This window comes from Tamandua tetradactyla, chromosome 3 (genome assembly GCF_023851605.1).
Source record: "Tamandua tetradactyla isolate mTamTet1 chromosome 3, mTamTet1.pri, whole genome shotgun sequence".
Lineage (NCBI taxonomy): Eukaryota > Metazoa > Chordata > Mammalia > Pilosa > Myrmecophagidae > Tamandua > Tamandua tetradactyla.
In genome coordinates, this window is record NC_135329.1 from 108,113,709 (window position 1) to 108,257,887 (window position 144,179).

Here is a 144,179-nt window from a genome sequence, read left to right on the forward strand (position 1 = left end):
TTGGAGTAATTACCCAGCCTTGTAGCTGGACTTGAGGGATTTGAATGTAGTAATGAATTGTTGTAAACCTTCCAAGAAATGCAGAACCATATGTCTCAAGGACTCAGTTGGAGGCTGCAGCTATAGATAAGGATGTGGGAAGGAAAGCTAGCACTTCTAAAGCCAATTGTGTAAGGCTATGAATTGAAATTCATTGCTAAAGTAGATGAAGCCAGAATGCATTTTTCTATCTTTTTAGAGGGAATTTGTCATGATAGTAGGAAATAGGGTGCTAAACTTTATCATTTGATTTCTAGTGATTAAAGAACAGATTTTCCAGATTCTTTGGATTTCCATGCTTTGTATATTTATATATAGCTTATATTATCTGGGTGACTACAATTAGAAACTCCCAGAAGCTTAGGCAGTATCATAAAAGGCCACAATGAGACTGAAACTAATGAGAATTATGATAGAGCAGATGAAAATAGCCAGTTGTATATGCTCTGTATCTGAGAGGTCTTTTCTTTTTCCTAAGGAGATCCAAATCCAATCAAGGAATCAAACAGAAGTAATCTATTGGATTAATTTATTATTTAAAGAAAGGATGGGATGTGTTTGAGGAAGAATAGTAATTGACACTGAGGCTAGAAAAAGGGGGACAAAAAAATAAGAACCCATAAATATTTATTCAACACTATCCAAGAAGTAAGGACGACCATATTTGGGTCACCTGAGGTAGACTCCGTCAATGAATAAAGATGGTTCACCAGGCATTTCTTACATCCCCAAGACAATGTTTAGGAACCAAAGAAAGAAAGATCAGTGAAAATGGAGCAGAGGAACTTATCAAAGTCATATATACAAAAAAAATTCCCAGAACCAAAGGATATGAATTTCAAGATTGAAAGCATTCACCCACTGAGTGACCAGCACAGTTACACACATACACATAATAGCATTTTCCTTAAATTTCAGTACATCAGGGATAGAGACACAAAGCTAAAATTGTTCCCAAAGACAGATTAGTCTCTTAGAGATGATCAGAAATCAAGAAATCATTGAATTTCTCAACAACTCTTGGAAGCTAGAGGAAAATAATGGAATGATTTCAAAATTCTGTGACAAAATTAATTCCAGCCTAAAATTCTAAATCTAGCCAAATTTTAATTACTTGGGAGGACAGAAAAAGATAAGCAAGATCTCAAAAGGTTTATCTCCTTATGATGTCCAGTTTTATGTGTCAACTTGGTCAGTCTATAGGCCCCAGTTATTCAATCATACATTAATCTAGGTGCTACTGCAAAGGTTTTTTGTAGACATGATTAACACTCGTAACAAATTGACTTTAAGACTATCTGAGAAAATCTGGGTGGTCCTCATTCAATCAGTTGAAAAGTCTTACAAGCAGATGTGAGATAGCTATAAACAGTGTAACAAGTGTCAGTTAGACAAATCATTGGTCCTGAAGTGGGTGGACAGTTTATGAATATAAGTACAGTTCTCTAGGATCAGTTGAAGAGTTGGTTTCAAGGGCTAGAGTTATATATTCATGACTACCTTCTACATCAGCATCTAGGGATTCTAGGAAAAGTTGAAGATACCATACCTTGTTCTTTAGTGACTTTGTTTTAAAGCAATGAAGACACTCGCATTTATATGTGCACGTAAGGGTAAAACTCAACAGTGTCAGAAGTTAGGTAGGCTGAGACATGTTTCTTATGCTGGTACCTTAGCAATGTCTATCATTAAGAAAAGAGGAGAAGCTGACACTGTGAAGAACAGAGTCTGAGAATACTAACCAGTCTATAGCACTAACCTCTGGAGAAAAAAGCCAGGTAGTAAAACGCCCCAAACCTAGATAACACAGCAGCCTCCAGGCTTAGTAACTAAGAGTCTCTATCAGTCACACAGGGAACAGCATCAGGATTCCACCCAATGTTGATTATTAATCTCTTCTGAGCAAGACTCTTGTCAAGGACTAGGTTCCATAAGAATGAGGCTTGGTACAAGGTAGACAAGGAGTTGGAATCCAGTCAAATGAGCTGTAGTTCAGGGAGCATCTCCAGCCCAGCAAGGAAAACAGAACAAATTTATCATCTGGATTAATATGGTGGGTACCAGTGGGGGAAAAAGCCTGCAACAAAAAGCTCTGAATCAGGAAGAACAAGTCTAGACTCCATCTATAGGTAGCACTAATAAAACCATCTTATCTCTTGACCTAGTCAGGTTTGGCCTCATCCAGTGTGAGAAGGGCATTATTGACTCCATTTGGGAGGAAGTGGGGCCGACAAAGAGGGAAGATGAGACCAGTGAAGACAGCAGATATATGTCTGTAGCTACTTAAAAAGAAATGAAACGTGTGTATTGTTTCAAAGCTGTTATATAGGCTAAGAGTCCAAGGAACACTTGCAGGTGAGGAATTAGGAGTTTTCAATGAATAATAGGGTTATGGGAGTTCTATGCTACACATTTTCAAGAATTATGATCCCAAGTAGGCCAATGAAGACATTTCTGTACATTTACTCAGGCAGATACTTGTACAGTAAGATAACAGGAATTGTTGAGTTTTGATGTCAGTAATAGTTTATGAAGTCTGCTGGAGATTCATGAAAAGAATGATCAAAGCAAAGACACAAATATTCTAGACTTTCTTTTCCCTGTAGAGCCTGAAAAATCTTTTATTACTCACTATGCCAGTTTGAAGTTGTTGTGTACCCCAGAAGAGCCATGCTCTTTAATCCTCATTCCATATTGGTGGGATCTTCTTTATTGTATCCTTGGAGATAAGACCTACCCAGTTGTGGGTGATAACTTTTGATTAGGTGGTTTCCGTGGAGATGTGTCTCCACCTATTCAAGGTGTAGTTTCTTACCGGAGCCCTTTAAGCCAGAACAATTCGGAAAAAGCTCAGTGCAAGCAGAGTCTGCACAGCCAGAGACCTTTGGAGATGCAGAAGGAAAATGCCCCCAGGGAAACCTTAAGAAATGAGGAGAGAAAGCAGCAGACTTCATGTGCCCTCCCAGCTGAGAGAGAAACCCTGGACTTCATTGGCCCTTTCTTTGGAGTTAAGATATCTTTCTCTGGATGTCTTAATTTGAATATTTTCATGGCATTAGAACTATAACTTGCAACTTAATAAATTCCCTTTTTAAAAGCTGTTCTGTTTCTGGTACATTGCATTTTGGCAGCTTACAAACTAAAACACCCACTTTTTATTATTCTTATAGGGAAATAAAAGCAGATGTCTGGAGAAGTCATCAAGAAAAGCAACAAAACAAACTGGGTGAAGATTTTATTTTTTTTCCCTTCCCAAGATATCCCAGAAAACTGGTGGCATGGTATTCTATCAATCAGGACTGCTCCAAATCTAAATGTGTTATCATTCTACTTTCTTTTGTAAGAAAGGCCTTGAGAAAGTGGATAGAGAGTGCTTAAGAGTAACAAAAGAGCTTTTTTCAGCAAGGCAGTTCAACTTTTTTACTCTTGGTCCACAAGTACAGTGACCTGGACTTGCAAAACTTGAAATAAATCCTCATCTATTTTTCCATTACACTCGTGAGGGGAAAATATATATATTTTGCATGGGCAGATACTCCTGAAGGGAAAATATGAGGTTGCTCCTTATAAACAATGTCTTGACACATATGACATTCGTTCAGTGGCTTTTCTTTACTTTCTAGAGTCATAGTATTTAACAACAAACAAGAAGAAAGATCTTTTTATAGTTTGAGTGCTGGTGTTTTGTTTTCATTTCTTTTTTAAAGGACAGGTAATTTTTTCCTATTTAGTAAGGGATTTGGGATAGATACATTATTTCTGGTTGAATAGATCTCCACCCCAAGAGTCAAATTACCTTTATAACTTTCAATTGGTAATATGGTCCTAATTCTAATAGCCAATGATTTTAGTTCTGGAAGAGGCCTTAAGAGATCACTCTGTTCTATCCCCAGTGTTCTAACAAATACAACATAATTATACCCATGTCCTCATTTTATGGAATAAAGTTCAATGCTATACGGAAGTCTCACTGTAAATGAGAAAGCACGAGAATCCAGGACACCTGCCTCTTTTGGAGGGCCTTGATCTACCACATCATGCTGCTTCTCTTTTGGACAGTGGCTGATTTAAGCCTTATTATTATATACCAGGCCACAAACATTAACTCAGTACCTGAGGTCTGTGAAATTTTCAAGCTAGATAAAGATGATTTAACAGCGTTTTCACAATATTTTTAACAACACATAGGTTTTATAGAATGAGTGTAGGCAATAGTATAAATTTCTTCCTAATAAAGCAGTAAATAATAATAAATATTATTGGTAATTATTTAGATTCCCATACTAATATATAGTAATTAGAATTGAAGTGTACATTGTAGAATTCCTTCATATCATAGTGAATATATTCACGCTTGGGAAGACATTCTAGAATCAAGAATTGTAATCAGAGAGAAACAAGAAAATAAAATTGCTATGCAAAAAGATGTGGTATCACATGGTGGTACAATATGTTAAGAAACTAGTGGATCTCTATGCACCTTAGTGGATGGTACTGGAAGAAGTGAGTAAAGAAGGCTATGAAGAACCTAGGATTGGCATTTCCAGATGGGAATAATGAATATATACTATGATACCCTTGCTCCAAAACAGCCATCATTCTCCCTAGGCATTGCTCAGCCAAAATCCCTGCTACTAGAGGGAACAAATTATTGTACTATATGCAACAAGAAGAGATATTATAATTTTCACAGACAGTCTCAAGAAGACTTTGTCTTAAACTAATCTTTGAAAAATCCTCATCTCCAGTGGAAAATGGGGATATGGAAAATACAGTTAACAATTTAAAATACTTTGTGTTACAACATTAAACAGGTATTCCGATCACATAGTTTAAAATATTTTACGAAAGTAGAGATTTGATTCTTTTCATTAAGAGTGTGAACAAAGACCTCTCTCTGGTAAATTAATACCCCTACCTCCAAATGCATGTGACCATGTGTATTCACTTCTTGCTTTAGGATAAGATCTTTAGGTTTTTATATTTCTTATAAAAATGAAGACCATCCTAACAAGATTTAATAACATTAAAGGAATAGCAATTAAAAACAAAGTATAAAATCTCAACAAACAATAAGTAAAGAGACTGAATCATTAACACAAAACCTCCCAACAAAGAATTCTAAGATCAGGTGGCCTCATTGGTGAATTTTATTAACACTCAAAGAATTAATACTGATTCTTATCAAATTCTTTCAAAATCTGAAGTGGATGCAATAGCATATCTAGGGGAAAATTGGCCCAAGATTGTAAAACACTTGCACACTGAAAACTGTAAAACCTTGCTAAAAGAAAGAAAACCTAAAGAATTGGCAGGACATCCCATATTAATGGGTTGGAAGCCTTAATATTAAGATGTCAATATTACTCAAAGTGATTTACAGATTCAGTGTAATCCCAATCAAAATTCCAACAGCCTTCTTTGCAGAAATGAAAAGGCAATCATCAAATTTATACGGAATAGCAAGGGACCCCAGAAAATCATCTTGAAGAAAGAAGTACAAAGTTGGAGGACTCACAATTTCTAGTTTCAAAACCTATTACAGGGTGGGCCATGGTGACTCAGTGGCATAGTTCCCACCTGCTATGCCGGAAACCTGGGTTCACTTCCTGGTGCCTGCCCATTGGAAAAAGAAAAAGCTATTACAAAGCCACAGCAATCAAACCAGTGCAGTACTGGCATAAGGATAGACAAATAGACCAATGAAATTGAATTAAGAATTCAGAAATAAACCAACACATCTTCGCCACATTATTTTTGGCATGGGCAGGCTCTGGAAATTGAACCTGGGCCTCCCACATGGCAGGCAAGAATTCTGCCACTGAGCCACCCTTATACACCATAGCTGCCTTATTTTTTTTTGATAAGGGTACCAAATCCAATCAATAGAGAAAGAATAGTCTCTTTAACTCTTTAATGGTGTCAGGAAAACTGGATGGGTTTGGTTCAACATCAGTGGTCATCAGGGAAATGAAAATCAAAACCACAATAAGGTACCACTTCATACCCATTAGAATGGCTATTATTAAAAAAAAAAAACAGAACAGAAAAGAATGTGCTGGCAAGGATGAAGTACTGATAACACTAGAATGGTACAACCACAATAGAAAACAGTTTGGTGGCTTCTCAGAAAATTGAAATAGAATTACCATATGGCCTGGTAATCCCACTTCTAGTTATATACCAAAAAATTGAAAGCAAGGCATAGGTATTTGTGCAGCAATGTTCATAGTAGCATTCTTCACAGTAACGGAAAGGTGAAAGCATGCAGGGGTCCATCAATACTGAATGAATAAACAAAATGTGATATATACATATAATGAAATACTATTCAGCCTTAAAAAGTAATAAAATTCTGATACATATTACAATGTGGATGAACCTTAAGAAATCATGTAGTATCAAATAAGTCAGACCCAAAAGGATAAATATATGATTTCACGTATATGAAACACCTAGAATAAGCAACTTCGTAGAGACACAAAGTAGAGTTCAAATACTAATGGCTGGGATCAGGAAGTTGGGGGAACCTGGAGAGTTATTGCTTGATGGGTACAAAGTTTCTGTTTCAGGTGATGAAAAATTTTGTAATGGATGGTGCTATTGGTAGCATAATATTGCAAATGTAATTAAGATCACTGAATGGTACACAGGAACATCACTAAAATGGGAAATTTTGGTGTATATATATATATATGTATATATATTACCATAATGATATTTAAAATTAACAATTCTTGAATGAATATGCAAATTCCAAATTAAATTCCTTAAAGAAACAAATTAGCATGAACTCTGTATGATTGCTATTAACTAATTATTTTGATATTTTAAAAGCCTATTTTTCATTTTATACTTAATTTTTATCAAGGTTGAGTTTTTTTTAGAAAGAATCATTTTCTTTCTATGTTCTTATGAAAAACTATCATATAATTATTGTACGTGACTCTGAGTTCTATGCTCTGGTTCCTTCCCTCTACAAACGTACATTCTCAAGCAGACATATATGTAATAATATTTCTGGAGAGCATTGTCCATATTTTATACCTTGCCTTATCACAAAAAGAATGAAAAATATATTCCATAGGTACAGTGCTATTCACGAATATTATCTTTGGATTGGTTAGGTTAATTCATTCGCTATGTGCAGATAGTTGTATTTGTCAGTGTGGGCTAGATTATATTGTTGTGAAAAAAGAAACTTTAGTAGTTTAATAAAATAATTTTTTTTGTTTTGTTTTGTTTACTAAAAGTCTATTGGGTCCAGGGACTCTTCAGGCAAAGGTCCTTCATATGGAGACTCAAGAAGTTGAGCCTGCTTTTTACCATCTTCTAATAGTTTCAGAGCATATTATTTTACTTTTGCCAAAATTAGTTGAATTAGAGCATTCTTTAATGAATGAATATGATGCTGTCAATAATAATATTTATCCTAAGACGTATCTATTCATGTAATAGTAAGAGACTTATTTTCATCCATCCTGCAGGTGCATTTTCTCTATCGCCACAATATTTATACTTGCTATGTTGCTTTTTAATTGATATTTAATAGCTTGTTTCAAATTGTATCCTTGCACTTATAGGGTCATATCCTCCCAGACAAAAGAAAACTATTTACATTATTGTGAGTCTCTTTATTTTTTTTTCTTTAAACCAGTTCTATTGGAAGGCTTCTATAAGCATTTAAAACTAATATTGATTTATTTCGGACTGTGTTCACCAAATGCTATTTGTTCAAATAAAGTAGTTTAGAGAGTACCCTGAAATATGAAAGACTTGCAAGGACTTGAATGTGAGAAAATATCCTTTTATTTTGAGGCATATGTTTGGGCTAAATTTTAAGAGTCTCTTCGTGCTAAGCATTATGCTAAATACTAAAAGAAAGATACTACAAAGTAAAAGGCAGAGAAAGACTTGAAAGCTGGGAGATGTGGGAATGTGTGTGTGCCATTTTCACTGTGCTGGGAACGGTAGTCCTGCCCTAGGAGGTGATAGGCATGTGATAACCAAATGAAGAAGAGAGGACACCATGTAAACCTTGGGGGAAGGACATTCCAGTCAAAAGGAATATTAAGCACAAAGCACAAAAGCCCTAAGGCATGAACAAGTTCAACTTTTTCAAGGGTCTGAAACAAGGTCACTCTGGATGGAGAACTGTAGATTAGTTTAGAGGAGTAGCAAGATTTGAATTATGTAGGGTCATAATGGTCATGGAATGGGTTTTAGATTTAAGTATGCAGAGAAGCAGCTCCTGGGGTATTTTTAATAGGGAAGTTGTATGATCTGATTCATATTTTTAAAAGGTCACTCTGCCATTTGCATGGAGAATAGTCTATAGGAAGCAGGAGTGAAAACAGAGTTATTAGGAGGCTGGGCGCTAGTCCAGGTGGGAGCTGAGAGCTGCTTAGATCAGCTAAGGAGATGAAGAGAAACGAACAGAATGCCCTAAGGAAATTCCAAAGATAAACAACGAACTGGGAAAATATTTGCATCTTGTTCTAGTTTGCTAGCTGCCGGAATGCAACACACCAGAGACGGATTGGCTGTCAATAAAAGGGGATTTATTTAGTTGACGTATAGTTCTTCAGAGGAAAGGCAGCTAGCTTTCAACTGAGGTTCTTTCTTATGTGGGAAGGCACAGTGCGATCTCTGCTGACCTTCTCTCCAGCCCTCAGGGTTCCAACAGATTTCCCTGGGGTGATTCCTTTCTGCATCTCCAAAGGCCTAGGCTGAGTTGTGAGTGCTGAGATGAGGTATGCTGAGCTGCTTGGGCTGTGCTATGTTGAGCTCTCTCATTTAAGCACCAGCCAATTAACTCAAACATCATTCATTGCAGCAGGCATACCTCCTAGCTGACTGCAGATGTTATCAGGAACAGATGAGGTTCACATGCCAGCAGCTCATGTCCACAGCAATATAACTAGGCATCTTCACCTGGCCACGTTGACAACTGAATCTAACTACCAAACATCTCATATCATAAATGACTGCTTTTCTATAAGTCAATAAGAAAAAGACTGATAATCCTTTATCACTTTCAAATGAACCACTTACTTGCTTCTGGAGGAACTCAACTAAGAGAGTCCTCAACCTCTTCTCTGAATGTTGATCAGAATGTTATTGGTATTTGAGCAGGATAAGTCTATGTTGTACAGACTTGTCCTTACATGTGAGACTTTTAGCATCCCTATTTCCTGGACACTAACCTTCTGTAGCACTTCAGCCATCATTCACTGTCACAACCAAAATTTAATCCACGCATTTTCCACAAGACCTGCGTCTCCTATGGAGTGCCCACAACTTCCCCTATATCCCTCACAAGTAGTGCCAATTTCTTCTCTCAGATGCCTCATACTACTGGGCACAGTGGTGGACAAAGTGTCTACCTTGTTTCTCTTTTGATTCTAGGTCATTTTCCTCCTTCTCTTTTCGATCTCATATCTTTCTACCTTAAAACTGTTACTCCTCAATGTGGAGGTACCACTTAACCACTTGTCCTCATTCATTGAAGATTTTAGCCCCAAGCTCATTGTCATTTTATCCAACATTGCTCCTTTCATAATTCTTGGTAAATGTAATATCCAAGTGGATTATCTTTCTGGTACCATGGTCTCTCAGGTCCTTGACCTTCTTTCTCCTTTTCTGATGACTTTTTCTATTCTTGAGAAGAAAATCTCCAAAACCTCACATCAGATATCTCTCCTCTCTCTGCACCTATACCCATATACTCCTTTCCTTCATGTTACTATAAATGAACTACCCCAACCCCCAACCAAAAGTTCTTTTAGTATTCTAAATCCCATACTTTCTTACCTAAAGGCCATTATGGTGGTTTAAAGCAGTATGTGGCCCAGAAAAGCATGTTCTTAAAGTTAATCCATCCCTGTGAGTATAAACCCATTGTAAGTAGGACCTTTTGATGAGGCTACTTCAGTTAAGGTGTAACCCACCTCATTCAGGATGGGTCTTAATCCTGTTACTGGAGTCCTTTATAAATGGAATGACTACAGAGAGAAAGAGAGCAAGAAACTGAAATCAATGGAACCTGGAAGAGAAAGGAAAGACTAGAAGATGCCATCATATGCCCTGCCTTGTGGCAGAGGAGCCAAGGATTGCCAGCAGCCAGTCTTCCAGAAGAAAGCATTGCCTTGATTACACCTTGATTTGGACATTCTCATGGCCTTAAAGTATAAGCTAATAAAGTATAAGCTAATAAATAAAAAACAGTTAATTTCTATTGTTTAAAGCTAACCAATTCCGTGGTATCTGCTTTGAGCAGCCTAGGAAACTAAAACAGATCTCTTCAGCAATTCACTTCTCTCTACCTACATCATAATTTTTTCTTTCTCCACTAGATTATAACCTTCAGCATTCAAATATTTTTCAATTTCCCCCATCTTAAATTCATAATACACTCACCTGGTTTTGTTCTACTTTGATGGCTTCTTCTATCAACCTCTTTAATGGTTCCTGTCTCATAACCTTGACTTCTAAACAGTGGAGGGTCCCAGGGATCAGTTCATGGCCTTTTCTTTATCTACACAGCATACATTGGTGATTTCATCCAGTTCCATAGCTTTGTCATATATGCATTGAGAACACCAGAATTTATGTCTAAGTCTCAGATCTCTTCTCTGATGACCAGACCCTTATGTCCAAAACCTATTTTATATTTCTCTCCAGATACCTGATAAATATAACTGGTAGTATTCTAAACCAAAGTTTGTATTTCCTCCTACTCAGAGGCTTTACCCTACCCAGCAAATGGCATACCCATCCTTCCAGTTGCTCAGATCAAACTCCTGGTATCTTTATTTGATTTTCCTCTTTCTCTCAAACACTACATATACATTATTAGCAAATCTTTTTGGTTCTACATTAAAAGTATATACAGAATTTGACCACCTTCTACCACCTCCCCTGGCAACATTGTAGTCCACCTTTTTTGTAATTACAATATCCTCCAAACTGGGCCCCTTATATTCATCCTCCTCCCTACAGTCTAATTTTTAAACTATCTTTCTGTAATTATTAGTTTCATTCCACTGTGGTGGGAGAACATACTTTGCATGACTTCTTTTAAATTTGCTGAGATATATTTTATGGCCAAAAATGTGCCCTACCTTAATGAATATTCCATGTGAGCTTAAGAATGCGTATTCTGTTGTTAGATGCACTTGCCTGATGTTCAACTGTATCTATACCAGTTTTCTGCCCACTAGATCTGCCAATTACTTGTGGAAGTGTGTTGATGTCTCCGACTATAATGGTGAATTTGCCTATTTCCCTTTGCAGTTCTATAAATTTGTAACATATGTGATTTGACACACCATTAGGTTCAGGCACATTAAGGATCATATTGTCATCTTGGAAAATTGACCCCTTTATAATTATATAATGCCCCTTGTGCTGGTTTGAAATGATGTATGTATCCTAGAAAAGCCATGTTTTAATCCTAATCCCATTTTGTAAAGGCAGCTGTTTCTTCTAATCCGTATTCGGTATTATATTGAAATTGTAATTAGATCATCTCCCTGGAGATGTGATTTAGTCAAGAGTGGTTGTTAAGCTGGATTAGCTGGAGGTGTGTCTCCATCCATTTGGGTGGGTCTTGATAAGTTTCTGGAGTCCTATAAAAGAGGAAACCTTTTGGAGAATGAAGGAGATTCAGAGACAGCAGAGCAGAATGACATAGCCACAAGAAGTAGAGTCTACCAGCTAATGACCTTTGGAGATGAAGAAGGAAAATGCCTCCCCGGGAGCTTCATGAAGCAGGAAGCCAGGAGAAGAAGCTAGCAGATGATGCCGTGTTCAGCATGTGCCCTTCCAGCTGAGAGAGGAACCCGGACCATGTTCACCATGTGCCTTTCCAGATGAGAGAGAAACTTTGACTGTGTCGCCATGTGCCCTTCCACTTGAGAGAGAAACCCTGAACTTCATCAGCTTTCTTAAACCAAAGTATCTTTCCCTGAATGCCTTAGATTGGACATTTCTGTAGACTTGTTTTAATTGGGACATTTTCTTGGCCTTAGAACTGTAACTAGCAACTTATTAAATTCCCCTTTTTAAAAGTCATTTTCTGGTATGTTGCATTCCGGCAGTCAGCAAACTAGAACACCCCTCTTCATCCCTCATAATTTTCTTAATTTTGAAGTCTGCCTTGTTTGAAATTAACATAATTACTCCACCTTTCTTTTGATTAGAATTATCATGATCTCTTTCTATGTCCTTTTACTATTTTTTGTATGCTGTGTGATGGTGTCACATTTCATTATTTTTGCATGTGAGTATTCCATTATTGACTTGTAATTTAATTCCATTGTGGTCAGAGACATACTCTGTATGACTTGAGCCATTCCGAATTTGTTGGCCCAGAATATGATCTATGTTGGTAAATGATCTGTGCGCACTTGAGAAGAATGTGTATTCTGCTCTCAATGAATGTAGTGTTTTATAAAGGTCAATTAGGTCAAGAGTTGGCTAGAGTGTCATTCAAGTCTCCCATCACTGCTCATATTCTGCCTCCTTGTTCTGTTATTCAGAAAGGGTGCTGAAATCTCTACTGTTCGTGTGGATTTGTCTATTTCTCCTTTTACTTCTATCAATTCCTGCTTCATGTGCTTTGAAGTGCTGTTATTGGAACATAAATGTTTGGGATTGTTATATCTTCTTGATTAATTGACCATTTTACCATTAAGAAGCGGCCCTCATTATGTCTGGTAATATTGTGTGCTCTGAAATCTACTTTATCTAATATTAATATGTCTGCTCCAGCTTTCTTTTGATTAGTGTTAGTATGGTGTATCTCTTTCCATCCTTTTATTTTTAACATATTTGTGTCTTTATATATAAATTGTATTTCTTATAGGTTATATATGGTTGGGTCTTGCATTTTTATCCAGCTGGACAATCTTGCTGCTTAATTGGCATGTTTAGACCACTTACATTTAATGTGATTATTGACATGGTTAGGTTTGAGTCTATCGTTTTGCCATTTGTTTACTATTTATCCTATCTGGTTTTTGTTTCCCCTTTCCACTTTTTCTGCCTTCTTTTGGACTATTTTTTATGGCTCCATTTTTTTGAACATAGGAATATAGTCACAATAACTGTTTTAATATTTTTCCTAATTGCAGCATCTATGTCAGGTAGGGTCAGTTTTGAGATTCTCCTCATTATGAATTGTGTTTTCCTGTTTCTTTGCATGCCTGGTAATCTTTGATTGAATGCAGACCTTGTGAATTTTCCTTGGTTGGGTGCTAGATATTTTTGAGTTCTGATAAATTCTCTTAACCTTTGTTCATGGATGCTGTTAACTTACTAGGAAACAGTTTGATGCTTTCAGGTCTTGCTTTTATGACTTGTTTGGCACCTCTGGAGTAGTTCTTAGTCTAGGACTAATTATTCCCCACACTCTACCAAATGTCTTATAATTTATTACGAGTTTTTCCACTTTGGCTAGTCAGAATAGGCACTATTCCTGGCCCTGTGTGTGGGAACAGGCACTGCTTCCCTCTTTTCCTTCCAAATGGTTCTTTCCTGGGCCTAGTGTAGTTTTCTCACAGATATGCATTGATCAGGACTTTGCTGAGGGGAAAATTAAGAGGGTCCATTTGCAGATCCCCAGCATTCTCTCTGTACAACTTTTTCAGACTCTTTGTGCTCTGTTCTATGAATTCTCACTGTCTTGGTCTTCCTGAATCTCAGCTCTGTCTTGGCCTCAGTTTCTCTTCCATATACCATGGTCTGAAAATTCTCTCCAGTCAGCAAGCGGAAATAATTGTATGTCTCATTTCTTGCATTTCCTGTTTTTCTGGAATCCCTTTCCTTCATTACTTGGCATCCAATGTCTTGAAAACCATTGTTTCATGTTTGGTTTGGTGTTTGGCTTTTTTGTTTGGTTTAAGCTGGCAGAGTAAATCCAGTCCCTGTTACTCCATCTTTGGAGAAAATATACATCTTCTTAATCACTGGTAGCATGAAGAATTCTGGAATGGCCCAGTATCGATGCTTTTCCTTCCTTATTTATGACAGGACTAGGGGATTTGGCTCAAGATAATTTTTAAGTGTATTCACATTTTTTTTTAATTTCCCAAAACTTAATTACAACAAATGGGGCAAGGTGATACCACTAATAGATTCCATTTCCAGAAAAAAAAATTCTACTGGGGAATATTTATTTGTATTTGGGACAAAAACCCAATTTTTGTCTTTTCAGGGGTTACTGATACAAATATCTACATAGGGACTTGAAAGATGACAAGTACAAAGCAGATGTAATATGTAGTGAACTGGGGAAATGGCAGGTTAGTAGAGGGATATAACTTGCCCAAAGACATTTGAATCCAATAGTGTAACAGCAAATAAAACAGTGTCCTCACTTATGGCCCAACTTTATCCCAGTCTGCATTCTAAACTCCCTCCTACCTACCTCAATCATAGGATTATTTTTATTAAAATATCATATAGTAAAAATATCTTTAAAAGATGAGCAGTAAAAATACTTATTTATTATTATTTTTATTATTATTCATGCCAATAAATTCTTCAAAGGGGCCTGTAGTCTGCCAAAAGAAAGCATTTCAGGAGAATTAAAAATCATAGAGGAAATGAAAGTATAATTCTCATGAAGAAATAACTATCATTTTTAGTAATCTTGGAGACACTATGTGTTTGCAAATCTTAGCAATATACCTATGTGAAGGTCAGTACATCTCTTCCCAGAAAAATTAACCTTTGTACTGCAACTTGTTTCTCCTGTTTTGCAACCTGCTTTGGTCAATATTTTCTTAAGCGAGGAAGAAAACTAATTGACACAGTTGGAGGTGGGAAACTGTCTTTACAAACTTGTTGATATGAGCTAGAATAGACATGTTTGGAGAGATGGGATCAATATTTTAAAAGTAGTGATTTCTCGATTTTAAATTGCTATGGTTTGGTTTCCAATGTTCTAGAAATTCAATGATAGCTAAGAGAACCTTATTAAGAATTATAATAGTATGAAGTATTCTATAGATTATGACCTAGCCCTGATGCTCATAAAATTTTAACTCCTTTGGCTATTCAGGGTAGTCTGTACAAGTACAGACCAAAATATCTGAGTCATATTATGTAAATACATGTTCTTACGAATATTCAATCTGAATTTTGTTGCCTTTTAAAGGACATCAAAAGATATCAACGTCATGATAGCCAGATATAAAGTATTAGTGTGGTTTTTTAATACCTAGTAAAAATGACAAAGGGTATTAATTATATGAAGAAGGAAGCCCATCTTGGTTAGGCAGTCTAACCACAATGCTCAACAGGAAGATTTGACTTTCCAACATAAACACTTAGTAAAACACACAATTGCTGGGACAATAGCCACTGACTATAGGGTTTATAGATCTCTGAGACAGGTTGTTTCATGACTGAATGACAGTTTTAAAAATGCTTTTCAAAACTCATCTTTGGGAAGCCAAGCTTCTTTAATTATTTTGTTTTAACAACTTAGATTGAAAACAGGTGACCTTGTTGAGACCTTCAGGCCTTACAAGCATTTTGAATCACCACATTGTTTGTTTGTTTGTTTCTCTCAAGGACTTAGGCTCAAATATATAGAATCATATTTTTCTAAATACATTTTCTTCAATCATCGGTTCTCAGTGCTCTTGCCCCATTGTCCCAGCAGACATGTGGCAATGTCTAGAAGCATTTATGACTGTCCAACTGGGGAGAGCATGCTACTGGCATCTAGTGGGTGGAGGCCAGGGATGCTGTTAAATATCCTTTAATGTACAGAACATCCCTCTACAACAAATAATTATCCAGCCCAAACTGTCAATAGAGCTGAGATTGAGAATGCCTGTGTTAAATGAAGGGTGTGTGATGGTTTATAAATTCCAGTTGAGAAATACCTCTGCTGCTATCTTTTAAAATTAGATTTATTTCAAGGAAAAAAAATTGTTTTATTTTATAATAATCTCTTAGACTTGCTTAGAATTTTACAATGTACAAATTCCTTTCATATATTTTATCTTATTTGCTCCTCATACAAATGAGGAAGCAATCTTTTTTTCTTGTTTTACTACCAGCAGCACTAATATACGGGAAGATTTAAATCCCTGTGAAAATCATTCCTTCCCCTACAGAGCAAGAGTTTTATGAAACAAAATATGCTAAATCACTCATGGTTTAGCCAGAAACCAGAATTTTTTCCTTTTCTTTTAACATTTTTTTTATTATTGTGAAATATAACATATATACAAAAAAACAATAAATTTCCAAGTACATTTTAACAAGTAGTTATAAAACAGATTTTAAAGTTGGTATGAGTTACAGTTCCCACAATTTTTCATTTTTCCTTCTAGCTGCTCTAAGACACTGGAGACCAAAAGAAATATCAATATAATGATTCAGTAGTTATACGCATATGTTAAATCCTATTTTCTCTGTTATACTTCTCCTTCTCCCTCTTTTTGTGAAAAATAACATTATATGCAAAAAAAGCAATATATTTCAAAGTACATTACAACAATTAGTTGTAGAACAGATTTCAGAGTTTGGTATGTGTTATAATTCCACAATTTGAGGTTTTTACTTCTACCCGCTCTAAAATAATACAAAAGAAGTATCAATATAATGATTCAACAATCATATTCATTTGTTAAACCCTTCCCTGTATAACTCCATCATCACCTTTGATCTTTCTCACACTCTTTAGGGGTATTTGGGCTATGGCCATTCTAACTTTTCATGTTGGAAGGGGCTATCAATAATATGCGATAGGGGGCTGGAACTAACTGATGTTCTGGAGAGGCTCACCCCTCTACATTTCAGGACTTATCTGGTCCAGGGACCCATCTGGAGGCTGTAGGTTTCTGGAAAGTTATCCTAGTGCATGGAACCTTTGTAGAATTTATAATTTCATTGTTACCAAGAAAAAGATAACCAATAAAGAGACCCTCACCAGAAACCAGAATTTGATATAAGAAATTGGCTCCACAGGTGTTGGAAAAGCTGGAAAGGATCCAGGGATTAACAGCCACAGGCAACCGTGACACTTGAAGATGGCAGTAGGGAGGAGGTGGTATTATCAGAGCCCAGGACCAACTCCATGATAGGCCTGTCCAGCAGGAGCTGGAGCTGTGCTGGAACTTAGCTGCTGGAAGGGACAGTGCCCAAGGCAAAAAGAAGAGGGGAGAAATATACTGGCTTTCCCCTTCCTCCCACCTCCCAATTTCCTGCCAGTGCTTCCTATTAGCCAAACACAGCAAGAAGCCAGCTGATGGGTAGCCTGGGAAACACAGCCTGCAGGGGCCAGCCGAGATACAGAGCACAGAAGGGCAAGGAATGGATTCAAAGGCATACAGGCTTAGGACCATCACATGTGTGATGGGCATCATGCCAATGGAAGAACACTACAGATTAGTTTAAGGAATCAAGTGAATATTCCAGGACCTAAAATAATGTTTTTTTTCAATGCAAGGTGATGTCTTAAGTCTATCCTGGACCAACAGATAACTATAATAAAAAACAAACTCAGAAGAAAGAACTTGACAAATACGGCACAAGAATATTTTGTATAAATATCCAGACCCTTTAATAGTGAAGTAATTTCGAGTGAAATTAAAAAAATAGAAACAAACAAACAAAAAAGGAAAATGAGGCTCTAATAGGTGTTCAGAAAGGAAGCTATGAATTTTGTCACACCTGTTTTGCAAACAGTAGGTTCCACATCAAAATATAAGCAATTTCTTGCTGAGCTCTTGACAACATGAAAATAAAAAATTCATCACTTTTCCTCTAAAAATTGTAGACAGTAGCAGAACAAGATTTTTTAAAAGGGTAGCTTAATTTTCTTTCTGGAAGAAAAAACCTTCAGAAAAGAGAGTTAAGAGGAAATAATCTATTGTTGCAGGCTCTCTCAACTGGCTCACTATGTGCACTGAATATACATAATGTAGCTTTGAGAAACAAGTCAAAATTTCAGGATCACTAGTATCAAAACCAGAAATCCTGAAATTACTAATAGCTATCCCATCTAAATAATGGTTAATATTTAGAAGAGATGCTATCTGTGGTAACTGCTGGAGATATTTTGGTTTTCTTGAGGATGTTCTTAACCTGTACAATGAGCAATAAGAAAAATCTTGGAGATGTGCGCAGGTAGTTCAGTGGTAGAATTCTTGCCGCCATGCAGGAGACCCAGGTTTGATTTCCCGTCCATGCACTTCAAAAAAATCCCCAAAACATTCAACAAATGTTGCTACCATAATGGGACATTCACATGGAAAAAGAATGAAATGTGACCCCATCACACAGCATTCAAAAAATGAAAAATCTTCAAAGAAATGTAGCAGTGATCCTGTGTGTAACCTAGGCATGAGGGGCCTCCTTTAGAGAAGGAGACATCCAAAACACAGAAAAGTGTGAACAGGTGATTATACAAGAAAAATTAAAGTGTGGTTTCTGGTGGTTCTCCTGCCTTAGACACAAGTGGGCTTCACTGGTCAGTCCCAGCAAACAGGGCAAGAATGAGGTGTCTAAATGCAGTGCTAGACTATCTTTTGGAGTAGCATAGCTGCCAAGATAGCTGGATGCAGTTGCAGACTGTAGTGTCCAATTTGAGGCAAATATCATTATCTACAGGGCCAAGCAAACAAATGCCATAATTCAGAGCAGCCATCCTCTGAATGGGGGCACCAGGATGTGGGGTTCATTACAATAAATGAGGGTCCTTAGAGATGCAGGAATGCTGTGAAAGGGAATTCAAGGGTTGGTGATGTTCTGAAATCCAAGCAGGCCATTGGCATTGGGAATAAGGGGAGTCTCTGAGCAGTCCTGGCAAGAGGCAGATGACTGAGGTAGGGGATGGAGCAGAAGTCCAGTTATAAAACTGGAGAAGAGAGAGATTTAAGAGATGGGGGTAGGGTAGGAGGTTTGAATCTGAGTCACAGAGAGGTGTAGAAATTTTTAACTTCCTCCCAGAGTGATTATTTTTTGAATTCTTTAGGGCTTAGGTTCTCACTAAAGGCATAGTACACAGGGCCCACCAGATATCCCAGGTTTTAAAAATTGTTTGAAAGCCAGAAAATAAAGTGTAGTGGCTATAAAACACAAAGGAAACTGCAAAATGAAATTAATATTTCAAGAGGGAAATTGTATCAATCTCTTTAATTTTTCATAACAAAACATTTATTTTTCATGTGGGGATATGGCTATATATTCCAGTGCTTGATATGATGTGGGATGAAGCCTCTAAAAGTAAGAATATCCGGGGTTTATGAATCGGTCCATCTTCTACTTGACATGACAGTTCACTCAGGAAAGGCCAAAGTGTGTTAAAAACTTGGTAAGGCTGAGCAGGCAAGGAGTTTTTAAAGGCAAAAGTCCAAATTACTAGTGCCAGAAATGGAGCTGGGGGTGGGAGTGGAAAGAGATAGAAGGCTAGGGAGTAGTGTCTGGCAAAGCTGCAGAGGCTAGGCTTGACCGGTGTTAGGAGTACGGGTATGGTGCCCCTGGAGATGGTGCACTCTGGTTTCTATTTTGGAACTGGTCATACGAGGGTTTCCAATCAGGCAGGCAGTCTGGCAGCAAAGGGCTGCGAATAGCAGAGAGAACCATCTGGAAGCAGGTGGCCACTCTGTTGAGCAGGGATATGAATGCAGAATTGGCAAAATCTGGACAGCAGGGCTTAGCTTCTAAAGCAGGGAGGAGGCAGAAGAGAAGTGAGGACTGAGAGGAGTTTAGTCCTTCTAAGGCAGCAAAGCAGTAGAAAATCAGCCAAACAAGGAACCTGGAGGTGCAGAAGTTCCAAGGCTCCTGGGTTCATCTGGTGCCTGATTGGCTACAAGTCAATCCCAGGAACACCAGAGGAGCTCAATCAATGAGTCTGGACTTCTAGATTGCTGGTCCAGGAGTAGGGCCTAATTCTATATACCTTCCCCTTAGGAGGAGTGACTTCATCTGAATGAAATAGGAGATGATCTGAGATTACTACCATGGAGGCAGGGCCACTGGTGTGTCCAGAGAAATAGGCAATGGAACTGCTGAAGTGGCCCCAATTATGAGGGAAGAAGGTTTTAGATGAAACAATCCAGAGGTTGCCTCAAGGGCAGGTGTTTAAACTCCTCTAGCAAGAAATTTCTCTGATAGAGGGAGAAGAGTATGTCTCCCTGGGAGGGGACCACAGACCCTGACCCAGAGACATTGTGATGACTGAGCAGAGATAAAAGAGGCCTCAGAGGAGCCTGAGTGGCTATACCTCTAGAGCCACTTGGGGCTGCTGCAGAGGCTGGTGACCTCTGGCTGGAGAGCAGGGTGAAGAGGTCTAGGCTTCCCTTGAGACTATCTCCATGGTCCAGAGTCAACCTCAACTTCTCAGACTACCTGACAGCAAAGAAGGGTCAGGGCCAGGGCATTAGCAGAGGGAGAGCTTAGCTGACCAAGCTGAAGAAGAGGCAGGTAGTAAGGGAATAGATCATGGCAGCAGTGACCTCATGGATCTTGGCACAGTAAAAGACTTCCAGCAACTGTAAATGACCTAGGATAAGAGTCACCAGGAGACATCAAGAGGGAACTATAGGGACTCTGGATAATCTGGCAGAAGAGATCATTTTTACTGTTTTTCCTTCTATTGCTTTATCAACAGAGGACTTGCTGGTTGGGTGAACTAGATTTGTCCAAGATGACACATTCCTCAGGTGGATGTGTGTTATTAGCAATTCACTGGGCACTATCTAGGGATTACTGGCATTTTGATAGCCTTAAAAATATTCAGACTTGCTTAAAATTAATATTTAATTGAATGGCTATAAAATTAACTATTGTCAACAAGTCAACTCAGCTCAACTCTTCATATGATGAGAGAAGAAAAACAATAAAGTGATCTCTCCTACAGAAGATTTAACCGCACAGATTATCCAAAGGACCGAGAACTTCAAACATATGGATTTATATTTCATTTAGAACAAGAGCACATTCTGAAATATTTGACTTAAGTGGCTGGGAACATGAGAGTAGAGTGCCAATGAAGGACTTAGAAATAATCCTGCTCTCAGAATTCTGGGTGGATCCTGTCTTCAGTTCTACGGGAATGATTTCTGAGTGATTAAGTTCATCAAATGTACTGGCTCTTTTTGCTTCAGGCATATTTACACACGTGTTATACATGTGCTGCTTGAGTTCTGAAGTTATTTATATCCTTAGAAAGTGAATATCATGTAATATAAAAGTACTACAAACTAGGAATTCACAAGCAAGGTGAAAAGAGAAGCCAAAGGAAGAAACAACAGAGATGGAGACATAGAAAGAGAAAATGAAATTATATGTACAATATCTTCTAAGCATAAGGTTTTTAGTGTTTTCTTCTACATAAAAGGCCTAATATTCATAACAGTGAAAAATAATTAGCACATGAATCGTTCTTTTTTTGTCATAATAATTCCAAATGCTAGATGTCATTTCAAATGTCTGATCACAAGTGTTACCTTATGGAAGTCAGTACCGAGTTTGGTTCTCTTGAAAAAAGTTTTAGACTAGAAGGGATAATGGTTAGAAAAGTATGCAGAAAACAGGCCACCAGCAGAGAAGGGCTTGTTGGACCAGATTAAAAAGGGTTGAAGTATGCGCAAAATAGCTAGGGACAGCAAGTGATAAGTACATTACTGTATTATTTAGGATTCACAAAATAAAACATGTTTGTGAACAAACATATTACTACCTATTGACCTTAAATGGAAGATAATTCACGGATTTGTGATTGTTTTCCCCTAATCTGCACATCTGCATGCTTTAAATTTTGACCATTAGAATTGGAAAATGATAATACAAAATAGGTGGTGGCATGTAAGGCGGTGGTGGGTCCATTGTGCATACCCAGCCATGAAAAGGGAGCATCTATGACATTTAATTTAGGAAAGAGGAATAAAATAATGCAGTCACTAAAATATCAAAGTGGGAGGCTTGGTTGGCTCCTCAGGCAGAGTCTCACGGGACTGGGTCTAAAGGGGCCAAAAACTGGTGCTCATTTGTGCTCATCAGGCTCAGAGAATGGCTGCACTGATCTTTACTAATTACCAACTTGCTAAATTCAATAAGAAATAGATCTTCCAAGTCAGCCACATAAATCGAAAAGTCTGAACAATCAATTTCCTATAGAAAATTGACAATGAGCAGACAAATTAACATCAGAAAATTTCTTGGAGTCAAAGAACTGGATGATGCTAATGGTTAATGCCTTAAGTGATGCAAGCCTGAGACATGGCTGTTGTAGGCACACTGCTGACATTTCTCTTTCTATTTTTAAAATTTATTTATGGAAGCAATAAACTAACACCTAGCCTAACAAGTCTAGTTTTCCAATAGATAGCCAATTAAGTAGAAAATCCAATCAAGAAAGGTTGTTCTTTAGGTGGCTGGTAACACAGCACCAAGCTTTAATCTAAGCATTCTGGTCATGAAGTCATTTTTCACTCTACTAAACCACCAATTTTGTTAAAGTTATTTACAAGCCATGTTAACTATTACTATTTATTATTACTCTATTACTTTATCAGTGGAAAAAATCACCAAAAACTGCAGGAAAGAGAGAAAAGGCATATTCTACTACTTACTGCAAGGAGCTCAAACGTCGGAGAAAATTTTTGAGATTATTCTGAAGAGCAATTTGACATCCTTATGATGGAAGTTTATCAGACCAGGACCCACTTAAGTGTGAGTGGGTCATCACAAGATGAGGACTCATTATAATTTGATTCCTTTGAGCATATTACATTTAGTAGATGCCCAACAATTATAAACTTATGAGTGAGACATCATGACCTAATATTAAGGTGTTAAAATAGTTAAAAGGCCGGGTCAAAAATTATACGTAATTTTCACTGTTTTCTTTCACATGGCATAAAGTTAACATAGACCCACAATGAGTCTAAAAAATAATCTGAACTATTTTTTGTTTGTTTGTATTTAGTGGTGGTGAAATGTCTGTGTTAAATATTTTCTCTCCCCATTAGTCTCAGCACACAATGCTCACTTCCACTTCAGGTTTCAACTCTTGGAGTTCCTTGATTTGCATAAAGATTTCACCAAGCTGAGTCCAAATCCCACACCTTTTATGAGGGCAGATCTTTGAACTCTGCTGATGCTGATCTTTTCCTTTTCTGAACACCTTTGGCACTGGCTCTATATGACACATGATAATAAGACTGCCAGTGCAGTATTAATTTGAAGGGGATTTGCCTTTTCGGTATTCAAACCTCAGTAACCCTTGCTAAGTTACTTAACATTTGTTTCTTAATTTCTTAATTTGTCAATTGGGAATAATTTCTACCATAGAGTTGTTGAGAAACCGAGAGATTAAAAAACAAAACATTCAAGTCCGTGCTTGACGTACAGTAAATACTTCATAAATGTGGTCCTTCCTCCTGTTTTTCTTGGGAAAGCAGGTAGTGATCTTATCAGAAGTTAATGGGCAAGGTAAAAAGGAGATGAGGTCCTTGAAAGATATTCATGTCTGCTGTGACAAAGCCTGAATTGTTGGTCCCTCAAGAAGCACTCCGGGGAACTAAATCGAGTAAGAAAAGTTCTTTGGCACCCCTTTAACTAAAGGCCGTGAGGCAGTCCCTTCATCTCTCCAGACATTTGTTTAGATACAGCTTTATTACCATTGCCCAGTCCTGGGATGCAGTGGCTCTTCTGTGCTTTCCAAGCATCCCGGGCCGCTCCCTCCTTTCCTAGGCCAGAAACGCTGTTCATTTCGTCCAACTGGAAACCGCTGCACTGTGGCACCTCACCTGTCTACCCGCACTGCTCTCTTCATTTCTTGTTGGCGACTGTAAACTGTTGTTTTCTGTTTTAACCGTTCACATAGTTCTGGGCTCGCTGCATGGGCTCAGGAAAAGTTGGACTTTGGTGGACTGGTACAGCCCCAAGAAAATCGTGCGCAGAACCGGTTGCAGTCTTTCGCACCCTACGTGAACTAGACCAATTAGGCGGTAAATCATCACTGGGCCTTTTCGCCAGGAAAGTTTTAAAGGGGACCGGTGAGGGATCGCGGTAAGGCGAGGGTCTTCCTCTCCCCTCTAAGAGCACTCCACGAAACCGAGCCCACCCGGCCTGGCGCGCAGGGTCAGGGGGGCGGCGACGACTCCCAAAACTCGGCGGCGGATCGGGCATGCCCGGAAGTGCCCGGCGCTGGAGGGAGGGAGGAAGAGCCTCGGAGCCGCCGCGCGCACGCGCCCTGGCGGGCTGGGGCAGGAGTCGCAACTCGGAAGCCGGAGCCCGGACGGGCCCGGGACAGGGGGGGCGGGGGGCTGCGTGGGGGCGGGAGCGGCGAAGGCGGCCGCCCCTGGGGGCGCGTTTGTTTATCCCGGGGAAGAAGTTTAGGAGCGAGAGATAGGGAAGAAGGGCGGGCCGGGAGGGAAGGAGGGATGCGGTTCGGCGGAGGCGGCCGCCACAGGGAGTCGCCGCCATCACCTCCGCCGCCGCAGACTCGGGCTCCCGGGACCGCCGCGGCCGCCGCCTCAGCCGTAGCGGAGCGGCCACCGGGAGTGCTCGCCGCCGCCCTGCACGTCCGGGTAAGCGCCCCTCCTCCTCCGAGATCCCTGTGGCGCTCCTAGCCGCCCACTCCCCGCTCTGGAGTGTGCTGCGCCGGGCGGCCCCCTCCCCCACCTCGTGCACCTCTTCTCTTGGCTCCGGACCTCCACCCCGGCTGCGTGCCCTCGGCCTTCTCAGGGGCTACCTCCGGATCCCCAGCCCCATCCTCCGCCCCTACACTGCCCTCGCCTCCAAGTCCCTTCCGCAGCTTTACTTCCTCTGAGGATGCTCCCCCCCCAATCCCTCACACCCACTTCAATTTCCCATTATCCCCTTAGCTTCGTCCACGGGCCTGGCTCTTTCTTCCCCTCTTGCCGTTCTACCTCCTCATTTATACCTGTATATCCACCGCCACCCCTATATATCTTCTCTCTTTTCCTATTCACTCTGAAGAATGCTCAAAGCTGAAAAACTGCTTCCCCCCAAAAATAACACCTGCGTCCGCATAATGCCTTCTTATTCCAAAATCATGCTTTTGAAACAGTCGTATCGGTTAGTGCATTTTAGGGTGAGTTCTCAGCTCGCTACACCACCCATTACTTCCACTCCAATGGTTGTGCTTTCCACTCCCCTCCGAGCACGGACTTTCCTCCTCAAAAATTCTTGTTCATATTGACCAGGTTACAGCCACTTAACTCAGGGGTCCAGGGTTCAAGTCTTGACTTCCCCTTTTTGCCCACTTCTGTTAACCTTTTCTCCTAATTCCTCATTTTAAGTTTTTCAGTACTGGCTCTCACATAAAGGGATGGTAGGATTGTCTCCTTCAAAGCAGTCACAGAGCATAGTAGAAATAAGACTCACCTTCTGCTTATCTCAACTTTTGACTTCGCGGTCATTCATAATTGTGGACAGTGTCATTCAGCCATCCTCTTGAAGCTTTTGAAGCTTTGTCTGTATTTTAATAATCCTATGCTTAGTTTGTCTACTTTTCTATGATACCCTTCACACTGTTTCATGGACTGGAAACTTAAATGTTCATACCTTGGAAAATTATCTCTCTCCTCCTATAATGGGATGGTGGAATATTTCAAATAATTATCCCACCATTCTTGGGGAAAATGTTGCCTTGTGGTTAAGAGCTCAGACTCTGTAGCCAAACTACCAGGGTCTAAGCCTCTCTCCCCTGCCATATACCAACCAGCTCTGGCTTTGGGCAAGTTATTTGATCTCTCAGTGCCTCAGTATTTTTTCAACTGTAGGGAGACTAATATGCCTTAGAAAGATGATCGTAGTAGTATAAATTAATGTAGTTACAATACTTAGAATAGTGCCTGGCACATGGTAAGTGTTTAGTAAGTGCTTTTATCATCATCTCTTTGCTTGACTTGGTTTGGCTATTGGTAGGTTAATTCTAATTAGCGAACAGGGTGAGAATGGGAAGCTGTATTCTCTTTAACCCCCTTTTTTGAGTAGGTATGATTTATAGTTTACCATTGTATAACATAATTCCATCTGGTTTGAAAAATAGAGTTTTAGCTCCCTATATCCAAGTAAATTATCAGGCTACACAAAGGTTAGTTACTATTTCAGATCTCAATTTAGAAATTTTTTTATTTTATTTTTGTTTGGAGAAAAAATAACATTGAAAAATGTAGCAGAAAAAAAATGTGGCCGAGTCATCAAAGGTAGAAATTGAGGGTTTTACAGACAAGAATTTTAGTGTTAGAAATTAGTCAAAGCTGATGAAATTCATCACAGTTATCTGACCATAATCATGAACTACTACCGAAGATAGAGCTTTGACTTCATTCAGAAGACTGATGACTTCTCTCTTGTAACTTACTTTCATTCACATGACCATGTCTTTGTTTTGTCAGTCTTGTAAAACTTTGAAAGTTTTTGTCACATTTCCCATAAAACGACTTCCTTTAAAAAATTTGTATAGGTACTATTCAGTATTGTTATAATAGTAAAAATTTGAAATCACAATTACATATGTAACTATCAAAATAAAAGTTTGTCCATATAGAACCTAAAATCATTTTTGTACCACAAGTAGAATATGCTCCCAATTTTGTGTGAAACTTCTTTTGCTTTCACTGTTCTCTGGCATAGAATAATTTGGCTCTTTTCCCTGTGTATCCAAATTCTACCTGTCTTCTACCTCTAATGTTACTTCCATGTAGTTGCTGCCAGTGTTGGTTTCTTCATTTCTTGGCTTTTTTACTGTCTGTTTTTTCCTGCATTTTTAGCCTTTAATAAAACAAGCAACCTCTGGTTAAAGAAAAAAAATATCTCCCCCACCCTGATTCACAATTTTAAAGTTTATAGGAACTTTGAAGGAGTGGAATAAAAATGACATTTAGCATCTACTCTATGCTGAGCCCTTTTCCTTTGGTTTTGTAAATGTTCATTCTTTCCGAAAATATTTGTTCAACATCTACTGGGTGTCAGGCATTGGGAATACAAGCAGCCCTTCTCAGCCAGGGTTCCAGTGAACATTAAGGCCTAATGCTCTAAGGCATCCAGAGTGAGTAATGAAATAACTCATTTCCTATGTACCTAGAGTGGTACTAGCTATGTTCCATCCTTGGGAGAACTGAAAAAAATAGACCCTCAAGTCAGTTTCTTTAGGGTTTAACTATTGCAGATCCCTGTGGAGAAAAGCTACATCAGGGAATAATAATGCACTCCCTGTGCATTAAATTTTTGGTAATTTATATTGACAGACAACAAATAAGCAGACAAATTTATTTTATAAGTGAGTACTGGTAATATAATTAAAGATAATAATATCTAGCACTTATAAAGTGCTGTGCCAGGTACTGTTTTAAGTTTTTTTTAAATATATGTATTAACTCATTGAAACCTCATTACAGTCATTTGAAAGAGGCTTCATTATAATTTTCATTTCACAAATGGGAAACCTGAGAAACAGAGATTCCTTGATTTCCACAAAATCACATAGCTAAATAAGCAATGAAGCCAGGTAAGCTGGCTCTATAGTCTGTTATCCTTTGTTAACTCTCAGACCTTCCACTTCTACTTGGGTTACGTTAGACATGATTCTCCATCTTTCTAAAAATCTTCACAGTGGTATTTAGGTTGTTTAGGAAAGTAAAGGATATTTAACTTTTGGCACATGGTCTTACCCCAAGCCTTTTGTATGACAAAATATTGAAGGCATTTGTATTTGGTGGTCCTGCTTAGCATTTTTTTTTTTTTTTACCTAACTTAGAATTATTTGTTCATTTTGCAAACAGTTAATTGAACACTTGATCTGTGTAGGCTCTGTACTAGGCTCTGGTAATATGTGCTGATGGGAAGATGGTATTTATGTACTGATGGAGGCAAAAGTCTGTTGGGGAATAAACTAAACAAATAGTTACAATAACAGTAATTACAGTTTGGATAAGTGCCACAAAAGTAAATTATATTCAGTGAAAGCCTTCTAATCTGTCAGGGGTGTCAGGCAATGCTTCTCTGAAGAAACGACTTTTAAGCTGAAACTTGAACAGTGGACTGGAGTTATTCAAGTGATGTAGGTGATTTCAACTTTCTAGAACTGAAAGTCTGGTAGGAGCTGGTATTTTAGTGTCCTAGGCTGCTTAACACAAATACCATGAAATGGTTCGGCTTGATCAATGGGAATTTATTAGCTTTCAGTTTTGAGGCTGAAAAAATGTCCAAATAACATCATCAAGGTGTTGCTTTCTTTCTGAAAATCTGCCAGTGATCCTTGGCTCCTCTGCTACATGACAAGGCATGAGGGGATCATCTTCTCGTTTTCTCCCTCTCTTCTGGGTTTCATTGGTTTCAGCTTCTTTCTTCCATGGCTTTCTCTTTGTAGCATTCACTTTATAAAGGGCTCCAGTAATAGGATTAAGACCTGTCCTAAGGAGATGGGTCACAGCTTAACTGAAGTAGCCTCCTTAAGAGGGTCTATTTACAATGGGTCCACACCATTGTATGGATTGACTTTATGAGCATGTTTTTCTGGAGTATATACAGTTTCAGACCATCACAACTGGGCTGTACCTTAGCACATGAGGTTGGGTCATGCAAAATGAGACCAAAGCCAAACCATGGCAGTCAAAATCCTTGCTAAGCATTTGTATTTAATCCTGAGAGCAATGGACACCTACCAAAGCATGTTAAACAATGGAATAACTTACTCAGAGTTTTGCTGTAAAACATGAGTTGGCTGCTCTGTTTAGAACAGATTGGAGAGAGGCAAGGATAGATATAGGGAGTCAAAATTAGGCCACTGAATGCTTCTCAAACTTACTTCAGTCAACTGGTTTTGTTTTGTTTTAATTTCTAATATTGGAGACTAGTACTTTTGCAAAATGATAAAATGGATGTTATTGCCGTGTAAAATTGCTATGAATGCTTTTAAATGCTTACTCTCAGTTTCTGTATTTACCTTGTCTTAGAACAGTAACAAGTTTGTGTGCCAGTATTGACCCACAGCCTACATTTTGAATGGCAATGAGTTGATCTGTTATAATAGTTGAAACGAGTTAGTCCAGAATGGCGATGATAGAGTAGGTGGGCTTGACAAATATTTGACCATTAGAATTGATAGGATCTGGTTATGAATTAGATTTGAGAGCCTAAGTAGAGGGAAAGCACTTCCAATTTCTAGGGTTAGGGGTTCTTGTGCCTGAAAGAGGGAATACTGGGACAGGAACCAGTAATTGTTTGTTAATTTCTGAGAAGGTAGGGCATGGATTATAATTTAGTTTGAGACCTACTAAACTTGAGAGTGAGACAAGCAAGCAGAGATGTTTAGTGGCAATTGGATATATGGGCCTGGGGACTCAGTAATCAGGTTTGAAGTAGAGATAACTCTTTGGGCACCTAGACTTTTAGTGATACGTTTAGAACTCATACACTAGTGACAATGGACAATAAAATATTTATTATAGTGTGATTACTGTTGTCATAACAATTTATTCAGGTTGCTTTGGAATCTCAGAGGAGGGACAATAGGGAAGGTTCCTAAAGAAAATGACCCTTGGGCAGTGTTCTGTAACTTAAAGCAAGCAGTAGTAGAAGTGTTTAAAGAAATGAAATATTAGTCAGTAAAAGGGGAGATAAAGGATATGGGGTGTTTGAGTTCTTTTGTGTGTGCCTATCTGATAATTTTCATTTTGGAGAATGAAAATGGTCTAAAATTGAGTGTGATGATGATTGCACAACTAAGTGATGATATTGTGAGATATTGATTGTGTACTTAAGATATATGATACACTGGTCGTGTACTTAGGAATATTTCTCAATAAAATCTGCAAAAAAATAAAAGAAAGAATTGGATTCTTAGGTATTTCGAAGGCATGGAAAGGCAAGGAATTGTGGCCAGGTAATGTGGATGGTAAGTTAGAGTGGTTGGCCTTACCACTCGAAATTTTCTCACTTGACCTTGGAACTTTGAATATCTTTAAAAATTTAAGATTATCTTTTAGTATTTATTGTCCACGAGTGCGTGTTTTTTTTTCAAAGTGCATTTTTTGTTGAGATAAATTTACATTCTTCCATCCAAAGAATACCATCAGTGGCTACTGATGTCATCACATAATTATGCCATCATCAGCACAGTCAATTTTTGAACATTTTCATTATTCCAATAATAATAATAAGATAAAATAAAAATATAAAGGAAAACCCAAAATATCTAACCCTTTATTTCCCCCTGTTGTTGCCCCATAGTATGGTATGGTATATTTGTTACTATTGATGAAGGAATATTAAGATAGTCTAGTTAATTGTAGTCCACAGTTTGCAGTAGGTACATTGTCTTCCAAATATCCTTCTATTATTTGTGTGTTACTTTTGCTGGTTAGCTTTATATTTTACATATTAGACCTATACTTATAGAATCATTAAATAACTAATAGTATAACTTCAGTATTTCACTTATACTTTAGTGATTTTTAATAGGAAAAATTTTAAATATATAACATTTCTCTCCAGTTCAAGGAGTTGAAAATGAAGGTCTTGCTAAGAAATGCTGAGAATTCAGTACCAGGTCATAGTTCTGTTAGGCCTGGTAGAATGGCAACAGTCGTCTGATACCATCGGTGCTATTTTAGGTAATTGTATTACTTAGAATCTACAGCTCACTGATTTCTCTTTTGGATCACGAGTAGAACACAGTTCATCTTCAGGGACTACTTTCCTGAAAAATGTTGTTGGCAAAACCTTGATTAAGATCAAAGTCTCATAGAGAATGGTGGGTTAAAAGGGCAAATTATGTTAAAATGGATTTTAAAAACGCAGTAGTAAATAAAGGTTCTAGCAGACATTGCTTTATAAAAGCAGAAGGGGGGCTGATTTCAAAACCTGCTTCTAAAATACTTTCTTGAGGTACTTCAGAAACATTGTGTTGTCCTAATCTGCTAAGGCAAGTGATTTTTTTTTATTGTATAGGATAATATATATACAAAACAAAGAAATAAAAAAGCAACAGTTTTCAAAGCACTTTTCAACAAGTGGTTACAAGACAGATCCCAGAGTTTGTCATGGGCTATCATACGATCCTCTCAAATTTTTCCTTCTAGCTGCTCCAGAATATAGGAGGCTAGAGGGCTTAAATACTTTTTTATCATCACAGTAGACTTTTTTCCTTCTTTTTGTTTTTTTGTGAAAAATAACATATATATATATAAAAAGCTATAAATTTCAAAGCACAGCACCACAATTAGTTGTAGAATATGTTTCAGACTTTGACATAGAAAACAATTCATAATTTTAGGTTTTTACTTCTAGTTGCTCTAAAATACTGGAGACTAAAAGAAATATCAACTTAATGATTCAGCATTCATATTCATTTGTTAAATCCTACTATGTATAACTCTACCATCACCTTTGATCTTTCCATCCCTCTCTTTAGGGTGTTTTGGGCTATGGCAATTCTAAATTTTTGGTATTAGAAGGTTCTAGCACTCATATGAGGCAGGGAGGTGGAGCTCTCTGATGTTATGGAGAGGCTGGACTAAGTTTTGGGACTTATTTGGACTGGGGACCCATCTGGAACTTGAAGGTTTCTGGAAAGTTACTCTAGTGCATGGAACCCTTATGGAATCTTATATGTTGCCCTAGGTGTTCTTTAGGGTTGGCTGGAATGGTCCTGGTTGGGGGTTGGCAGGTTATGATAGGTACCAAGGTCTACCTAAAGCTTGTGTAAGAGCAACCTCCAGAGTAGCCTCTCAACTCTGTTTGAACTCTCTCTGCCACAGACACTTTATTAATTACACTTCTTTTTTCCCTTTTGATCAGGATGAAATTGTTGATCCCATGGTGCCAGGTTGGATTCATCACTGGGAGTCGTCTCCCACATTGCCAGGGAGACTTTTACCCCTGTTATGTCATTTCGCATACATGGGCTAGGTCTGTGATTTCACTTGCAGAGTTAGGCTTACAGAGACTGAGGGCACATCTGAGAAACAACAGAGGTCCTCCGGAAGTAACTGTTAGGCATGCCTATAGGTAGTCTCAGCTTTTCCACTACCTACCTAAGCTTCACAAGAATAAGCCTCATAATGGAGGGCATGGTCTATTGATTTGGATGTCCCTAAAGTTTGACACAGTATCAGGGGATTCCCTGATGGTAGGATTTAATAGTTCCATATTCTTTTTCCCCTCCCTCAGGGGACTTTGCCAATACTTTTTGATTATCGGCTTAATATACTCTAGGATGTCTCCAGGCATTACAATAATCTGTACAGGATTGAAAGATCTCTTTCTTATTCTGTGCTTCCTGTGTTTCAGTTGTCCAAATAAACTATTCAGATAGGTTGAATTAGATTATGCACTACAGAAAATTTCAGCTCCAGATCAAATAAAACTTTCTTCCATTGGTCTCAAAGAGTATGTGTGGTTCTGAAATATAGACACTGTCTTCCTTACCCCTATGTTCTGAATTACTTTAACCCCAACCTGTTTGGCTTCATTCTTATCTCTGAATAACAGGTTATATATATAGAACAGCCTCTGAAAATCCAGAAATACTAATCACCACTCCAGACTTAATGTGTCTGCTCTAAAAGCTTACAATCTAGACCCCTGTTTTCTTTTATAAAGGTGACCATAGCATAATTGTTCTTTTGTTTCTGGCTTATTTTGTCTCACCAAATGTTCCACGTGTTCATTCATATCGTTGCATGCCTCATAACTTTGTTCCTTTTTGTAGCAGTACAGCCTTCGTTCATAAATATACACCATTGTTTGCCAGTATAAGTATACACCATCATTTGCCAATCTCCTTCTCTGTCAGTGCATCCTTCAGCCACCTGCATTCATCGGGCACCATGTAGAAGCCCCAAAGTCCACAGTACATCAGAAGTTTCAATTTTAGAGAATTGCATTGTTCCCAAGAAAAAGCAAACCAATAAACACACCCTCGCCAAATAGGAAATCTAAATCTCCTCTTAACCCTCACCCCATTATTTACCTCTGCTGTTGCTGTGGTAGTGCTGGTGGTTTCCTTTTGAACATAGCTCATAGCATGCAATAGCAGTTTCCCCCTGTACCCTGGACTTAGACACTCTTTATACAAGAATCGTATCTTTGAAGTAATTCTTATGAGAACTAATTCATATTTCTAGTGTGAATCAATGGGACACGTAGGTCTGTACAGCCCTTTCAATCTTGTTCATCTTCAGTATGGTAATATTACTTCTAGACCCACTAGAGAATCACTTTCAGTCCTATCTATTCCCTTACATTGGATGTATCTCTACATCCCCTATATTCTGTATTATAAACCTCTGATTATAACTTTATGCCTGTCAGAAAAGTGGAATCATACAGTATCTATCCTTTTGTGTCTGGCTGATTTCACTCTACATTATGTCCTCAAGGCTCATCCATCTTATCATGTGCTTAAGGACGTCATTTTATCCTAGTGCTGCATAATATTCCATCGTATGTATATATCCTGTTTTGTTGATCCGTTTGTCTGTTGATGGGCATTTGGTTTCCATCTTTTGGCAATTGTGAATAACGCTGCTATGGACATTGGTGTGCAGATATCTGTTTGTGTTGTTGTTTTCAGCTCTTCTGGGTTGTAGGGCAACTTGATATTTAGTTTCCTAAGGAACCGCCCAAACAGTTTCATACTGGCTGCAGCATTATACATTCCTACCAGCAGTGCATAAGTGTCCCAGTTTCTCCATATCGTCTCCAACATTTATAGTTTCCTGTGTGTTTAATAGCAGTCATTCTTATAAGTGTGAGGTGATATCTCATTGTATTCTTGATCTGCATTTCTCTCATAGCTATTGAAAATGAGCATCTCTTCATGTGCTTTTTTTTTTAAGGTCACAGAAATAGTATAATTTTAAGTCTTACATTTAGATCTATGATTAATTTTGAGTTAATTTTGCATAGGGTACAAAGTATTATGCATATGGAGATTTTTTTTTTTGTTTGTTTTTCATATGACAATTGTTCCAACACCATTTGTGGAAAAAAATTTCTACTCTGAATTTTCTTACTACCTTTTTTGAACATCAGTTAGCCATATACTTATGAATCTATTTCTGGATTCTATTGTGTGTCATTGGTTTGTTCCATTCTTTCTTTTTTTATTTTTTAGCTTTTTTATTGTATAGTATAACATATATGCAAGGCAAAGATATAAAAAAGCAATAGTTTTCAAAGCACTCTTCAAAAAATGGTTACAGGTTAGATCCCAGAGTTTGTCATGGGCTGCCATACGATCCTTTCATATTTTTCCTTCTAGCTGCTCCAAAATATAAGAGGCTAGTTGGCTTAAATACTTTTTTTTATCATCACAATCTTTTTAATTCCTTCTTTATTGTTTTTTTGTGTGTGAACAATAGCATATACAAAAAACTATAAATTTTCAAGCACAGTACCACAATTAGTTGTAACATATTTCAGACTTTGACATGGGTTACAATTTCACAATTTTAGGTTTTTACTTCTAGCTACTCTGAAATACTGGAGACTTAAAGAGATAATCAGTTTAATGATTCGGCATTCATATTAATTTGTTAAGTACTATCTTCTATGTATAATTCCACCATCACCTTTGATCTTTCCATTGGTATTATGCTGGGCTCTGGCAATTCTAAATTTTTGATATTGGAAGGGTCTGTCACTAATATGAGGTAAGGAGATGGAACTATCTGATGTTCTGGAGAGGCTGGGCTAGGTTTCAGGACTTATCTGGCCCAGGTACCCATCCGGAGGTTGTAGGTTTCTGGCAAGTTACTCTAGTGCCTGGAACCCTTGAGGAATCTTATAAATTACCCTAGGTGTTCTTTAGAATTGGCTAAAATGGTCCTGGTTGGGGGTTGGCAGGTTATGATAGGTAGCAAGGTCTACCTGAAGCTTGCATAAGAGCAACCTCCAGAGTAGCCTCTTGACTCTAGTTGAACTCTCTCCGCCACTAATACTTTATTAATTACACTTCTTTCCCCCTATTTGGTCAGGATGTAATTGTCAATCGCACAGTGCCAGGTCTGGATTCTTCCCTGGGAGTCCTCTCCCATGTTGCCAGGGAGACTTTCACCCCTTCTTCATGTGCTTTTGAGCCATCTGTATTTATTCTTCAGAAAAATGCCTATTCATATCTATAGCCCATTTTATAATTGGATTATTTGTTCTTTTGTTGTTGAGTGGTATGATTTCTTTGTATTCACAGACAATCAAACCTTTGTCCAATATGTGATTTCCAGATATTTTCTCCCATTAAATTGGCTACCGCTTCACCTTTTTTGACAGAGTCTTTTGAGGTGCAGAAGCATTTGGTTTTTAGGAGTTCCCATTTGTATATTTTTTCTTTTGTTGCTTGTGCTTTAGTTATAAAGTTTAGGAAGCTACCTCTTATTACTAGGTCTTGAAGACGTTTCCCTACATTTTTTTCTAGAAGTTTTATGGTGCTAGTTCTTATATTTAAGTGTTTGATTCACTTTGAGTTAATTTTTGTGTAGGGTGTAAGATAGGAGCCCTCTTTTAGGCTGTTGATATCCAGTTCTTCCATGCCCAGATATTGAAAAGCCTATTTTGTCCCAGTTCAGAGGATTTGAGGGCCTTGTCAAAAATCAGTTGACCGTAGATTTGGTGATGTATTTCTGCAGTCTCGATTTGATTCCATTCCATTGGTTGGTGCTTCTGTCTTTGTGCCAGTATCATGCTGCTTTGACCACTGTGACTTTAAAATAGGTTTTAAAGTCAGAGAGTGTTAATCTTCCCACTTTCTTCTTTTTTAGAATGCTTTTAGCTATTTGGGGTCTCTTTCCCTTCAGGATGAATTTGGTAGTTAGCTTTTCAAAATCTTCAAAGTAGGTTGTTGGAATTTTGATTGGTACTGTGTTGAATCTGTAGATCAATTTGGGGAGAATTGACATCTTAACTATATTTAGCCTTCCTATCCATGAGCAGGGAATATCTTTCCACCTATTTAGATCTCCTTTGATTTCTCTTAGCAGTATCATGTAGTTTTCTGTGTACAAGTCCTTTACGTCCTTAGTTAAGTTCATTCCTGAGTATTTGATTCTTTTAGTTGCTCTTTTGAGTGAAATATTTTCCTTGACTGACTACTCAGCTAGGTCATTACTTGTGTATAGAAATCTTACTGATTTTTGCACATTTATTTTATATCCTGCCACCTTTCAGAATTTGTTTATTAGCTCAAGTAACTTTGCTGTGGATTTCGTAGGATCTTCCAATTATAGTATCATATCATCTGCAAATAATGAGAGTTTTACTTCTTCCTTTTGAATTTGGATGCCTTTTATTTCTTTGTCCTGCCTGATTGCTCTAGCTAGTATTTCTAGCACAATGTTGAATAACAGTAGGCATCCTTGTCTTGTACCTGATCTTAGGGGGAAAGCTTTCAGTCTTTCTCCATTGAGTGTGATGTTGGCTATCAGTTTTTGATATGTTCCCTCTATCAGATATATTTACCTCATCAGATCAGATGAGGTAGTTACCTTTGGATTTCTATCTTTTGGAATAGTATTATTAGAAAAGGATGCTGAATTTTGATGAATGCCTTTTCAACATGAATTGAGAAGATCATGTGATTTTCCCTTTTTGATTTGTTAATGTGCTGTATTACATTAATTGATTTTCTTTTGTTGAACCATCCTTGCATTCCTGGTATAAACCCCACTTGGTCATGGTGTACAATCCTTTTAATGTGCTCTTGGATTTGATTTGCTAATATTTTATTGAGAATTTTTGTATATGTTCATTAGGGAGATTGGCCTGTAGTTTTTCTTTCTTATAACATCTTTACCCAGTTTTGATATTAAAATGATATTAGCTTCATGAGATGAGTTAGATAGAGTTCCTTTTTCCTCAGTTTTTTGGAAAAGTTTGAGCAAGATCGGTGTTATATTTTTCTGGAATGTTTGATAAAATTCCTCCGTGAAGCCATCTGGCCCTGGGCTTTTCTTTTTAGGAAGATTTTTGATGACTGTTTGAATCTCTTTAGTTGTGATTGGTTTATTGAGATCTGTTTCTTCCTGGGTCAGTGTAGCTTGTTTGCGCGTCTCCAAGAATTTGTCCATTTCATCTAAATTGTCTCGTTTGTTGCCGTGTCGTTGTTCATAGTATCCTCTTATGATTTCTTTTATTTTTTCAGGGTATGTGGTAATGCATGCCTTCTCATTTCTGATTTTATTTGCATCCTCACTCTTTTTTTCTTTGTCAGTCTTGCTAGTAGCCCATGAGTTTTATTGATTTTCTCAAAGAACCAACTTTTGGTTTTTTTTTTTTTTTTTTATTAACGGAAAAAAAAAAGAAATTAACACAACATTTAGAAATCATACCATTCTACATATGCAATCAGTAATTCTCAACATCATCACATAGATGCATGATCATCGTTTCCCAGCACATTTGCATCGGTTTAGAGGAACTAGCAACACAACAGAAAAAGATATAAAATGCTAATATAAAGAAAAGAAATAAAAGTAGTAATAGTAGTAAAAAACAATAACAACAAACAAAACAACAACAACAAACAAACCAACAAGCAAACAAAAACAAAGAAAACCCTATAGCTCAGATGCAGCTTCATTCAGCATTTTAACATGATTACTTTACAATTAGGTATTATTGTGCTGTCCATTTTTGAGTTTTTGTATCTAGTCCTGTTGCACAGTCTGTATCCCTTCAGCTCCAATTACCCATTATCTTACCCTGTTTCTAACTCCTGCTGGACTCTGTTACCAATGACATATTCCAAGTTTATTCTCGAATGTCCGTTCACATCAGTGGGACCATACAGTATTTGTCCTTTAGTTTTTGGCTGGACTCACTCAGCATAATATTCTCTAGGTCCATCCATGTTATTACATGCTTCGTAAGTTTATCGTGTCTTAAAGCTGCATAATATTCCATCGTATGTATATACCACAGTTTGTTTAGCCATTCTTCTGTTGATGGACATTTTGGCTGTTTCCATCTCTTTGCAATTGTAAATAACGCTGCTATAAACATTGGTGTGCAAATGTCCGTTTGTGTCTTTGCCCTTAAGTCCTTTGAGTAGCTACCTAGCAATGGTATTGTTGGGTCGTATGGCAATTCTATATTCAGCTTTTTGAGGAACCGCCAAACTGCCTTCCACAGTGGTTGCACCATTTGACATTCCCACCAACAGTGGATAAGTGTGCCTCTTTCTCCGCATCCTCTCCAGCACTTGTCATTTTCTGTTTTGTTGATAATGGCCATTCTGGTGGGTATGAGATGATATCTCATTGTGGTTTTGATTTACATTTCTCTAATGGCCAGGGACATTGAGCATCTCTTCATGTGCCTCTTGGCCATCCGTATTTCCTCTTCTGGTAGGTGTCTGTTCAAGTCTTTTTCCCATTTTGTAATTGGGTTGGCTGTCTTTTTGTTGTTGAGTTGAACAATCTCTTTATAAATTCTGGATACTAGACCTTTATCTGATATGTCATTTCCAAATACTGTCTCCCATTGTGTAGGCTCTCTTTCTACTTTCTTGATGAAGTTCTTTGATGCACAAAAGTGTTTAATTTTGAGGAGCTCCCATTTATTTATTTCTTTCTTCAGTGTTCTTGCTTTAGGTTTAAGGTCCATAAAACCGCCTCCAGTTGTAAGATTCATAAGATATCTCCTTACATTTTCCTCTAACTGTTTTATGGTCTTAGACCTAATGTTTAGATCTTTGATCCATTTTGAGTTAACTTTTGTATAAGGTGTGAGATACGGGTCTTCTTTCATTCTTTTACATATGGATATCCACTTCTCTAGGCGCCATTTATTGAAGAGACTGTTCTGTCCCAGGTGAGTTGGCTTGACTGCCTTATCAAAGATCAAATGTCCATAGATGAGAGGGTCTATATCTGAGCACTCTATTCGATTCCGTTGGTCGATATATCTATCTTTATGCCAATACCATGCTGTTTTGACCACTGTGGCTTCATAATATGCCTTAAAGTCCGGCATCGCGAGACCTCCAGCTTCGTTTTTTTTCCTCAAGATGTTTTTAGCATTCGGGGCACCCTGCCCTTCCAGATAAATTTGCTTATTGGTTTTTCCAACTTTTGGTTTTACTGATTCTTTCTGTTGTTCTTTTATTCCCCCATTCATTCAGCTCTGCTTTAGTCTTTCTTTTCTCCTATTTGCTTTGGGCTTAGTTTGCTGTACTTTCTCAAGTTTCTCCAGGTTTGCTGTTAAGTCCTTGATTTTTGCTCTTTCTTGTTTTTTAATATAGGCATTTAGGGCAATAAATTTCACTCTCAGCCCAGCCTTTGCCACATCCCATAAGTTCTGATAAGTTGTATTATCATTTTCATTCATCTCCAGGTAGCAATTGATTACTGTACAATTTCTTCTTTGACCCACAAGTTGTTTAAGAGTGTGTTATTTAATCTCCACATATTTTTGAAGGTTCTCCTTCTTTGGTGGTTACGGAGATCCAGCTTCATCCCATGCAGTCAGAGAAAGTGCTTTGAATAGTTTCATTGTTTTTAAATTTATGAAGTCCTGTTTTGTGCCCCAGCATATGATCTATCCTGGAGAATGTTCCATTAGCACTAGAGAAGAATGTATAACCTTGTGCTTTGGGGTGCAGTGACCTATAAATGTCTGTTGGGTCTAATTCATTTGTCAAGTTATTTAACTCCTCTGTATCCTTGTTGATCTTCAGTCTTGTTCTGTCTGTAGAGGAGAGTGGTGTATTGACATTTCCTACTATTATTTTTGAAACATCTGTGTTTTCCTTCCGTTTTGCCAGTGTCTGTCTTATGTACTTTGGAGCTCCTTGATTGGGAGCTTGAACATTTATGATTGTTATATCTTCTTGATGATTCGACCCTTTAATTAGTATATAGCTTCTTTCCTTCTTTGTCTCTTATGATGTCTGGTCTATTTTTTCCAGTATTAGTATAGCTACTCTTGCTTTCTTTTGGTTACAACTTGCATGGAAAATCTTTTTACATCCTTTCACTTTCAATCTCTTTGTATGCTTGTGTCTAAAATGAGTCTCTTGGAAGCAGCATATAGCTGGATTATGTTTCTTAATCCATTCTGCCAATCTTTGTCTTTTAATTGGTAAGTTTAGTCTGTTAACATTCAAAGTTATTACTGAAAAAGCATTTATTGATTCCACCATCTTATCTTTTTTATTTTATTTGTCAGATCTGTATATTCTGTTCCCTCTCTCTCTTTGTATTCTTTAAATTACCCTTAGTGGTTCTCTTCAATTCTATGTCCTTCTCCAGACTTCCAACTCCTGTCTTTTTTTTTTTTTTCCAGCCAGGAGAACTCCTTTTAGTATTCTTGTTGCCCTGATCTCTTGTTGACAGATTCTTTCAGGACTTCTTTGTCTTTGAAAATTTTAATCTCTCCCTCAATTTTGAAGGACAGTTTGGCTGAGTACAGAATTCTTGGCTGTAAGTCTTTCTCTTTCTGTATATTGAATGTATCATACCACTGCCTTCTCACCTCCAGGGTTCTTGTTGAGTAGTCTGAACTGAGTGTTACTTGATTTCCCTTATATGTAGTAGATTGTTTTTCTCTTGCCGCTTTCAAGTTTTTCTGCTTCTCTTCAATGTTTGACAGTCTGATTAATATGTGCCTTGGGGAAGTCGTATTTGAATGGAGTTCTTTGGGTTTCTTTGACTTGTATATTTATGTCCTTTATGAGGATTGGAAAGTTTTCCCCCATTATATCCTCAACTACTCTTCCTAGCCCTTTGCTCTTCTCTTTTCCTTCTGAATCACCAATGATTCTTATATTTGAGTGCTTTGTTTTGTTTATCATTTCCCTGAGTTCCCATTCAGTTTTTTTCTTTTTTGCCATTTGCTGTTTTGAGTCTTCGAAGTCAATTATCCTGTCCTCTGTATCACTTATTCTTTATTCTGTCTCTTCAAATCTGATGTTGTGTGCCTCTAGTATGTTTTTTATTTGGTCAACAGAGTCTTTAATCTCTGTGATATCTGCTGTCTTTCTGTTTATTCTTTCAAATTCCTCTTTGTGCTCTTCTACTGTCTTCTTGATCTACTTTATGTCATTTCCTCTCCCACTTATTTTTTTAAGTAAAGTTATATGAATATCTTTGATTAGTTGTCCCAGCATTTATGCCTCCTCTGGTGTTTTAATTTGGTCATTAGACAGGGTTATATCTGTCTGCATTGTGGTAGACTTAGTGATCTTCTGCTGTCTTCATGGCATGTAAATATCTTGATTGATTTACTTTGGGAGTTGATTTCTTTCAGTAGTCTAAGGCCTTATGTTTGCAGGATGGTTGTACAGCAGGGAGAAGGGCATGGGGTGGGCATTCAGTGCTGTGATTTGTTTCATGGCAGGTATAGGCACAGGTTGGGGAAGTTATGCAGATACTTGTGAACATGGGTACCCAGCAGCTGGGGAGGATGTAGCTATGCAGGTGCACTGGTCTGGGCGGGTATAACCTTGGTGTGCGCTGGTCTAAGGCACAGGGCCACTTGTACGCATGCCTAGCGCTGTTGCAGCATGTTGGCCTTATGCCTTTGTCGACTGGGGGCAGATGTGACCCGCCTGTGCAGGTCAGCACTTTCTCAGTGATGGGAAGGGTGGCCGAGGGCCATTTGCATGCGTGGTTCTAGGACTTCTTTAAAATGCAGTTTCTAGAGCTGAATGACGTGATTGGGGGCCCATGCACATGCTTGGGCATGGGAGTGCCGTAAACAGATGTGCAGAGCTCAGGCAGAGTGGAGTGAGGCTGTGTAACACTATGGGCAGGCAGGGGGAAGGGATTGCCTCAGTATGGGGATTAGTGCCCACAGCCTTAATATACTGGCAATAGCCTACAGGGAACGATGAGAGGGAGATAGTGCTCAGGAGGTGTGCAGGAGAGGTTGGTTGGGCTGCACTTGAGGGGTGGGGGTATGGGGCAGGTATGTGCACTGGGGGCTGGTATGGCGGGGGTGCCTTTAGCCAGGGAATGGGAGTGGGTAATGGGGTTCAGGTACATGGGGTGATTTGCCAGTCACGGGGCTGTGCTGGTGAGAGTAGCATGCCTAAGGAAGGTGGCCTGGCTTACTTCCTAGTCCCATGCTCCTGTCCATGTACTCCTCTTTTCTTTGCACCAGACTCCAGTTTTCTGCCTGTCAGTTCCTTGGCCTCTGCAACGAGGGCTGCCGCATGTGGTGCAAAAGTCTCTCCCAGGTCAGCTGCACTGCCGAATTGGCGCCTAAGTCACCCTTCTGTCCCTTCTCTAACTTTTCCATGGAGCAGGGCTAAGCTCGAGCTCGTCTGTTTGGCCATCTTTCCAGAAGTCAGGCAAGTGAATTTTTTAATGTCTTTTCATCGGTCAAGGGCTTTAACATCTTTTGCTCTTGCCTTCTCCCAGGTTTTTAGTTTTGTAATTCTTGACTAAATACTTATATAACAACTAGATATTTCATATACTATTAGGATCTTACAGGCCTATTTTTCAAGCCCTCGGTTTAGATACTGACCATTATTATTATTAGCATTCCTCTCTGATATTCTTCAGAGCTATCTACATGTTGTAAAAGAAGACCCAATAATAATTAGCATTGTATCTGAATTATATAACTATCTAAAACTGAACTTTATATAGGCAAAAAAAATAACAGATTCAAATATTTTTTATCTGCAAATATGAAATTGCATTACCTTAAATCATAATTGGCATAGGTTATAAATACACCCAAGATGAAAATATGTCTAAAATTAGTCATCTGTGAAATATAAATGCCCCCCTCCCCCCCACACACACCTTGGAATTGATGTATTTATTTTCATTGTAGATTTTCTTTAGGAATAAAAATAATTAGGGATAATGATTAAAAACAAAAAGGGATTTCATTCTCCTATTGCTAATGTCAGGTCTGAAAGTTTGTAGTGTAACTTTTGAGTATTATTTGCAGCTTGTTAACAAAGAACTTTCCATTATTTCTTGTCAGGGTATGTTTTCTGAAGCAGATTTAACAGATTTTTCTTGTGTAAAATACATTCGTACCTCCCCCCATCCCCTGAGTAATTTAGTGATTTTTAATGTAAAGATTGCTGTTGTCTCCAGTCTCTTTTTCAGTTGTCATTTCGATATAATTTTTGGTGTTTCAGTGGGGAATTCCCTTGAAAAGTAAATAGTTTTCATTCTCTAAGACAAAAAATAAAGTAATAGCGAATATAAACTCGTTCTGAAATTGTCAACACAAGTACCAATTCAAGAAACTACCAAAAACTTAAATGAAATGGAATTAAACTTTCTTGGTTGCAACTCTTAGATTAGTTTAAACCTTTATTAAATCAGTCATTCAATATAGCAATTAAAATTAGTATGCCAAATTTTGTTAGAAAAGCTCAGGGGGAGCATGAGTAGACACTAAGCAGATTTGGTCATTTCTGATTGAATTCAAAGCACATTTTTTAAAATGTGAAAATACTTTTTCATATGAGTATTTTTATTAGTGGCATTTAGAAATTGGTATGACTTGATTGATATTTTGGGAGTATTTGATTTGTGCTTTACTGTTGTTTATATTTTTTCTTTTCTCAGGTTTCTGATTTTTTTAAACTATTTTTTTGTCTTTCTGCCTCTACTTATCCTTTCCACCCTTGCCCTTAATCAACAATTTCTTCTTCCAATTCTATAACAGTGCCACTTCTTTCCTTAACAGAAAAAATCAGGGCCTGAGAAACTGGTAGGTTACTAAACTGTGGTGTAAAGATAGCCCTTACCCTAAATTCATCATAAACCAAATGATCACTGTTAGAAAGGAAGAGAAAACTACCCTTTTTGAAGCACTTGTGCCGATACTTTGTCAAGTACTTGAGATCTTTTATCTCATTTACTCCTTTTCACTATCCCATGAGGAATATAGATAAAACCATAATTTTTTAAATCATAGCTCCCACAAATTACCAGGTATATCATTATTTTATGTATACCAGAGAAAAAGGGTGAGAGAGAGGAGGAACACTGTATGTTACATCTGTAAGATGTCATCAATTCCAGAAATTTTAAAATGTAAAAAAAGGATGTCTTAGAATCAGTGAAATGTGGACTTAGTGCTAACTGTTTTATGATTATCACCTAAAGTCCTCAAAACAACTAACCTCCTGACCTCAAGTAAAGCCAGGACAAATTCAGTTCTACTGTACACCATAGCTCTTCAGGCACCATAGCACAGAGTTTAAGAGCCTGCAGCCTCTCTGCCTTTAAATAACTTTTTACTTCAGGCAAGATATTTAATAGTTCTGTTTCCTTATCTGTAAAATGTGAATGATAATGGTGTGTACCTCATGGAGTTGTCTTGAGAATTAAATAAGTTACATTTAAATTTAAGTGACGTGTCCATGTTGATTAAATAATTTTCAAACAGTGATGCTATTCTGATCTAAGTTATATAAATAGAGGATGTACTTAAAAAAGAAAAAAGGGCTTCTTCAAAAAATTCATATATTTTGTGTGCACACTAAGGATTAAAGTATTTTATTGATTTGTCTCTTAAAACTATTGTGTGATCCCAGTCTGACAATTTTGATAGCTGGGTTACATTTTTTTCCACAAAAAATATTATATGAAGATCCAGCAGAAATCAGCTATCCTTTCATCTCTGCTTTGACAATCAGAATATTCATTTGTTGTGATGGATGTCTTGGAAAAATTGCCTGTCAATCTCAAAAGGAAATCATTCAGAAATATTTTTAAAGGGTTTCAATATCAAAGACCCATGTTGGCATTTTAATCAAAACATACCATTTCTTCACTGTGGGTAGATGGAGAAAAAATAATACTGAGGCAAGTTTTGGCTCACTTTTCATTATTATTATTATTATTATTATTATTATTATTTTGTATTTATCATCACAGTGGACTTTTTTCTTTTGTGAAAAATGACATATACAAAACAATAAATTTCAAAGCACATTGCAACAATTAGTTGTAGAATAGATTTCAGAGTTTGGTATGAATTATAATTCCACAATTTTAAGTTTTACTTCTAGCTGCTCTATGATACTGGAGACTAAAAGAAATATCAATATAATGATTCAGGAATCATACTCATTTGTTATACCCTACCTTGCCTGTATAATTCCACCATTATCTTTGATCTTTCTCCCACTCTTTAGGGATATTTGGGCTATGCCCATTCTAACTTTTTCATGTTGGAAGGGGCTGATAATTATATGGGGTAGGGAGTGGAACTAGTTCTGGAGAGGCCGGCCCCTCTGCATTTGAGGATTTTTCTGGTCCAGGGACCCATCTGGAGGTTGGAGGTTTCTGGAAAGTTAAGCTAGTACGTGGAAACTTTGTGAAATCTGATGTAATGCCCTAGTTCTTAGAGACTGGCAGGAGTGGTTTTGTTTGGGGTTTGGCAAGTTATGTATGATAGGTTACAATGTCTAACTGAAGCTTACATAAGAGTGACCTCCAGACTAGCCTCTGGACTCTATTTGAACTCTTTGAGCCACTGGTACCTTATTTGTTATACTTCTTTTCCACCTTGTGGTCAGCATGGCCTTGTTGATCCCAGGGGGAGTATGGTTGCAAAGTGCAAGGGCCAGGCTCATCCCTGGGAGTCATCTCCCACACCACCAGGGAGACTTTCACCTCTGGATGTCATGTCCCACGTAGAGGGGGTGGGCTGTGATTTCACTTGCTACATCTGAACAACAAAAAGGTCCTCAGAAAGTAACCCTAAGGCATACCTGTAGGTAGCAAGCCTCAAGATTAAGGGCTTGGCCTATTGATTTGGGTGTTTATAATGTTTAACACAGTATCCAGGGTTTCCCCGGTGGTAAAATTTAACAGTTCCATATTTTTTGTCCTATCCCTCAAGGGACTTTGCCAATACTTTTTGATTATCTGCTTAATACACTCTGTGATGTATCCAGGCATTACATTAAGCTATACAGGATTAAAGGTGCTCATTCTTATTCCGGGTTTCCTGTGTTTGGATTGTTTAAATGATCTGTCCAGTCACGTTGAGTTAGAGTATGTACTATAGAAAATTTAGGTTCTGTACAAAATAAACCTTTCTTCTTTTGAGCTCAAAGAGTAGATAAGGTTCTAAAATACAATTTCTTCCTTACCCCTGTATTTTGAATTACCTTAGTCCACACCTGATCGGCTGTGTTCTTATCTCTAAATACCAGATTATACTTATATAAAACATTGGCTTTTTTTTAATCCTTTGGCAGACACATGATTTTGTTGCTTCATCTTGGTATTTAAAATTTTATCATATACCTTGATTTAAAAATAGGTTAAGACTTTCCTTTGAACTTTTTGATTTTCCATTTTACCTCTTTTGCTTTGTTTTCATTTTCTATTTCAAGCTCACTTCATTTACTAACTCCACACATAGTTATTGACTGTCTATAAAATGCCAAGTTCTTTGTTTACAGTGATGCATTGGAAATAACTCTTGACCTGGAACTCATTATTTGGAATTTATTTCAAGTTTCTAGTCATTGAATGCCTAGGTGAACAACTTTATGTAGATAATTTCATTTTGTTTTAATCCTTATAACTATCCTGCTTCTCAAAACAGTCAGTGCTTTTCAAAGTTTCTACTAAATAAATGGCAGAGTGAATTCTTGTAGGATGGGAGGGAGATGATCTCAGGGTGGTCAGGGTGGTACCAGGAGAAGGGCTTTGGTGTTAAGATTTCTTTCAAGTTTTTGTTTTTTCTTCAAAAGGATGTGATTCTTACATTCTGTAACTTTAATACGGCCTTACTTGTTTTAATATATGTAGATATTTGTTAAATATTCCTTTGCTTTTAAATTTTAAGTTAATTTTTATTGATGTACAATACATTCAAAGAAATGCACATACAACATGTACACTTAAACTCTTTTGTCTGGCTTCTTACCCTCAATATTTGTGTTTACATGATCCATCCATGTTAGGTGTAGCAGTAGCTTTTTTCAGTCTTATTACTCTATAGTATTCCATTGTATGCCTATATATACCATACTTTATTATTCTATTGTTGTAGGACATCTGAGTTATTTCCAGTTTTCTGTCATAATGAATTAGTACCCCTATGGAACATTCTTGTACATATATTTTGGTGGGCATATGTACAATTCTGTAGGGTTTGTACCTTGTGGAGTCTGTTGGGGCTTGATGTATGCTTATGTTTAGCTTTGGTATAACTTTTTCTGAAGTGATTGTACCATCTATAGTCTCATCAATAGTAAATTAGAGTTCCAATTGTCTAACATGCTTTGTTGTCTCTCATTTATTTGTCCGTTCTAGTGGGTGTAAAATGGTACTGCATATTGGGTAGTCTGCATATTCAAAATAAACACGTGCTTGTTTCCACTCTGGATCACCTACCCCTCCCATGTACACACCAAGGGAAAGAGAAATGTGTATTTTCACAAAACCATCAGATGATTCTAGTTGCCTTGCCAGTTGATAAGATGCAGACTATAAAACAAATATAAGTATAATTTAAGGAAAATGAAATTGTAATGACTAGTGTAACTTCAGTGTGTAGTTGACTGACTTTCTGACAAATGATGCATTTCTGCTTAACTATTGCTAGACATGGGGAAGGTATTAAGATTCTGCAAGCTGGTGAAAAGTTTTGTAAGCTCTTTAATTTTATTGAATTTTTTCAAAGCTCTCATTACACCATGCTGGGATTCACTTGCTCCTTACCTCACTTTCTGTCTAGATTATAGGGTTATGTTCATTATCCTGTGAGGTTTTGCTACCCTTTAAAGAGGAAAAATACTATCTGCACAACAAAACTTACACAGTTTTTCTGAACTTGGAAGTAAAGTTGACAAAATGTACGTTCCTGTTTGCTTATAGCATGTTGTATGTTGTTTTATATTTAATTTCTTGTTATTTATGGAGTTTATCTTTTAAGTGTCACAGAAGGAAATATTGCTAATCTATATTCATTACTTACGTAGTGAAAATCTAGTATGCAAAAAAAATTCTCTGTCCTTCTCAACTCTATGAGTTGGTTAAAAGAACTGTTACTACGATTAATAAATTACAGCTTTAATTAAATTGACTTAAACCTTTTAAAATTGTACCTAAACTTTTTATAATGTATATATTTCCATGCTGTTTCACACATAGTGTTTTACAAAAAACAAATTATGCATAGGTAATTTCTGATCTTTTGTCTTAAGAGCTTTAAACCAATGTTAAGTTAGACTTGGAGGCCAATTCCCCAAGTAAATTTGATTTCAGAGACTATTGTGAACATGAAGGTAATGCTTCAGTGTTGAGGTGTTTGTTCTTTTAACTTTTTTTATTGTATGGTATAACATATGCACAAAGCAAAGAAATAAAAAAGTAATAGTTTTCAAAGCACTCTTCAATAAGTAGTTACAGGACAGATCCGAGTTTGCCATAGACTACCATACTACGATCCTCTCATATTTTTCCTTCTAGTTGCTCCAGAATAAGAGGTTAAACGGCTTAAATATTTTTTTACCATCATTATTGATTTTTTTCCCTTCTTTTTTTTTGTGAAAAATAGCATAAATACAAAAAACTATAAATGTCAAAGCACAGCATCACAATTAGTTGTAGAACATATTTCAGACTTTGACATGGGTTACAGCTTCACAATTTTAGGTTTTTACTTCTTGCTGCTCTAAAATACTGGAGGCTAAAAGAGATGTCAATTTAATGATTCAGCATTCATATTCATTTATTAAATCCTATCTTATCTGTGTAAGTCCATCCCTTTGATCTTTCCATCGCTCTCTTTAGGGGTGTTTGGGCTATGGCAATTCTAAATTTTTAGTATTGAAAGGGTCTGTCACTAATATGTGGTAGGGAGATTGAATTATCCGATGTTCTGGAGAGGCTAAGCTAGGTTTTAGGACTTCTCTGGACCAGGGACCCATCTAGAGATTTTAGGTTTCTGGAAAGTTACTCTAGTGCATGGAACCCTCGTGGAATCTTATATGCTGCCCTATCTGTTCCTTAGGATTGGCTGGAATCACTGCTGAGTTTTTTATTGATCCTGTCATTTTTATCATGCTTGTGCTCCTTAAAAATAAATAAATAACTATATTTGGGTGATACTATTTGTTACAGTTATTTAGAAATTTTAGCAAACAGAGACATGTCAAGTGTTTTTGTTTTTTGTATTTTGTTTTTTCTTAAGCACATTCCAAATTATCAAAGATTTTAACCTGTAGAACCTCTGGGATCTAATTAAAATTACAAGGGCTGAGCCTGTCTTTCTATTGTCATTCCCTATTTTCTGTTGTCATTCCCTGTTTCCCAGGGTCCTATCAGTGTAGGCTCAGAGTATATATTCAAATGGTTTTTACTCATAATGTATAAAATTTGGAATCCACTGGGTTCAGAATACTCTCTTGAGTAATTTTTGATATAGGGTGGTAAACTTCTCTAATATTTTCATGTCTGAAAATGTCCTTTATTCTGCTTTCATACTAGAATAAGTTTAAGCACAGAATTCTGATTTTTTCCTTGAAAACATGAAAGTATTAATCTGTTGCCTTATTGCATGCAGATTTTAATCTGACTTATTCCTTTATAGATAATATGGGAAATTTGGAAATTCTGTTCTTATTTTTTTTGCATGGGCAAGCACCAGAAATTGAACCTGGGTCTCCTGCTTGGCAGGCAAGAACTCTGCCTGCTGAACCCCTGTGGCCCACCCAGTTCTGTTCTTTTTTAATTGTGTTCTGGAATTTTCCAAGAATGTGTCATATATAGTTCTTTTTCTGTAATTCTTGGCACTTGGAGGGGCTTGTCTGAATTTGTCATCATGGAAATAGTCTTCTGTTTTTTCTCTTTGTATCTCTACCTGTGGTTCCAGTTTTTACCCCTTGCAGAAACACCCATTAAATAAATATTGGACCTTCTCAATCTGTTCTCCAGGTGTAATTCCTATATTCTTTGTGTTTTTAGTCTGTCTCCTCAAAAGTAGTTACCTTTTGTTTTCCATTTATGACCATTTATAATTTACAGGAACTCGTGTTTTCTGACTGCTTTTTCATAACAACTGTTCTTGTTTTATTCAAGTTTACTTTATGAGAAATTTTTGAAAATGTGCCATTCTGTCCTGTGAATTTTCTCCATTTCTGTCAGGGTCATTTGTTATTTTTTTCCATGTTGAGTTTTCCCTTTTTTACTATTAGCTTTCCCAAGATGTCTGGTGTCCTTGGTTTTCCAATTCCAATCGGATGGACTATGTTACTATCTCTCTGGTTGGCATTGGTTTTCTTTGCATTTACATAGTTCTGTTTCCCCAGTAGGCTTCTTCCATGAATGGAAGGCTATGCTCAGTATAAATGTACAAGGCTTTCCAACATGGTGACTTCCCTGAAGGTTGCATGGGTAGGTTTGCCTCTACACATGTCAGAGTAATGAGAACTGTGTTCTGTATGGTGGAGTGCTTTAATATTTTAATATCTGGGAGGTGTTATCATTTCTCCCCTCTTTCTCCCATCCATTCCTAATGTTTGTTATAATATTCAGCATTACCCCAATCTTTCTTCTCTTTCTGTCTCAGCTACCAATACTTTCACAAGGAACTTACCCAAACAGGTGACCCACTTCCTTTGTCGGGTAATTCTTGGGCTTTGGCATGTGATAAAAGCCATACTGCCAGCTTAGGGAAGGGGTAGGAATCCAGCTGTCTCAGCTGATCTACATACAGGCATACCTTGGAGATAATTGTGAATTTGGTTCCAGACCACCTCAATAAAGGGAAATCACAATAAAGTGAGTCACATGAATTTTTTGGTTTCCAAAAAAAGTCCGTGCATATAAAAGTTACATTTACACATAAAAGGACTTAAAAGTCAAAATGACTTCTTGATCCATGGGCTGCAGATCAAATGTTATGTTAGCAGGCATGAAAACAACATTGATCTCAATGTACATCTCCATCAGGTCTCAGGTGACCAGTTGCATTGTCACAGAGCAGTAATGTTTTGGAAGGAATCTTTTTTTTCTGAGGAGTAGGTCTCAACGTTGGGCTTAAAATGTTAAGTAAACCATATTGTAATTAGATATGCTGTCATCAAGACTTTGTTGTTCCATTTATAGAGCACAGGGAGAGTAGATTTACTATCATTCTTAAGGGAGTTAATATTTTCAAAATGGTAAATGAGTGTTGGCTTCAACTTAAATCACCAGCTGCATTAGCCCCTGACAAGAGAGTCAGCCTCTTCTTTGAATCCTTGAAGGCAGGCATTGACTTATTCTCTCTTGTTATGAAAATCCTAAATTGCATTATAGTAGTTTGCAAGCTGATGGAATATGATATATCAGAACTGGAACAGCTTCTAAAGAGGAGAATTAATAAGTTTACAGTTCTAAGGAAGTGAAAGTGTCTAAATTAAGTTACCAACAAGAGGTTACTTTCATTCATGAAAGCCTGATTGGTCTGGAACACCTCTATCAGCTGGGTAGTCTTGTGTCTGGCATATGCAGGTCCCTTGCTCCTGGACTCCGTTGTTTTCAGTCTCGTCCATGTGATGGTTCCTCATTTTGCTTCTCTGGGGCTGGCTTTCATCTCTTGGCTTCAGGTTAGCCCCAGGTTCTGGCTTTCTCCAGGTTCTAGCTTACTTAACATCCCATGGCAACGTCTGCTGGGCTCCAAGCATCTCCAAACATCTGTCTCCATTCTCCGTGTCTTGTCATCTGTATTAGCTCTGCCCTGAAGTTTCTGTCAGCTCTGCCATTTCTGACTTTCTCCAGAATATTTCCTCTTTGAAAGGATTCCAGTAAACTAATGGAGACCCACCTGGAATGGGTGGAGTCACATCTCCATCTAATCAAAAGATCCCACTCGCAATTGGGTGTGTCACATCTTCATGGAAATAACCTAATCGAAAGTTTCAGCCTACAGTATTAAATCAAGATTAAAAGAAATGGCTACTTACACAAGATTGGACCAGGATTGAAACATGGCTTTTCTAGGGGTACATAATACTTGCATACCGGCTCAAGCATCTTCCAGGATAAAGCTGTTTTTCCTACATCAGAAATCTGTTGTTCAGTATAGCCAGCCTTATCAGTTATCCTTGCTAGATCATTTAGCTAACTTACTGTTTTTGATGAATACTTGGTCTTTTTGGACATCCTTGACCGAACCATTCTGAATACCTCTAGTATCTTGAATTATGGTTTTCTCCCTTGATGTCTCTGCTAATTTGTTCCAATCTGTTTGATTTTTCTACTGATTTGTTCCTATTTATGTGCCTTGAATTTTTCAAAATTTGTGATTCAGTAATATTAACTTATTACTCAACCCTGTTAAGGCTTTATTCTTAGGTAAAAATGTATTGTTTGTAATCTCATTGGTACGTTGGGAGATACAAGAGACAGTTAAATGTCCTCGCTTCACTATTTTGAACCATGTGCTATTTTTTTAAAGTTCCATTTTGGGTACAATATCTGATCCATGTATCTAGAAATTAAAAATTGATATATCTTTGTTCTGTTGCATGAGTAGTGGTACCATATTGTTGCTTTAATGTGTGTTTGTGTGATGACTAATGAAGTTGACTACTTTTTTGTATGTTTATTGACTTTTTGGATATCCTCCCTTTTCACTTTTTTATGGGGTATTTAAGTCTTTGGCCATTTTTTTTCTGTTGAATTACCTGCATTTTCCATAATATTTTGTAGGAATTCTTTAAATATTATGGATATAAGTCCTATATTTGATACATGTAATAAAAATTTTAACTGTGTCCTTTTTAAGAAATACTTGCCTTCCCCAGAATCATAGTTACTTTCCTAAAAGCTTTATTGCTTTGCTTTTGTATATATATATAGAGAGAAAGAGAGAGAGTACGTCTGAAATTGATCAGTGTATCTGATGTAAAGTAGGAGTCTGGATTTTTGTTTTTTTGTTTTTTTTTTTTGATACAGCTATTCAGTTGACCCAGCTCCATTTACTACAAGAACAGCTTTTCTGTACTGAATGCATTATTACCTATATCATAATTGAACTGATTATATATGTATCGGTCTATTTCTGACTTAATATTTTCTTTCATTGGTCAGTTTCTTAATCTTGCACCAGTACTGTTTACCAATATAGTTGCTCTATTTCGAATTTTGGTATCTTATGGTGTAATTCCTAGTCATTGGTTCTGCTTTACCTGTGTTATTTTCTTTCTTTTACTTTCTTTGGGTTTGATTTATATCTTCTTGCTCCTTGAATTAGAAGCTTAAGTCTTGGATTTTCACCCTTCCTTTTTGGATATATGCGCTAAAGTCTGTAAATTTCCTAACCATTAATATAATTATATCTCTTAAATTTTGAAATGTCTTATTTTTATTATCATTCAGTTCAAAATATTTTCAGATTTCCTTTATGATTTATTTTCCCAACCATGAATTATTTAGAGAGCTGCTGATTAATTTCTGGGGACTTAGGTATTTTTTAGTTGTCTATTGTTATTGATGTCTAATTTAATTCCACTCTGTTTATCTTGTGAATGATTTCAATGATTTGAAACTTGTTTGCAAGACTTTTCTTTATCATTTGGTGTATGGTCAGTTTTGATAAACATTCTCCACACATTTGAGAAGAATTTCCATTCTGTTCAGTTTGGTGCTGTGTTCTATAATATATATGCACTTGCTCACTCTCTATATATGTCTATGTATATATTATATATATATATATACACACACACACACACATAAAATAGTTAAGGTCAGATTTATTAATTGTGTTATTCAAAACTTTACTGATTTTTTTTAACTTATTCTTTTGCTTATTGATAAAAGTGAATTAAAGTCTCTCACTGGAGTTTGAACTGTTCTTATTATACTTAGACAAATATAGAATTATTATATCTTCATGATTGATTTGCTCTTTTTCTCATTTTATTATTTCCCTTTTTGTCTTTCCTTATGCTTCTTGCTTTAAAGTCTTATCTGTGTGATATTAGTATAGCTGTATTAGCTTTCTTTTGGATAGGGTTTGCAAAGTATGTTTGCCCATTATTTAATTTCAACTTTTCTGTACCCATATTTTTAAGTCTCCTCCAAACAGCAAATAACTGGTTATGTCTGTTTCCCCCCATCCAGCTATGACTCATGCTAACGTCATATACAATCGTCTTACCATTGTCAAAACCAAGAAATTAATATTGATACAATTGTATTAATTAAACCACAGAGTTTAATTGATTTTTGTAACTGTTTTTGAATGAATATCTTTTTTCTGTTCCAAGATCTGACATTGCATTTAGTTTTTATGTGTTAGGGTATTTGTTTATTAATCCAGTCTGATAATTAGAGTACTTATTCCATTTACATTTAATTGTAATTATTACCTATTTTTGTCTGCCATTTTATTATTTATCTCTCTGAGCCATATTTGTTCTGGTTGTCTGTCTCTTTTTTGTTTCTCTTTTGTATTGTTAGTTGTCCCAATTTCTTTCAATACTTACCCTAGAGATTACAGTATAATTCATACTATCCAGCCTAACATTAGTATTTATTCTTATTTTCCTGAGAATGCTAGGACCTTAGAACACTTTACTCCATTTACCCATTGCATCTTTTTACATTATTGTTGTCATGATTTTAATCCTACATGTTTAATTCCCACAAGACTTACAATTATTGTTTCATTGTTTCAATAATTTTGGAAAATCCTCACTTATTTATCTCTTCAAATATTGCTTCTCTCTTTTTCCTTCTGTAACTCCACTTACGCGTTAGACCCCTTCTTTGTCTTACATTACTTATGCTCTTTTTTATATTTTCCATACTTATTTCTTCGCTTTAGTGTAAATCTTTTACTGACCTTTTAAAAAGTTTTTTAATCCTGTCTTTCGCTGTTCAATCTGCCATTAAGTATATATATTAAGTTGTTAAGTTCATTATTTTCTATTTGAAGATTTCCATTGTTTCTTAAATAATTAAGTTCTTGGTAAAACTACCTTTTCATCCTTTTTTTTTTTTGTACCTTTTCCTCACTTCTACAACATATTAATCATTTTTAAGAGTTCTTCCGACTTCTGAATGTCTGAAACTTCTATGGGTCTATGTCTATTGCCTGTTTTCTTTTTCCTAGTTTTGATCATACATGTTTGTCTTTTGGTCTCCTGGAAATAATTGATTAAATACCAGTCATTATAAAAATTATAAAGGCTCCAGATGATATTTTCCTTCAGAGAGGATTCACTGTTCACTCTCTTAGACATAGCATGGGTCTGAGAACTTTTTTTCAGGGATTGAAATGAATCAAAGCTGACTTGAATTGAGGCTGACATAGTTTTGTCAAAGCTGTTTGTACATCTGTGTGCTGGTTTGAAAGTTTTATATACCCCAGAAAAGTCATGTTCTTTTATTCCTAAATCCAGTCTTGTGGAGGCAGCCATTCTTTTAATCCTGATCCAACATTGTAGGGTGGGACCTTTTGATTAGGTGGAGATGTGACTCTACTCATTTAAAGTGAGTCTTGATTAGTTTACTGGAGTCCTCTAAAAGAGACGTTTTGAAGAAAGCCCATACACAGATATTTGGAGATTCTTGGAGTGCTGACAGAGATGCTTAGAAAAGCCATATGAAACCAGAACATGGATGTTTGAAGAGAAGAAATCTCCGGCCCCCCAGGAGATTCTAAACTAAGAGATAAAGCCCAGAGTTTTGCCCCAGAGCAGCTAAGTGAAACCCACAGATGCTTAAAGAGGAAACCACTGGAATCAGAAGCCGGAAGCAACGGAACCAAGAAATAGGACGAGTAGGTGCCATCTGCCTTCACATGGGCAGATGTTGGCCTTTTTTTGAGTCAAGGTATGTTTCTCTGGATGCCTTAATTTGGACATTTTTTTATGGCCTTAGACTTGTAAACTTGTAACTTAACAAATTCCTGTTTTAAAAGCCATTCCATTTCTGATATCCTGCATTCCAGCAGCATTTAGCAAATGAAAACATATATTAAGTTATATATTAACTAATTCTCCTTTCATTATATAATCAGTTACCATTTATATAGCATTTTGATACATCAGATACAGTATTTTAGTTATAACTTCTTTGAAACAGTTTAGAGTACTTTGGGCATAAATTTACCAATTTATGCCAAAAGGTATAGTGATAGGTATTATTTTAGTTGAAGATTAAATAAGAATGCTATATGAGTAGCAACTGATTAAGCTATCACCTAGAAGACTTGGAGTCAATTACAGATTACAGAACAAAAGAGATATTTTTAAAACATGTTAGCTATGTTTTATAGTTAGATAGAATTTTCCTAATTTGTTGTAGTTTTAGTCTGTTAGGCTACTGAAATGCAATATACCAGAAATGGGTTGGGTTTTACATTGTGGATTTATTAGTTATAAGCTTACAATTCTGAGGCTGTGAAAATGTCCAAATCAGGGCATCATCAGGTAATGTTCAGTCCCTGAAGACAGGCTGACAGCGATCCTGGACTCCTACCACGTGGCAAGGCAAATGGTAGTGTTTCCTGGTCTCTCTGAGTTTTGTAGTTTTCATCTTCTTGGTTCTGTGGCTCTGTCCCTCTATGTCTGAATTTCATTCTCTAATAAAGGACTCTAGTAAGAAGATTAAGACCCACCTTGAATGAGGTGGGTCACAACTTAAAAGATCCTACTTACAGTGGATCCACATCTGTAGGAATGAATTAGCTTTAAAACCATGATTTTCTGGGATGCATAACAACTTCAAACCATCGTCACCATGTGATTTTTAAAAAGTCTATTGTGTTGGGTAATTCATATATTCCATTGGTCTGGAAACTTGATAGCTAGTACTTGAGGAATAACACAGAATTGAAGACAGTTGTTAAAGAACGATAATTGTTTTTCTCTTGAAAGCCATACAAAATAATCTTATTAGTATTTTGTTCACTGATAGTGGCTAATTTAAAATCAAAGGTTATAGAAGAAACTTTATAGGTACTTCATTACATTTCTTTTTTTTTTTTTTTTGACATGGGCAGGCTCCAGGAATTGAACCTGGGTCTCCTGTATGACAGGTGAGAATTCTGCCACTGAGCCACCATCACACTGTGGGTTCATACTCACAGGAATGGGATTAATATTAATCTTTTTTTTTCCTAGGGTACATAATTCAACCTGTCATATCTACCTTGGAGTTTAGTAAGCGTCTTCTAATTTGGGACATTTTCAGCCATTACATCTTTAAATAATCTTTCTGTCCCTTTCTCAGCTCTCTGGGAGTCCCATTGTGCATATGTTGATATATTTGATGGTGTCCAACAGGTCTCTTAGACTCATGGTTCACTTTTCATCAGTTTTTGTCTTTCTACTGCTTAGATTGGGTAACTTGGACTGATTTATCTTCAAGTTCACTGATGCTTTCTTTTGCCTTCTTTAATCTGCTACTGACCTTTCTGGTGAATTTTTCATTTCAGTCAAGGTACTTTTCAGCTCTAGAATTTCTCTTTTGTTCCTTTTGTAATTTGTGTTAGTTGATAGTCTTTGTTTGGTTAGATATTGTTCTGCTTTCCTTTCATTCTTTGTCATTGGTTTTAATTCTTGGGCATATTCAAGACAGTTGATTTAAAGCCTTTGATTGGCAAATCCAATATCTGGGATTCTCAGGAGCAGTTTCTATTAGTTTTTTTTTCCTGTGACCAGGCCATACTTTCTTGTTTGTTTTTTGCCTCTTTTGTTGAAAACTGGACATTTCAAATGTTATAGTGTGGCAGGTCAGATTCTACTCCCTCCTCAGGTGTTTTGTTGCTTGTTGTTGTGACATTGCTTGCTTATTTAGTGACTTTTCTAAACTGCTTCTGTTAAGGGTATATTCTGTGTTGTGTGTGGTCAATGAAGGCTGTACCATCAATTTTAGTGGTCACCTAGTCATGTAACTGATTTTTGGAATGGAGCCAAAAAATAATAACACTTTTCCCATCTTTTCAGATTGGCTCTGTGTTTAGGCACGCTTTCAATGCTTAGTCATACTGTTTACTACTATGCCTTAGTCTTCACTTCCTGCTTTCTCAGAGTCTGAAGGTCAGGTAGGTGAAACACTGTCTTCTCAGGTCTTGGCTTACGATATTCCCAACCCATGCTTATGACCTTCTAGATTTCTTGGTATACATGTGAGCTTTTCAAAGCCTATTTCCCCAAGTATCTTGCTCCCCAGTTTCTTTTCTGGGCTTTTTAGTTTACCTTGTTGCTAGACCTGAATCTTACTCCTTATTCTAAAATGCTGCAGGAAATACATTTGCCTTTAAAACTTTTCAGCGAAGGCCACCTGGAATTCTGTCTTTGCCCTGGGGAATCTCAGAGGCATGCAAAATAAAGGCAAACCCTTGAGCTGATCCATCAGAGAGCCACCAGACAAAAGTCAGAGTACATAACCATGGTTCTTTCAGAATAAGGTCCACATTACTCCCTGTGGGACGACCAATATGCACCAGAAATGTAGGCTGCCGTATTAGCAATTGCTGCTGAGCTGGTGGGTGGGGGATGATAAACAAGTATATTAATATGCCATAGCTCTTTCTCAACTGAAATCCAACAGCTTTTCCTTCATTAAGTATTTCCCTGTTTGTTTTAAGTTTTGGTTAGTGGTCTAGTGTTCACAAAAAAGTTATTCTGATAGTTATTACAACCTTTTTTGTTGCTTTTCTGGAGAAATTGAGTTTTGGAATTTCCCTGCTTTGACAATTTTGGTAATATTTCTATCCATATACTTTTATTACCTCTCTTAGAGCTCTTCCTTTTATTGTTTAGGGATTCATAGATATATAATCAGTATATGAATATATATGAATATATACCAAATTCTAAATACATATTACTTCTGGTGGGGAGAGGAGATGTGAGGGTGAGAGGGTACATAAAAATTGTGGATCCATGGTCCTTTGTCATATGATTCTTTATATTTTTTCTGAATAAGTTTTTTTTATGTGTGCATCTGTATTTATACTTACAGAACGTTAATTCTATTACTCAAACATTTTGTTTAAGTAGGAAGTCTCATGTTTATTTCAATAACAAGGAAAAATCTTGCTTTCTTCTAAGAATCACTGTATTAGTTTGCTATACAAACTAATACAGCTGTAGGAATGCGATATAACAAAAATGGAGTGGTTCTTTTAAAGGGAATTTATTACGCTATAAGTTTATGATTCTAAGGCCAGAAGAATTTCCAAACTAAAGCATCCAGATAAAGATACCTTGACTCAAGAAAGGCTGACTTCTGTCACATGGTAAGGCATTGTCATGGTTAGGGACAGGTGTCAACTTGGCCAAGTTGTGGTACCTGTTCATCTGATTGGGCAAGCGCTGGCCTGTCTGTTGCAATGAGGACATTTCATAGGATTAGGTCATGATCACGTCAGCTACATCCACAGCTGATTCCATTTGTAATCAGCCAAAGGGGAGTGTCTTCTGCAATTAGTGATGTTAAATCCAATCATGGGAAGCCTTTTAAGGAGGACTCAGAGGAGACAGGTTCCATTCCTGCTTTGGCTGGTGAGCCTCTCCTGTGGAGTTCGTCCAGGCCATCCATTGGAGTCATCAGCTTCGCAGCCTGCCCTGTGGATTTTGGACTCTGCGTTCCTACGGTCACGTGAGACACTTTCATAAATTTTATATTTGCAAGTGTTCCCTGCTGGTTCTGTTTCTCTAGAGAACCCTAACTAATACAGGCATGTGGCTGGCATCTGCTGGTCCTTGTTCCTGGTTCCATTAATTCAAGCTTCTGATGCCAGTGGTTTCTTCTCTAAGCATCTGTGGGCCTTCACCTAGGTCCTCCAGGACACAACTCTGGGTTCTGGCTTGCTTAGCATCTCATGGAAAGGCACATGGCAACATCTGCCGGGTTCTGCCCATGTCTAGGCATCTGCTCTCTCTGCCATTACTCCAAGCATCTCCAGACATCTGTGTCTCTGTCAGCTCTGAAGCAGCTGTTCTCTAAGCACTGTATCTGAAGTTTCTCAAAAATGGACTCCAGTAAACTAATTAAGACCCACCTGAATGGACAGAGTCACATCACCATCCAAACACCCACAGTTGGGCATGTCATATCTCCATGGAAGTAATCCAGTCAAAGTTTCCACCCTTTACAGTACTGAATCAGGATTAAAAGAAACATGGCATCCCCTATAAGATCGGATCAGGATTAAAGCAAGGCTTTTCTGGGGTACATAATAGTTTCAAACAGGCACAATCACTTAATAAGCTAATCTAGAAATTCTTGAAATTCTTTAAGACACTTGAAATTCTTAAGAATAGCCTATAGAATTGAATATGAATAAAACATTTTCAATTGTGTTAATGCACATAGCTTGATAGTCCCGTGTTATTCTCCAGTCACACATTGAGATATATGCTTTTCCTGCAAGAACAGGAGTAGGAATGATTGAATGTCATTAGGTGGTTAATAGTCTTTTTTTTTTTTCCTTTTTCTTTCCAAGTGGAGGAAAAACATGGAATATTGGAAATAGCACTGAGGTGGGTATTGGGAGATTTTTGCCTTTATCCTTATTCTAATATTTCTAACACTGAAAACCTGGACAGTTCATCTCTCCATTCTGGTTCATGTTCCTAATCTTGGCTCTCATCTATATAATGAAACTTGAACCTTATATTGAAGGGCTCTTTCAACTCTGTAGTATCAGGAAGAGCTGCACAATTCTATGGAAAGAGCATAGACTTTAACCCAGGGCAAATTTTTGTTCAAAGTCTAGCTCCAGTCACTTTCTGACTAGCAGTATAAAGTAAGGTATGAATCTGTCTAAGTCTGTTTTAGACAGGGAGACGTAGGTGGGACTTTTAACACCAATAGAGTTATTGAAGAATAAGCAAGATATGTGATACCTTGTAAATGCTCACAGATGTAGTCTGATCACCTTCATTCTCCATACCCTCATCCCATAACCATGTCATTTGAAGGAGTAGCTGATGGAGAACAAAATCCATGTAGCCTTTTATTTAGTTTGTGTTTATATAAGAATTTTGCTCTTAATTACATTTCAGGACGGGAATAACCCTTATAGAGACATTAAATCTTCTTTACCTTGCTGGGTTTCTTTAAACTTATTTTTTAGTTATGTAATTTATTAGTATTACATTACACATTACATTAGTGTCTTCTTACAAAAACTTAAACATTAAGAATTAAGACTGAATTTTTTTTTGACTTAACATCTCCTTTGACCAACATCTCTCCTGTCAGCATTATCATTATTGCAATGTCAAAGTACAACTCAGTGCACTTACATGCTGTATTAGTCAGGGTTCTCTAGAGAAACAGAACCAACAGGAAAGATCTGTAAATATGAGATTTATAAAGGTGTTCATGGAACCGTGGGAATGGTAGAGTGCAAAATCTGTAGGACAGGCTGTGAAGCTGTGGGCTCTGATGACGGGTCTGCATGAACTTCACAAGAGAGGCTAGCTGGCTGAAGCAGCAGTGAAAGAGTCTCTCTTCCCTTTAAAGCCTTCAACTGATTGAACTGTATTGTTGTGGGAGGCAGGCCTTAGTTGATCGCAGATGTAATCAGCCACAGATGTAATCAGTCACAGATGCAATCTACTGACTGATAACTTAATATAACAGCCTTCTGGTTTATCAGACCATGAAATATCCTTGCACCAACAGTCAGACCAATGCTTACCTGGCATAATCTGGGCATAACCACTTGCCCAGGTTGACACCAGAACTTGTCTGTCACACTTTGCCATTCTGTTTTCTTTGTATGCATCTAAACCTCTATTAACTGTATCTGCTATTTATATTTATAAAAGTGCGATCCTTTTAAGCATACTCTTTGATTTTTTCATAGACATACCCTGAATATTTCCTGTCACTAAAAAAATGAGCACACTCTTAATGGTTGTACTGTTTTCCATGTATGAATATATTACAAAAACATACTATGTTTATACTTAGTTATCTTTTTTGACAGTTATAATACTTTCCCTAGGATGCACTCCTAGATTGAATTTGACAAAGAAATTATTTGTCAAAGAATATTAAGAACTTTAAGGCTTTTGATACTGATAGAATTGTCCTTCACAAAATGTTTACCAAAATTATAATTTCTGCTTCTCTGTAATTTTTGCTGGCTGTAGATGTATACAGTTTAAAATAATCTTTGATAGCATAGATGGAAAATGAGATTTTATATATATATATATATATTTCATTGATTATAAATGATATTAAGCATTTTTTCCTTTGTAGTTATTCTCCGTTGGCTTGCTTGTTCATTCTCATCTCTACCTTCTGCATGTTTCTGAAATCGCTTTCAGTTGCCAGAAACCATATAAATGTTTCTCATTAACATCAAATAATGCCATTTGTTTTTCGTATTTATAACATTAGTAATTTATTTAGTAGCACCATTTCCTCTCCTTTCTTGCCAAACACTTCACCATAAAAAATGAGAAAGGAACTTATTAAAACAACTTTCCAATTTATAGTCCCACTAGAAATAAATGAGAGTATCTGTCCCCAAACCCACACCAATTTCTTGGTTTGTTGTTGGTCTGATAGGTAAAAAGTGACTTAATTTAATTAGCTTCTGTTCTAGTTTGCTTGCTGCTGGAATCAAAATGCCAGAAACAGAATGACTTTTAAAAAGGAGAATTTATTAAGTTTCAGATTTACAGTTCTAAGGCCATGAAAATGTCCCGGTTAAAGCAAGGCTATAGAAATGTCCAATCTAAGGCATCCAGGGAAAGATACCTTGGTTCAAGAGGGCTGATGATGTTTAGGGTTTCTCTCTCAATTGGAAAGGCACATGGCAAATATGGCAGCATCTGCTAGCTTTCTGTCCAGGCTTATTGTTTCATGAAGCTCTCTTGGGGGTGTATTCCTTCTTCATCTCCAAAGGTCTTTGGCTGCACGGTGTCTGTAGCTCTTTTCAAAATGGTTCTCTCTTAAAGGGCTCCAGTAAGCAACCCACAGTTGGGTGGGTCACATCTCTAAGGAAACAGTCAAAAGCTCCCAGCCAGCAGTATTGAATGAGGATTAAAGGACATGGCTATTCTGGGATCTACCACAGATTCAAACCAGCACATTCCACTCTTTGGAACCCCAAAAGACATGTTCTTTTCAAATGCAAAATACATTCATCCCATAACAATATTAGAAAGCCTTAAAGCATTTCAGTAACAATATAAATGCAATACAAAATTAAAACCAGTACAGAATCTCATCAAAAGTCATCTACAGGGGCAGGCCACGGTGGCTCAGCAGGCAACAGTGCTTGCCTGACATGCCAGAGGACCCGGGTTCGATTCCCGGTGCCTGCCCATGTTAAAAAAAAAAAGTCATCTACAGAAATTGTCTGCCTAAGCCAAAATTCTTCTCTGGCTCTGAACCTGTAAAACTCAGAACAGGTTATTTGTTGCCAGCATACAAAGGAGGGACAGTTGTAGAATACATATTCCCATTTCCATAAAGAGAAATTAGAAGGAACACAGAAGTCACTGGAACCTGCAGGGCAAAGTCCATTAGATTTCAAAGTCTCAGAATCATTTATCTTCAGGGCTTTAGAAAGCAGCATTCTCACCCTTTCCAAGGGCCTACACAGTGGCCTGCCTCTCTCTGAATGCAACCTTGGGGGACATTGGGAAGACCACCTCTTTCTTGACTCCACTCCCTCCAGTCATTGGGGCCACACCTGGGCTTTCGCCATCTCCAGGGCACACATTCAACCCTTCCATATGGTGGCAGCAAGGCTCTCCCCAGTCCCAAAGGAATGTGCTGCACCCTCTCCAAGGCCTAAGGCAGTACAGGTCTTCCACTGCAGACGTCCTATGCCTTTAGGGCAAACTCACCCTCTCCAGGTACTTGGGTGGGCCTGCTCTCTTGGCCTAAGGTTTCTTAACTTGAGACTTTAGCTTCCATAGTTCTGCCTCTGAAGTATTTTACCTTCACATTATCCTTTTTTATGAGCCCCCCAGTCCAAACTGACAGCAGCTTCGTTTATACAAGTTCCACAGCACTCTTGTTGGCTTTCTATGTAGTAAGCAAGGATCATGCCTTTTTAGACAGCAGGTGTTTCCACAGATCCTTCCTGGATAACTCCCATCTCCAATCCTGGCTTTCTCTGTAATGGCTGACTGGTTACACATTTGACTGAATCATCATATGGGGCACTGTTCTCTGGGGTCCCCTTTCTGGAAGCCCAGAAATTTCCAGAATGTCACCTTCTGGTTTCTTTGTACCCAAGAGTTCAGTTCTCAGTTTATCTCTTTCCTGTCATATTTTACTGTAAGCTGCGAGGAGATATCAGGCTGCACTTTGCACATTTAATTTGGAAATTTCTTGTTAAATATCTAGGTTCATGGCTTTTAAAATCTGCCTTACAGCCAAAGTCACTAGTCAGTTCTGCCTGATTATCTGCCATTTTAAAACAAGGATCATTTTCCTTCCAGTTTACAAATAACACACACCTCATTTCTGTCTAGCACCTCATCAGAGATATCTTTGGACTCCACATTTCTACCAGCAGTCCCCTCAGAGCATTCTAGTCCTTCTCTATCAATCTCCTCACACCTTTTCTAGAATCTACTCCTTATCCATTTAAAAAGCCGTTCCAGTATGTTTGGTATTTGTAAACTGCAGCAGCACCCCACTTCTCTGGTATCAAAATCTGTTCTATTTTGCTAGCTGTTGGAATGCAATATACAGAAAATGGAATAGCTTTTAAAAAGGAATTTATTAAGTTGCAAACTTACAGTTCTAAGGCTGTGAAAATGTCCACATTTTAAAGCAAGGCTATAGAAATGTCCAATCTAAAGCATCCAGGGAAAGATGCCTTGGTTCAAGAAGGCTGATGATGTTCAGGCTTTCTCCCTCAACTGGAAAGGCACATGGTGAACAAGGCAGCGACTGCTAGCTTTCTCTCTGGGCTTCTTTTCTCACAAAGCTCCCCCCGGGGCACATTCCTTCTTCATCTCCAAAGTCTCTGACTGCACAGGCTCTGTAGCTCTTTCCAAAATGGTTCCTCCTTAAAGGACTCCAGTAAGCAACTCCATCTTGAATGGGTGGAGACACACCTCCATGGAAATCATCTAATCAAAAGTTACCGCCCACAATTGGGTGGGTCACATCTCCATGGGAACAATCAAAAATCTCCCAGCCAGCAATATTGAATAAAGATTAAAGGACATGGCTTTTCTGGGGTCCACCACAAATTCAAACCAGCAGAGTTTCTTGCTTGCTTGCTTCCTTTTTTTCGGTTGGAGAAGTTGTGGGTTTACAGAACAATGATGCCTAAAACTAAAAAGAAAGTTTTTGTGATTTTCTTATTATAGATGAAATTCCTTTTTTTCTGAACTATTTCTGTTTTTTACTTTAGTCCCCTAATTTGTAGAGTTGTTTATATATTAGGAAAATTTACCTTATATGTACTTTATATATTGCATATATTTTTCTTAGCTTGTTTTGAAATTGGTCATGATGGTTCATTTTATTAACTTACTTCAAGCATTTGGCAAAATTGTTGACCAGGACAGGGCCCTTTCACTTATTACTAGTGGTTACTAATAATTATAAGTCTTTCATTGCTTTATATAATTAACTATTAATTTGCCTAAAAGGAATATCTAAATCATACTTCTTTTACTATCTCCATGCCTCCTAATAAAAATTAGTGGTACTTTACCAGCCAAAAAGTAGTCAGGAAACCAACAAGATGGGGAACTTAATTTAAGACTGGGAGTGAAAACCTGTGGCTTTGTCAGCTAAAAGTAACAAGCACCCCCAGCATGCTAGCATAGCTGAAAGAATTAAAATAGTAATAAAAAACCAAACAGAGATATTGGTAGCCACATAATATGGGGGAGATAGATGTTACAGTTAAACCTAGGAAAGTTACTAAAAAATAAAACAGTAACCCACAAAAATCAGAATCCAGAGTTGATATATTAGCTGAAATGTACAACTTTCAACCAAAAATTATGAGATATGCAGAAAAACAGAAAACCGTAACACATATTAAGGGAAAGAAAAAAGCAGAAAAGCCAGTCATGGAAGACCATATATTATACATTTATATTTATAGAAATTTCTAGAAAACACATAACTATAGAAAGTGGATTAGTGGTTGACCAGGCTTGGGGTGGCAAGGACCTTTTGTGGTGACTGAAAGTGTTCTAAAACTTTTAGTGTTGATGACTGCACAACTGATTAAATTTATTAAGAATCAGCCCCTTCTTTTGCCTAGTTAATTTTCATAGGATTCATGAGGTTTTCTTCCCCCATTATTCATTTATACAAAATGGGCTCTCCAAACTTGAGTCCCTGTGTTAGAATGTATTCTTAATATCACTGTAGTGACAAAATACATTGCTTATGGAGTGCTTTCTGGTTTTGCCTCTTTCTTTTATAGATTTCCCATTATCTAGTCATCAGTATCTTGGCCAGGTTATGAGGAATTATATGTCCAAATGAGTCTGGTAAAAGACATTCATAATGAAATTTCTAACTGAAAAGAGCTAACTGAAAGGAAATTTTATTATGTGGTTCATCTCAGTAAGAGGCACTCTGATAGGGAGGAAGTTTTATCAAAGAACCTGTTTGTCTGAGATCAAAGTAAACTTTTGTAGAAATCTGTCATTCTTAGAGAATATTGTCTGTTAGGTAGCATTTTGTATTTTACTTGGTGCTCTAGAGTCTGGCAGATGAATTTCCAGGGCTTTGCAGCCCTTTTGGTTTTCATTAATTTATCAATGATAGATGAAGGAAGATGAATTGGGTATTATTACTTGTTCTCATTAAATTTCCATGTTTGTGATTTTATGCATGTGATCTTACTAATAAGCTACATGTTGTTTTGTGTTTTGTCACATTTTGAAAGTATGCCTTAGCAAAATAACATTATATATAAATGTTAAGTTTGATTATTAAGATTTAATGTGTTAGATCACACAGGTTTATGATTTCATTTCTTAAAAAGTATTAAAATAATTTGAAATCCCTTCATCGTCTAATTTGGGGAAAGTATTTGTTTCGTGACGATTTACTTCTTCCTGTTTGATTCAGTCAGTTAAATTTTTTGAAGTTTAATTTGACCTTCTTTTCTTTATAGGTGAAGTACTCAACTGTGTGGAATACTGCATAAATCCTTAAAGACTGCAATACAGAGTAACTATGTCTCGGGAACCCACCCCACCTCTACCTGGAGAGATGTCTATTGGTCCTGTAGCCGAAAGCTGGTGTTATACACAGGTATATGCTGTTAAAAATGCCTTATTTTTTTATATGTTACTTAGAAATTTTATAGTATTTTGAGAATATTGTTTTGAAACACTATGATAGAAGTGTTATAAGAATGGATCATAGGATGTTTAACATGTGATAAGTTAAAAACATAAAACTCATTATTATAAAAGTGGTTTTCTGAATCTCTTAGGTTAAAGTAGTAAAATTTTCCTACATGTGGACCATAAATAACTTCAGCTTTTGTCGAGAGGAAATGGGTGAAGTGTTAAAAAGTTCAACATTTTCATCTGGCCCAAATGACAAAATGAAATGGTAAGATTTTCATTTGTTTTGGTTTTGTGGTTTTGTTGTTTTTGTTGTTGTTCCTGAATAGATATTAATCTAATTTTGTATTAGATTGGTAGTAAGTTCCTAAAGGGTAGAGAAAGTGAAGAACTGTGGGTATATTGCCAAAGTGCTGTTTGTGATAATATTTAACGAATTATTTCAGTATTGCCTCTCTTTTGAACACTTAAAGTATTATATTCCTCCATGTGAGCCTGTTGTTTTATTTTAGGTGCCTGAGGGTAAACCCAAAGGGATTAGATGATGAAAGTAAAGACTACTTGTCCTTATATTTGCTTTTAGTCAGCTGCCCAAAAAGTGAAGTTCGAGCAAAATTCAAATTTTCCCTTCTGAATGCTAAAAGGGAAGAGACAAAAGCAATGGGTAAGTGACTTGCAAACTGGAGTGAAGAAGTCTCTGTGTAACTACCAACTGTGACTTCTGCACTTTTACCAAGAGAAGTCTGGGATTTTTTTTTTTTTCCTTGACTAAAATCTGCTTATTTTAAAACATTTAATTTGACCAATATTTAGTTAGCTTTAAATGCTAGTGTAGTGCTATAATTGTTTTACTAAATCTTAGACTCATAAGACATGTAAAAGTAATTAAAAGTAATACTAAAATGTAATGTTTTCATGACCTAAATTATATTTACTTGTTGCTTAGAAAAATAGTTGCTATTAGGGCAAGGTGCTGGTTTAATGCCTGGCATATAATAGATATTCAAGAAATATTTCTCTTCTCCTTTGCCATTTTTCTAGGTAATAAAATCTGAAGAACAGTGTGAAAGAAAATAGAATGTCCTGATATTTTGTCACTAGAATTTTCTTTTGAGCAATGGACTGAATACTGACTGAAAGGAAATCATGTCTTTTTAGTCTTAGGGCATATTAAACTCGTTCCAAGAATCACTTATGTAGCCAACTGAAATAATGTTACCTAGAACTTCATAATACAAGATTATTGTAGGAAATATAGAATATGCATACTAGGAAAATATATCATAAACTGCTCTGTTAAATTTTAAATAATTTTTAGAAGTGAATCATAGAATCAAACCACTTTATCAGGAAAAATCTGTTCCACCTACTCATTTATAAAAATATCGTTTGGGTGAGCCACGGTGGCTCAGCAGGCAGAGTTCTCACCTGCCATGCCGGAGACCCAGATTCAATTCCTGGTGCCTGCCCATGCAGAAAAAAAAAAAAAAAGATATATATTTATCTTTTATTGCTGAAATATCACATATTTTCAGATACGTTTTTACATTATCTCACCTTCAAGGTAGTGTAATATTTCGTAATTAGGTGTATTACTGTTTTTCCCACTTTCATTGTCTTCTTTGTATGGTGGACATGAGGACTTTCTTTAGAGATCTTGTTTATTTCTGAGTATATACCTGTTACACAATGTTAGACATTTAAAACATTTACTTCAGATATTTATTAACTCTTGCAGAATATGCTAAAAGTATCTTTTGGTCTTTCGTGGAAGATTTTTTTAAAGGTAAAGGGATTATGTCTAGAGACATAGGACTGATACAAGTACTTTATTTAGCATTTTACCAGTTAGTAGATTTTTCTGTAGTTCAGTGAAGCTTAAATTGGTGCAATAGGTCCCAGAAAAGTTTACATGATGCTTTGGTGATATAGGACATCCATTTTTAAAGGGAGAAACAGGAAATGAAGGATATGTTTCTAATAGGGTCCTGATTAGATAGTAACCAGTATGCCTATGTTAATCCTAGTTCATTGTTTTATAGGACCTAAATTAAGAAAGATCTCTTCTCCACAAGATTTGATCTAGCTTTTCTTCTGTTTAGAGATTAAGAAATCTGAAATTAAGCTTATTGAGAATGGCCAAAATTTGCCCGATGATATGAAGTCATCTGATTCTACTTGACTTGACTTTTATGACATTTCATTTGTGAACACATGGAATGATTTCTATGATTGATGTATCTGCCAAATCCTATTTTTGCTCATTTCACTTAACTGTGTTATCATTAAGAAAAATGTTTCTTAGATACTTGTTTTATGTAAACTTCTATTCTGTTTTCCACCAGAAAGCCAAAGAGCATATCGATTTGTACAGGGGAAGGACTGGGGTTTTAAAAAATTCATTAGAAGGGATTTTTTGCTTGATGAAGCTAATGGTCTTTTACCAGATGACAAGCTTACATTATTTTGTGAGGTGGGTATGTTTTTTACTTCAAGGATTTCCATGTTTAAATTTAGTGATTTAGCAAAAATATAAACTATTAGAATTTAAACTATATATACAATTATACTATCGCATGTTAAATATTTGTTCCTTTTCAAAAGATTTTGTATATATCTTTATATGAAAATTTTCAAATATCTTCATTCTGAATAAAGGTGACATTTCATTAATATTTTTGTCAGTTCAGATTAATCATATTAAAAGGTATTACTCAAGAGTGCACAGGTGGTTCAGTGATTGGAATGCCCACCTTCCATGCAGGGGACCTGGGTTCAATTCCTGGACCATGCACCCAAAAAAAAAAGGTATTACTCAAAGTGTGTGAGTCTGAATCCATATTTGAATGATAATGGATGTGACTGAAAGAGATTGGGGAAGTTTTTATTTATTCAAATAATTTGAATAATTTAATCAAATAGATGTTAGCATTCTAAGAAGTAGTGTCTCATTTTAAAGGTAAGCCCATGTCTAATGGCAATCTGCTTATGAGGCTTATTTATGTGTATAAAATGCGTATTTTGAAATTTATCAGCATTGCCCCTACCTAGTAGTTTATGCTTCAGATTTGTCTTACTTTGAAGTTTTGATTTGCTTCTGTTATTGTAGTCTTTAAGATGTTTTATCTATGAATTTTTGAGAATCATCTCTGGACTGAATTGAAGGATTGTATTATTTCATAGGAAGCCAGTGGAAAATGTTAATGATCCAGTAGACTAATGTTAAATATGTTTTCAACAGGTTATTATGGATCATTAAGTGTCTTGGAAGCATGATAACTTCCTCAAATGCAACTAAGTTAGCTTTAATCTATTTACAGGAAATGTATAAAATTTTCTTGGTAAGGCTACAACTTAATTGTCTGTCATTATGTTGTGTCATAAAAATAATTGAAATATGGCCCCAGAGACTACATAGTGTAAATATGGTGCATCTTGTTTTCACTTAGACAGTTTAAATGAACTGTATGATAAATTTGTTATGAATATTATTATTTGGTTGATAAAGCACAAATGTTTTGAGCAGAGATCATTAAATAATTTGAAAGAATATTAACAAATTTGCAATAGGCAGTTCTAAGTAGTAGTCTAAATATATTATGCTGTTTCAGGTTCTTAATATCCATATTGTAGAAACAACTGAATTTTAGCAGTTATCTTAGATTTCTACGTGTTAATATTTTAAAATCATGTACTCTCAGAATTAAAAGGACCTAAAAGACTTTTTAACCCAATTTAAAACAAAAAATTAGTGCAACTTAAGTCTTTTTTATGAATGAAGTTTTTTAGAAAACATTCTGTTTTGAATTGAAATAGTGTTTACCAATCTTTTCCTGAGTAAATTGTATTGGAACCTAGAGAACCAAGAAATTCAGAATTAAGGCTGAAATTAAGTTTAAGATCCTTTTTTAATATATATTTTTGAAGTGTGCTTGTTATCCATATGCTAGACCATATACCCTAGTGACCCCTAATAAGAGAACCCACCATGACATAAATTTTTAAGTTGGCATTGCTCAGATTCAGCATTGGATTCTGAAATATGCATCTTTTTACTGATGTAGGCATTTATATCCTGGGCACTGTATTTAGTATAGGCAGACAAAAAGTACTTTTAACAATCATTCCTCATGCTCTCCATTGTTTCTTCCACCACTCTCATGGATACCCCTTCCTTCTACAGCAGCTCCAGCACTGCTTGCAGAAGAGGAGGAAGCGTTGCACTGAGCCTACATAAGAACTGCCTCCTCCCCCTCCCCTGCAAGTGGTGCTGTAGACAGGTAAGGCAGTTTGGTGCTACCCTTTTTGTGCAAGACATAGCTTCATCTTGCAAGTTCCATACAGTGATTTAATTGGCCAGAGCTAGACAGAGATTTCTAGCAGTGTAAATACCTCTGTCCCCTCTCCTCCAAAGTGATATAGAAAATAGAATTGAGAAATAAGTTGAAAAAAAAAAATAGAAAACTGGTAAGAATTATTCATCTTTTTTAATTCCAACAGATTGTAAATACTCTTATAGTCTATAGACTCATGCCATTCCAGAATGTTTCATTTGGTCCAGAGTAGAAAAAGATGTATATACAGAAAAATGTACATAATACATTTTCCATAAAGTTAAATTATAATTCATTTTTAAGGCTATGTCTCTTTTTCCTGCCTTTTTCTGTTGCTAAGTTATCCTTTCTTTATAAAATATTTGCATTTACCTTTTTTATTTTGAAAGAAAAGCAAATATAAAACTCAGGAAAGAATCTCAGCCTTTTTTCTGAATTTTTTATTCTAGATTCCTTTCAACAAGAATGTTCATTATCTGTGTTTGGATATGTAATAGGGAAAATATTTTTATTGTTTTCTTAATTGCAGGTATCAAGAAAATAATCATCAGAATTTAGTGATTATCAAATTTAGTTAGATTAATTTTTACACTAAAAATAACCCCTTGAATACACTCTGATGTACAAAATGTTATGTTTTTGTTTAAATTTGTGGCTGCTATAATAATGTTATATAAATGTATGTCAATATAAGGCTTTTTGAATTATGATTGCTTAAACAAAATACAAATGTAACATCATCAGTATCTATGCCTGATAATAAGTATTTGATTTTTTTGGTCTTTTTCTTTCTTCTGTCGGATAATTTTTGCCAGACTTTCACATTAGATGTTCTACTTTTAGTTAGGTTATAGATTATAAATATAATTTTAAGGAATTCTTTCCTAAGTTCAATATATCATCACTTTTTTTTAACTTCACTGGATAAATTATGCAAGTAATTAAACATATCCAGTTCCAAGCAGTGTTTGATATGGACAAATAAATATCGTCTATGTGATAAAAAGCTGATCCCTAACTTAACTCTGAATATTAATACCAACATTTCTGGTTTGTGAATCATTAGGTTATAATATATGGTTTAACAGAGCAATCAGGTAGGGATTATTGAAGTTTTCTCTGTTGTGTAGTTATTGAAATTTTAGAAATAACTGAATGATTATCTTTTAAAAAATTAGAACTTTTATTGGTGGGTTTATTTATGTACACGTTCCCATATTTAGAATATCTCACAAGATTGTTGTGATCAGTGCTGTTTAAACTGTATTTTGTTAAACTAATGTTACTCAGGTTTTAAATGCTAAAAAAAAGTATTGTATAATACAAAGAGCCCTAAAAAAAGGAATCTGTAGGTACAGGTCTAGTCTAGTCTTCCTCTACTACTAACTATCAGTGTTATTTAGGGCACTTTGTTTACTTCCTCTTCATCTCACTTAGCCATCTTTTATAAAATATAAGGTTACTGAACTAGATGATTTCTATAATACTTGTGATTCCAAAAGGTTAGTACACATTTTGAGGGGGAGGAAAAATGGTTAATAGCCTCTGAAAAATAAAGATTTTCCAGTTTTTCTTTATAAATAAGTGTCCAGTTATTCTCATGGAATACATGTTTGTACATCTGGGAGAATGGGGACTTCTGAGACTTATCTTCAGAAGTTTATACTTGGACTGTTGTTATATATTTACTGTTAGCCTATTTGTAGTTTGTTCCAATTTAACCACTTCTAATTTAAAATTTCTAAATAAAATGTATTTCTGTTCTTATTAAAACTTTCCGTTCACTTAATAAAAGCCTTTTGAAATATGTTTTTAAGTGAATTGATTTGTATTAATTATCTATTGATACATAACCAGTTACTCCAAAACTCAGCAGTTTAAAATAACTATGGATAACCAATATAACACTTTTTTAAAGATGCTTTATTTACTCTGAAACATTTTCTTTACTGGTTGAGGGTAGTAGTTTCTTTAATTTATTAAATGTAATGTGAAATTTTCAGTAATATAATACTTCTTAAAAAAGATTTCCATGAACTTTAATCTTTAGAATTGTTTTTATAGAAATTCTTGCAATTTATAATAAATATGATAATTAAATAATTTTTACTATGATTAAAACATGTAAGAATAACGCTTCATATAGTTCCCTGCTTGAATGATGTAGACTACAAAATCTCATTGTGAGTCTTATGCTGTGTTTATTGTATATAAAATAAAGTATAAATGTTAATGGGCCTGTGAGAAAATAAAAATTAAAGAAGTTTCTTCCTCTGCCTCATAAAAATGTCTTCTCCTTGTTTGCATTTGATATCAACAATATGCCACTTTTTTGTTGAGAAAAGTTTTGGGGATTATTTTTATAACTAAGGTTTCCAATTAGCTGATAGGCCACTTATTTACATAATATTTCATTACTAAAACAAATCTTACTTGTTTCTAATATTTTTCTGTATCATTTTTTTCCCTTCAAAATGTATTTTAAAGTTCAGTTCCCATGTATTAGGATTTTTTGTTAGGAGTACATTGAATTTTTCAGAGGGGATTTTCAACAAAAGAATTTTAAATATAGATTCCATAACTGATTATTGATATTAATTTGTGAAAACATTTTTCCTGCTGTCCCTTTTTTATTAGGTGAGTGTGGTGCAAGATTCAGTAAATATATCAGGACATACTAATACAAATACTTTGAAGGTACCAGAATGTCGACTAGCAGAAGATTTAGGTAATCTCTGGGAAAACACAAGATTTACAGATTGCAGTTTTTTTGTGAGAGGACAAGAATTTAAAGCTCATAAATCTGTACTTGCAGGTACTTTCTACTTTTGGGTAATATAATATTCTTTTTATAAATTTGTGCACTAAATAATGATGCTTACTCTTGTTACAGCTCGTTCCCCAGTTTTTAATGCTATGTTTGAACATGAAATGGAAGAAAGCAAAAAGGTAAACATGGTTTAAAGGCTAATATTTAATTTGCACAAATGCATACTAGTGGAATGTGTGTTTTTAATTAGGAGGACATTGAATTTTTCAGATTATTTTAAACATAAGAAATATAAGTATAGATTCCGTAACTGATTATTATTTTTGAATGCCTGTCTAGTGGATAAATAAGTGGGTAGTTGTTATCCAAAAGGATAGTTATCCAGAAACATTGTCCTGACCCATAGGTGTTTGAGAAGTCTCTGGTTAAATTGTATATTCCCCTTCTGCCATACAGGAGACCTGGATTCGATTCCTGGCCTGTGTATACCCCCCGCCAAAAAAAAATTCAACAAATGGTGCTGCGATGATGGGATAGTCACATAGAAAATAGTGAAATGTGACCCCTACCATACAGCATACAAAAAAAAGAATGTATGTTCCCCGTTTCTATACTTGAAGAATTGATTTTGAAATTTGTCCTCTAGAAACAAAAATAGCGTCTACATTCTCTTTGCCACTAAAAGAAGAGGATAATAGACTTAAATAGAACAAAGATTGTATCAGTATAACTGTACATTAACTGCAATCCAGATGTTACCTATTTGACTTTCACAGACATTTTTTTGTCACTTGTCATCTAATCAGGTTAAAGATCAGAGGTGAAATCTGCTAGTTACATAATGTGAATTTTCAGCCTCCAACTAGACAAATTCAGAGTTTCTTCATGTGGCTTAGAATTAGAGACTGCAATAAAATAGCTGCTTTCTTCTAGCAGATGCTATGAACAGTTTTCTCAGGACTTCCAAGTAGGGAGACATCAGTGATGTTAAATATTATAGGCAGCAAAGGCTCAGAATTTTTGTTATTGTTAAGTTTTAGATTTTTAGCTTCATTGATACCAGGAGAGAGGATACAGGAGTCAAAAATCAACTAGTCTATATGGGAAAATAAATCCAGTTAAAGCAAAGTTGAGGACTACAATTAAGAGTAACATTATAATATTCTTTCATAGTAACACAGGTACTATACCAAAGCTAAGCATCAGTAATGGGGGTATAATGGGTATGGAATTTTTTTTTTTCGGAGCAGTGAGGGTGTTCTCAAATTGATTGTGGTAAATGCATAATACGTAATTATACCAAGAGCCCTTGATTGGTCACTTCAGATGGACTGTATGGTATGTGAATAAAACTGTTAATAAATAAATAAATAAGTAAGTAAAGTAAGTAAAAGTAAGTAGGACCCTGGGATCTTTAGATAAGTTTAAGAGAACTGATTTAAAATTGCTAAGGATTGTTAAAAAGAATAAAAAAGAGTAAAAAAAAATTTCTTACTACTCAAGCTTTATCTAGTACTAAGAATAAACAAAGAGAATGAGTACCAGACAGTTCAGGAAGCCAGTGTTCTTTCCTGCTCTCCCCACTTTAGCCTGTGAACTCCTTGAAGATGAATCCCTGTTTTGTTCATAATTGCATCTTCTTATGCTTGGCATATAGTAGGAGCCATTTAAAAGTTTGTACTGGCATTTTAGCATCAATATGTTCACAATATAGCATAGTGGGTTATGAAAACAATATTAACAATGTATATCAGTTTCCATAGAGAGTAGACTGGAAAAATATTAAAACTGCTATGTTAAAGCATTAACTTTGAAAGAAAAACTAGTCTGCTTTGAAATTGAGTATTTCTTAAGTAACCAAGGAGGTGCCAGTAGATAACATTACATGCCATTTTTTCAAAATAGAGGTTTCTGAGACAAAGGTCTGGTGTTATCTCAAAATACTTGGCCTTACTTTTGTTAATGCTGGAAATAGAGCCATTGCTCGTAGGGTATTAGGCATTGTATTAGGACCTGGAAATTCAATAAAGGAAAACTTAATAGCCATCTTCCTCTAATACAGTGATCAGAAACTGAAGACAAATGTGTTGTTTGGCCTACACTATTTTTTTTTTTTTTTAACTTTTTAAATGGGGCTTCTGACATGGTAGTGCTTGGTTGGATCCTAGTGTCAGGGCATGGGCCCTCCAGCTGGTCTTGGTCCTCACCTCTCACAATTATACTGCTCCTGTTAGACCTTCTTGTTTACCTTTTCCTACTTAGCTTATTGAAAATCTGCTTACCTCAATTCAAAATATAGTTTAGAAATGGCTCTATATGTATTCTTGAGTTTAAAGTAGTTTAGCACAAATTTGGGGGGTTTAAATTACTGTCAGAGATTACTTTAATACACTTGTGTATTTCTTAAAATATCTTTTTTTATGTTGTTTTGAATATCAGAATCAAGTGGAAATAAATGATGTTGACCCTGAGGTTTTTAAAGAAATGATGAGGTTCATTTATACAGGGAAAGCACCAAACCTTGACAAAATGGCTGACAACTTATTGGCAGCTGCAGACAAAGTAAGTAATTAGGTCTTAAAGAGTTGAAAAATGTCCTCAAGCTTGGTGTATATTGAAAGCTGTCATCAAATGAAAACACAAATAACTTGAAATATTGAATAATCATGTTATTTTTAGATGACTCTTAAGAGTTTTATGAAATAGTATACAGTGAGATAATGTTGAAATGAGATTTTTTACATCAACAGGATTAAAAATATCTTGAGCCAGTTAAAGTGTATGGAAGAACGTGAATTTTTTTCTGGGAAAGTAAACTCAGTTTTTAGTGCATCATTACTCATTTTTATAAAAACACACAGTGGTGTGTATAATTTAATGCAGCTTTCAGATATTCTTAGTCTAAAATATAGTTTCATGACCTTAGTATTTTGTGTAATTTAGTTATCTGTAGTCATAGATTTATGTTTTAATATAACAGCATAGAGGAAAATAATGTTATCAGTTTTATAATGTTCTTTTGTAATGCTTATTTCATGAAGGTAAGGAATTAATACAAAATTATCAGAAAATCTGTAAGCTAGTTGTTCTCAGTCCTGAAAACACATTTGAATCGCCTAAGGAGCTTTCTCCAAAACTGCTGTGATGTCCTTGCCACTTCCCAAAGATCAAATTTAATTAGAGTGTGAAAGGGCCAAGGCACTGGTCTTTAAAAAGCTGCTAGGTAGTTCTGAGGCTTAGTCAAAATTGAGAACCACTGCTCTAAGCCATTGTTTTCAATTGTACTTCATATCCTATTAATCTCTTGTAAAATGATTTTGCTAACATCAACAATTTTTAATCACATGAACCAATTGCTGGGCAAAATGATTCCAAAAGAAAGAAAGAGGAAGGAAATTAATTCTAAAAAATAGGAATGTGAAACAATAGTCCAAACTCAGATAGTAAAAAGTGTAAAAGTGACATTCCAGAGTGCTTAATCGGCATCATCCTCTCACTGAAATTATTTAAAAAGTAAAACAAAAAACCAAAAGACACTTTTTTATATATATTAATCCCAGTGGTGTCAGATCTCCTTGAGTGCAGTAAATGGCTTTATTTATACTCTAACGTGATTTCTGATTTAAAAAGTTATTACATAAATTTGATTTCCAGCATTTTATACAGACATATACATACACATGAACACACGTGAATACATATGCATATACTTTGACAAGTCAGGGCATTCGGTGATTTTGGTAAATTAAAATATATTTGCTAAACTTGAATTCATAGTATAGGTGTAAGATGATTGTAAATTTGAAGGGACTTAAGGAAATAAATGTACACTTTGAATAATTTTATCTTTAACCTGGAAAGGAATTTAGCTAAATAATCGGCATTATTTTCAAAGGTTCATAAAAAACAATTTTGAAAATGTCACATTCATTTTTAGTAATAATGATTTAGAGTTATGTATTATATATAATAATTTGAAAATACCAAATATATTGAAGCATTTTATCACTGAAATTAACAGTAAAAGACAGTAGATAATGTAAACCTACAAATGAAATAAAATACCATATAATTTTTTTCCATTTGGGTTACTCAAACAAGTTAATTTCTGTGTTAAAATTAAAATACATAAGAATTAAATACATAAGAAAATTACATAAGAATTAAAATACATAAGAAAAGTCTGTTTATTTTAAACATAGCCAGTAAATTATCTGAGAATCTAATTCTTAGATTTTTGGCTTTTAAGTGACCTGATTTATGCCATGGATGTGAGCAGACTACTCAAGACTGGGGGAAGAACTGTTTGAAAATATTACGTGCACAGTGCCCAGCACTCATATAGAACTGGGAATATTGTCTGTTATGTCAATAATTTCGTGCCCTTTGAGGAACATTCTTATGATGTAATTTCCATTTATGTATTTCATCATTTACCATAAGCGCTTGTCTTCTCTCATGTGAAAGCTTTACAAATATGTAAAAAAAGCAATAAAACAACTGTGTCCCCTTTAAATAGTCTGTATCCTACTTTTCATTATGTTTTAATTAAAATCCCCAGTGTTATGCAGAATTTCTGTAAAGTTGATGATCTTGATTTCTTAAAAATTGTTGTGCATGGATGGATTAAGCAACAGGGAACACTGAATTATACTACCACCCAAATACTGTCATTCAGTTTCTTAAAGGTCTTATTAGATATTTGTGTCTCTTGTTTCCTACAAAGACTGCAAGCAGAATTTATAAATTTACTATTTTAGCTATGGTTTGATGGCTGATCACTTTTTTATACTAATTTGGTTTTAATGAAGATACTTGAAGACCAGCCAGGAAATTAAATATAATATTGTTGCTTCTAGTTCTGGCCAAGCTGAAGTAATAGTGACCAACTTTACCCTCCCACCTGAAATAGTGAAAAATTAAAAAATATATAGACTGTATGGAACAGTGGTTTTCAAGACACTGGATATGTGACAGTGAAGGACACTAAAACCTGGAAAACCCATTGTGCCAACTTACTGCCTTGAGAGAGTTTCTATAACACAAAACAGATAAGGAACCCAGACAGAGCCAGGCACATTCTTTGAGTTGAAATGATGAAGCTGGGAATTCAGGAAGAACAAAGCAGATAGAGTTTATAAGATGAATATTGGGAAGGAGAGATTTGCATAAAGATAAAACTGGACATCTGTATAGTCTTCCCTGGAGTATTAAGCAGAGACAATGTATGTGTGTGAACAGATTACCCATGACTGGGGAAAGAACTATCCAACAGGTTTATACACAATAGTGCCCCATTGCTCATAAAAGACTGGGAGTATTGACTGGTCACAGTAGCCAAACAAGAAAACTTCATAATTCATGGTGCATTGAGTAGAGCACTCAAAATAGTCTTGCCTGAGTATTGAAGAATAATTAGTCGTAGAGTAAACATTACTTTGGTCCTGTCTAACACACTTAAAAGTAAAACCCAAAAGAGTAACACTGGCTTCTCAGAAATAAATTTTCCTGGAACAAATCTGAAACATACAGAATTTCACAATATTCAGCACCTAATAAGACAAAATTCACACAGTCAAAAGATTACCAAGAATGCAAAGAAGTTAGATGCAACCCATAATGAAGAGAAAAGAAATAACCAATTGAAACCATCCTAGAACTAAAACAGATGTTAGCAGGCAGTAAAACAGTTACTGAAACTCTATTCTAGATGTTCAGAAATGTAGTAGAGACATCAAATTTCTTGAGAAGAAAAATACACTCAATAGAATTAACAACAGAGTAGGCATTGCAGACAAAAAGATTAGCATAACAATAAAAAATATCCAATATAAGACACATGTAATACCCACCTATACCAAATGAAGAGATATCAGTAAGGTGTGGGACAACATCAGGTGGCCTAATATGTATGTAATGGAGGCCCTGAAGAAGAGAAGAGGTGGGGGTGGATAGAAAAAATATTTGAAGAGTAATTGTTGAAAATTTTCAAAATTTGATGGGATTTTGGATTGGATAAAATAACAAGATGATTTTATGCTATATGTAAGAAGCCCATTTTATTTAAAGGCACAAATAGATTAAAAGTTAACAGATATAAAAATATACCATGCTAACATTAATCAAGCGATATCTGGAATGGCTATATCAATATCAAACAAGATTTTAGAGCCAACCTGGGATGAAGAGTGTAATTGCAAAATGATAATCAAGACATCTAGAGGACAATTATAATGCTAAATGTCTTTGTATTTAATAAAAGATTCAAAATACATGAAATAAAACCAGATAGAACTTCAAGGAGAAAAAGACAAACTATATTTCTGATCAGAGATTTCGACACACCTCTCTTAATAATTGATAGAGAACAAATAGGTTGAAAAACGGTAAGGAGATAGCAGACTTGAACAACACTGAATCAATTTGACATAATTTACATTTATAGAACCTTAACCCAGCAACTGCAGAGTATACTTTTTTCCAAGTGCACATAGAATATTTATTAAGAGAGGTGATATTCTGGGCATACAACAAATCTCAATAGATTTAAAAGGTTTCAACTCGTGGGCTTAAGTTAGAAATCATTGACAGAAAGATAATCTGAAAAATCCTGAAATATTTGGAAACTAAATAATACACTTCAAAATAACGCAGGCATCAAAAAGAAGAAATCAAAAGGGAAAACAATTTTTCACTAAATGAAAACAAAACATCAAAATTTGTGGAATGCTGCTAAAGCAGTACTTAAATTCGATTAGAAAAGGAGAAAGGCTTGAAATTATTGACTTCAGCTTTCTTCTGAAGATACTGAAAAAGAATAAATTGCACCCACAGTAAGCTGAAGAAAGGCTATAATAAAGATAAGAATGGAAATCATTGAAATAGAGAACAAAACTGTTGAAAATCAATTAAACCAGAAGATTGTTCTTTGAAAAAAAAATTGGTGAACCCCTCTAGCCTGGTTGATGAGGAAAAAAAAAGAAGATAGCAACTTCTGTAAATTAGACAACTGATAATACATTTATGAGATATGTAATCACTTATTCTACAAACACTTAAAAGGCTATTAAGGGAATATAGTATAGTTTTTTCCTAGTGTATTAGGGAACTTAAATGGAATGGTTAAAAGTCCTTTGAAAGTCAAAAATTCAAGAAGAAATAGATAACCTGAATAGATAGAGCTATTAAACAAATTTATTTTTAATTTAAAAACTTCCATATAGAAATCCCCAAGCTTATATGGCTTCACTGGTGAATTCTAAGCTTTTAAGAAAGAAATCAATAGATTTTACACAAACTTTCCCAGGAAATTAAAAAGATGCAAATACTTCCCAGCTTATTCTGTGAGGCCAGCATTACCCTGATAACAAAAGCAGAAAAGACATCAAACAAAAGAAAATTGTAAACCAGTATCCTAGAATATGTTAGCAAATTGGATTTAACAATATGAAAAGAATAAGGAAGCCATCATGACCAAGCGAGGTTTGTCCCAGAATGTAAGTTCGGGTTAACATTCGTAAGTTAATCAGTATAGTTTGCTACATTAACAAACAAAAAATAATCATATAATTATCCAATAGTTGCAGAAAAAGCATCTGACAAAATCCAATATATATTCCTCATAAAAACTCATCAAATTAGAAATAGAAGATAACTTCCTCAAACTTCTAAGGAACATCTGTGAAAACTTGGAGCTAACATCATATTTACAGTCAGACCTTGTTGATATTGGGAGTTCCTTTCCATGCCACAGCAATAAAGTGAATCGTGTGAAAATTTTTGTTCCCCAGTGCATATAAAGGTTATGTTTACACTGTACTGTAGTTTATTAAGTGTGCAATAGCAATATATGTAAAAGACCTAATGTGCACACTTTAATTAAAATGTGACAGACATATAATTAGCAAATGCTGTTTTGAAAAATGGTGCCAATAGACTTGCTTGATGCAGTGTTGCCACAAACTTTAATTTGTAAAAAACACGGTATCTGTGAAGCACAATAAAAGGAAGTATGCTTAAAACCGGGTAAGGACTGACTACCTTCCCCTTATGATTGGGAACAGAATAAGAATATCTACTCCTATTCAGCATTATACTGGAGAATCATTAGGTCAAGAAAATAAATAGAAGGTATCCAGATTGGAAAGGAAGAAATAAAACTATATTTGTAGACAGCATGATCATCTATGTAGAAACTACAATAGAAAATATAAAAAAGAGCTACTAGAACTATTAAGTTTAGCAAGATTGGAAGGTAAAAGAAAAATCAATTCTATTTTTATATGCCAAGAACAATCTGAACATGAAATGTAAAAACAGTGCCATCTTGGGCATTTATTTTATCCCAAATAAGTGAAAATTTACATTAAGCCACAAGCTTACACACCAGTGTTTATACCAACTTTGTTTGTAATAGCTTGAAAACCGAAATCAACCCAGATGCCTTCAGCTGGTGAGTGGCTAGGTGGTACATTGATACTATGGAATACTACTCATCAATAAAAAGGAACAATATTAATACATGAAACACCCTATCTCTAGGGAATTGTGCTGAGTGTAGAAAAGTTCATTCCAAAGCTTATTTACTATATGTCTTGGTTTATATAATATTTTTGAAATGATAAAATTTGAGAAATGAAGATTAGTGGTTCCCAGGAGCCAGGGATTTGTGCAAGGGTTTAGAAAAGAGATGAGTGTGACTACAAAAAAAGCACAAGTTTCTTCTAGTGTTGAAACTTTTTTAGTATCTTGGCTGTGGTGTTGTGGGTATACCTCGCTAAGGCTATTAAGAATTTTAAAATACACTAATCCAAGAATGTTTAATGGGTTTGAGTATGATTTGTTTAGCTTTATAATGAATTCGTTCTTCAGAATTCAAGATTGAATCGATATGCAGTGTACTCTGGTGTTTGAAATAGCAGAGAAGAGAAATATTCTTATTAATAAATTTTAGTAATAAACGAGCCTTTTAGCGTAAACTGTAGTTTACAGTTATACAAATTGAAATTTCCTTAAAATGTTTTCCTCCTAAATAAATCTATTCACATTTTCTTCATTTTAGGTTAAAACAATAATTTACAGATTTAAAGAACTCTCAGTCCAAAATTAGTGTGCTTAATAACTTTGTTTTCAAATTTAAAAATATCGCATGTTTTAAAACTTGGAACCATCAGTAAATATTTAATGGTGATGTTTTCCTTTTGGATAGTATGCACTGGAACGGCTGAAGGTCATGTGTGAAGAAGCTTTGTGTAGTAATCTCACAGTAGAAAATGTTGCTGATACCCTTGTCCTTGCAGATTTGCACAGTGCAGAGCAGTTGAAAGCCCAAGCCATAGACTTTATTAATAGGTAAGCGACACCTATATTTCAGTGGGCATGACACCTTCAGCATTCTTCCACTGGACTTATTTTAAATGTGTTTAAATCTTCAATGCAGGTGCAGTGTACTTCGACAACTTGGGTGTAAAGATGGGAAAAACTGGAACAGCAAGTAAGATGGCATCAGTTTCTAACTTAAAGTTTATCTGTGTAAATAAGACTAATTGTTTGCATAGCCTTTTGTTCATATACAGTAGTTATGAATCTAGAGGTTAGTTATATGAAATGAATGGCCAGTTATTTAAGGAAATAATATGACTGTTTTTTGGATTCTTGAGGCTATGCTTCCGTGTAAATAAGCTTGAGGCTGTGCTTCTGTTTAAATAAGTTTTTTCTTGAGGCTATGCATCTCTTAAATTGCTAACTGGGATGGACACTCTTATTACTTAAGCACATTGCTCATATAATTAATATATATAGTTGAGTCCAGGTATTTCAGCAGCTGCTAAAGATTCAGTCCCTGCCCTTTTAGAAAGCAGTTCTAAAAATGTGAGAAATGCTCATTTTATCATATGAGGAATATGCCCTTTAGATTTGCCCGAGAAAGTCTTTACATCCAAATGGTAATTCGTGGCTTAGGTTAGCCAAGTACTTTGCATCATATGCTATATTACTCTAGCTCCCTAGTATTCCATAGTATTCCCAAAATGCTGACAATTTGAACTTTCCCCTTGGTAAAATTGTGAGAGCTGAGGTAGTTACATCTCTCTTTTAGTCTGGATCTTCTGAAAATGGACTGTTGTAATTTATTATTCCGATCTTTTTTCTTCTTTCATTTTTGAGGTGACTTCTACTTTTTGTAATTCATTTAAATCTAAAATATACTGATTGGCAGGAAAATGGCAATTCTGCAGTCATTTGTACTTTGCTACCTTCAAACTCTAGTCTTACTTTTTAAAGAAAATATAAAATAATCGTATAACTTTTTCATTGTCAAAAAAATGTTTGCTTATTTTATTCTCGCTAGAGAAGCTATGCTGTTTGTAAAGGCTTTTAATAAATACTTATTAAATAAATAGATGAAAATAAATGTCAGCTGTATAAGAGGTATTTAAGTGATTCAGAACAACTAATTGAAATTAGAAACGTAATGACACACTGGTAATTTGATGTCAGGTAAAAACAATGGATTATTTTTTTCAACTGTGTAGTTGAACAGGCATTTGCCTAGCTTCTGCTATATCTCAAGCACTAGGATAGAGTGCTAGATATAAAAAGAATTGTGATAGAAAATTCTTTGTTTTTGAGAACTTATTTAATGAAAGAGATAGATACATGCATATATCATTTCATTATAATATGGTTCATAGTATGTTACAAGGATATGTGCAGAGCTTTTGGCTAAACCTGGAAGTTTAGATATGGCTTCCTATAGATAACTGAGCTGAGTCTTAAAACATGAATAGGAGTTAGCAAAGTTAAGAAGTAACAAACACATTGTAGATGTGTATGAACCAGTAGTTGGTCATTCGTTTGACAGATACTTTTATTTATTGCCTGTAAGCTCCCAAGGCACTATACTCAGTTGAGAGAATATAGTACTTAACATGACAGATGTTTTTGTGCCATCATCTGCCTTCATAGGGTATATGGTTTAGATAGACTTGCAGATAAATAGGCATTACACAAATAATTACAATCTAGTGTGATGATAGCTTATATATAGTATTCCCATAAAAGCATATAGCAAAGGGATCTAACCTAACATAGGGATTAGAGCAAGCTGTTCTGAGGGAGTGTGGTGTAAGTAAAGAACTGAAGTATTGATAGGAGTTCTCCTGGTGAAGAGGTGAGAGAGCATATCCCAGAAAAAGGGAATGAGATTTTCAAAGTTTGGTGATAAAGACCAGTGTGGAGTGTAAAAGAGAGAAGGAGAGGTTATGATAAGCGAAAGAAGCAGGCCTCCAAAGCCTTGTAAACAACATTAGGGCTTTTAGGCATCAGTTGAAGAGTAATGGGAATACAGTAAAGAGTTTTACCCCGGATTGCACCATCATCAGGTTTACACTTTTAACAGTATCTCTGCATGCAGGATGGGGAATGGATTGTGAGAAGGTTTGGTGGGAAGGAGTGGATGGGAGAGACAGGTTAAATACAGATCAACTAAGTTGAAAATGTACTGAAATTGTTCAGGCAAAAGATCAAGGGTAAAATTAAACTTGATTGGTAACAATGGGGATAGAGAGAAAATGAATATTTGGATTTTATAAGGAGTGGGGATAGAGAGAAGATGAATATTTGGATTTTATGAGGATGGTGGAGGGGTATGAAGGAGAGAAGAGAGGAGGCAAAGATAACTAGAATTCTTGCTTACACATTTAGGTATTGTTTTGATTGTACAGTGAGAGCATATTTACGTAGGGTACAATAAGCGGTTCAGTACCAAGAGTATAAAATTCCAGAGCATGGGAGTAGGATGAAAAAGGCTAGGGAAACAGTAATTAAGGGCCTATTTCCCTTTCTAAAGAATCTGTTTACAGGCAATGAGGAACAGTAAAAGAGGATGTGATACAGGGCGGGCCATGGTGGCTCAGTAGTCAGAGTTCTTGCCTGCCATGCCAGAGACCCAGGTTCGATTCCCAGTTCCTGCCCATGCAAAAAAAAAAAAAGAGGATATGATACAGTCATGCTGATGTTACTAAGGCAGCATTGTTGGAGCTGGATTTGGATTTGAGAGGCATAAGAAGGAGGCCAAAAAACAAATTAGGAGACTTGTAATGATACAAATGTGAAATGATGTGGACCTTAACTAGGGATTCAAGACATCTTTGGGAATTAAAACAGAATTTTATTGGTTGATTGGAGAGGATAGAGTCTAGAATGACTGAGATTTCTGACTTGAATCACTGGATGAATTATGGAAGCATTAGCTGATTGGAAATGACAAAGGAAGAATAAGTTTGGGGGGAGAGAGATCATGAGTCCTCATTTCACAATCCTGAATTTATAGTTCATGAGGCACATTCAAGTGAAGAGAGAGGTAATTAAAATTGAACTTTGTGGGAAGCCCTCAGATTTAGAAAATTATTAGTTACTAACATTGACTATGATAGTTAAAACTGTGAAGAATAGATGAGATAGAATGAATAAAACATGTAAAGTGAGAAGCATATAGAAGGTAAAGGTTGAACCTTTAAAGAAATCCTGTGTGTAAGGGTTGGTAGAAGACGAGAGGAGCTCTTGTAAGAGCCAGTACAAAAATGGTAGCAATGGGAGTAGAACTCTGGAAGCCAGTGTCACATAACTTCAGAAGAGCAGAACTTCCAGAAAGATTTCACAGTTTCACTTGTAACTGAAAGATAAAGATGATATTTTAATGATTTAATGATTTCAAATGGTTTGAATACCCAGAGGTAGATGCCGCAATCAAAGTATAACTAAATCCACAATTAAAAAAGCTTGACACTTCTGGAGAAGATGGCGGCTTAGACGCGCGGGTCTTAGTTCCTCCTCCAGAAAAGCAACTAAAGAAAGAGAAACAATACGAAGCAGCTCCCGGAGTCACGACAGAGACCAAAAAGACAGCGTACCCCATTCTGGAACGGCTGAACGGGCAGGGAGAATCCACTGCGGTGAGATACCCGAGGGGCGCACGTTTTCCTGGCCGGGGCGGCTGGCGACTGGGTCCCCCTCCACGCACGTGGCTCCCCGGTCTGACTGGGAACGTTGGATAGCGGAGCCCTCCCGTCACGCTTGGCATCTCGGGCCAGCTGGGCAATTTGGACCGGCACTCCCCCAAGCCGCGGTGGCCAGCGACCCCCGCCTCCAAGCGCGGTTTTCCGGGCCGACTGCCCCGCAGACAGACGACCGCCACGAGCGCCACCTACTGGGCAGGAAAAGAAAAACAGAGCCCAGAGATTCCACAGAAAAACCTTTCAACCAGCTGGGTCCCACACCCAGGGAAATCTGATCAAATGCCCAGACACCAGCAGAAAATAATGGATGACGCTCGGAAAATTGAAGATATGGCCCAGTCAAAGGAACAAACCAATAGTTCAAATGAGATACAGGAGCTGAGACAACTAATGCTGAATATACGAACAGAAATGGAAAAACTCTTCAAAAACCAAATCAATAAATTGAGGGAGGACATGAAGAAGACATGGGCTGAACAAAAAGAAGAAATAGAAAATCTGAAAAAACAAATCACAGAACTTATGGGAGTGAAGGACAAAGAAGAAAAAATGGAAAAAACAATGGATACCTACAATGGTAGATCTAAAGAGACAGAAGCTACAATTAGTGAACTGGAGGATGGAACATCTGAATTCCAAAAAGAAACAGAAACTATAGGGAAAAGAATGGAAAAACTTGAGCAGGGAATCAGGGAACTGAATGACAATATGAAGTGCACAAATATACGTGTTGTGGGTGTCCCAGAAGGAGAAGAAAAGGGAAAAGGAGGAGAAAAACTAATGGAAGAAATTATCACTGAAAATTTCCCAACTCTTATGAAAGACCTAAAATGACAGATCCAAGAAGTGCAGCTCACCCCAAAGAGAATAGACCCAAATAGGCGTTCTCCAAGACACTTACTAGTTAGAATGTCAGAGGTCAAAGAGAAAGAGAGGATCTTGAAAGCAGCAAGAGAAAAACAATCTGTCACATACAAGGGAAACCCAATAAGACTATGTGTAGATTTATCAGCAGAAACCATGGAAGCTAGAAGACAGTGGGATGATATATTTAAATTACTAAAAGAAAAACTGCCAGCCAAGACTCCTATATCCAGCAAAATTGTCCTTCAAAAATGAAGGAGAAATTAAACATTTATAGACAAAAAGTCACTGAGAGAATTTGTGACCAAGAGACCAGCTCTGCAAGAAATACTAAAGGGAGCACTAGAGTCAGATACGAAAAGACAGAAGAGAGAGGTATGGAGTAAAGTGTAGAAAGAAGGAAAATCAGATATGATATATATAATACAAAAGCCAAAATGGTAGAGGAAAATATTATCCAAACAGTAATAACACTAAAAGTTAATGGACTGAATTTCCCAATCAAGAGACATAGAATGGCAGAATGGATTACGACCCAGCAATACCACTGCTAGGTATCTACTCAAAGGACTTAAGGGCAAAGACACAGACGGACATTTGCACACCAGTGTTTATAGCAGCATTATCTACAATTGCAAAGAGATGGAAACAGCCAAAATGTCCATCAACAGACGAGTGGCTAAACAAACTGTGGCGTATACCTACGATGGAATATTATGCAGCTTTAAGACAGACTAAACTTATGAAGCATGTAACAACATGGATGGACCTAGAGAACATTATGCTGAGTGAGTCTAGCCCAAAACTAAAGGACAAATACTGTTTGGTCCCACTGATGTGACCCGACATTCGAGAATCAGCTTGGAATATATCATTGGTAACAGAGACCAGCAGGAGTTAGAAACAGGGTAAGATAATGGGTAATTGGAGCTGAAGGGATACAGACGGTGCAACAGGACTAGATACAAAAACTCAAAAATGGACAGCACAATAATACCTAAGTGTAATGTAACTAGGTTGGAACACTGAATGAAGCTGCACCTGAAATATGGTTTTTTGTTTGTTTGTGTGTTTGTATCTTTTGTTTTTATTTTTTTTCGTTTTCCTTTTTATATATATATTTTTTATTAGTATTATTATTTTAATTCTCTTCTCTGTATTAACATTCTATATCTTTTTCTGCTATTTTGCTAGTTCTTTTCCTAAATCGATGCAAATGTACTAAGAAATGATGATCATACATCTATGTGATGATACTAAGAATTACTGAGTGCATGTGTAGAATGGAATGATTTCTAAATGTTGTGTTAATTTCTTTTCTTTTTTTTGATTAATAAAAAAATTAAAAAAAAAAAAAAAACTTGACAGTGCAGCAGTGCATTTTGAAAAGTACTCTTGGGTAAACTTCTCTTTATTTTTCAGCCAAGCAGCAGACATAATGGAAACATCAGGATGGAAGTCCATGATTCAGTCTCACCCTCATTTAGTAGCAGAAGCCTTCCGAGCACTAGCGTCCGCACAGTGTCCACAGTTTGGCATTCCACGCAAACGGCTAAAACAGTCTTGAAATCTTCCATGAACTGTAAAACAATGGAATTGACTTTTACTTCTCCAGGTCCAGAAGGAATCTAATATACAAACCATAAGCAAGAGTTGTTTCTGTTAACTTGTCCACAGAACAGAAGCTGAAAAAGCATATTGCTTGCTTTTCAGATGGATAATTTATGGTTTATTCTTCAGCTTTAAATTAGACTGATTATACTCTAATTCACTTCAAGGCCTTAAATTATCTTCAGTGACTTCTCTTCTTCATATACTTTAGTTTCTTTCTTTTTTTTTTTTTTTATTGTGCCTTGTCATTTTGACCAAGGCTATGCAGGATTGCACTAGCTCCATAATGCAGTAATATGGATAACTGAAGATATTAAGTTTCAAAAGGATCTTCCATTATTTTGAGAAAAACGAAATGAGTTTTATAGGGTTTGTCCTTTGCTATCTCAAAAGGTTCTCCTTAAAGCACTTGTATTGGAGATTACCTGTAGTGTCTTCAGTCTAAGTTCTATGACTACAGGAGAACCTGCTTACCATCAAGGTAAGTTATGGCAATACATTGCTTCAATTATAATTTAATTTTCATTTCAGGGGGCAAATATGCAATGAGTTGGCCTAAATTTTTAGTGAAATTTGTAATGTTTGTTGGTATGTTAACTCCAGCAAACCAATAGAAACATAACAAACTGTTTGTGTTTCCTTTTGGGGTTATCCCAAGTTTACAATGATTGAGAACTGATTGAGGTTAAGGTTTCAACAAGAAGAAAACATGTTTTGTGCTGAAGTCATTTTTTTTAAGTTTATAGTGACCTACATTTATATGAAGAATTCTGTACATGTTAAAAGTAAGAATGACCAAATGTAAATTGAGTGAGTGGGCCAATTAAGAAAGATATATATGCACTTTTAATGTGTAACTTTTGTATGCTGAATGGTACATATATTTTTTTGCTTTTGAGGGAATTAATAAGGTATAATTAATTGTGTCTTAACTTTTTGAAAGAATTTTTTAAGACAGATTGAGGCAAGTGGGATGTTTGTGATAATAAGAAACACATGATTGATTATAGTTAAATTGGTTTGAATTTCACATATTCGTTATTGAATTTATTCATGTTTTATCATACCTTGGAGATGGCACCTGAACAATAAATGAATCCTGGACAGTCTACTCTCCTTCTAAAAGCAGTGAACTGATATTGTTTGCTTGTGAGATGTGCACACTAAAGGAGAGAACCATTAGAACATGTCAGGCCACACTATTAAACATGTGTTGTCCCCCCCCCCCAACTCCTTTCTCCTTACTGTTTCAGTTACTGTACTAACATTGTGGATGATATGGAAATTCTGCATAATGTGAACAGGATAAATTATTTATAAACTTCTTTTCATGGGCCATTTCTTTATTACAAATGAATTTTAGCTTTAAACACATATTACTTGTTTGGTGTTTGATAGCACTGTTCAGTTTGGAGGTCTGTTTGGTGCATTTTCCCAGAGAAGGGGAAAGTTCAGTGTCAAGTCACTGCATCTGCTTTACTATAACAGTGGCAAGATGCTTTATAGGCAAGATTTATATTTCACCACAAAGGAAAAAGTGTGTCACTGGAAAAAAATGCACATACCTATATATTTGCATATATAACTTTATTCTTCTGATTAAAATGTGTATAATATGTTTATTTAGTTTTGAGTTCAAGACAAAAGGCAAAAAATGAAACCTCATGTTTTAAAATAGATTTTATTTTTATCTCTTTATTATGTATTCACTGATGCAGTGCTAATATAACAAAAGAATGGTTCATATTTATATTAAGCAAACACTGACAAGTGTTTGTTATCCACAAAAACTGGAGTTTGAAAAGATCGTATTTTCAGATTAGTTTCTGTGTATTTTGAGTCTTTTTATGTTAACTTAAATTTGAAATTGGAAGAATCCCTTGGGCTAGAAGAAGGATTCTTGCCTATTAATAGACTCTACCTATGTAAGAGCATTTTGGGGAGCAAAAACTCACTTCCTTAACTCTACCATAAGATTGAACCCATTAAGTTTACAATATGAAATATTAAAAATGTACATACACACATATACATACATGTACATTTTAATTGAAGATCTTGCCAGGGTCTTATAAGAAAAAGAAATACTCAGGCTATAAAATTTTGTTGTCACATATTTAAAAAATACTGATGTATCCATTTATATTAAATGTACACAGGCACATTGTAAATTAATTCATTGCTAGAATCAGCTCTAACCATTGTGACTTCAGTAGCAATACTGTATAACATTTCAGCTTGTCCTTATTTACTTTACTTTTTCTTTTTTAAAGTTTGGTAGCACATTTTGTACCAAAAATGTCAAACACTGTGCTGTAAGATTATCCATGTTTGTAGAAATGTCCACTTTACAAATAATATTATGCCCTACCATTATACTAACAGAATCATATGGTAGTTGATTTATTTTTTATTTATTATGTGTATTTTTAGTATCATGGGTTCTCGTGGCCATGATTAAAAAGAAAACTGTTCGTGTATTCTGAAATGAGTGCTCTAATAACCTTTCTTTTTTCATTTTTAAACCACACGCTTTGTTTTCAGTAGCCACAGATTCTTACCAGAATATTCTTGCCTTCTAAACTATCAGCCTGTTCCTGTTTCCCTTTTGTCACCTAAACAGGGCTTCTCCTTAGAAACTTAGTGAGTGGTTTTAAATAACCATTGGAGAACTGTTCTTTAGACTATGGTTCAGAACACTGTATTTGTGCCTTTTCTGTTTTTTAATTTTAACGTGTATTGGTATTTGGAGCACAAATATGAAGGTGCCATAATATTATGGCTTGCCAATATTACCTCCTTGAAAACTCATGTGTCATTGTTTTGAAATAGTATTTGGAGAACCTTGCATGTATTATGTGGTCATTTGTGTGTTGTATGTAATTATATTCTCTGGGCTTGTATATGGTATGTTTTAAACAGTGAATTCCTGAAAATAGGCTCAGTTAAATGGTGAAAGTTCAGGTTAGTTGAAATTTTTTATTTAGATATGCTTTATTTGGGGTGGGCAGTTGATTGGCAGAAGAAATTATAATTCTCAAAAATGTGACCAATTTACTGCATGATGAAATGCGAAAACAGTGCCTTTTTAGGTTATGTAATTATAATTATAAAATTAAGTTTTAAAATATTAATGACGATCTCTTTAAAAGTTTTCATGAATATTATTGGCTTGTTTTTAAACTAAACCCAAGTTAGAGCTTAAGTTGTTTAAATATGATTATTAATTTATTTACTCTTGTGTTTTGTGCATACATTTAAAATCTAAGCAGAATTCTTTTAAAATTCTGGATCATAGATATCTAGCGTTTCTAAAATAGAACAGGAACTTTGTTCGGTAAGTAAAATTTTCTGAAAACCCAACTCAGTAAGCTTTTTCATAGCAGATATACTTGAAGAGAGGAAATATTCTGACTTGGACATTCGTGGATAAAAAATAAAAAGATTCAGTATATTCTTACAAAATAAGGTGGATGGGTGGATTTATTTTAGTGTTCTCAGATTATAAAGTCAGCACTTCTCAGCACACAAGAGTATTTTGAAAAGCTTTTTTATAATATGAACTCTACCTTATTTAAGTGTTCATGGAATGATGTAAGTTTTTGGTCTGGTTGAACAAATACAGAGTGCCTCCCTTATGTAAGACTTCTTTACTAGGAATGAAATCACCACACCGTGTCTTCTGTTTGCAGTATGTGGACTTTGTTTGAAAAGGAATTCTTATATTTAAATCTTTTTCTCTTGTTAGAGTTTATCATTGTATACTGTAACCCAGTTAATTTTGCATTCAGTTTTTTAGACTGAAGATAATAACTTAAGTGTGTCCCATTTATTGAAAATGAAATTCTAAAATTATTTAAAAATTAGTTTTGGAGGAAATTGATTTTCAAGATTCAAGTGTATAAAGACATATATTGAATTTTTCAGCCCTCTTGAATCAGCTGATGTTAATGGTGAGATACATACTTTTTGTATCTTTTTGCTGAAAATATTTTTTGCATTTCAGCACGTTGAGTTAAAATAAAGTTGTTACTACTTATTCAGAATTAATTGGTTTATTTTGTGTTTATTTGAAAAATATTAATTCATCTTTTTTGGATTAATATGATGCTTTGCAAAAGAGCCGTATGTTTGATATGGTAGATTTTAAATAAAGCATAGTAATTGTCTTTCTATGCAATATTTTTCAGAACCTACAAAGACTTAGTCCTTAATTGTAAGATAGTACACTATATTGACATATGCATAGCACCAATATTTAATTACTTTGTTTAATGCCTTGTACCATTAATGTAACACTCAAAGATCACCTCCCAGTGCTTCCTACCCAGACGGTTATCACAGACAGTTTAATCATTTGCTGCTACAAAAAAAAAAAAAAAAGGACATTTGAGGCAGGACACCTCTGGACCAGGTTAGTAACAGAAATTCAGTAAAGAGTGTTTAAGAATTATGGCCAACATGGTAGTAGAAATGGACAGTGAAATACTTCTTACCACATACTCAACACACACATACACACACACACACACTGAATTCCTCTTAAAATAATAAAAGAAGGATCCCAAAATTTATAACATTGTGCAATTATAGTAATATTGGATGAGTTCCATATTCTGTGCTATACTAATGAACTATATATTACCTATTTCCTCCACTCTATCCTCTTGGAATCATTATTTGTGTTCTAAGAAAAGACCAACAGTGGCATTTGATTTGATCATTGTTTTTAAATAGAAGACACATTGAAGAGAGCCTTTCATATAATTCTTTGTTGGTACCTTTTGTTGTTGTTGGTTTTGTTTGATACCAGGGAAATTACATGCATCTACAGTGGGTAGTCGAAAAAACACTTGTCATTCCTGTTGTCAGTGCTTCCTACACACCTCTCCCTCTGTCCCTTGTTCCACATTCTTAGTCCTTGTATAAAGGACTCAGGTGTAGTCCCATGCCAACCTGCAACAGCTGTGTAATTCCTATATTATTGAATCTTACCTTTTTTCCAACTTCAAGCCATAATAGATAAAAGAGGGTAAAATTGTGGGATTTATAAACGACAGCTGCAGCACACACAGGCAATCAGTGCCCTGAGGACTTTATATTCATCTTACTCTAAAGTAGATGAACTGTCAGAAGCAGAAGAAAGTTTTAGAATATATACTTTATAATGTGCTTAAAAATATAGGCAGGCCGTATGAAACTTCAACAAATACAGGAAAAAATGAAAATGACATGCAATTTAAAAAGAATGGTAAAATTAAATGCATTAAACTTGATAAATACCAGAAATAAGGCAGAAATTTGAATCACTAGAAGACAAAGTTGAGAAATGCTTCCAGTTTATAAGCATAAGAATAGAGATGAAAATGAAGGTGATTTAGTTTAGTTTCTATCAACAATTAATTAATGGTGTGCCTGGTGCTGTGCTGAACTATGTTGATAGTAATATAAAAGGTAGAAGTAGCCCATATCCTCATGAAGTCCATTTTCTTGGAGAAAGCACAATTAGACAATGGATTGTGTGATATTTGCTCTAATAGAAGTGCATGAGGAGTGTCTAATCTGAGCTGGGGTTCAGACTCTCAGACAGCCTTCCTGAGGAAGTGATACCTAAATTGAAATTGAGAGGGAGCAGCTTAGTGGAGGTGTCATCCAGTCCATTATGTGTTGTCTCAGATTGAGCAGGGTTCATACGAAACATTTGTAGGAATTAAAATAAATGTGGCTTTATCCTGATAGGTAAAGGGAAAAGAATGTTGTAAACCAGTAAGCAACAGTCACATTTTTTTTTTTTTTATAAAAAATAGGCCTTATAACAGGGGTTGGACATAACTTAAGAGCATGGAGGGATTTTAAATGGGGCCGTGGCATGAACATCAACAATCTCTTTAGATAAATTGAAGAAGGCTAAAATGGTAGCAGGGAATCTCATGAGGTGAAAAATGCTCATGCTCTGCACCAGGCTAGGTAATGGGATAGAGAGAAGAGGCTGGAGGGGAAATAATGGTAGGACTTTAATAAATCACATATAGGAGAAGGGGGAGAGAGAGGAATCAGGAGTAACTTCCAAGTTTTACATTTGAGCGCCTGTATGGAGAGTAGTACCATTCATTGATAGAGCAATTATAGAGCATTTTTTCTCTTTTAGAAGAAAATATTTTGATTTGGAGCTTGTTGAACTTAAGGTGCCTATTGGGTGTTCTGGTTTTGGATATACAAATCTAAAAGTTGGGTGTAATCTTCATTATAAAGTTAGGGATTGTCTGTATACAGATGATGATTGGTATATATAGGCTGAGGAGAAGGCAGCTCTGAGAAACACATTAAAAGGACAGGCAGAGAAAGAGGAGCCCGCAAAAGTAGAAGAAACAAAGATAAAAACAGATGAGAATATTTCAAGAGAAGGAATGGCCAAGTGTCAAATGCTGCTGAGAAATCAAGTATGAGACTAAAATAAAACTTGGATTTTTCAGGGAGAAGATGAGAGGAGTCTATGGAATGGGGTAAAAGTGTGAGTAGAGTGAAGAAATGGATGCTCCAAGTATAGAACATGGGATATTTGGTGAAGATAACAAGGGAAACCATAGCTAAAGGATGTTATTTTTATTGGTGGAAGGATATATTATCCTTTCACTATATTAAGGTCATGATAAGGAGTCAGAAAATAGAATACAGACAGACGATTACAGAAGAAAAAAGGAATGGAATCAGATGCCAAACAGGGAGATTGCATCTCTGGATATGGGAGTGAGCAATGCACAGATGTAGAATCAGGCTTATACATTTTGTTTGTTTGTTTATCTGAAAGTTGATATTATACTCATGTCTTTTATTCCATGTGACGTCATCTATTCAGAATAAAGGGGGTGGGTGATGGGTTTAGAGGAGGGGATCAGCAAACTTACTTTGTAAAGGGTCACGTTGAAAACATTTTAGGCTTTGTAGGATGTTGGGTCTCTGTCCTACCTTCTCAACTATGCCATTGTAGTGGGGAAACAGTCATAGACAATAAATAAACAATGAGCATGTCTGGATTCCATTAGAATTATATACAAAAAAGGCAGCAGTGGTGCTAATATCTAGAACATAGGTCACAGAAGATAGAGTGAGAGCAGAGAATGGGGAGCTAATGTGTAATTTGTGCAGAATTTGTAATAAGGTAGATTGTAAGTGTTTGGGAATAGAGTTGATGGTAGCACATTGATATGTGGGTACAATTGTGGGTGAAAGGAAAAGTTTAAGCCATGTATGTCCCTAGAAGGAAAGCCAAAGAATGAAGTATGGGACTGTATAACATAGTGAACCCTCTTGTGGGTGAACCCTCTTATGGGTGAACATATTCTAAAATTGATTATGGTGATGAAAGAACAACTCGGTGAATATACAAGGAGACATTGGTTGTACACTTTAGATGGATTATATGGTATGGGAATTTATCTCAGTAAAACTGCGATAAAAAACAGGCCACAGGTCAGATTTGTCCCATGTACGTTTGCTGACCTTGTTTAGAAGTTTGAGGAGAACAAAAGAAATTTGAAATAACTGATACAGAGAAAAATGTGTGAATGCAAGTCATGACTTACCAGGGATGAGTTGAGAAGACTCAATGTTTGCAGAATTCAGGTTATCAAAGTAACCAAAATAGAAGCAGTGATTAAAGCTAAATTTAAAATATGAATTTTAGAAATGAGAATATTCATAATGTCCCAAGTGAAATTTATGAATAGATATTCAAAGCTAGACATACTAGGTAACTTATAAGTTGACAAGGTAAGTAATGTAAGATCCAAGCCATAAATGAAAATTAAGTTATATTTCCCTAACAGCACTTCTATCAGAGAACAATGGAGAATTGACCAAAGAACTTCTAGGGATTTAATGATTCAGTTTTAAAGTTAACATTTAAATTATATACAAGTATTTTTAAGTACATTAACACAGTACCAAAAGCATAGGGAATGCCAAAAATTTATCAAACTAATCCAAGCATTAGGAACTAATCCAAGCTTTGGAAATTGTGGATGAAAAGAACTGGCAGTGAGTATTAGAGGAAAATCTAACTTATTGTAGCATCGTTTATATACATAAAGGTAAAATGCAAAGTGGTCATCTACTATAAAAAGGAAACTAAGCAAGAAGAAGGGAGGAAAGGGTGTGGAGAAATAAAAGTGCAGAATTCTCCCTCTTCAATAAAAGCTAATTTAAAATGTTTTCTTACTGATATTTAGACACTTACAAACATTTAAGGATTTTTAAAAAATAATTAACGGCTTGAAACATCCACTGGTAGAACTTAAAATAAAATATATATCCTCCAAAGCACAGACAAAACTGTGTGTGTGTGTGTGTGTGTGTGTGTGTTGTGTTTGTGTGGCAAAGTCAAGGGAAAAATACTATAAAGGAAGGCAAAGGGTTGGGCCACGGTGGCTCAGCAGGCAGAGTTCTCACCTGCCATGCCGGAGACCTGGGTTCGATTCCTGGTGCCTGCCCATGCAAAAAATAAAAAATAAAGGAAGGCAAAGATTGCATTACAAAAATCTAGCAGAACTAATATGACAAAAGCAATAGGTTTAAACACCTACTAAAAAAAAAACCCTTCCTCTTTCAGCAGTAATCTAATTCATCAGATTGTGTAAAGAGATTTATTCTGTTCTGACAGAACTTAATAAAATCAGCAATAGAATAAAAGTACTGTGAAAGGAGTAGAGGTTACTGTGTGTGTAGCACATCACAACAGTATCTAATTGCTAGCCCAGCACAGAGGAGGAAGGGAGTTCTTAAGTGGATAAATGTGAGGCTCAAAGGTAAGAGGAGGATGATTCAAGTAACTCAAATTCAGTAGGGATGGAGGGGAGTGCTTTTTTGTGTTTTATTTTTTTGATGGGAGGTCAATTCTACAAGTGGGAGAATTTGAAGTAGGTAGGTAAGACTATTTCAGGTAAGCCCTTTTAAGCTGTAAATTGGCCAAATTGACTAAACCAAGAAGAAAATCGAAACAATTATTAAATAATTACTACAAAAAAGCTTGAAAGTAGGATGGTTTTATGAGGGAATTATATCAAACTTTCTAGAAATTGATAATTTCCATAATATATATATATATTACGGAAATATATATATAATATATATATTCAATATAAAGGATTGAAATAAATACTAAAAAATAAAATCAAGTATTTTTATCAAGGTAGCATAAATCAGATAACAACCTTTAGAAAATTGTGAAAAATAACTGAAATAATATATGTAAAGCCCTAATGCAGTGTCCTAGAGGTACCAGTAGCCTAGTAAATGCTGATTCCCAGTCCTTTCCCCCTTTAAAAAGAACACCCAAAAAGTGAACCACACAGACTTGTAAAGATGAGTACTGTAAAATGCTAATAGCTAGAATTCAGTAATAAAAAACAAGTTATCTGAAGTTTAATGTTAGAACTTTGAAGATGGTTGAAAGATAACCATATTTAAAGGTAAAATAAAAGAATTCTAACTTAATTCTACAAAATTCCACATTCCTTTGGCACAAGTAATCCTGACAAAATAAATATGGAAAATAATCCTTCAACATCAAAAGAACCCCTCTCTTGTCACCAGTAGCCAACATTAGCATGATGGTGATACACTAGAGACTTTCCCATTAAAATCAGGAACAAAGCACAGATAGCCTAAAAATATGTTTATTATTTAAAATCGTTCTATTAAGTTTTAATCTATGAAATATAGATGAGACACAAAAGCATTATAAATAAAGGAAAGTAGACTGTTTGGAAACCGTATACATTGCTCTTCAGGGAAAACCCAAATTGAATTTAGAATTTAGTGCTAGTTTAATAAAGTGGCTTAAAAAAAATTTAGAGATAATCTGCAAGGTATATGCACTGGCAGAAACCAATTATAGGAAATAAGATCCCAATCACAGTGATAAAAAATAAAATGGAAAAGACCTAGGAATAATCTTTGGTTGAGATGTGTAAGCTCTATTAGAGGGGGAAAAGCCTACAAAATTATACTGAAAGATAAGAAAAACATTGAATACTATATGTGAAGTGGGAAAAGCGAGATAAACCGTACCATTATGAACCAATATTTTATGAAAATATGCTTGGGGGAAAAGTACAGAGAGAACACGCAATTAATAGTATTTTTCTTTTGATTATGTGCTGAGGATCATTTGTTCCAAAGTTCTGCATTTTCCATAAAAATGTGCATTACATTATAGAGAAAAAAAAGACATTTAAAAATATGCATCCTGCGAAAGCCAATAAATTGACTTTTTAAAAAGCTATATAGAATGGTAAATGTGGTAAAATCAAATAACTGAGACCAATGACTAGCCTGGAGGCAATATTATGTCATATGGTTTAGATTTGCAATGTGTACTTAATTTCATGCAGATCATCATTACTGATGAAGAATAATTATCTGGAAGTAAACTGCTAGGAAAATGTGAATTTTTTTAAAGAGATATACTTTCCATAAAATTATATATTTTTTGCATTTTCCATAGAACAAATGATACCTAAATGGTATTTTGTATTAGAATTGATAACACTCAAACATAGGGAACTCAGCACATTGGAATCTTGGTCTGATCCATTCCTCTTGGGATTTAAGGGTTTAGGTTGAAAGGAGAGGTTTCCTGTTAACTACATTAAACAGTTGAGCCCTTTCAGCTGTACAAGATGCAGTGAATACAGAGATGGGAGAAAACAAGAAAGATATGTTCCTTACTCTCATGCAGCTTGCTTTAAGGACTTGTTAACAAGTTATTGCTTGTTAGAGGAACAGTCATTGCTTGATAATGGTCAATCTTGCTTAGATGCTTTTAGCAATTTTATTAATTCTTTCAAAAAACAAACTTGATTTTCCTATTGTTAGTCCACTTTCTATTTTATCGATGTCCTCACTTAGCTTTATTATTTACTCTTTATTTCCTTCCTTTTTAAAGTGGAAGCTTAGATCATTGATTTTTATATCTTTCCTCTTTTCTAATAAGCATTAAAACTATCCATTTCTCTCTAAGCACTGCCTTAATTACATCCCACAATTTTTGGCATATTTATATTTAGTAGTGCCAGTTCAAAATATTTTCTAGTACCTTAAGTGATTTGTTCTTGGCCTGTGAATTTGCATTCTATATTGGGGGATTTTCTCGTTATCATTTTTATTTTGTTGATTTCCAATTTAAATGTATGGTGGTCAGAGAACAAACTCTGTTACTTCAGTCAGTTAATATTTATTTGTACTTGTTTTATGGCATGGAACATGATCTATCTTGGTGAAAGTTCCACATGCACTTGAATGTGTTTTCTGCAATTGTTGAATGTTGAGTGCTAATAAAGACAGGCCAAATTGAACAAGTGCTGTTCCAGTCTTCTGTATGTTTATTAACATTTTTGTCTACATTTTTTAGCAACTGATGAAAGATGGAGTGTTAAAATCTCCAATGTTATCTGTGAATTGATGTATTTCTCCCTTTATTTCTGTTAATTTTTTCTTTGTATATTTTGTAACTCTTATTAAGGGCACATGCATTTAGCATCGCTGTTTTCTTTTTTTAATGTAACTTTATTGAGATATATTCACACACCAAATAAACCATCCAGAGTATACAATCAGTGGCTCATAGTATCATCATGTAGTTGTGTGTTCATCACCACAATTTTAGAACATTTTCATTACTACAAGAGAAAAGTAAAAATAAAAAGAATCCCCAAAACATTAAATACTCATCCTCCCCTATTATTTATTTAATTGTTTTGTCTTTATTTATCAGTACTCCTCTGCCCATACACTGGATAAAGGGAGTGTCAGTCATAAGGTTTTCACAATCAAATAGTCATGCAATAAAATCTTATATAATTATACAATCATCAAGAATTCAGTCTACTGGATTACAGTTCATCATTTTCAGGTATTTCCTTCTAGCTATTCTAATACACAGTTCAACAGTTTCAGGTACTTCCTTCTAGCTATTCTAATACACTAGAAACTAAAAAGGAATAGCTATATAATGCGTAAGAATAATCTCCAGAATGATATTGCAGCACTATTTGAAATCACTCAGCCACTGAAACTTTGTTTTGTTTCTTTTCTTCTCCCTCTTTGGTCAAGAAAGCATCCTCAATCCCATGATGCCAGGGCCAGGCTCATCCCTGGGAGTCATGGCCCATGTGTGTGTTTGGGGGGTGTGTAGTGAGCTTATTCGCAGACTTGGATTAGAGAGGCCATATCTAAGCAACAAAAGAGGTTCTCTGGGAGTGACTCTTGGGCATAATTATGAGTATGCTTAGTTTCTCCTTTGTAGGAATTAATTTAATAAGGGCATGCCCCAAGACTTATTAATTTTGAACTCCCTAATGCTTGAGAGTTCCATATGGTCACATGGGGTTTCTTTATATCCTTCATCTCTTTTGCCATATTTTCCTTCACCTCACTGGTTTGATTTTTGATTGATTTAGATTTATTTGAACATCTTTAATTAGCTGTTTCAATTCCTGTATCTTATTTGAATTATTAGCTTGTTCTTTGAGCCATATCTTTGCTCTTCCTGTATGACTCGTGGTTTTTGCTGACGTCTAGGCATCTGCTTTCCTTGAGTAGTTTATTCCGGAGGTTGTTTACTCTCTTTTACCTATAGTTTTCTTGTTAGTTGGCTTTGTTCCTCTCTCCGGTCTTTGACATTCAGTTAAATTTATTCTAGACCTCTACCAAAACTTCTGTTTAACTGATCAGAATTTTTCACCTCTCATTTTTCTGGTTCTTGCTCTGCTTATTTGGAAGCTTTTTTTGAGGAGGGTCTCTCCAGTAATGATGGACCCCAATCAAATTTTCCTAGACAAGACAGGCCAGGGTCTCGGGAACAAGGTGTAATCAGTATCAAATTTCCCTGAGGATGAGACTCAGCGGGTTGCCAGTCTTTCCTGTGAGGCCTCCTGACTCTGCTCTTCCTATGCTGCCCTGCAGGTGGCACTTGTCAGCCTGCAGCTCCCTACTGGTATAGAGTAGTGCAAGGCCTTTAATTCTCATCATACCATGCATGTGGTTGAGACAGAGGCTGAGGCAGAAGGTGGGCTTAAGCTGTTCTGTTTTCCATACCCCTGCAGTCTGAATTCTCTGAATGAAAGCCAACACTTTTGCTGGGCTGTCCCCCACCTTTTCTTGGGGGGAGATACATCCCTTAGGGAATTATCTCCTTCACCTGACTAGTTACTTTATCTCTCAGACATCCCTTAACTCCCCCCTTGCCTGGGTCAGTGCTAACAGTTTAAAATATATGATGCTTTTTTTTTAAATAAATTATTTTCAGAGCCAGTCCCCAGTGCCCCAGAGTCACCAATCAGGAGCCAAAGTTTGTACCCAGCTCTATGTACCTCTTTTCTTGGGGCACGGCCCTTTTCCAGTATTCTGAGCTTAGACTCCAAAAGCCTCTGTTTTGTTTTTCATCAGCCCTGCCTCCTGTCTGCCTGGAGAGACCTCAGGGTTCCTTTTGTGCTTGTTCTGGGTTTAACAGTGCTCAGAGCTTGTATTTAGCGGTCCAAATTTGTTAATTAATTTGACATTTGGAGCTTGCTTGAGCTCTCCTTTCTTTGCTCATAGTAGAAACTGCTTCTTTTTCCCAACAGGAAGTGTCTCTAAAACAGCCTGCCATGACAGTGAGGGATGGATGCCAGTCTCCACTTTGGGAAACTTTACTTACAGTTCTACACTGTGTTTTTGGCCTTTCCACCCATTCCAGACTGGTGTATAATGTGAGTCCAGTCATGGAAGTCCCCCAACAGTTGTTTCAGACAGTTCTGACTTTTTATTAGCTGCCCTCTGAGAACTAACTAAATTCCACACTTCCCTATGCTGCCATCTTGCCCCACTGCTCAATTATGTCTTCTTGATGAGGTGATCCTTTTATCTTCATGAAAGATATTTCTCTCTTGTGATAATCTTTACTTTGAGGTCAACTTTGATTTAATAGGTACATCAGCTTTCTCATGTTTGGTATTTTTAAGATACATCTTTTTCTGCCTTTTTACTTTAAACCTAACTTTGTCTTTATGTTTAAAGTGTGTTGCTTATAAATAAAATATAGATGGGCCTTGCTTTTTCATCTAGTCCGACAATTTCTACATTTTAATTGGAGGATTTAGTCCATTTGCAGTTGATGTAATTATTAATATATGGTTTAACTCTCCCATCATGATATCTGATATTTATTTATCCCATTCATTCTTTAGTCTTCTCTTTCTCCTTTCTTATCTTTTATTGGGTGAATCATGTTTTTTTAATATTCTTTTTCTTCTGCATTGAAATTTTAGTTAGAATTCTTTTTCACCTATTTTTGAGTGGTTGCTTTAAAGATTACAGTATGTATCTTTAGCACAGTCTACTTTCAACTAATATAATACTTCACCTACATTATAAGTATATTACAGCAGTATAATTCCAACTGCAGCTTCCATCCTTTGTGCTTTTATCTGCTTGTACTTTACTTCTGTATATGCTACAAACCCCAAAATACATCATTATTTTTTAAATTTTAAACTGGCAATAGTTTTTAAATACATTTAAACTATTATATATGTTGGTATGAACTTTTTTTTTTTACAAAAAAATGTTATACATTTACCCAGGTGTTTACTCCTTCTAGTACTCTTTGTTCCTTCCTTCAGACCTCTATTTTCATCAGTATCATTTCCATTAAACTGAACAGCTTCTATTAGTATTTCTTATAGTGCAGTAAGGCTGGAGACAAATTCTTTCAGCTTTTATCTGTCTGAAAATGACTTTATTTCTCCTTCACTTTCTAATTATCATTTCACCAGATCTAGAATTCTAAGTTGACAGTTTCTTTTCTTTCAGCACTTTAAAGATGTTATTGTATTGTTTTCTGGCCCCCATTGTTTTTGGTGATTCATACTGATCCTTTGAATGTAATGTCTTTTTTTTTTTTTTTTTACTGTGGCTGCTTTTAAAATGTGTTCTTTGGTTTTCAGAAGCTCAACTATAAAATATATAGATAAGTTTTCCTATGAATTGATCTTTCTTGGGGTTTTCTGACTGTTCCAGATGTATATGTTAATGTGTTTCATCAATTTTTAAAAATCCTCATCTGTTTCTCTTTAAATATTTCTTCTTTTCCATTATCTCTTTCCCTCCTGTGACTTCAGTTACATACATATTAGATCATTTGATACAGTCTCACATGTCTCTGATTACCTGTTTTTGTTTTCTTTCTTTTTTCCCACTCTGTCCTATTTGTGTTTCAGTTTGAATGCTTTCTATTGACCTGTTTTCAAGTTTACAGATTCTTTTCTATATAGAGTCTAGTCTTGCTATTAATCCCATCTAACAGTGACATTTTCATTCCAGAATTTCCCTTTTATTCTTTTTTATAGTTTCAATGTCTCTGCTGAAATTTCTTATACTCTTCATGCATATTACTAATCTTTCCTCTATAGCATTTTAATTATAGTTTCAAGTCTGAGAATTCCAATTTCTAGGTCATATCTGGTCTGCTTTTGTTGACTGTTTTCTTTTTTGACTGTGGGTCACAATTTATTTCCTTCTAATTCATCTTGTAATGTTTGATATTATGCCAGCTATAAAAGGAAATAGAAACTAAAGTAAATTATATTTGCTTCCAAAAAAGTGTGTCCTCTTTCTTATGGTATGCCACTAGAATGGGGACTGAGTCAATATGATCTGTAGTGATTGGGTCTGGGTTTTGTTGCAGCGTTAGGTGAATACATTTCACCACTGGCTTCAAATACTTTGAAACAAGATCAATATTTTTCCTTTCTGTGGGGATTAGGAGTCTGAGAACTGACAAACTTCAGATAAATCTTGTGTTTTACAGTCAAGCTGCCAGCTAAGTTTTCACTGGTCTCCAGACTTGTACCAGGCTTTTTATTCCTTGGGGGATCTCTTTCTTTTGACAGAAAGCCTCAGAAAGGTATCTCTTTCCTTACTCCCATCCTTTTATAAGAAGGTGGAGTGCCTGGTGTGGAAAGGGGGGCAATGGTATTATTTCAGTTCTTCAGCCCTGACCCCATCCATTAGCAGGTAAATGTTCTAAGTATCTGGCATTTCTCTCAGCTCCTATGCCTTACATTTGGGAGGGTATCTGCATGCCCAGGGGTGCGTCTTCTGTCCTGCTCCCAGATTGAGTGCATTGTTCCCAGCATTCTGTAAACTACTATTGGACAAATTTATCATGTCAATGAAGATTTTCTTTGCAACTGTGGCTTTTCCAAATTTTGATTTGTCATACCACATATAGCCATTAAATGATTTTTAACGTTTTGGCTAGCTTTACTTTACATTTATGTAGATTCTTCTCTATCCTGCTCTTCCAACAGAGGTAAGACCTGCCATGGGTCTCTTCTCATGAAAGTATCACTTTCTGGAGTTCTTTTTACTTAGGTATCTTTGCATCCTCATTTCTTGAATAGGTTCAGAAAAATCATCATGCTGTACCCTGTCCAGCTTATGTTAGGATACAAATGAAAGACTTGAGGTCGATGCAGTGATGGCTCAGTGGCAAAATTCTTGCCTGCGACAGACCCGGGCTTGTTTCCCAGTGCTTACCCAAGCAAAAAAAAAAAAAAAAACATTATAAAAATGAAAGGCTGAAGTATTAGCAAAGTCCCTTGAGGTATGGGAGGAAGAAAAAGGAACTATTAAACTTTACCACTGGGGAAACCCCAGATACTGTGTCAAACATTAGGGATGCACAAATCAATAGGCCAAGTCCTTGATCTTGAGGCTTGCTCTTGTGAAGCTTATGTATGTAGGGCAAAAGCTTAGCCTTCCTACATGCCTAAGAGTTACTTCTGGAGGACCTCTTTTGTTACTCAGATTGTGGCCTCACTCTCTCTAAGCCCAACTCTGCAAGTAAAATCATTGCCTTCCCCCTACATGGGACATGACATCTTACGCAAGCTTCAATTAGATACAGCAATACCTATTGTAACCTGCCAAACCTCAACAAAAACCATTCCAGCCAATCCTAAAGAACACCTAAGGCAATATATAAGATTCTACAATGGTTCCATCCACTAGGGTAACTTTCCAGACACCTACAACCTCCAGATGGGTCCCTGGACAAGATAACTCCTGAAACATAGAGAGGCCAGCCTCTCCAGAGAATCAACTAGATCCATCACCCTACCCCACATTATTGACAGCCCCTTCGAACATGACAAAGTTAGAATGGACATTGCCCAAATACCCCTAAAAAGTGAGAGAAAAATCAAAGCTGACAGTGGAGTTATACATAGAAGATAGGATTTAACAAATGAATATGAATGCTGAATCATTATATTGATATTTCTTTTAGTCTCCAGTGTCTTAGAACAGCTAGTTGTAAAAACCTAAAATTATGGAATTGTAACCCATACCAAACTTTGAAATTTGTTCTATAACCAAATGTTGCAATGTGTTTTGAAATTTATTGCTTTTCTGAATATACATTATTTTTCACAGAAAGAAAAATTGATTGTGATGATGAAAAAAATATTCCTTCTAGCCTCCAATATTCTGGAGCAGCTAGAATAAAAAAATCTAAGAGGATCATATGGTAGCCATGACAAACTCTGGGATCTGTCCTGTAACTACTTGTTGAAGAGTGCTTTGAAAACTATTGCTTTTTTCTTTCTTTGCTTTGTATATATGTTATATTATACAGTAAAAAAGTTAAAAAAAATTGACAGGCTCTTACAAACATCTTACTACTAATGAAGTGGACATCTTGTATTTTTTTAATTTTATTTTCCATTGTTTGCTGCTAAGATATATAATTATTTTTTTATTGCTCTTGTCTTTATGACTATGCTTCACTTAACCACCCTGGTAGGGTTTCTTTTTATATTCCTTAGAACTTTTTACATAAACAATTATCTCCTCATGACCAAAGAAAGCTTTGTTCTTCCTCTCTATTCTTTATGACTTTTAATTCCTTTTTTTTTTGCCTTATTTCACTGTCCTGGATCTATAGTGAGTACAATATTGAATCAAAGTGAAGAGTGGGCATCATTCCCCTGTTACTGAATTTAGGCAGACAATGTTTATACTATTTTATCATTAACGATGATAGCTATAGTGTATTTTAGATGCCTTTAACAGATTAAGCCCTTCTATTCTTACTTTGCTGTTTTGCTTTATTTTTTAACTTTTTAAGTTATAGTATAGCATATATACAAAGCAAAGAAGTAAAAAAGCAATAGTTTTCAAAGCACTCTTCAATAAGTGGTTACAGGACAGATCCCAGAGTTTGTCATGGGCTGCCACACAATCCTCTCATATTTTTCCTTCTAGCAGCTTCAGAATATAGGAGGCTAGAGGGCTTAAATATTTTTTTATCAGCACAATCAACTTTTTTTCCTTTTTTTTGTGGACAATAATATATATATATACAAAAGCTACAAATTTCAAAGCACAGCACCACAATTATTTGTAAAACATATTTCAGACTTTGACATGGGTTACAATTTCACAATTTTAGGGTCTTTTTCTTTAGTTTTTTTTTTTTTTTTTTTTTTTTTAATCTTTCCATACCTCTCTTAAGGGTTGTTTGGGCTATGGCAATGCTAAATTTGGAAGAGTCTTTCACTAATATGGGGTAGGGAGATGGAACTATCTGATGTTCTGGAGAAGCTGGGCTAGGTTTCAGGACTTACTGGGACTGGGGACCCATCTGGAGGTTGTAGGTTTCTGGAAAGTTACTCTAGTGCATGGAACCCTTGTGGTATCTTATATATTGCCCCAGGTGTTCTTTAGGATTGGCTTGAATGGTCCTGGTTGGGGGTTGGCAGGTTATGATAGGTAGCAAGGTCTACCTGAAGCCTGATGAGTAAGAGCAACCTCCAGAGTAGCCTCTCGACTTGATTTGAACTCTCTCTCTGCCACTGATACCTTATTAATTACACTTCTTTTCCCTTTTTTAATCAGGAGGGAATTGTTGATCCTATGGTGCCAGGTGTGGAGTCATCCCTGGGAGTCCCCTCCCACATCGCCAGTGAGACTTTCACCCCTGGATGTCATGTCCCACATAGCGGGGAGGGCAATGATTTCACTTGCAGAGTTGGGCTTAGAGAGACTGAGGCAACAACAGAGGTCCTCAGAGGTCTCTAAGCAGCAACAGAGGTTCTCCAGAAGTAACTCTCAGGCGTGCCTATGGGCCTTCTCCACTACCTACATAAGCTTCACAAGAGTAAGCCTCATGATCAAGGGCATGGCTTATTAATTTTGGTGTCCCTAAAGTTTGACACAGGATCAGGGGATTCCCTGGTAAGGTTTAATAGTTCTCCCCTCCCTCAGGGGACTTTGCCAATACTTTTTGATAATCTGCTTAATATACTCTCGGATGTTTCCAGGCATTACAATAATCTATACAGGATTAAAGGACCTCTTTCTTATTCTGTGCTCCCTGTGTTTCAGTTGTTCAAATGAGCTATACAAATAGGTTGAATTAGATTATTCACTACAGTAAATTTCAGTTCCAGATCAAATAAATCTTTCTTCCATTGGTCTCAAAGAGTATGTGTGGTTCTAAAATATAGACCCTGTCTTCCTTACCCCTATGTTCTGAATTACTTTAACCCCAACCTGTTCAGCTTCGTTCTTATCTCTAAATATCAGGTTATATATATATAACAGCCTCTCAAAATCCAGAAATAACTAATCACCACTCCAGACTTAATGTGTCTGCTCTAAAAGCTTACAATCTAGGCCCCTGTCTTCTTATAAGCATTTTCTAAAGGTGACCATACCATTGTTGTTCCTTTGTTTCTGGCTTATTTTGTCTCACCAAATGTCCCCCATGTTCATTCACATCGTTGCATGCCTCACAACATTGTTCCTTTTTGTAGCAGCACAACCTTCGTTCATAAGTATAAACCATCGTTTGCCAATCTACTTCTCCATCAGTGCATCCTTCAGCCACCTGCATTCATCGGGCATCACGTAGAGGGCCCAAAGTCCACATATTGCTGTTTTTATCATGAACAGATGTTCTGTTTAGACAAATAGTCTTTATTTATTGAGATGACCATGTATTTTTCTCCTTTATTCTGTTAATATGGTGAGTTGCATTGATTAATTTTTTAATTTTAAACCAATCTTGTATTTCTAGGATAAATCCAACTTGCCCATGATATATTATTCTTTCTCTGTATTGCTATATTAGATTTGGAAATGTATGTTCCACAAATTTTGTGTATGTTCATGAAGGATATTTGTCTGTATTTTTTCTTGTAATATTTTTATAAGATATGTATTTTGTCACAGGTATTGGCATAAAGTTATTCATAATATTACCCTTTTTATCTTTTTAATGTTTGTGGGTCTGTAGTGAGAGCCCTCTTTTTCCCACACCTGGCATTGAAGTGTATTTGAAATGTATGATGCCAAATGGCCTGTGGAAAATTCTTCCAACCATCAGATGTGTAAAATTTCAGGAGACAAATTCAGTTCTCATTAATAACTAGACAAATGGAAATTCTGTCTTGTAAAGAATATACTCATAATGTAGCATTTATAAATATTGAAGCAAGATTTTTTTATTTTGATGGAATTTGTGAAATTTATCAAAATTTCTATGTGTGTAGCAGTACTATACTAATAATCCCTGTAGCAGTTTAACAGCCAGCCAGACAATTGGGTGTGAGGTCATGTTTTGTGTATCTTAACATACCTTACCAATATCAATCTTCTTTTTTTTTTTTTTTCTATGGGCAGGCACCCGGAATTGAACCCGGGTCTCTGGCATGGTAGGTAAGAAATCTGCCACTAAGCCACCGTCGCACAGCCCACCAATACCAATCTTAACATAACTTACCAATAACAAATTGTGAAGCTGAAACAATTTCTTTTTAACCACAGCACAAATTCCATCAGCTATGTTTCAGACTGGATTATGTTTTAATTATTTTTTTAATGATAACATATTACAAACTTGTCAATATAAGGAAATATTCAAAAGTTATGTAGCCAAAATAAATTGTAAATAAAAATTATAGTGTGCCAGGCAGTTAATTAATAAAAACATTGTGTTATTTATCTGGATTTTGTGGTCTATATTTGTCAGCCTTTAAAATGTGTATTGTTGATTATAATTTCTTTTCTCATTCCAAATAAATATTCACTTTTCTAATAAATTTAGTATTTCTTTTTTTCCTAAAGAGGGCCCCCCCAAATTGGATAAACTTCAAACCTCACACTATGTGAAACCACCCTGCCAGTGCAATAATGCAGAATGGAACAGTTTTTCTACAAAAGGCTGTTGGTTCACTCCTAATACTGTTGAGAGCATTCAGTTAATCACTATACTCGAATCATTCCACAATAAGGACTACTCTCAGAAATTACTTCTTTGCTTTTTGTACCTAGCTATGGACTCTTCATTCTCATAATGGATCAGCTGCATCCTAGAGCAGATGTTGGCCAAAGCCTCTGGGCATCCTTGTGCTTAATGACTTTCTTTTTCAAATTAGTTAGGAGGCCTCTCAAGCCCTTCTATTTCCTCCCAACAATATGGGACAGACAGGACACAGAATCTTAAGATATCAAAAATTTGTGATGTGCTCTATTATTGCTCTATGTAAACACTTTACCTTAATTTCTCTCTCTCTCCCTTTTAATGGAGGGCACCTAGGAAATCCTATTTATGTCTTACAAATCAAAAATCAGGTTTGAATTGTTCCTAAGATGTTATCAGGTGCTGTTTGTGGCAGTGAGTATAAAACAATTATTAATATTGAGGATAGTCAAAATGTAATATTTCAAATGCAAAATCTTTTCAAGAATTCTTTAAACTCGAGAGTGCAAGGGTAGTTCAGTGGTAGAATTCTCACCTGCCATGCAGGAGGCCCAGGTTCGATTCCCGGCCCATGCACTTCCCAAACAAACAAAACAAAAACAAAAAACCAAATAAACAAAAAAATTCAACAAATAGTGCTGCACTAAGGGGATAGTCACATGGAAAAAAGAATGAAATGTGATCCCCACCATACAGCATACAAAAAAAAAAATCTTTAAAATCATTCTGTTATAGCCTGTAAGAATCTTTGTAGACCTTCTAAAGATTTTGTCATTAATTTCACTTTGAAAATTGAAAGAAGTATACTAGCTTTCCACTGACTCGTAAAGAGTAAGCCAACCCAATAGATGGATTTATAGTAGGACTACCTTTCATTTTGGTAACAGTTATCCTGCTTTTTTCTTTCTTTTTTTTTTTTTTTTTTTTTTGGCAGTTTCCTTTGATCTCCTTTATTCAGAGGTTTGCAGTTATCTCTTACTTCCTAAGTTGTCCCTTGGCATTTCCCTGGAAGAAAAAAATGGCCTTTAATGCCATAGATAGTTAAAAAAAAAAAAGATAGGTAGACAAGATCAGATCAATTTAGGAGAGATCTAATTATTTTAAATTTCACTTTCATCTCCTCTATGGTAACTGAAACAATGTGTATGTCTTTAATAAGAAGACCTATACTCTGATTCTCAACTCTCAAAAAAGCATATTGAACCAGCTTCCTGAGCTAGAAACCATGGGAATAAAAAGCCAGCATAGCAAACAGATGAAGCTGCAGCCTCTTGCTAATCTGTAAATTAAATGTTTCTCACATGCTCTATATTCCTTCTGCCTGGATCAGACATCTGTTTGTCTGCCTGTTCCAATCAAGGGGCATTTCAGTCCCTTCCCTTTCTTTCCAACATTTTTTCTTTATTTTAAGATTTGTTGAAAGGCCCTTAAGTGATGACTATGTTTACTCTTTTTGTAGCTTTCAGAATAACACAATTTATCTCTGTACCTAATCCTCATTTAAATTTAGTGATTTCCTGTCTTCTTGGTCAATGTTCGTACCTCTTAGGGTTTCAAATTGGTTCTGTGAAAAGGATGCTAAGAACCTCTTCCTAAAATTGACTCAGACCAAGTGACCTCCTGCTTAGTGACTTCAGACATGCATTTTGTAGCTGATCCTCCCTTCCTGCTTTTCCTTCCACCTCTCTGTCCTTTCTTCTTTTTCCTGGCCCCCACGCAATGAATGAAAAACCACTTCCCCGAGATTTATCAACAAAATATGCTGTTAGATGGTTAGAATTTTTGCTAATATGTTAGGGGAAAGTAACATATTAATGTGTGTGTGTGTATATTTAAGGGTCAAATTTAATCTTTATTTACAGGACACTGCTAGGTATGAAATTCTACGTGGAAATACAAACCACATGGAGAGGCTTCATACAGTATGTACAGTATGGCACTGATCAAGTTATACTTTTGTTGTAAAAAGTGTTATATAACAAATCACATAAAAAGAGTTCTTAGTAGAGGAATAGCTAGACAAACATATACCAAACATAGTACTCCAACAGCTTTATACCTCAGCTGTACTATTTAAAAGTTAAAAGTCTCAGGAGTACCATCCTGAACTTGGAAGCTATAGCATTCAGAGGTAGTTTCTGGCACAACATTCTGATCTTCTTCCTCTCCAGAGAAGCCTAGTACACAGACTCATTTTCGTGGTTATGTAGAGCTTCAGTTTTGTCCAAGCCTCTACATTCTGCAATCATTATACTAAGTTTATCAGTTTTACATAGTTTCTCAATAGCCTGAAAGATATTTGAAAAAATGGCACTCAAAATAACCAGAATAATTTTGATATCTTTCACAGTAAAAAAGGTTGATCAATGGTTCTATTATGCCACAACAGACGAGGTAAACAATCTGCTCAGTTGTTCCACAAGTTGTATAGTTGGTCACAGCTCATGCTGCTTCCTTTTGCTGTCTTAATGTCTGCCTTAGAAAGAATGCTAATGAGAAATGGGACTAATCCATGATTCATTACTTTCTGTATTTGGTCCTGGTGGCCAGCTGTGGTATTGACATTGTCCATGTAGCTTCCTTGTGAATATTAGTTTTGGGGTTTGCTAACAGGCGGGGAAAGAAGCAAGTGCTCCTGCATCTATTACAACCTGAATCTGTTGATCTGTGCTAGTGACAATATTCACTATGGCTGTTAGTGCAGGAGTCACAGTTGGCAATTCAGTAGCCCCTAGAAACTTCACAAATTGGGGCACAATCATATCAATCCATTCATTTGGACCATCATTAGGAAATGGCCCAGCAGGTATCTGCTAATACTTCTGGATCATCATAATGTAGGAGACACATTATTAAACTAGGAAGAACTTGCTCAATAGCTTCTAATGGAGATGCACGATTCTTATTTCAGCAAAGATTTGAAAATAGCCAGGTAAGATTATGTAAGTAACCACATGCTAAAGATATCAGGAACTGCAAGTAGAGTCAACAGAGGATTGATGGCACCATACTTGGTCACCTAGTCTCAGAAAAATGAGCCATATCCTGAAATGTTTCCTAGCGCCCATATAGCTTATTCACTGATGTGTGCATGGGGAAATGCCAGCAGAAAAATGAGTGCTGGGAAGCACCTCCATCTACACAACCCTTGTCTGCTCTGATGTCCCAGAAGCAACGTTAGTGAGCACCCACGCAGATTCAAACTTAATAGGAGTATAATCAGTTCTGTCCTGGGACACAAATTCTGGAATCAAACCAGCCTGGATTATGTTGTCTATCGGGGGTTGTTTTTCCCTAGAAAGCAGTTTCCTAACAGCTTGAGTAGCTTGGCGCTGGCTCTCCAGATTGTTGCTATTTATGCCTTTGACAATATCATCAACAGACCAATTTGCAGTGCCCTGGTTGTTATAGTTTTCCTTTAGTGGAGAAGGAGCATCATCAGGAAATGAGCTTTCACTTCTTCTTTGTAGCATCTGGTCATCTTTCTTAGCTTTCCTTAGCTCTACATTAACTTCTATTTGATACCACCTCATTTCTGTACTGTCTTTCTCCTTTTTCTTGCATCAGTGAAGGCAGGCAGCTGCTGAATTACCATTCTCCTTGGTGGACATGGTTGTGAGACTAAGGGAGAAAACTGCACAGCAGGCTCAGGCTTTCAAAAGATGTGATAAGGGGCTCATGCGCCTATTCCCCTCAAAACATCCACCAGGCTCAGTCCCAGAGTGTGTATTAATGTGATTTTAATTTGTGTTTCTAGTACCATGAATGAAGCTTAACATATTTTCATTTGCTTAAAGAACACTTGTATTTTATTTTCATAAATAAATATGTATCTTTCTTTCTCTTTTTCTACTAAGTTATGGAACTTATTCTTACTATTTTCTAGAAACTCATTATATATAAGGGACACTATTACATATTAATAGTGTTTCCAATATGAATTATCAATAGTTTTCTCAGTTAATCACTTCTATTTTGACTTTGCTTTTTTTTTTCCCATGTAGAAGTTTTTCATTTTTATGGAGGCGAATTTATCTATTTATTCACATTTTGCTTTATAGTTTCTAGATTTTGAGTCATAGTTAGAAAGCTTTATTTACCCCGAGGTTGCAAAGGAATTTGTTCATGTTTTCTTCTAGGACCTTTATTGAAAAAAATTAGCTGATCCATTTGGAATTTATCATATTATAGCATATAAGACTTGGACCCCCATTTTGGTTTTTCTCAGGCAGCTGTCTAGTTTCTTCAGCCTCACATTAAAAATCCCACCTGTCCCCACATCATTTCTGATGCCATGTCTCTAGAGGTCTATTGCTAGACATTTTTTTTCTTTTTTCTTTGATCACTCTCTCTATTCTTGTACCTTTACCACATTGTTTTTTTTTTAATAATGGACAATCTGCTTTAAACTCTGGTATCTCTTGAGCCCTTTCAAGACTCTTCTTTAATAAAGAGTTTACCTAGGTATTTTTCTTGTTTATTTTTCATTTAACTTTAGAATCACTTTTTTAGTTTAAAAAAAAAAGGTATCCTGTTGGCACTTTTGTGATTACACTCCAAATTAACTTAGGGATAACTGACATTTTTATGATGAATATTCCACTCAAGAATGTCTAGTGTCCTTCTGTAATGTTTACCTCACATAGGACTTATACAATCTTGTTATTTTCCGCGGTAGGAATAATATCTTTTTTGTTGCAATTAGAAATAAGATTTTTTCTTCTGTTAAATTTCTTGACTTGCTTTTGATATATGTGAAATCTATTGATTTCTGTATATTAATTTTCTAGTCTGCTACCTTATTGAATTATTTTACTGCTTGTAGTTTTCCAGTTGATTTTAAAAAATGTTTATTTTCCAAGTATATAAATATAACATCTGTAAATAGTGATACTTATCTCCTTTCCACTTTGTATAAGCAATAAATTAATATATTATCATTGTATTAAAAAGTGAAATAATACAGAAATATTTCCAGTCACAAACAAATTTCCTTCCTAACTTCTCCAATCTTTCCCAAATGCAATCACTGTTCATCCAAAGATCCTTCTGTATATTTTCATAGATATGTACATGAGATAATACATAGTTTTGTTTCTTTTATATATGTTTGGAATATACTTCATATACTATCCTTTTATGTATTTGAAAAATATGCTTTATTTCAAAACAATCACGAACATCATATGTTGTATTTAGTTGCAATGTCTCTTTAGTCTCCTTCAGTTTTTCCTTAGCTTTCGGACCTTGATATTTTGAAGTGTCAATTATTTATAGAATGTCCCTTTGTTTGGTTTAATCTGGTGTTATCTCATGATTGAATTCAGGTTATGCATAGGAATACACTGGCAGGAATATTGCAAGAGTGATTCTGTGTTCTTTTCATTCATTGTATCCTATCTGGTGGCACAATATCCTGATTTATGTCATTATTAATTATAATCAGTTTGCTCATTTAATAAAGGTAATGTTTGTTGGGCTTTTCCACTGTAAAGTAACTCTTTTATTCTTTTGTAATTAGTAAGCATTGTGTGAGGAGTTACTTTGGAACTATGTAAGTATCCCATTCTTTTTAAGTGTTTAATTTATTTGTCTGTAAATTTGTATCTGTTTGGACATAGTATAGGTTGTAATCTGTACTATCATTATTTTGATGGTCAACTTGTCCCTGATTTGGCCATGGGGGACTCCATTAAGCTGATTTCTGCGTCCTTATCTTGCACTTCTTCTGTTTCAGTCCTAAATCAATCATTTCTCCAAGTAACACTAATTCTTTTTAGTGAAAATATTTAGAAGCCAAGAACCACTATTTCGTATGCATATTTGCTATTAGAGTATCTCTGTTCCCAGGTCCTTTTAATTGGCAAAGCTAATACATTTACATCTTTTTTTTTCATGCTTATTTTTTCTCTCAATCTCTCTCTCTCTCTTTCAGTGTATATACTGAAAACCATGAGTTTACACTGGATATATCCAAATCCAGTCCTAAATCACAGGATTCATTTTAGTGTTTTCCCTCTCATTGTTATATATCCCTTCTTTGATAGTGATAAATATGGCTCTTCTTGTCCTCACCCTTTGTCAGCCTGCTCAAACTGATAGCCCACTCTGTGCACTGCAGCTCCTCCCTTCTCTAGCATGGACCCCTACTTTGTCCCACCCAACTTCATGACTTCAGAACTGAATTGTTCAGGAAGGGGTAGAGAACAGGAAGGACAGCTAGGGATATGAAAATTTTCTATTGCAAAAGGATTATTTCATACACACATACACACACATACATATGTATATCTGTGTATATATGTATATAATTTCAATTTCATTTTTTTCACTTATATAGGGAATCTTTCGATGTGAATACTATTTTATTTTTTAAGTGCCTTGAGTTATGATGAATTCTATAATATAACTCATCAAAAGGAATGGTAAAATAACCATTTGGTTTCTCAAAATTTTCAACATTATAAAGAGTTAAAAATAATGGATAGAGTAGTGCAATGGTGCCTTGGTGGCAGAATTCTCACCTACTATGCCAGAGACCTGGGTTCAATTCCTGGTGCCTGCCCATACAAAAAATAAGAAAAATAATGGATACCTTCTATGTATTGCTTCTGCTTATATCTGTGTGAAAAAATGGAAAGTGCAATATCTGGGTGAAGGATATATAGATATTTTCTTTTTTTCAGTATTTTTGCTGACTTTTCTTTTGAATTATGTTTTTCTTACTGAGTTAAAAACAACTTCTGTAAATCCAGAATATTAAAGCTTTGTTTCACATGTTGCTCCTCTTTTTATTTTTTCAGGCTACCGTTTTTCTTTTCATTATTTTATGGGGTCTTTTCCCATAAATTTTTTCTTAATTTTAGTAGGATTGATCTATCCATGTTTTCCTTTAAGTCTTATTGATTATTGAGTTTTATTTAGAAATTACTTCTAGAACTTTTTTTTTTTTTTTTTTTTTTTTTTGAGAGGGAGGAAGGGAAGGAAAGACAGAGAGAAGGAAGGAAGGATGGAAGGAAGGAAGGGAGGAAGAAAGGGAAACATCTTTAAACATTTTCTTGTTTTATTGTATTTTGTTTGTTTGTTTGTTTTTTACATGGGCTGGGGCCGGGAATCGAACCGAGGTCCTCCGGCATGGCAGGCAAGCACTTTGCCCGCTGAGCCACCGCGGCCCGCCCACTTCTAGAACTTTTTAAGGGAGTTTTTCTTTCCTGCCAATATTTTTTAGATATACCTTATATAAAATAGAGTGCACATATCTTCAGTGTATAGTTCAATGAGTTTCTCTTACTGTATACATCCATGAAACCCTACCATACTCTCTACAGAATCCTATAATACACATATACATATATTTACATACTATATCAATGTAATATAATATAATAAATATATATTTTTCCTGGCCTTTTCTCCTGTCCTGAGCAGCCCTGACTAGACTTCATTCCTTTCTCTTAGAAAGCACAGGACCACTCTCTAAGGATGTTAATCACATACCGCTATGTACTATTATTTGGGCCATGTGCTACTTCATAGTCATGACTGAAGAGATATTTGAACAAACCTTAAAACATACTGCTCTTACCAGTTTTCTTTATAATCATCCCAATATTGAAATATTTGAAATAAGAAATTAAGAAATGATTAATGGATCTAGATACTGCTTTAAATAATGGTCAAAATTGTGATTTAAGTGATAGCTATTTTTAGGATGGAATGTAATGTTTTATAATTTCTTTCTGTGATGATCCATTTTCATATGTAAATTCAATATCATGTTTGAACATGAACTATAAAATTTATGGTTCATATCTGAAGCTCAAAATTGCTTTAAGCGTCTTCCTGGAAGATGGCGGCTTAGTAAGACGCGCGGATCTTAGTTTCTTCTCCAGGACACCTACTAGGGGAGTAGAAACGATACAGAAAGCGCCCAAAGCCACAACAGAGATAAAAAAGACAGCGTACCCCATCCTGGAACGGCTGGCTGGCTGAGAGAAGCAGCTCGGGTGAGATCGCCGAGGCGCGCGGGCCTTACCGGGCGGGGTGGCAAGCGGCCGGAGTTACTCCCTTCCCCCTTCCCGGGCCGGCTGGGAGAATTGGAGAGGTGGTCCCCTGAAACCAAGGCGACTGGCGCCCACACCACGCACAGCCCCCGGATCAACTGAGAGAATTGGATCGGAAACCCCCAGGCCGCGGAGAACGGTGACCCCGTGACTCCCGGGGAACATGCACTCTCTTGGGCGGGCCGCTGCCGCTGGCGCCCTCCCGCCACGCTTGTTGCCCAGGGCCGACTAGGAAATTCGGACGGGCTCTTTCCCTGGCTGCGGCGACCAGCAACCCTCCCTGCGTTCGGACCCGGGCCGGCTCAAGCCGCTTCGGCTAGCGAACCCCCAGGACGGCGAGAGTTTTCCAAAATTTAAGGTCCCACAGCACCTTTTACTGGTGGGACCCGCAGACAAACGTGTGCCACGAGCGCCACCTACTGGGCAGGATAAGAAAAACAGAACCCAGAGATTTCACAGAAAAATATTACAACCTTGCTGGGTCCAACACCAAGAGAAATCTGAATAAATGCCCAGATGCCAGCAGCAGAAGATAACTGTCCACACTCAAAAGATTGAGAATATGGCTCAGTCAAAGGAACAAACCAATAGCTCAAATGAGACACAAGAGCTGAGACAACTAATGCTCAATATACGAACAGAAATGGAAAACCTCTTCAAAAATGAAATCGATAAATTGAGGGAGGACATGAAGAGGACATGGGCTGAACATAAAGAAGAAATAGAAAAACTGAAAAAACAAATCGCAGAACTTATGGAAGTGAAGGATAAAGTAGCAAACATAGAAAAAATAATGGATAGCTACAATGATAGATTTAAAGAGACAGAAGATAGAATTAGTGATTTGGAGGATGGAACATCTGAATTCCAAAAAGAAACAGAAACTATAGGGAAAAGAATGGAAAAATTTGAACAGGGTATCAGGGAACTCAAGGACAATATGAACCGCACAAATATACGTGTTGTGGGTGTCCCAGAAGGAGAAGAGAAGGGAAAAGGAGGAGAAAAACTAATGGAAGAAATTATCACTGAAAATTTCCCAACTCTTATGAAAGACCTAAAATTACAGATCCAAGAAGTGCAGCGCACCCCAAAGAGATTAGACCCAAATAGGCGTTCTCCAAGACACTTACTAGTTAGAATGTCAGAGGTCAAAGAGAAAGAGAAGATCTTGAAAGCAGCAAGAGAAAAACAATCCATTACATACAAGGGAAACCCAATAAGACTTTGTGTAGATTTCTCAGCAGAAACCATGGAAGCTAGAAGACAGTGGGATGATATATTTAAAATACTAAAAGAGAAAAACTGCCAACCAAGACTCCTATATCCAGCAAAATTATCCTTCAAAAATGAGGGAGAAATTAAAACATTCTCAGACAAAAAGTCACTGAAAGAATTTGTAACCAAGAGACCAGCTCTGCAAGAAATACTAAAGGGAGCACTAGAGTCAGATACAAAAAGACAGAAGAGAGAGATATGGAAAAGAGTGTAGAAAGAAGGAAAATCAGATATGATATATATAATACAAAAGGCAAAATGTTAGAGGAAAATATTATCCAAACAGTAATAACACTTAATGTCAATGGACTGAATTCCCCAATCAAAAGACATAGATTGGCAGAATGGATTAAAAAACAGGATCCTTCTATATGCTGTCTACAGGAAACACATCTTAGACCCAAAGATAAATATAGGTTGAAAGTGAAAGGTTGGGAAAAGATATTTCATGCAAATAACAACCAGAAAAGAGCAGGAGTGGCTATACTAATATCCAACAAATTAGACTTCAAATGTAAAACAGTTAAAAGAGACAAAGAAGGACACTATATACTAATAAAAGGAACAATTAAACAAGAAGACATAACAATCATAAATATTTACGCACCGAATCAGAATGCCCCAAAATACGTGAGGAATATACTGCAAACACTGAAAAGGGAAATAGACTCATATACCATAATAGTTGGAGACTTCAACTCACCACTCTCATCAAGGGACAGAACATCTAGACAGAGGATCAACAAAGAAATAGAGAATCTGAATATTACCATAAATGAACTAGACTTAATAGACATTTATAGGACATTACATCCCACAACAGCAGGATACACCTTTTTCTCAAGTGCTCATGGATCATTCTCAAAGATAGACCATATGCTGGGTCACAAAGCAAGTCTTAACAAATTTAAAAAGATTGAAATCTTACACAACACTTTCTCGGACCATAAAGGAATGATGTTGGAAATCAATAATAGGCAGAGTGCCAGAAAACTCACAAATACGTGGAGGCTCAACAACACACTCCTAAACAACGACTGGGTCAAAGAAGAAATTGCAAGAGAAATTAGCAAATACCTCGAGGCGAATGAAAATGAAAACACAACATATCAAAACTTATGGGACGCAGCAAAAGCAGTGCTAAGAGGGAAATTTATTGCTCTAAATGCCTATATCAGAAAAGAAGAAAAGGCAAAAATTCAGGAATTAACTATCCATTTGGAAGAACTGGAGAAAGAACAGCAAGCTAACCCCAAAGCAAGCAAAAGGAAAGAAATAACAAAGATTAGAGCACAAATAAATGAAATTGAAAACATGAAAACAATAGAGAAAATCAATAAGGCCAGAAGTTGGTTCTATGAGAAAATCAATAAGATTGATGGGCCCTTAGCAAGATTGACAAAAAGAAGAAGAGAGAGGATGCAAATAAATAAGATCAGAAATGGAAGAGGAGACATAACTACTGACCTCACAGAAATAAAGGAGGTAATAACAGGATACTATGAACAACTTTATGCTAATAAATACAACAATTTAGAGGAAATGGACGGGTTCCTGGAAAGACATGAACAACCAACTTTGACTCAAGAAGACATAGATGACCTCAACAAACCAATCACAAGTAAAGAAATTGAATTAGTCATTCAAAAGCTTCCTAAAAAGAAAATTCCAGGACCAGATGGCTTCACATGTGAATTCTACCAAACGTTCCAGAAAGAATTAGTACCAATTCTCTTCAAACTCTTCAAAAAAATCGAAGTGGAGGGAAAACTACCTAATTCATTCTATGAAGCCAACATCACCCTCATACCAAAACCAGGCAAAGATATTACAAAAAAAGAAAACTACAGACCAATCTCTCTAATGAATACAGATGCAAAAATCCTCAATAAAATTCTAGCAAATCGTATCCAACAACACATTAAAAGAATTATACATCATGACCAAGTAGGATTCATCCCAGGTATGCAAGGATGGTTCAACATAAGAAAATCAATTAATGTAATACACCATATCAACAAATCAAAGCAGAAAAATCACATGATCATCTCAATTGATGCAGAGAAGGCATTCGACAAGATTCAACATCCTTTCCTGTTGAAAACACTTCAAAAGATAGGAATACAAGGGAACTTCCTTAAAATGATAGAGGGAATATATGAAAAACCCACAGCTAATATCATCCTCAATGGGGAAAAATTGAAAACTTTCCCCCTAAGATCAGGAACAAGACAAGGATGTCCACTATCACCACTATTATTCAACATTGTGTTGGAGGTTCTAGCCAGAGCAATTAGACAAGAAAAAGAAATACAAGGCATCAAAATTGGAAAGGAAGAAGTAAAACTATCACTGTTTGCAGACGATATGATACTATACGTCGAAAACCCGGAAAAATCCACAACAAAACTACTAGAGCTAATAAATGAGTACAGCAAAGTAGCAGGTTACAAGATCAACATTCAAAAATCTGTAGCATTTCTATACACTAGTAATGAACAAGCTGAGGGGGAAATCAAGAAACGAATCCCATTTACAATTGCAACTAAAAGAATAAAATACCTAGGAATAAATTTAACTAAAGAGACAAAAAACCTATATAAAGAAAACTACAAAAAACTGCTAAAAGAAATCACAGAAGACCTAAATAGATGGAAGGGCATACCGTGTTCATGGATTGGAAGACTAAATATAGTTAAGATGTCAATCCTACCTAAATTGATTTACAGATTCAATGCAATACCAATCAAAATCCCAACAACTTATTTTTCAGAAATAGAAAAACCAATAAGCAAATTTATCTGGAAGGGCAGGGTGCCCCGAATTGCTAAAAACATCTTGAGGAAAAAAAACGAAGCTGGAGGTCTCGCGCTGCCTGACTTTAAGGCATATTATGAAGCCACAGTGGTCAAAACAGCATGGTATTGGCATAAAGATAGATATATCGACCAATGGAATCGAATAGAGTGCTCAGATATAGACCCTCTCATCTATGGACATTTGATCTTTGATAAGGCAGTCAAGCCAACTCACCTGGGACAGAGCAGTCTCTTCAATAAATGGTGCCTAGAGAACTGGATATCCATATGCAAAAGAATGAAAGAAGACCCATCTCTCACACCCTATACAAAAGTTAACTCAAAATGGATCAAAGATCTAAACATTAGGTCTAAGACCATAAAACAGTTAGAGGAAAATGTTGGGAGATATCTTATGGATCTTACAACTGGAGGCGGTTTTATGGACCTTAAACCTAAAGCAAGAGCACTGAAGAAGGAAATAAATAAATGGGAACTCCTCAAAATTAAACACTTTTGTGCATCAAAGAACTTCATCAAGAAAGTAGAAAGACAGCCTTCACAATGGGAGACAATATTTGGACATGATATATCAGATAAAGGTCTAGTATCCAGAATTTATAAAGAGATTGTTCATCTCAACACAAAAAGACAGCCAACCCAATTACAAAATGGGAAAAAGACTTGAACAGACACCTCTCAGAAGAGGAAATACGGATGGCCAAGAGGCACATGAAGAGATGCTCAATGTCCCTGGCCATTAGAGAAATGCAAATCAAAGCCACAATGAGATATCATCTCACACCCACCAGAATGGCCATTATCAACAAAACAGAAAATGACAAGTGCTGGAGAGGATGCGGAGAAAGAGGCACACTTATCCACTGTTGGTGGGAATGTCAAAGGGTGCAACCACTGTGGAAGGCAGTTTGGCGGTTCCTCAAAAAGCTGAATATAGAATTGCCATACGACCCAGCAATACCATTGCTAGGTATCTACTCAAAGGACTTAAGGGCAAAGACACAAACGGACATTTGCACACCAATGTTTATAGCAGCATTATTTACAATTGCAAAGAGATGGAAACAGCCAAAATCTCCATCAACAGAAGAGTGGCTAAACAAACTGTGGTATATACATACGATGGAATATTATGCAGCTTTAAGACAAGATAAACTTATGAACCATGTAATAACATGGATGGACCTAGAGAATATTATGCTGAGTGAATCCAGCCAAAAACTAAAGGACAAATACTGTATGGTCCCACTGATGTGAACGGACATTCGAGAATAAACTTGAAATATGTCATTGGTAACAGAGTTCAGCAGGAGTTAGAAACAGGGTAAGACAATGGGTAATTGAAGCTGAAGGGATACAGACTGTGCAACAGGACTAGATACAAAAACTCAAAAATGGACAGCACAATAATACCTAATTGTAAAGTAATCATGTTAAAACACTGAATGAAGCTGCATCTGAGCTATAGGTTTTTGTTTTGTTTTGTTTTGTTTTGTTTTGATTTTACTATTATTACTTTTATTTTTTTCTCTATATTAACATTCTATATCTTTTTCGGTTATGTTGCTAGTTCTTCTAAACCAATGCAAATGTACTAAGAAATGATGATCATGCATCTATGTGATGATGTTAAGAATTAATGATTGCATATGCAGAATGGTATGATCTCTAAATGTTGGGTTAATTTCTTTTTTTCCGTTAATTAAAAAAAAAAAAAAAAAGAGAGAAGGGATAATTGGAGCTGAAGGGATACAGACTGTACAACGGGACTGGATATAAAAACTCAGAAATGGACAGCACAATACTACCCAATTGTAATGCAATTATGTTAAAACACTGAATGAAGCTGCATGTGAGGTATAGGTTTTTTGTTTTTGTTTTTTTTGTTTTTTTTTTCTTTCTATTATTGTTTTAATTCTTATTCTGTTGTCTTTTTATTTCTTTTTCTAAATCGATGCAAATGTACTAAGAAATGATGAATATGCAACTATGTGATGTTATTAAGAATTACTGATTGTACATGTAGATTGGAATGATTTCTAATTGTTTTGTTAATTCTTTTTTTAATTAATAAAAAAAAATTAAAAAAATTAAAAAAAAATGCAGGAAAAAAAATTGCTTTAAGCATTTTGTTGAAAATATTAGTTTTGCCTTAATAAAGCAAAGTTTCTCAAGATTAAAATTCATAACAGCTGTCTAAAAGCAATAATCACTCCTTGAGCTACTCTGGAATAAAATTATATGAAAAGCTTGATAACAACAACATAATTAGGAAATTTTCTGAAATTAAGCAAGAGAAAAAAATTCTATGGATAAATATGTGATAATTTATGCAATATGTATGTCTTCATTTTATTACTTTTCCTAACATCACCAAATCTTTGATGCTTTGGCAGCTTTCAATTAAATCAAAACCATAGAATTCCAATTTCTTTTTAATGCAATTTTATTGAGATATGTTCATATATATATATATATATATATATATATAGAGAGAGAGAGAGAGAGAGAGAGAGATAATCATCCAAAATGTACAATCAGTGGTTCATAGTATCATCATATAGTTGTGCATTCATCGCCACAATCAACTTTTGAACATTTTCATTATTTCCAAGAAAATAAAAGTAAGAATAAACATATAAATAAAAATAAAAAAGAACACCCAAAACATCCCATACCCTTATCCTCCCCTATTATTTATTTATGTTTTTGTCTTTATTTTCTTACTCATATGTCCATGCATTCAGTAAAGGGAGTGTCAGTCACAAGGTTTTTGCAATCACATGGTTACATCATGAAACTATATAGCTATACAATCATCTTCAAGAATCAAAGCTACTGGATTACAGTTCCATAGTTTCAGGTGTTTCCTTCTAACTATTCTAATACCCTAAAAACTAAAAAGGAATATCTATCTAATGGATAAGAATAACCTTCAGAATGACCTCTCAGATCTCTTTGAAATCTCTTAGCCACTGAAACTTTATTTTGGTTCATTTCTCTTCCCCCTTTTGGTCAAGAAGGCATTCTCAATCCCACAATCCCCCATGCAACCAAAAATGTTGGGAATCATGTCTCAAGTAGGGGGGAGGGTAGTGAGTTTATCTGCAGAGTTGGCTTAGAGAGACCACATCTTAGCAACAAAAATGGGGTGACTCTTAGACATAATTATAGGAAGGTTTAGCTTCTCCTTTGCAGGAATACGTTTCATAAGGGAAAGCCCCCGACCAAGGGCTTGGCCTATTAAATTGGTAGTCCCCAGTGTTTGCAAGAATCTAAGGAATTCCCCAGGTGGGGAAGTTTAATGTTTCCACTTTTTTAATCCCGTCCCTCAAGGGGATTTTGCAAATGCTTTTTTATTTTCTGCCCATTACTCTGCAAAAAAAAAAAAAAAAAAAAAAGAGGAAAAAAAATGAAGATACAAAATTTTAAAAATAAAATAAACAGGGGAAACACAACACAATGCCAAGAATCCCATCCTCTCCCTTGTATCTCCCTCTTGTTGACATTCAGTTTTGGTATATTGCCTTTGTTAAATTTAATGGAAGCATATTACAATGTTACTGTTAATTATAGACCCTAGTTTGCATGGATTGTATTTTTTCCATATGCCATCCCATTTTTAACACCTTGCATGGTTGACATTCATTTGTTCTCCCTCATGTAAAAAATTCTTACATTTGTACATTTAATCACTATCACTGTCCACTCTAGGTTTCACTAAATTATACAGTCACAGTCTTTATCTTCTCTTTCCTTCCTGTGTCATACATGCCCATAGTCTTCCTCTTTCAAACATACTCTCACTCAACTTTATTTATTATACTTACAATATCATGCTACTATCAGATAGTATGCTAACCATTTCTGGCTCTTTATAATCAATCCTGTTGAACATTCTGTGCTTCTTCAGCATCAAATTCCCAATCTCTACCCTCTTTCTATCTCCCAATAACTTGTGCTCTTAATTTCAACTCTCATAGTTTGCTCATTGATGTTAGTTCATGTTAGTGACACCATACAGTGTTCTTTTGTTTTTGGCTAATTTCACTCAACATAATGTCCTTAAGGTTGTTGCATGCGTCATGATTTTATTTTGTACTCTTACTAATAGTCTTCATTTCTACACTGTTCTCCAAACTTCTCTTTCTTGTTTTTTCCTATCTGCCTACAGTGCTCCTTCTAGTATTTCTTGTAGGTCTCTTTTTCACAAACTCTCTCAGTGACTGTTTAAAAATATTTTAAACTCTTCCTCATTTTTGAAGGACAGTTTTTCTGGATATAAAATTCTTGGTTGGCAATTTTTCTCTTTCAGTATCTTAAATATATCATACCACTGCCTTCTCACCTCCATGGTTTCTGCTGAGAAATCCACACTTAGTCTTATTGAGCTTCCCTTGTATGTGATGGATTGTTTTTCTCCTGCTGCTTTCAAACTTCTCTCTTTGTCTTTGACATGTGACAATCTGATTAGTAATTGTCTTGGAGTATGTCTATTCATATCTATTCTGTTTGGGACATACTGCGCTTCTTGGATCTGTAATTTTATGTCTTTCATAAGAGATGGGAAATTTTCAGTAGGATGGAAACTTCCCTGAGGATGAGACCCAGCACGTCAGCAGACTTTCCTGGGAAGCCTCTAGACTTGTTGCTTTTCCTATCCTGCTCAGTAGGTGGTGATTGTCAGCTCACAGCCCCCACCAGTGAAAAAGTTGTACGGTGTCTTTAATTCTTGGCCTACCAGGGTGTGATTGAGACAGAGGCTGAGGCAGAAGGCTGACTTAAGCTATTTCTGTTTTCCAGCCCCTGGGGTCTGAATTCTGAATGAGGGGTGTCACTTGAGCTAGGTACACTCCCCTTTTTCTTGGGAAAGATATGCCCTTTAGGGAATTATCTTCTTCACCTGACATTACATTGTCTCTCAAACCCATCTTAACTCAGTCCTTGCCTGGGTCAGTGCTGGCAATTGAAAATGCCTGAGGCTTTCTCTAATGATCTAGTTAGAATAGTTTAAAAAGACAAACAAACAGAAATTCCTTTTCAGAGCCAGCCCTCAGACCCCAAGGTTTGCCAGATAAGAGCCAGAATTGGTACATGGTTCTATATGCCCCTTTTCTTGGCAGTATTCTGAACTTGGCCAATTCCAAAGACCTCCATTTTTTTTGTTTTACTTATTTATTTGTTTGTTTATTTATTTATTTTTTGTGAGGAGACTGAGGGTTCCTTTCCTGCTTGTTCTGGTTTTATTTATTCTCAGACCTTGTATTCAGCAGTCCAGATTTGTTAATTAAAACTGCAACTGGAGCTTAGTTGAACTACCTTCTCTCCTCCTAGTAGACACTACTTCTTTTTCCCATGGGGAAGTGTCTCCAACACACTCCCATGTGTGTTGTAGAGAGGGAGGGGCACCCTCAGAGAGGGAGGGACACCCACCTCTGAAGTTTGAGTGTTTTACTTACAGTTCTGTGTGGTGATCTCAGCCCTTCCACTCATTCCAGACTGGTGTACGATGTCTGTCCATGCACAGATGTCCCTCAGAGTATTATTCCAGACAGTTCCAGGCTATTGACTGGCTACTCTGGAAGACAAACTAAATTCCACACTTCCCTATACTGCCATCTTGCCCTATCTAACTGTCCCAATATCTTTTTAAAATTTTGTAGTAATGAAGTTGTACATGTCAAAGTAGGAGGATAAAACATATTTTACTTAGTAATTCGTGACATGAAATATAACTTTAAAATAATTTGAAATATGACATATGGGTCTCCAGTTGTATTCTTACCCTAAGCCCTGCAAATATTAGGGACAGCTTGGTATAGCTCGATTACAGTAGTGACCTTGCTACACATGTAGCGAACAGGTAACTGTGTTATAGGTCTTACCACTGAGGAAATAAGGAGTCTGATGGGAGTGAAAGATAAGGATGATAAACCCATCCTCCTGCATCATGGTGTATCAACACACATTTTTTTTCTCATCAGAAACACCCTCTCCTCTTTATTCATCTGGATGATTCTTATTCGTTTTTGTCCCATGCACTGCTTCCAGAAGATTTCATTAACACGTCCAGGGCAAGTCTGGCTTTATACTGTCAGAGGGAGTGGACTTAGAAGTAGAATGTGGCCAGGCAGAGGGTAATGCTGCTGCTTCTAACTTTGCATCATACAGTTGTTTTTCCTTTTCAACTTGGGAAGAATCATATGCAGGCTCATAGCAGCAACAAGCCCTCCTCTTATTTTTCCAGTATCAAACTCTCACTAATAAGACTGGCATAGCCATGGCTGATTCCTGGTCCCTTCCAAATTTACCCTTTTGAAAAGCAGTAACCTTGGCCAGTAGCTGCTCATGGTCTAGGAAAAACTGCTGCCCTAATGCTCATTCATTTGTAGAAAAGACCAGTCTTTTGGCTCTGTGGATGATTCCACAAGATGCAATGGCTCAGCTTCCCTGTGAGCCCGAAAGTCGGAAGTCCCCAATGCCATCTACCTGGCACTTGTGTCAGAAGCAACATTTTCAAAAGAGCCCTGGTGTCAGCAGCTGCTTGTGTGGGTAACACTAGGTGTAATAATCCACTTATGCTCTCAGATTAAGAGTTGATTAGGCCAATTGTATCCAGATCATTTTTCCCCTATGACAATGGCAGCTGCAAAGCACATTTTTCAAACATTTAGTCTAAAATATGAGGAAAAAATGTTGTTTTCCTTTTTCTTGGAAATGAGAAAATAGATTTGGACTCAACTCCTGAAATGTATTTTATCTCTCCCAGAGTTTCAAGAGCAAGCCTGATGTAGCAGTGTATAGAAAAGCATTTTAATCTGGAGCGAAGGAGTTTGCAGCAAATCTGCATTCTCTTCTTTAGGTGCTTGAGCTTGAATATGCAAATGATCCTCTAGTACGAATTATCATTAGTCATTCTCAAAGAAGTAATTGATGAACATTGTGGTATATGACAGATAGCATTAAGATTCATCAAGTTTCAATTCTTCGTATCTGTCAGCTTGTCAAAAAGCAGATGTCTGATTTTGAGGCACTGCTGGAAAAACATCAGGCTCTTTCTCTTGGCATAGAGTTTACTCACCTTCTATAATCTGCTTTGAAACGAACAAGATCTGGCATGGTCTTCTTTTTAATGGGCAATCTTAAAAACAAGATTAAAAGAAATGGCTATAAAGTTGTTGTCTTTGCAAATTTAATTTGGCAGAATACTACTATAGGCAACTAATAAACTTACTAGACACATTATCAGGCCTGATCATCAAACTTGGGAATGGCATAGTTTCCTTTACAAACCTTAGTAAATGCATGGGAAAGTCTGTTCTTCAAACACACTAACAATTATAGAGAACCAAGGATGTATTCCAGTAAGAGGTTATGTGGGTCAGTTTTAGATGCAAATGCAAGTTAAGATGCAAATGGTAGATCACTATTCAGCATAACTTTTATTGTAATTTTGACCTTTGGGATAAAGTTGAGATAGAGATGGGAAATCTGTAAACTTGGAAAGTTTTACTGTTACTACCATTGTTAATAATAACAGCTCTCATTTATGGAGTGGTTACTATGTGCTAGACATTGTACTTAGTGCTTTCCATTTACTCCCCAAAGCAACACCAAGAAATACATAATTCTGTTACTCCCATTTTCAAATGAGTACCATGTGAGTTTAGACATTAACTTGCCCAAGGTCAACAGGTAGGAAATAGCGGAGTCAGACAGAATTCAATCAATTCAACCTGAGTCTAGAGGCTGCACGTTAAGCCATTGGGTTAAATATCTCAGAGCCAGAGAACATTCTTTGCTGGAAATTTCCATTTACAGAGCTGCCAAGAGACGCCTGTTTTTCTTGGACCCATAATCTAGATCTAGGAGAAGACACAGTTCAAAGAAGTGCGCAGTGCCCTCAGGACTGGCATAACTTCTTTCTGGTTTCTGCTTTCTCTGACCAAATAGGTGTTTAGTCTTATCGAAGCACTGCCCTTTATCTATAGAGAGGTTTTAGGTGTACTGATTAATGTGAATTCAATTTGAAGCCTTCGTGGTAGATAATCTAAATGTAATCCCCCATACCCCCCTCACCCCCACCCCCACATAGATCCCTTCTTCCTCGCCACTTCTGATTCCAAACACTTAATTTCAAGTCTCCTTTAAAATAGATGTTACTTGTTTCTAGCCCATGAGATATAAGTGTAAGTCTATTGGGAGAATGTTCTGGAAAAGTTTTTGCAAGTTTTTGCTCTCTTGATAAAGGGGGAAGAAGAGGCTATTGATCCACTGAACCAACCCTGGTAATCGCCTACTTTTCCACTAATATTCTATTGACCAAAGCAAATTACATGGCCAAACCCAAGATCAATGAGATATGGAAATGTGGTCCACCCACTATAGTTACATGGCCAAGAGTGTGGGTGCATAGTCCTATTACAAGGAAGTGAAGGATTAGGAACAATAATCCAACCTGCCATAGAGCTCTAAACCCAGTTGTCCACTATAAACAAATACTTTGGATATTTCTAAAGCACTTTAAATTCAACATCAGCACAACTGAACTTATGTTCCATCTTCTCCTCACCCCATCCTCCTCCAGCATTTCCTGTCTTGGTGATGTCACTACCATCCCTCCAACCATCCACCTGTGTAAGCCAAATCCCAGAATCATCCTTGACATCCCTCTCTCAATCACTCATCCCTAACTAAGGAATTGTCAAGTCCTTAATGAGCTCTGTCCTGGATATCTGAGTCCAGATATCCCACTTATCTCCATTTTCAATATCCTTTCTCAAGCTGCCATTCCCTCTTGCCTGGGATATTGTAGTACATCCTAACTAGTCTCTTCAAAGTCATTCTGATACACCTCTATTACATCCTTTGCCCTAGAGACAGAGTGATCACCTTAAAAATGCATATACATCATATTATTTTTGCTTGAAACTCTTTAATTGCTTCCTATTGTCTTCAATACAGCTATCAAAATCTTTGACAGATGATCCAATCTATTCTTAACTCTTCTGTCCCATTCCATGACACTCTCTGACCCTGCCCTATTCTCTGGTGACACTACCCTTGTTTCAGTTTCTTGACTGTTTTCAAATCTTCTTGGCTTTCTCCCTTCTTGGGAACTGTCTTAGTTATGTTCTGTGCCTATTTAACTCTGATTCATTCCTCATATCTCAGCTCAAATGCCACTTCCTCAGAGAAGCTTGTTCTGATCATAAAGACTATAAGTGAGTCATTATTAGAGATTCTCTGGCATAATATACTTTTCCTTTTTTGGCCCTCATCACAGTTTTTATTATTATGTGATTTAGCTAGGAATCAAGAAGGAAACTCACTCCAAGGAGTTCAACAGAAAGAACATAATACAGAGAACTAGTTACAAGGTGTTGCATATGTGGAAAACCATTGTTAGTGGTCTCCTACTAGAGCTGTGGCTGGAGGAACAGAAATAAGAGTGTGTTGTCAGAATCCACCAGCTGGGGATACCTTGTGCTGGAATCTTGGAGAAGAAGCCACATGGTGGGTGCTAACATCACAACCCGGTTTTCCATAAGAGAAGCCACAGTAGAGGGAGAAATACCCTGTGGCTTTTCTTCTCTTCCCATTCTCCAATGTCCTACCAGTGCCTCCTGTTGGCTGAACCTACCAAGAAGTTAGGAGGCAAAGAAAACACTACAGAGCACGAAGGAGTAGGAAAGGGCAGGAAATAGCTCTGAGAGAGAGAGAGAGAGAAAAAAAAAGCATAGACCCGTGATGGGAAAGTTTATATAATTGGTTCTAAGATGTGTGCTATTTGTCTCCCATGCCAGACTAAGAGCTCTTTGAGCAACGATGGTATTTTGGTTTCCTAAAGCTTCCTGGATGCAATATATAAGAAATGGATTGGCTTTACATAGGGGATTTATTAGGTTACAAATTTACAGTTCCAAGCCCATGAAAATGTCTGAATTAAGGCATCAACAAGATGATACCTGGCCTTTGAAGAAAGGCCACTGGCATCTGGAACACCTCTGTCAGCTGGGAAAGCACCTGGGTGGTGTCTGCTGGTCTTTGCTACCTGTTCAGTGCTTTCAGCTTTTTATTCCAGTGGCTCTCTCTGTGTGTCCTAGAGGTCTTCTCTTAGCATCTCCAGGGCAAACTTTGGATTTCATCAATTAGCTTAGCATCTCTGGGGGGTTTTCTGTCTTCAAACTTCTGTGCTTTCTCCAAAATATCTCCTTCTTAAAGTGGAATAAGACCAACCTTGAATGGGCAAGGTCACATCACCATGGAAACAACCTAATCAAAAGGTCCCACCCAACAAATGGGTCTGCCCGACAAGGTTGGATTAAAAGAACATGGCTTTTCTGGGGAACATAACAGATTCAAACCAGCACAGATGGTGTTAATTTTACTGAGTATCAATTCTTCAGCACTGGCCACAGAGACTGACACTAATCTTTAACTATTTTTTAATGAATGAATGAATGAGAGACATCAAGAGTGTCTAAGAATGGAGGGGAAATTTTATCTATAAAAGTTCTAGTGGGCAGCGTCTTCAGGAATGAGCATACTTTCTCTCCTCCATCTGTTCCCTTCTCTCAATGAATTTCTTTTGCCAGAGGTTTGTGATTAGGGCTTGCCACCTTCGTTGCTGGAAGGGTTGAAAAGAAAAGAAGACTGTGATGTTAACTATCTACATTCTCAAATACATACATGTGTACACGTGCACAGTTTCTTTCTCTTCTCTCAGGCACAGGAGCAGGACCCTGGGGAGGATCTTTTTTTTTTTTTTTTTTTAAAGACAGAGAAGGAAGGAAGGATGGAAGGAAGGAAGGGAGGAAGAAAGGGAAACATCTTTAAACATTTTCTTATTTTTATTATATTTTGTTTGTTTTTTACATGGGGCTGGGGCCGGGAATCGAACCGAGGTCCTCCGGCATAGCAGGCAAGCACTCTTGCCCGCTGAGCCACCGCGGCCCGCCCCCTGGGGAGGATCTTTTGTAGCTCACAGAGCTTCTTCCTGTCATGGAAGAATCACTGGAAAACTGGGGAGATGCCAGGCTCCTGTTCTCTAAACTGAATATTAAATAGTAACTTCCAATCCTCCTCTGAATTCGTGCAAAATGTAAAACAAAATAAAATCAAGGTGCTCACGTTTAGGATCATCTCACACAATGTTTGAGCCAGGTCTTAAATCAATGTATTTGGATGCTATTTTCAAAACTGTTTCTGAAAGTAACAGTTTTGGGGGGATTATTGATATTTAGGGTAAGCTATCATCTGAAAATTATAATTTCAAGGAGAGATTATTGCAACCCTGGCCACTGGGAGGAGAAAGGGGCGGGGGGTAGAATTTGCGGAAAATAAGACAAGCCTACAGGTATTCTTTCCAACTTATTCTACCTGTTGTGTTAAATTGTGCCAGGGCTTCCCAGGGCCCCCAACTTGGTGTGGGAGGTCAATAAGGCAGGTGAAGGCCACACTGCCTGGGCCCATGAACACTCCATGCTTTCTGTGTTCTTCCCTTGATGTCTTTAGTAACCAATGTGTGAGAGAGGTGTCCAGCAAATATACTAGTTGCTTTCCTGCACTTCCCAGCATCCTCATAGTTGGGTAGGCTGTGACAACTGGCCTTGGTCTGTGGGCTGTGATTGGGAATGATGTATGGTATTTCCAGGCCAGGGCCCTGATGAGCCACTATAGCACCATGGCCTTGTGTTGAGAGGTGCAGCTTGGCTTGTTGAGTTACCATGTGGAGGAAAGTTGCTCTCTCAGAGGTTATCTTGACCATTAGGAGTTTTTGTGTGAACAACAAAGAAACCTCTGCTACATTAGGCTGCTGAGATTTTGAGATTATTTGTTACTACTGCATAAACTAGCCTATTCTGACCAATGATGTGTGGATTGAGCAAAAACAGGAAGACTTCTCTTTTGTCTGGTTGTATTACTTTGCTTTTTTTCTCTTTGCTTTGGGGATGAAAATAGCAAAGTCTAAAAATTGAGCTAATTTGAAATGGTTGTGACAGTCTTTATTCCAAACATTGAATCTAAGTCTAATAAAAAATAAGAACTCCTGGTTGAGACGGACAGGCCAAATGCTTCCTTCAAAGTCACTGAACTATTATTACAGAACACCTCCAATGGGACATTCTTGGTTAGAATCTTCAAGCATGAAGGGAAGGTGTGTTCAAAGAAGGCTTCTTATGCTTCAAATTATCATTCTACCATCAATAAAATATGTTTTCTGGATTAGGATCTTATTCCCTATAAACATTCAGTTCTTAAATGAGCACTTAGAAGAACCCATGGCTCCCCTAAAGGGGTTCACAGGGCAGTACACTGTAGAAGTAGCAAGACATTAAAACTAGTGTCACCCATTAACAAATAGATCAGTGTTAGATTCTCAGAACATGCAAGATCAACTCCATTTCATTACATTGTTTAACTTCCCTTGTAGCCCTTATTACAATCTGAAATAATTTTGTTTACCTTCTTATTATCTGTTCTTTCCAATAGAATGTGGTGCCATGTGAATTGTATCTGTCCTTATTCATCACTGTAGTTCCACGGAATAGATGCTCAAAGAATACGTTTATTGAATGAATGAATGAATTACAAGAGAAAATGCTTCTGTCCCCAAGTATGGACACAACATTTGGAGAAGTCAAGGGTATGGGAACTGAGTTTTCTCATGGAGCAGCATGAGAACTTTGGGGGTCTGGGAGCCTGACTGAGAATTGTTCTGAAAGGACAAACTACACAGGAGGAGGAAGGGTCACCCTCTTTGTTTTGCCTTAGAGCCAGTGCTAGGAGCTGGTTTAGTGGACCATGATTTAGTGGCTAATCCTAAAGAAGTCCCTGGAAACGTCTCATTGGCATGGTTCACCAGGCCACCTCTTCTGGTCTTGGGATTCTCATAGCAAAAGTGCATAAAATCTGTGGATGCAAAGTGTAAAGGATGTAAAAATCCTCTAATTTTTAAAGGTGGCAGAAAAAGGTATTTCTGTGAGGCTCTGCAATATCTCTGAATATTTCAGAAGCTGTATGGCCTTTTGGGTGTTGTACATGCATAGAATGTGTGAGAATTTATAGGTGAGTCATGTTGGTGGATTGCTCATTCACTATCTTCTTTTGAAGGATGAGAGAAAAAATAAATATGAATGGACTACATTTTCGCAAAATAAAATAATCCCTGACATAAATATTTAGTAGAATTTTTTTAATTTTAATATTCTGATCTGACCGCTCTTAAGCACTTTGTCTAATCATCTCAGAATCACCTTCCACTGGGGCTTCTTGGCATGCATTTAGCTTCAGCTGTGCTGCAGCTCTGTCAGAAGCAGGCAGGCACAACCCGACTGCATTCAGCCTCCTGTCCAAGGTTTCACTGTGGCTGAGCTGTGAGACACATGGCACTATTCAGGAGGGTACAACTTGGAAGCACAGGGGAGTTAATGCAAACTGTTGAGGCAAACGTTGACCTATGAGAAATGCAGTGGAGAAGATTTTCTTTTTCCTTTCTCCCCAAGATACAGGACAAATCCTGAGTTGCAAAGTATCCCTTAAAATCCAGCAACATAGTGGCCAGCTGGATAACTTCCTTGCTTCACTGCTATCTCCCTTATTCCTGCTTCCTTGGGATTGTATTCTCTAACAAAACATTAGCACATACATTTCACCTCCTGGGGCTTTACCTCCTGGGAACCCAGGATAAAACACTGTCTAAACATTTTCTCCCAGAAATTATGATAAACATTGGAAGAAAAATACAATTTGAAAATAAAGTATTTATCATGAGCACAATTTCTGTGTGTGTTTACCCCAAATAATATAAAGAAAGGCCAACTTCTCTGGGGACCCTGAAGAGGTTCAGCTGAAATAAAGACTGAATTCCTGCCATTAGAAGTGTTTACATGAATGGTAGTAAACAGCAAAGGACCACATGAAGAGAGAATCAGTGTCCTTGAATAGCTCAAAGCTCTCTCGCATCCATTATTTCTTTATCCTTTTGTAATAATGATACTTCTACATAAGGGGAGATTGAAAATAGAGGTTTAATTGATGCATTCAGGGCCAATCAATATGAAGGGTTTGGAGTCCAAGTTTCCTAATCCTCAACCAAGATTTCTTCCATTATTCTTTGCTGCTTGTCTCTCCAGATCTAACCTTGTTACAAAGCACACAGAGAGATGTACACGAGCATCTGGAAGCAAAAAGCAAGCACATTGCCTGAAATAGGTCGAAAAACCTCCAGTAAGAACATTTCAAAAAGGATTCTGCTGCCTGACAGAAAACTTAAATGTTCCATTTGAGTGGTTTCTATTCTGGATGCTTTGTACTATGACACAACATTAATAGCTTGGCTTGAAACCTCCTGGGTATAACACAACAGTCCAGGGGCTTTGTGCCAAATTTTTTAATGTGAAATATGAAAACCAAGAAACATTTTTTAAAAATACTGATGTAGAATCAAAGGAGAAAGAAGAAATAGTAAATAAATCTCCAGTTATTTGAACATAAGAAACCAGGAGTCTCTAATTTTATTTTGCCATTTAAAATGTGCAAAAGATGGCAACTGCAGGGATGTTCCTTTGAGGGAGTGTTTGGTTGGCATTCATTCTGGAAGGAAGAGAGTGATGCAGGGATCACTTGGCTGGGCTGAAGGATCCCTCCTGAGGGACTTAGTATCTGAACTCAGAGACCATTTTGCATTCTTAGATAGAAAGGACAAGTTGGACAGAGAGGAGAGGTATTGATTGCTTTCCTAGTGGGGAATAAAAGGAACAATGTTTGGGCAAGAATAGAGATTCTTCCTACCAGAGGAGGGAGAGGTGCCACTGATCCCACTAGCATGTGTCTTTGTAGCTATTAGAAAAAGGCACAAGACCCTCCCAGGAGCCTCTGTGGCTGCATCCCTTACATGATGGCTACATCACAGCTCTTTTCTGATGGAGACCTTTGTTACAAAATCCCCGCTGGCCGTAAGGTAATGGATAATATTCTTGGTCATCTTCTCAGCAGAACTGAAGCACCCCATGATGTGATTCTAAAATGTCTCTACTGTAAACTTGGGGAGAACAGAAGTACAACCTAGACTGAAACTTACTACTGTTACTAGAAGGACTGATCTCAGATTTAGCCTAACCACAGTGCCCTATAAAAGGACCCTTCTCAGAATACCACCCCCTAAAAAAGCCCCCCCCAAATGCACCCCTTAATACTCCAAACAAACACTTTCTTTGGAATTTAGGTCAAACCATCCTCATCCTTGCTTCCAAAATACTCAATACTCATAATCAAAGGGAGAGAAAGCGGATTTCCCTCACCTTGTTCATGCCCCAGGATTAGCATCTACAAAGGATGCTTGACAGTAGGACTTGCTACTCACAGGATGGGGTCTGGCCAACAAATCCTTTCTAGTCTCCTTGATTCAGTGCCCAGTGTGACACACGCAAAGAACCACAATTCTGTCCCGGTAGCAGAGTGCCAAGTCCCCAGCATCACCACCGTCACTTCTCCAGCACCAAGGATATCTAGCAGCGGGGGTTATCCTCTGCTATATAGCCTAGTCTTGGCGCTCATCTCTATGAGTGATTGTTTAGTCGAGAAGTCATGGTCATCTCTCAAAAACGAGCCACAGTTTTTAAACATGGGATAGTTTCATCTCGTTTTAGGCTGAATATTTCGTTTAACACTTCAGGGGTCCATTTTGATAAAACATCCAATCTACAATGCCAGTCAGTTTACTTAGTATCTCTCTCTGAAGTATTTATATATGATGACTTTCTTACATACAGGGCTTCCTTGAGAGCAATATTTGCATACCTAATGTCACATTCACATGATTAAAAGGAGTCCTTTCCCAAATAAAGAGATGATAGACCACAAAGACTAAGTACGGTTTCTAGATCAGAATGCCAGAAACTGCATAGAACCACAATATGACAGGTTTCCAACTATTAAAAAAACTATATCTCAACCACCACCCCCCGCTGTGGTGTTAACTCACATTCATCCTTTCGAGGGAATGGGGGAAATCCTCATCAAAGGTGGATAGAAAGAATGGCTCCTTTTTGCTCCTGTCAGCCCCTTACACAGCTCTATGTTTGATGATTATTTTGGTGTCCTCTCTGGTTCACATTTTACATATTTCTGCATCCAAATATTCACTTCCTTATAACAGGGATGGTATTCAGATACAGACAGTTTTCTGTCTAATTCAGACACTAAATACAGAGTACATGTCAACTCTATTTATCCCTAGTTATTCCATTCCTCTTAGCTGTAGCAAAGATCCATGCACTTATGAAACAAAAAGACAATTACTCTCCTCTAGTACATGATCTCATTGCCTGTTCCCTGAATAACAACAAAAGATTAACTTCCAAATTGAGCGTCACCTGGAAAATCTTCCCCATTGTACAGAAACAATCCACTGAGTTCTTTCCTGATTTGTATAACTGAATATTTTCCTCTAGCTGCAGTAGTTGACCACTTTAAGCCTATTTATACATGAGAAACAATCTTTTATTTCATGACATCAGTGAAAAACCGACATAACCACAGTTCCTGATATTTCTATTTCTTACTTGGTTCCCAGACTCTAAAGCAGTTTTTCCAAAATTTATCTGGATGTCTCATAGGCATCTCAAAGCCAAATGTCCAAAACCAAACTCACTATCTTCCTCCACAAACAGGTTTCTTCTGAATCACTTAGTTAAAGGCCTACTTGTTCACTCATTTACCAGTTGTCCTAACTAATCTCAGACTCCTCACTCACACTACCTGTGATCTATTCTATAATCAAGTCCAGGCAATTCTCCTGGCTAAGCAAGCTGTATTAGCTAGGGTTCTCTAGAGAAACAGAATCAGTAGGAGATATCTGTAAGTATAAAATTTATAAAAGTGTCTCACGTAACCGTGGGGATGTAGAGTCCAAGGTCTGCAGGGCAGGCCACGAGCTGGCAGCTCCAATGAAGTTCCTCAGTGAGCTCTCAGGAAAGGCTGGCTGGCTGAAGCATGAAAAGTAACTGTCTCTTCTGAATCCTCCTTAAATGCCCTTCAGTGATTAGATTAAGCATCACTCATTGCAGAAGACACACCCCTTATCTGATCAGCTGTGGATGCAATCAGCATGGTCATAATTTAAGTCCATGAAATGTCCTCACAGCAACAGACAGGCCAGCGCTTGCCAGACCAGACAACCAGGCAACACCACTTGGCCAAATTGACACATGAACCTGACCATCACACTACCCCTGAAGCTCTTCCCTCATCTCCAGCCCACAGGTCTTCATCATCCCTCCTTGGGGTGCTTTCAGGTGAGGGGTGTTCTACTGTAAAGGTCAAGCATATGGCATTTGGGGGTCATACTTCCTGGATTCATATCTGGTTTTCCACATACCAACTGGCCATCATCATATTATTTTTGACCTCTCCAAGCCTCAGTTTGCTAATATCTAAAATATCAGTACCTACTGATAGGTATTTTAATGAGGATTACATGAGATAATATATGTGAAAGTGTTTATAGCACAATACCTGCCTGAAAACTCCATGTAGGCAAAGCTCTTACCTGTCTTATCTGCCACCCCATGCACAGAAGCGTGTATGATATAAAACAAATGCTCAATATTGTGGAAGGAATAAATGAATCAGTTCATTATTACGAACTCCACTAGCCTTCCAGGGTGTGGTAAATTGCATTATTATTCAAAAACTCTTTCTGCCTATCTCTCAGGATTATTTGTCCTTGTTCCAGTGATGTCAGACTTGGCTGGTGTTCTAGTTTACTAGCTGCCAGAATGCAACATACCAGAAACGGGATGACTTTTAAAAGGGGGAATTTAATAAGTTGCTAGTTTACAGTTCTAAGGCCAAGATAATGTCCCAATTAAAACAAGTCTATAGAAATGTCCAATCAAAGGCATCCAGGGAAAGATACCTTGGTTCAAGAAGGCTGATGAAGTTCACAGTTTCTCTCTCAAGTGGAAGGGCAATGGCGAACTCAGTCAGGGTTCCTCTCTCATCTGGAAGGGCACATGGCGAACACAGCATCATCTGCTAGCTTCTTCTGGCTTCCTGTTTCATGAAGCTCTCCAGGAGGCATTTTCCTTTTTCATCTCCAAAAGTCACTGGCTGGTGGACTCTGCCTCCCGTGGCTATGTCGTTCTGCTCTGCTCTCTCTGAATCGCTCATTCTCCAAAATGTTTCCTCTTTTATAGGACTTCAGAAATTTATCAAGACCCACCCAAATGGGTGGGACATGTCATCACCTAATCCAGTTTAACAATCACTCTTGACTAAATCACATCATCCAGAAGATGCTCTGATTACAGTTTCAAACATACAGTATTAAATAGGAATTATTCCACCTTTATGAAATGGGATTTAGATTAAAACATGTCCCCTTTTCTAGGGGACATACATCCTTTCAAACCAGCACAGCTGGTGAGAGTTGCTTTGGTTGATGAAATGAGAAAGTTATTGTTCTGTGACGTATCCAAGCAGAAGCTTTAAAGGCCTGCATGAAATTTTCAAACTTCTCTTCTGCTCTGCCACATGATCAGCAATGTTGCAGGTAGAGGTTGCTCTGTCAGCTGGGCCCTGGAGTGAAGTCAAAGTGGAACTGAGTGAGAGTCTAATTGGACTGGACACATAAAGTGAGGAAGAAATAAGTCTTCATTGTTGCAATTCACTAAGATTATGGGGTTGTTTGCTATCACAGCATAACCTGGCCTATTCAGGCTGACCTTTCAGAAACACAAACATGAATATGTTGTCCCCCATTAGCTACAAAGTCAGGGTGTAGCACCCTTCCATGACACACAAGGTCCTTCATAATTTGCCCTACAAATCGCCTCCTCAATCTACTTTTCCTGACAACCTGTCTGGAGACACCCTGTTCTATCACACAGACTTTTTAGCATCTTCTCAACATTAAGCTGGAGACCGCCTCTATCTAAGGTCATATCTCTCCTTGGCCCTTGTACTTAAAAAGAACATTAATGTCTTGTGACTCTAGCTGCTTTAAGACAGGATTTACAGCAGAGAATTAAATGCTTTACAGAATCATTTGGAAGACTAAAGGAAGTAACTCTAGGCTGAGTCTCCAGTGATGACTCTCAAAGCCACACCCCACACTTGGACTGATAAGGGAGCTACGGTGACTATCACAATCAAAAAACTGCCCTTAGAGTCTAGAGGCTTCCTCGATTGCTGCCCACTGCTGAACTACACTACTTCTGTTATACTGGGCACCAGCAAATTTGGCACTTCATAAAATTCTACAGTCAAATCTTTCATAAATGAATGTGATTGACAAAATGTAAGTCACACTCAGACTGCTACTTCCCAGGTCATCTGAGAAATGTTGTTTCTAACTTTTCAGGCTCTGTGATACAGTAGGGGCAGCCAAGAAAGAAATAGTAACAGATTCTGAGCAGACCATTCCATAACTTCCATGTCCTTTCATCCATTTTGATAGTGTTTCACCTTCTGTAAAGAATCTTCATGCATCTTGTCTCATGAAGACACCATGAGATTTGAGGAACAAGGATCATTATTCCATCTCCTGGATTAGAAACCTGAGACAGGAATTGACATGGGGAAGTCAGGTCTAGAACTCAGTTTTCCCAAATCTTAATCCAGTGTCCATCCCATGACACTCAGAAATCTATGTTTTACTGAGTCATATGCCTTGGATAATTTGATATTTGACATTTTAGAGTGACTCCTGCTGCTGCTGCTTCCATCTGGCTGCATAAGGCAGCAGTGTCAGCAAATGAAAGAGCTCCCTGGAGGAAAAGCTGTGCCTCTCTCCATGTGGGTGGGGAGAGTCGGCTCCAGGGAAAATCATTAATCCTTCAGTCCTCTGATTCCTATTAGGATAGTGTCTCTCTCATTTGTTATCTTTAAATGAAGTCAAATGGGCACTAATGAAAGCGGTGCTTCCACCTCAGCTTGCTTATAAAATGGGGGAAGGAACAATAATTTCCACATTTTTATTTTCATTGGAAGAGAAAAATCTTTACGGACCACTCATATGTCTGGTAGATCCTAATTTGCTGTTATACCAATCTGAACAGAAAGGAGAGTTACTGATTTCCCTGCAAAGTAATAGAAGATAATTAATGTATTTATGGAGTCTATGCATTAAGAGTGCCCAGGTAAGAACATTACAGTAATACTTCAGATGGGCATTTCTAGCAATGATTCAGCCCCAGACCAAAGTAGAAGTGAATTTTTAAATTCAAGAGCCTGGAAGATTCATTTCAAGAGCCTGGAAGTTTCATTTTATAGTTTGTAAATCCAAAAATTATTGAATCATAGAATGTTTGAGCTGGAGAAATCTCAGAAATTTTATACCAGAAATTATAACCAAATTTAGAGCAAGAAATACTTCTCTTCAAAGCAGATGTTGTACAGAACCCCCAACAAGATACAACAGAAAAAAATAAAATATAAAAACAGCTGTTCCACATGAAATGGAACAAGATCCCCAGGCCTGAAATATATAGCCACTTTTTCACATACCCACACCCACCTCCACATCTCCATGGAACTCCAGGCTTTGAAAAACATGGTTCAAAAGACACAGATTGTCCAACAAAGGCCTTATAGTTGATACCAGCATTGAAAGTTGAACTCAGGCAGGCCTTCAGATTTACATGTTCTTTTCTTTGCTGACTTGCTGACCTCCCTCTGCCACATTCCCAAGCACTTGTACCTACTGTCCACATCGTAAGGATTGGCCTTTTTGCCTGAAGTTCTGCTGGGACCACCCTATTCCTGTGGGTCTTGTCTTCCAGGCCGTGTCACCTGGACACATGGTAGGCACTGGGGATATACTGGTGACAAGACATTGGCCTTGGCCTCAAAAAGAACAGAGTATAATGG

The 144,179-nt window shown here is 36.5% G+C and overlaps 1 protein-coding gene and 1 pseudogene across 5 annotated transcripts; one reads left to right on the forward strand and one right to left on the reverse strand.

The window, feature by feature from the left end:
- Window positions 1-24,349: 24,349 nt before the first annotated feature.
- SPOPL (speckle type BTB/POZ protein like) lies at window positions 24,350-93,881 on the forward strand. Of its 5 annotated transcripts, none has more exons than XM_077153682.1 (11): window positions 24,350-24,599; window positions 67,063-67,202; window positions 67,387-67,508; window positions 67,753-67,904; window positions 69,586-69,713; window positions 74,212-74,389; window positions 74,468-74,523; window positions 76,784-76,906; window positions 83,553-83,695; window positions 83,784-83,837; window positions 89,647-93,881. In XM_077153682.1, the coding sequence occupies exons 2-11, from the start codon at window positions 67,125-67,127 to the stop codon at window positions 89,789-89,791; spliced, it is 1,179 nt and encodes a 392-aa protein (XP_077009797.1). In that variant the 5' UTR covers window positions 24,350-24,599; window positions 67,063-67,124; the 3' UTR covers window positions 89,792-93,881. The 5 variants fall into 5 exon arrangements, with proteins under 5 accessions (XP_077009797.1, XP_077009798.1, XP_077009800.1 ...); XM_077153683.1 differs by lacking the exon at window positions 24,350-24,599 and adding an exon at window positions 60,433-60,469; XM_077153685.1 differs by lacking the exons at window positions 24,350-24,599; window positions 67,063-67,202 and adding an exon at window positions 71,424-71,520 and having other exon boundaries at window positions 67,395-67,508; window positions 67,824-67,904.
- Window positions 93,882-113,215: 19,334 nt separating this feature from the next.
- On the reverse strand, window positions 113,216-114,753 carry LOC143676289 (importin subunit alpha-1 pseudogene; annotated as a pseudogene).
- Window positions 114,754-144,179: the final 29,426 nt, after the last annotated feature.

Bases quoted from the DNA above. Each gene is read 5' to 3' on its own strand.
- SPOPL (XM_077153682.1), top strand. From the start codon at position 67,125: ATGTCTCGGGAACCCACCCCACCTCTACCTGGAGAGATGTCTATTGGT. The intron at 67,905-69,585 runs GTAAGTGACTTG...GTTTTCCACCAG, and splicing joins GGAAGAGACAAAAGCAATGG to AAAGCCAAAGAGCATATCGA. The intron at 74,524-76,783 runs GTAAACATGGTT...TTTGAATATCAG, and splicing joins AAATGGAAGAAAGCAAAAAG to AATCAAGTGGAAATAAATGA.